General features: G+C 54.6%; 47 protein-coding genes across 47 annotated transcripts; 25 read left to right on the top strand and 22 right to left on the bottom strand.

Annotated features, from left to right (window-relative positions):
* Positions 1 to 5081: 5081 nt before the first annotated feature.
* On the bottom strand, positions 5082 to 6627 carry PHYSODRAFT_330289 (hypothetical protein; the record flags this gene model as incomplete). Its single annotated transcript, XM_009526935.1, has 2 exons — positions 5082 to 5834; positions 5917 to 6627. 2 exons carry the CDS (start codon positions 6625 to 6627, stop codon positions 5082 to 5084), a joined length of 1464 nt encoding a protein of 487 aa, XP_009525230.1.
* Positions 6628 to 6935: 308 nt separating this feature from the next.
* On the top strand, positions 6936 to 8057 carry PHYSODRAFT_330288 (hypothetical protein; the record flags this gene model as incomplete). Its single annotated transcript, XM_009526934.1, has 1 exon — positions 6936 to 8057. One exon carries the CDS (start codon positions 6936 to 6938, stop codon positions 8055 to 8057), a length of 1122 nt encoding a protein of 373 aa, XP_009525229.1.
* A 920-nt stretch (positions 8058 to 8977) lies between these two features.
* PHYSODRAFT_489153 (hypothetical protein) lies at positions 8978 to 9376 on the bottom strand (the record flags this gene model as incomplete). Its single annotated transcript, XM_009526933.1, has 1 exon — positions 8978 to 9376. The coding sequence occupies one exon, from the start codon at positions 9374 to 9376 to the stop codon at positions 8978 to 8980; it is 399 nt and encodes a 132-aa protein (XP_009525228.1).
* Positions 9377 to 10437: 1061 nt separating this feature from the next.
* On the bottom strand, positions 10438 to 11019 carry PHYSODRAFT_299757 (hypothetical protein; the record flags this gene model as incomplete). The annotated part of the gene is made up of 1 exon (XM_009526932.1): positions 10438 to 11019. One exon carries the CDS (start codon positions 11017 to 11019, stop codon positions 10438 to 10440), a length of 582 nt encoding a protein of 193 aa, XP_009525227.1.
* Positions 11020 to 11643: 624 nt separating this feature from the next.
* Positions 11644 to 12006, bottom strand: PHYSODRAFT_489874 (hypothetical protein; the record flags this gene model as incomplete). The annotated part of the gene is made up of 1 exon (XM_009526931.1): positions 11644 to 12006. The coding sequence occupies one exon, from the start codon at positions 12004 to 12006 to the stop codon at positions 11644 to 11646; it is 363 nt and encodes a 120-aa protein (XP_009525226.1).
* A 5981-nt stretch (positions 12007 to 17987) lies between these two features.
* PHYSODRAFT_462902 (hypothetical protein) lies at positions 17988 to 20522 on the bottom strand (the record flags this gene model as incomplete). The annotated part of the gene is made up of 2 exons (XM_009526930.1): positions 17988 to 20180; positions 20235 to 20522. Coding segments are annotated over 2 exons (2481 nt in total), but the record flags the coding sequence as incomplete, so codon positions are not given.
* Positions 20523 to 22452: 1930 nt separating this feature from the next.
* On the top strand, positions 22453 to 23400 carry PHYSODRAFT_398962 (hypothetical protein; the record flags this gene model as incomplete). Its single annotated transcript, XM_009526929.1, has 1 exon — positions 22453 to 23400. A coding segment is annotated over one exon (948 nt), but the record flags the coding sequence as incomplete, so codon positions are not given.
* A 1624-nt stretch (positions 23401 to 25024) lies between these two features.
* Positions 25025 to 27826, bottom strand: PHYSODRAFT_558034 (hypothetical protein; the record flags this gene model as incomplete). The annotated part of the gene is made up of 2 exons (XM_009526928.1): positions 25025 to 26514; positions 26557 to 27826. 2 exons carry the CDS (start codon positions 27824 to 27826, stop codon positions 25220 to 25222), a joined length of 2565 nt encoding a protein of 854 aa, XP_009525223.1. The 3' UTR covers positions 25025 to 25219.
* Positions 27827 to 28138: 312 nt separating this feature from the next.
* Positions 28139 to 28997, top strand: PHYSODRAFT_495250 (hypothetical protein; the record flags this gene model as incomplete). The annotated part of the gene is made up of 2 exons (XM_009526927.1): positions 28139 to 28265; positions 28339 to 28997. The coding sequence occupies 2 exons, from the start codon at positions 28139 to 28141 to the stop codon at positions 28995 to 28997; spliced, it is 786 nt and encodes a 261-aa protein (XP_009525222.1).
* A 101-nt stretch (positions 28998 to 29098) lies between these two features.
* PHYSODRAFT_494590 (hypothetical protein) lies at positions 29099 to 29806 on the top strand (the record flags this gene model as incomplete). Its single annotated transcript, XM_009526926.1, has 1 exon — positions 29099 to 29806. The coding sequence occupies one exon, from the start codon at positions 29099 to 29101 to the stop codon at positions 29804 to 29806; it is 708 nt and encodes a 235-aa protein (XP_009525221.1).
* A 424-nt stretch (positions 29807 to 30230) lies between these two features.
* Positions 30231 to 31581, bottom strand: PHYSODRAFT_330282 (hypothetical protein; the record flags this gene model as incomplete). Its single annotated transcript, XM_009526925.1, has 3 exons — positions 30231 to 30464; positions 30788 to 31469; positions 31508 to 31581. 3 exons carry the CDS (start codon positions 31579 to 31581, stop codon positions 30231 to 30233), a joined length of 990 nt encoding a protein of 329 aa, XP_009525220.1.
* A 799-nt stretch (positions 31582 to 32380) lies between these two features.
* Positions 32381 to 33325, top strand: PHYSODRAFT_489649 (hypothetical protein; the record flags this gene model as incomplete). The annotated part of the gene is made up of 1 exon (XM_009526924.1): positions 32381 to 33325. One exon carries the CDS (start codon positions 32381 to 32383, stop codon positions 33323 to 33325), a length of 945 nt encoding a protein of 314 aa, XP_009525219.1.
* Positions 33326 to 33891: 566 nt separating this feature from the next.
* Positions 33892 to 34374, bottom strand: PHYSODRAFT_489357 (hypothetical protein; the record flags this gene model as incomplete). The annotated part of the gene is made up of 1 exon (XM_009526923.1): positions 33892 to 34374. One exon carries the CDS (start codon positions 34372 to 34374, stop codon positions 33892 to 33894), a length of 483 nt encoding a protein of 160 aa, XP_009525218.1.
* Positions 34375 to 34459: 85 nt separating this feature from the next.
* PHYSODRAFT_495853 (hypothetical protein) lies at positions 34460 to 34968 on the top strand (the record flags this gene model as incomplete). Its single annotated transcript, XM_009526922.1, has 3 exons — positions 34460 to 34675; positions 34772 to 34816; positions 34915 to 34968. The coding sequence occupies 3 exons, from the start codon at positions 34460 to 34462 to the stop codon at positions 34966 to 34968; spliced, it is 315 nt and encodes a 104-aa protein (XP_009525217.1).
* Positions 34969 to 34995: 27 nt separating this feature from the next.
* Positions 34996 to 39299, bottom strand: PHYSODRAFT_543077 (hypothetical protein; the record flags this gene model as incomplete). The annotated part of the gene is made up of 12 exons (XM_009526921.1): positions 34996 to 35219; positions 35300 to 35616; positions 35680 to 35768; positions 35842 to 35921; positions 35989 to 36411; positions 36479 to 36635; positions 36707 to 37233; positions 37305 to 37397; positions 37469 to 38056; positions 38143 to 38304; positions 38423 to 38623; positions 38703 to 39299. 12 exons carry the CDS (start codon positions 39297 to 39299, stop codon positions 35100 to 35102), a joined length of 3354 nt encoding a protein of 1117 aa, XP_009525216.1. The 3' UTR covers positions 34996 to 35099.
* Positions 39300 to 41620: 2321 nt separating this feature from the next.
* PHYSODRAFT_488618 (hypothetical protein) lies at positions 41621 to 50102 on the top strand (the record flags this gene model as incomplete). Its single annotated transcript, XM_009526920.1, has 7 exons — positions 41621 to 42753; positions 43168 to 44545; positions 44762 to 45807; positions 45891 to 46014; positions 46086 to 47897; positions 48015 to 49889; positions 49950 to 50102. The coding sequence occupies 7 exons, from the start codon at positions 41621 to 41623 to the stop codon at positions 50100 to 50102; spliced, it is 7521 nt and encodes a 2506-aa protein (XP_009525215.1).
* Positions 50103 to 50655: 553 nt separating this feature from the next.
* PHYSODRAFT_360256 (hypothetical protein) lies at positions 50656 to 51779 on the bottom strand (the record flags this gene model as incomplete). The annotated part of the gene is made up of 1 exon (XM_009526919.1): positions 50656 to 51779. The coding sequence occupies exon 1, from the start codon at positions 51763 to 51765 to the stop codon at positions 50656 to 50658; it is 1110 nt and encodes a 369-aa protein (XP_009525214.1). The 5' UTR covers positions 51766 to 51779.
* Positions 51780 to 51978: 199 nt separating this feature from the next.
* PHYSODRAFT_314121 (hypothetical protein) lies at positions 51979 to 53675 on the bottom strand (the record flags this gene model as incomplete). Its single annotated transcript, XM_009526918.1, has 6 exons — positions 51979 to 52214; positions 52292 to 52416; positions 52493 to 52653; positions 52718 to 52867; positions 52937 to 53150; positions 53221 to 53675. 6 exons carry the CDS (start codon positions 53673 to 53675, stop codon positions 51979 to 51981), a joined length of 1341 nt encoding a protein of 446 aa, XP_009525213.1.
* Positions 53676 to 54222: 547 nt separating this feature from the next.
* On the bottom strand, positions 54223 to 54927 carry PHYSODRAFT_494237 (hypothetical protein; the record flags this gene model as incomplete). Its single annotated transcript, XM_009526917.1, has 1 exon — positions 54223 to 54927. One exon carries the CDS (start codon positions 54925 to 54927, stop codon positions 54223 to 54225), a length of 705 nt encoding a protein of 234 aa, XP_009525212.1.
* A 60-nt stretch (positions 54928 to 54987) lies between these two features.
* PHYSODRAFT_489496 (hypothetical protein) lies at positions 54988 to 55251 on the bottom strand (the record flags this gene model as incomplete). The annotated part of the gene is made up of 1 exon (XM_009526916.1): positions 54988 to 55251. A coding segment is annotated over one exon (264 nt), but the record flags the coding sequence as incomplete, so codon positions are not given.
* A 191-nt stretch (positions 55252 to 55442) lies between these two features.
* Positions 55443 to 55838, bottom strand: PHYSODRAFT_450288 (hypothetical protein; the record flags this gene model as incomplete). Its single annotated transcript, XM_009526915.1, has 1 exon — positions 55443 to 55838. A coding segment is annotated over one exon (396 nt), but the record flags the coding sequence as incomplete, so codon positions are not given.
* Positions 55839 to 57264: 1426 nt separating this feature from the next.
* Positions 57265 to 58020, top strand: PHYSODRAFT_299748 (hypothetical protein; the record flags this gene model as incomplete). The annotated part of the gene is made up of 3 exons (XM_009526914.1): positions 57265 to 57528; positions 57765 to 57847; positions 57972 to 58020. 3 exons carry the CDS (start codon positions 57265 to 57267, stop codon positions 58018 to 58020), a joined length of 396 nt encoding a protein of 131 aa, XP_009525209.1.
* Positions 58021 to 58690: 670 nt separating this feature from the next.
* PHYSODRAFT_491414 (hypothetical protein) lies at positions 58691 to 58930 on the top strand (the record flags this gene model as incomplete). Its single annotated transcript, XM_009526913.1, has 1 exon — positions 58691 to 58930. A coding segment is annotated over one exon (240 nt), but the record flags the coding sequence as incomplete, so codon positions are not given.
* Positions 58931 to 60019: 1089 nt separating this feature from the next.
* PHYSODRAFT_445515 (hypothetical protein) lies at positions 60020 to 60196 on the top strand (the record flags this gene model as incomplete). Its single annotated transcript, XM_009526912.1, has 1 exon — positions 60020 to 60196. A coding segment is annotated over one exon (177 nt), but the record flags the coding sequence as incomplete, so codon positions are not given.
* A 1250-nt stretch (positions 60197 to 61446) lies between these two features.
* Positions 61447 to 63875, top strand: PHYSODRAFT_285738 (hypothetical protein). Its single transcript, XM_009526911.1, has one exon. The coding sequence runs from the start codon at positions 61943 to 61945 to the stop codon at positions 63146 to 63148; it is 1206 nt and encodes a 401-aa protein (XP_009525206.1). The 5' UTR covers positions 61447 to 61942; the 3' UTR covers positions 63149 to 63875.
* On the top strand, positions 63818 to 66692 carry PHYSODRAFT_496849 (hypothetical protein; the record flags this gene model as incomplete). Its single annotated transcript, XM_009526910.1, has 2 exons — positions 63818 to 64149; positions 65831 to 66692. 2 exons carry the CDS (start codon positions 63818 to 63820, stop codon positions 66690 to 66692), a joined length of 1194 nt encoding a protein of 397 aa, XP_009525205.1.
* Positions 66693 to 67425: 733 nt separating this feature from the next.
* Positions 67426 to 68683, bottom strand: PHYSODRAFT_492852 (hypothetical protein; the record flags this gene model as incomplete). The annotated part of the gene is made up of 3 exons (XM_009526909.1): positions 67426 to 67963; positions 68028 to 68193; positions 68275 to 68683. 3 exons carry the CDS (start codon positions 68681 to 68683, stop codon positions 67426 to 67428), a joined length of 1113 nt encoding a protein of 370 aa, XP_009525204.1.
* A 1415-nt stretch (positions 68684 to 70098) lies between these two features.
* PHYSODRAFT_345863 (hypothetical protein) lies at positions 70099 to 71350 on the top strand (the record flags this gene model as incomplete). Its single annotated transcript, XM_009526908.1, has 2 exons — positions 70099 to 70621; positions 71035 to 71350. The coding sequence occupies exons 1-2, from the start codon at positions 70188 to 70190 to the stop codon at positions 71348 to 71350; spliced, it is 750 nt and encodes a 249-aa protein (XP_009525203.1). The 5' UTR covers positions 70099 to 70187.
* An 875-nt stretch (positions 71351 to 72225) lies between these two features.
* PHYSODRAFT_330271 (hypothetical protein) lies at positions 72226 to 73149 on the bottom strand (the record flags this gene model as incomplete). The annotated part of the gene is made up of 4 exons (XM_009526907.1): positions 72226 to 72483; positions 72698 to 72895; positions 72928 to 72946; positions 73037 to 73149. 4 exons carry the CDS (start codon positions 73147 to 73149, stop codon positions 72226 to 72228), a joined length of 588 nt encoding a protein of 195 aa, XP_009525202.1.
* A 263-nt stretch (positions 73150 to 73412) lies between these two features.
* PHYSODRAFT_370878 (hypothetical protein) lies at positions 73413 to 73898 on the top strand (the record flags this gene model as incomplete). Its single annotated transcript, XM_009526906.1, has 1 exon — positions 73413 to 73898. A coding segment is annotated over one exon (486 nt), but the record flags the coding sequence as incomplete, so codon positions are not given.
* Positions 73899 to 73949: 51 nt separating this feature from the next.
* On the top strand, positions 73950 to 74321 carry PHYSODRAFT_366797 (hypothetical protein; the record flags this gene model as incomplete). The annotated part of the gene is made up of 1 exon (XM_009526905.1): positions 73950 to 74321. A coding segment is annotated over one exon (372 nt), but the record flags the coding sequence as incomplete, so codon positions are not given.
* Positions 74322 to 75210: 889 nt separating this feature from the next.
* PHYSODRAFT_330269 (hypothetical protein) lies at positions 75211 to 76201 on the top strand (the record flags this gene model as incomplete). The annotated part of the gene is made up of 2 exons (XM_009526904.1): positions 75211 to 76158; positions 76193 to 76201. The coding sequence occupies 2 exons, from the start codon at positions 75211 to 75213 to the stop codon at positions 76199 to 76201; spliced, it is 957 nt and encodes a 318-aa protein (XP_009525199.1).
* A 10067-nt stretch (positions 76202 to 86268) lies between these two features.
* On the bottom strand, positions 86269 to 87779 carry PHYSODRAFT_330265 (hypothetical protein; the record flags this gene model as incomplete). Its single annotated transcript, XM_009526903.1, has 3 exons — positions 86269 to 86685; positions 86749 to 86852; positions 87077 to 87779. The coding sequence occupies 3 exons, from the start codon at positions 87777 to 87779 to the stop codon at positions 86269 to 86271; spliced, it is 1224 nt and encodes a 407-aa protein (XP_009525198.1).
* Positions 87780 to 90775: 2996 nt separating this feature from the next.
* On the bottom strand, positions 90776 to 92727 carry PHYSODRAFT_299746 (hypothetical protein; the record flags this gene model as incomplete). Its single annotated transcript, XM_009526902.1, is given in 3 exon segments — positions 90776 to 92036; positions 92389 to 92630; positions 92650 to 92727. The coding sequence occupies 3 exon segments, from the start codon at positions 92725 to 92727 to the stop codon at positions 90776 to 90778; spliced, it is 1581 nt and encodes a 526-aa protein (XP_009525197.1).
* A 3813-nt stretch (positions 92728 to 96540) lies between these two features.
* On the top strand, positions 96541 to 98517 carry PHYSODRAFT_249549 (hypothetical protein; the record flags this gene model as incomplete). Its single annotated transcript, XM_009526901.1, has 1 exon — positions 96541 to 98517. The coding sequence occupies one exon, from the start codon at positions 96541 to 96543 to the stop codon at positions 98515 to 98517; it is 1977 nt and encodes a 658-aa protein (XP_009525196.1).
* A 7172-nt stretch (positions 98518 to 105689) lies between these two features.
* On the bottom strand, positions 105690 to 108816 carry PHYSODRAFT_299745 (hypothetical protein; the record flags this gene model as incomplete). Its single annotated transcript, XM_009526900.1, has 6 exons — positions 105690 to 105800; positions 105860 to 106675; positions 106817 to 107230; positions 107886 to 108040; positions 108110 to 108227; positions 108250 to 108816. The coding sequence occupies 6 exons, from the start codon at positions 108814 to 108816 to the stop codon at positions 105690 to 105692; spliced, it is 2181 nt and encodes a 726-aa protein (XP_009525195.1).
* Positions 108817 to 110510: 1694 nt separating this feature from the next.
* PHYSODRAFT_384666 (hypothetical protein) lies at positions 110511 to 111380 on the bottom strand (the record flags this gene model as incomplete). Its single annotated transcript, XM_009526899.1, has 1 exon — positions 110511 to 111380. A coding segment is annotated over one exon (870 nt), but the record flags the coding sequence as incomplete, so codon positions are not given.
* A 2510-nt stretch (positions 111381 to 113890) lies between these two features.
* Positions 113891 to 114742, top strand: PHYSODRAFT_491190 (hypothetical protein; the record flags this gene model as incomplete). Its single annotated transcript, XM_009526898.1, has 1 exon — positions 113891 to 114742. One exon carries the CDS (start codon positions 113891 to 113893, stop codon positions 114740 to 114742), a length of 852 nt encoding a protein of 283 aa, XP_009525193.1.
* A 1193-nt stretch (positions 114743 to 115935) lies between these two features.
* Positions 115936 to 118920, top strand: PHYSODRAFT_462731 (hypothetical protein; the record flags this gene model as incomplete). Its single annotated transcript, XM_009526897.1, has 5 exons — positions 115936 to 116263; positions 116339 to 117345; positions 117562 to 118383; positions 118518 to 118818; positions 118874 to 118920. Coding segments are annotated over 5 exons (2505 nt in total), but the record flags the coding sequence as incomplete, so codon positions are not given.
* A 1945-nt stretch (positions 118921 to 120865) lies between these two features.
* Positions 120866 to 121264, bottom strand: PHYSODRAFT_330260 (hypothetical protein; the record flags this gene model as incomplete). The annotated part of the gene is made up of 1 exon (XM_009526896.1): positions 120866 to 121264. The coding sequence occupies one exon, from the start codon at positions 121262 to 121264 to the stop codon at positions 120866 to 120868; it is 399 nt and encodes a 132-aa protein (XP_009525191.1).
* Positions 121265 to 123237: 1973 nt separating this feature from the next.
* PHYSODRAFT_434021 (hypothetical protein) lies at positions 123238 to 123387 on the bottom strand (the record flags this gene model as incomplete). Its single annotated transcript, XM_009526895.1, has 1 exon — positions 123238 to 123387. A coding segment is annotated over one exon (150 nt), but the record flags the coding sequence as incomplete, so codon positions are not given.
* Positions 123388 to 125734: 2347 nt separating this feature from the next.
* On the top strand, positions 125735 to 125884 carry PHYSODRAFT_435958 (hypothetical protein; the record flags this gene model as incomplete). Its single annotated transcript, XM_009526894.1, has 1 exon — positions 125735 to 125884. A coding segment is annotated over one exon (150 nt), but the record flags the coding sequence as incomplete, so codon positions are not given.
* A 588-nt stretch (positions 125885 to 126472) lies between these two features.
* Positions 126473 to 127320, top strand: PHYSODRAFT_330259 (hypothetical protein; the record flags this gene model as incomplete). The annotated part of the gene is made up of 2 exons (XM_009526893.1): positions 126473 to 126575; positions 127139 to 127320. 2 exons carry the CDS (start codon positions 126473 to 126475, stop codon positions 127318 to 127320), a joined length of 285 nt encoding a protein of 94 aa, XP_009525188.1.
* A 2863-nt stretch (positions 127321 to 130183) lies between these two features.
* On the top strand, positions 130184 to 130435 carry PHYSODRAFT_433182 (hypothetical protein; the record flags this gene model as incomplete). The annotated part of the gene is made up of 1 exon (XM_009526892.1): positions 130184 to 130435. A coding segment is annotated over one exon (252 nt), but the record flags the coding sequence as incomplete, so codon positions are not given.
* A 45-nt stretch (positions 130436 to 130480) lies between these two features.
* On the top strand, positions 130481 to 130747 carry PHYSODRAFT_436258 (hypothetical protein; the record flags this gene model as incomplete). The annotated part of the gene is made up of 1 exon (XM_009526891.1): positions 130481 to 130747. A coding segment is annotated over one exon (267 nt), but the record flags the coding sequence as incomplete, so codon positions are not given.
* Positions 130748 to 130887: 140 nt separating this feature from the next.
* PHYSODRAFT_490736 (hypothetical protein) lies at positions 130888 to 131094 on the top strand (the record flags this gene model as incomplete). Its single annotated transcript, XM_009526890.1, has 1 exon — positions 130888 to 131094. A coding segment is annotated over one exon (207 nt), but the record flags the coding sequence as incomplete, so codon positions are not given.
* A 777-nt stretch (positions 131095 to 131871) lies between these two features.
* PHYSODRAFT_299742 (hypothetical protein) lies at positions 131872 to 132683 on the top strand (the record flags this gene model as incomplete). The annotated part of the gene is made up of 2 exons (XM_009526889.1): positions 131872 to 132184; positions 132280 to 132683. 2 exons carry the CDS (start codon positions 131872 to 131874, stop codon positions 132681 to 132683), a joined length of 717 nt encoding a protein of 238 aa, XP_009525184.1.
* Between the last annotated feature and the right edge of the window lie 131 nt (positions 132684 to 132814).

Raw genomic sequence — 132814 nt, 5'->3', positions numbered from 1 at the left:
GAGGAAGGGATTCCTGTCCTAAGTGGAGTACAACGCGTCGATCCGAAGATCAAGAGAGCGATCGCGCGTCAAGCCGTGTTCCGGTTGCTGAAAGAAGCGAGAGACTACGGAGGTCGAAACAACGGTTCTGAAGAAGTGCTGAACGGTGAAGGAGGAACGGTGGATGTTCCCCCGTTGCGTGACAAGGTGCCTGGTCCCGATTGGGAACGGTTACGCGAGCACGTCAACCGTATTGTGGAGCAGTATGGTCTGAAGGGAGACTGCTGGGAATGGTTGCTACCGTGTATCAAGTCGTATTTCGAGGAGAACGCGAGTCAAGAATGGACGAAACTGTGGGACCGAACGGGGAGGTCGATGAAGCCTGGTGCTAGGCGCCGCCGTCGCCGTCAGCCTGAGAAGAAGGGTTACTTTGACTTTTCGTCGTTGTACGAACCGTATGCCGAAGTACTGGGCGACGTGGAGTTCTACCCTGAGCGTGAGGAGGACATTTCTCATTACGTAGAGGTGGTACGGTGCGGGCGTCCGGCTCGGACACCGTTGCCAAGGACCGGTCTCGTGGAAGTTGTCACGGTCAACTTGCCCAACGGATTTGGACACTGTGAGGAAGATGGAGATGAGTGTGACGTGTATCGTGCTGTTGAGGACGGACGCCGAGTGGTGTGTGCTGTTGGCAACTTTGAGGCTCTCTCGAGCGGTTATATTGACTGCCTACCGTCTCAAATGCTAGCGGATACTGGCGCTACTCTAAGTCTCGTGGATCGACGCGTGCTGAAGCGTTTAGGACGGTCGTCCGAGCCGCTGGAACCGTACGAAGGCCTGGTGAGGAGCTCCTCGGGGCACAAGTTGCGGATTCATGGTTGGATTACCCTCTCCCTCCGTCTGGGAACGGTCGAAGTCTCGATGAGCTTGTTGGTCGCTGACCGTCTCCACGTCGATGCTATTCTGGGTGTTGATGCCCTAGGAGCGTTCGGCGCCGTGATCGACGTTTCGGAACGGACGTTGACTCTGAAGAGTACGGGCGAAGTGTTGACGCTGGGTTTCACCATGGTGCAGGAGTCGTACATGACGACGATGGCGACGTCGGTGCGGTTGCCGCCGCGTGGCCAAGCTCTCGTCATGACTCGTGTCGTGGGTGCCGTCGTCGACAAGACGACCGTTCTGGTCGAAGGGTCTTTGGGTCTGCCTCCGACGCTGTGCGTGGCACGGTCGCTGTGCACGGTCGAGGAAGGCCAGGTAATCGTCAAAGTTTGCAATGCGTCTACGGCTGAGTACTGGATCAGGAAAGGAACGTTCATTGCGTGCACTTCCGTGATCCCGGAGTCGGCTTTCGAGCCACCAACGGTCGATCCGAAGGGTGCGGAGCGTCAAACGGTTGGTCCGAAGGGAACGGTGCCCGCCGAAGGTGGCAAGCCCAAGGGGGAGCGTGCAGCGTCAGTGTCCGAAGCGCGCGAAGTGGACGTCGGTGAGAAGGTGAAGGCTACGAAGCCGGACATCCCGCCCGACAAAACGGAAGCTATGAAGGCCGATTTCTCGGAGTCTAAACTGTCGCCGGAGCAGAAGGAACTGTTCCAAGGAGAACTGAACGGTTTCCACAGCATGTTTGTGAACGCTTCTAAGAAGCCCGGACGGACGGATCTGTTGCAATTCGAGATCGACACCGGTGACAGTGCTCCGATCAAGCAGCAGCCGTACCGTGTTTCGTTAGCTGAAGGTGAAGTCATGGAAGCGGAGATCCAGCAGAACTTGGAGCTGAACCTGATTCGACCCTCGAACAGTCCGTGGGCGAGCCCCGTCCTGATGACTCGGAAACCGGACGGTGGAATACGATTCTGCATCGACTACCGTAAGTTGAACGCGGTAACGGTGAAGGACTGTTACCCCATGCCGTTGATTGATGATATTCTGGACGTGTTGGGCGACGCTCAACTGTTTTCGACGATTGATATCGCTTCTGGCTACTGGAACGTGCCGATGCACCCGGAGAGCGTGTCCAAAACCGCTTTCACGTGCAAATACGGTCTGTACGAATGGTTAGTGATGCCGTTTGGCCTTTGTAACGCTGTCCCAGCGTTTGAACGGTTGATGGAGACCGTTTTGGTGGACCACAAGTGGCGAATCTGTTTGGTTTATCTCGATGACTGTGTCATTTTCAGCAAGGACTTCCCTACTCATCTGGTTCGTGTGCGCCAAGTGCTGACACGGTTCCAGCAGGCTGGATTCAAGCTCAAGATGAAGAAGTGTCATTGGGGGCGCAGTCAAGTTGCGTTCCTGGGGCACATCGTGACTCCTACTGGGATCCTGCCTAATCCTGAGAAGGTGAAGGCTGTGATGAACGTGAAGCGTCCGGTGGACGTGCATGGGATCCGCTCTTTCCTGGGTCTGACGAGTTACTTCCGTCGCTACATCCCGGGGTATGCGTCGATCTCTGCGCCCCTGGAACGGTTGAAGGTGAAGGACGCACCGTTCGTGTGGAACGAGGACTGTGAAGCTGCGTTTAGACAGTTGAAGCGTGCGCTCTTGAAGCCACCGATACTAGTCTATCCTGATGGCAAGAAACGGTTTAAGTTGTACGTGGACTCGTCACGGTACGCTGTCGGCGCTTGCTTGATGCAGGAGGCGAACGGTCGCGACCGTGTAGTGGCCTACGCTAGTAAGCTGTTGACTGGATCGCAGAAGAACTGGATCAACAACCAAGATGGCATCTCGGAGATTGAGTGTTGGGGTGTTGTCTGGGCAACGAGGAAGTTCCGCTGCTACCTGGACAAGCGTGAGTTCGATTTGTACACGGACCACCAGACGCTGACGTGGGTGTTCAGCCCCGGTAACCGTACTACGAACGCTAAGCTTGCACGGTGGGCAATGGAGCTCTCGAACCTCCAGTTCAAAGTTCATCACAAGCCGGGGGCTTCTTGGGGTCATGTTGACGGTCTGTCACGGTTGCCGATGGACACAGTGGCGGCTCTGACGATGAGCGAACTCCTGAATCCTGAGAGCACGGTCGACGACGTGCTTCCGGCTTCAGTCGGGGAGCAGCCTGGAACAAACGGTCAGCTTATGAACGGTGAGGATGTTGCTGGCGAGCGTGCAGATGGACATGTGGATGATGACGAACCTGACCGTCCGAACGAGGACGTTGGCAGCGGTCCGGTAACGGGCGTGCCGATATCCCCTGTGAACCGGTTCGGACTCGACTCCGAACAGTTCGCGGAAGCGCAGCAAGAGGTGCCGTGGATCAAGGCTCTGGTGGCTTTCCTGCTGGACGGTGCCTTGCCTCTCGACCCCTTCCTGCGAGCGACTGTTGTCAAGATGGGACGTCGATATGAAGTGCGGAACGGTTTATTGATGCGGCGTGTGAATCTACCAGCTCGGGTCGGACCGGCACGGTCTTTGACCGTTCCGGTGGTTCCGTTACCGTATGTGGAGACCGTGTTGCACTACTGTCACTCTGATGTTCTGTCATCTCACTTGGGATTGACGAAGACTCTGGAGAAGGTGAGGAGACATGCGTTCTGGCCAGGATGGCGAAAGGATGTCACGGAGTACGTTCGGGAGTGCAACCGTTGTGGTAGTGGAAGGTCTCGAGACCGTGGCAAGCGGGGCAGATGCAACGGATGCCCGTAGCCGATCTCACGGGACCGTTCTCGCTGCTAGTGGTCGATGCCGTCGGACCGTTACCGGAGACTGAACGAGGCAACAAGTACATTCTTGTATTCGTAGACTACTTCACGAGATGGGCCGAAGCCTTCGCAGTTCTCCGTTTGGACTCCGTCACGTTCGTCGACGTCATGGTGAACGGTGTTGTGTCCCGGCACGGTGTGCCTTCACGGTTGTTGAGTGACAACGGTCGGAATTTCACGTCGGAAATCGCTAAGTCGTTCTATCAAACGCTCGGGATCAAGAAGCTGTTCGGTTCTGCCTACCACCCGCAGACTCAAGGTCTCGTGGAACGGTTCAACGGAACGCTCATGGGAATGCTCAAGATGCACGTGAGTGAAGCGCAAACGGACTGGGATCTGTATTTGCCTCGAGTGTTGTTTGCCTACCGTTCGTCTTATCATGAGGCTTTGGGCGATACACCGTTCTTTTCTCTCTACGGACGTGATGCGACGCTACCGCTGGACGTCGCGTTCCTGAACCTGGGGAAGAAGTAGAAGAGCAACGAAGTGGCTCTGTATCGACGGGAGTTATACCGGTCGCTGCGGGATTCTCGTCATCTGGTCGAGCGTCAACTGGTGAAGGCTCAAGACCGTCATGAAAAACGGTTAGGTGACCGTGTAGCCGTGGGGTACGAGGTTGGAGACCCGGTGTGGGTGTATCAACTGTTCCGGAAGAAGCGAGGAGAGGCTCGAACGAAGAAGCTAGCGTTCGCGTGGCACGGTCCTTACCGAGTTGTGGCGAAAGTGGGCGATAATGCGTACCGGATTGACATCCCGTCGCATCCTGACAAGGTGGTCACGGTCAACGTGAACCGTTTGAAGAAGTTTCGTGGTAAGTGGACACGGCCGTACATGGATGACGTGCCGGACGGTGTCGAAAACGGTGAAGAAGACATGCAGGACCTCTAGAGGAGTCCGATCTCCCGGCGTCGAGTTTCACGGAACGGCTGACCGTTGGCAAGGGAGACACGGTCCTCACGGGTGTCGACTCGCCGTTGTTAGCAGTGTGTGGGAAACGAACGGTGGACCGTTCTGTGGAAAACCTGGTATTGGTTGCGAATTATGAAACGTTTTGGGTGCCTCGGGTCGAGTTGATGCCTGAGTATGAGGCCCTAGTGACGGCTTTTGAACAAGCCCGGAGGAAGAAGTTGCGGCTGCCCGAGTTGCGTCGAAGCTCGCGGCTGGCCGATGCCAATGAAGAAGTGGAGGACGATGACCTGCTAATGGCGTAGCACGGTCAACGGTGGGAGCGTTTGTGTTTTGGAGAAACGGTCGTGGAGTGATGTTATGAACAGTCGAACTACAAGACTCAAGAACGGAACGAGTGGGAAACGGTTTGCGTGTTGTTATTGAGATTAATTGGAGGGACGCATGGAGTAATACGGAAAGAATGATCGGTCAGGAGCGTTCCTGATTCACGGAGAACTACTTGGAGCTCGAAGAGTCAGAGCTCTTCTTTTTGGAGCTGCCCTTGGCCGACGAGTCGCCCTTGTCGTCGCCAGAGCTGCTCTTCTTGTCGTCTTCGGGGGCGTCGTGGGGGTCTGAGCTGCGGCCGCCTTCATCGTCTTCGGCTTGGTCGTCTTGATCGGCGTCGTCCTGCTCTTGGTCGTCGGGATCGTCTTCCTGCGTGGGGCTCGGCGTGGACGGCTTCTCCTCGGACTCGTCCTCTTCGACGTCTTCGAGCTCCTCGTCGACGGGCGGAGACGGCGGCTGCACGGTGAACGTGTCGTCGTCGTCGGCGTAGTCCGAGACGTTGTCGCCCTGCTCCTTGCGCTGGAACGGCTTCAAGTCCATGACGACCCTGTAAGTGCCCTCCTTGAACTTCTTGGCGATCTTGACCTGAAGCGCGCGGATCCGGCTGTTCGTCAGCAGCGTCTTCCAGATGCCGCTGCTCTTACTGCCGATCCAGGCCGGGTTGGGAGGCTTGCGGCCCGCGTCGAGCGCGATGCGAGCCAGAGCTTCGTCGCTGAGTCGAAGGTGCGGTGGACGAGTCGGGTCCAAAGCCTCCGTCTGCTCCAGCAGCTCACAGATGCTCTGGTAACAGTCTTCGTCGACGCGGCACGGATCCAGGATGCAAGCCATCAGGCTGTCGTAGCGAGAACGGTCGTGGCGCCACAGCGTGACGAGATCCGTCGCCGAGCTGGCCTTGCCCTTGGCCGACACGGAACGCTTGGCGGCCTTGCATGAGATTGTCGTGAACGGTGTTCTCGAAGCGGTCGAGGAAGCCGTACCAGCCGAAGAGGCAGACGTTCGCACTCACCAGCACGAGGCGGCCTTGGTTCGCGTTGAGCTTGTCGCGGCGGCGAGCGTCCGAGTTGTCCGTTGGTGCGTACAGCGCACAGTCGAAGAACGTGTCACGGTGGCGCATGTAGTAGCGCCAGTGCATCCGGTGGAGCTCCGGAAACGCTTCCGGGTCGTACCAGGCGCGTTGTCCGGACCAGGGGTACGCTGCTCGCGGCGGGGTCTTGCCCTGCTTGGCGGCGGCCTTGACCAGCTTCTCCACGTCTCGCTGAACGTCGCGGGGGCAGGTGTCCGGCAAGTCGAACATGTACTGCGGGGTGCGCGAGCTCTTACGCTGCTTCTTGGCGGTGGGGGCCTTCTGGTCAACAGCGCTCGGAGCGGCCGGACGCTTGGTCGCGGGTGCAGGAACGGCTTGAACGGCGAAGAGGTCGTGCGCGGGCGCGGGCTCCGTGTCCATCGTAGTGGGCGCTGGCAACAGCACCACCGTGCGCGCGAGCTCCGCGGGCAACTGCGTGTCGTCGGCCAGCACGGCCACGGCCACATCGTCGAGGGCAGTGACGCCAAGCGAGTCGCCGTTGACGAAGATGGAGCTGCGCAGCCGAGCGTAGAAGTCGACTTGCGCGCGCAGTCGCGCGTCGGCCTCGGCGCTGGCGCCGCGCGTCTTGCGGTCCAAGCACGAGCGCAGTCGTCGGATGATGACGGCCTTGTTCTCGTCGCGAGACTTGGCCATGGTGGTGGCGTCTTGCTCTTGTCTCGGCGAAAGCTGAAATGAGGACAGGCGCCAATGAGCGTGAGCTACGGATGGACAACGACTCGACCGTTGGAAGTTGAAGGTCTGAGATTTCCTTTCAGGGAAGGGAGAGACGCGGTTGATGAGCGACACGGTCGTGTCAAACACGGTGAATTGACGAAATGTAACGGTGGGTTGCTGGATCTACCGAAGTGCTGAGTCCGACGGCTGCAGACCTCGCAAGTAAGCAGGAACGGTGGACTCATGCAGCTCTAAGGGCTGCATTTTACCTTTCGCACGGTGGCGAGATGGAGACGACTATTGAAGTGATCATGTGGTGCTTTTGGGGTTCGTTGGTGCTGTGGCGCGTCGCGCTCACGGTACTGTGCAAATATTGGTGGGTGACCGTTTTGTTGGTCGTTGGCGCGATTAGCGGAGTGGTGACGAGGCCGCTGTGGAGTATCGCGGGTCGACTGCTCGGCGCAGTCTTCGCCTTCGTCTACAAGTGGTTTACGCTGGCGCGGGTGTGCCTGAGGCGCTACCGTCGCTTTGTGAACGGTCCGGCCGTACAAGGTCGACCGGCTGCGGAACGGAGATGGAAAACGTTCGAAGCAATCTGGGCCACGCCTATGATCGTGTTGGAGGCTCGTGGAGAGCACACCGAAGGCCTCGGCAGGCTGCTACATAAGTGGTTAGAAGCGTACCACGCGTTGTGGTGCGTTTTCTTGCCTGACGTAATGGAGCTCAGCTACAAGTCGACGGCGAAGTACTGGAAAGGATCCAAGGCCGAGTGCAGACGGACGGTCGACCGTGCGAGCTGTGTGTGGCGAGGGTTCTCGGCGTTCGTGTCGCTGCTGGCTTACGCCCTCTTCTACACGGTCGTGTTCGGGTACGACTTCGTGGAGCGAGTGTGTCAAGGAACGGTGGGCGTCGCAGTGCTCCTGCTGACGCTGAACTACATATTGGCTGAGGGAGGTCTAGTCGTCGGCGACGGACTCGTGCCCGACGAGATGGTAGTGCGGTGGAGTTGCTATGGGGTGGCGACCTGCGTGGCCAGCCACTTGCTGAAATGGTATGAGGCGACTTCAGGTGGGCGTTCGCCCTTGAAGATGGCCGAGGACCGATACTCGCAATGGCAGCAGGACTTGGAAGAGCTGGAGCAAGCTGAGCGCTTGAGCGAAGCGTTCTGGCGTGCGGACGGCTGCGTAGGCGATAAGAAACCCGTGAGGACGCTCATGGGTTCCGCGCCGAACAGCGAGAGCTGCGTGCCAAGATACAAGCCGACAAGCTGGAAGCTGCTCAACGAGGACGTCGAGTTTCAGTCGGGGAGGATGTCCCGAGTAGGAACGGTCACCACCGTTCCTACTACATGGACGACCGTTCGACCAGCGATCGACTTCTGGAGGATCAGCTGTGGGACGATGCGGTGAGCGGGCAGTCATCCATTTCGGAGAGGCGCTGACTGGCGACGCGTCGGTTAGGTGGCGCGCCCGGCTGTGATGGAAGCAGTGACGCGAGCGATGGGTGAGCAGTGACGCGAAGGGCAGGACGGAGGTCACGAGCACCGCGTGGATCAGGACGTGAGCTGTGAGGTGCGCCAAGGACGAAGGGGTGAGACGAGAGCCAGGTGAGCCGGTGACGTGTTGAAGTCGGCACGTGAGCCGACAGAGAGCCGAAAGGAGAAGGAAGCACGAGCTGTCAGGCTCCGTGCGCGGTAAGGAAGTAGGGTCAGTCGTGAATCTGCACTGGAGAGAACAAGTTGATTGTTTTTGCATATTAGCTCTGTTACTCGCTATTTGTGCCACTGCCTAACCGTTCTAGCTTCCATACAACGCTTGACCATACCATCCAGGGCACTCGCGACAGGTGTCTGACAAATATTGATGATGCTAACCTTTTGACAGAGCCTTGCCTATACTATCGGTTTGATGGCGAGACTATCATGTACGTGCTGGTCTACGTCGATGACATTTTCGTGGCCACCAACGATGAGCAGTGTAAGAACAAGTTGTTCGAGGGATGGACTTAGCCAAACATGGCTAAATAGATCATAAAGAACACCGCAATAATTTCGGTACCAATGTTGCGCCGAAGCCGTACAAAGTATACCTATGGAGAACGAAAAGGCGAAATCATCATAGAGCCGACCCCTTACTTTCACCACTATTTTCACTTCTCGATGACAACGTGATAGTTCAGAGCCCATCGACATGAACTATTAGGTACTCGGCCTCTTAATATCCTCCTCGCTTCGTGCACCAAGCTCGGAATGCGCTTTGCATGGGCAACTCCAGCTTTTCAAAGTCGCGTCCGGAGTTTGTAAAGTATGTATGTTCCTTGGTCTCGCACATTATAGAGCGTCAGCCCGCTTCTTCACTCGTGCTTTATGAGGCCACGGGTCTTCAGACGGCACAACGAAGTTTCTCGAGATCTTGCCATTTGTGTAAATGTCGACGTACACTTGAAGAGCTGGCACAATGATCTCATCCCACACTGCGTCGTTACGGTTCCACGCAAAACCGATGGCGTCAAGTACGGCCTTGTCTCGAGCCGCGTGTTCAACATAGCACTTCCCTCGGCGCATTTCATCGACAACTTTTCCGAGGGGCATTGTCCAGGCCTTCTGGGGCCATGGAGGATAAGATGGCACTGTGAAGGCCATTGGAATAATGCAGTTACCAAACCCTTGCCGATACGCTTGAAACGAAGGCAGCAACTTCTCCTTCCAGTCGCGATCGACGAGTGGCATATCATAGCAAAGTTCCATCTTGTCAAGTTGGTCCTTCCACTTGACCACTCGACCGCTTAACGCTTTCCTTTGGCGAATGCTGTCGACCGTGCTCCTCAATCGGTGGCTCCAGGTCGGTCTTGGCCACGCATCATCTCCGGTTGACTTTTTGGGACGTCCGTGTGTGTGTGTGCACTTCGTGGAATCTCCGCAAAGCCGGCAGGACGATGGTAGCCCACTTCAAGTGGGCCACTTGTACTCGCTCACGTTCCTCACGAAGTGCATCTTCGCCAGTTCCTCCTCTATTCCAATGGGCAGAGGCGCCTTGTTCTTGAGTTTGGCTCGATGAACTTTCACGGCTTCGACTACATTGACGACCAGCTATTGTCTCTAGAAAGAATCACAAACGTCTGAGGCACAAGAAGATCCCCCTCCAGTTGCTTGTATGTCCGCAGCGCTACCAGAATCGTCTGCTCCCACATTGGATGAGCTGTTGCCTCCTTTTCGACGTTTTTGGCATCATTCAAACGATCCACCGAGCCACTTCCTCCCTCCGAGACGGTAATAGAGCTGAACCATCGGAGGAGGGAGGGGGGGGGGGGTCGCAAGCGATAGCTTCTTGGATCCCACGCAGATACCCGGCCCTGGAGGGGGATCTTCTTGTGCCTCAGACGTTTGTGATTCTTTCTAGAGACAATAGCTGGTCGTCAATGTAGTCGAAGCCGTGAAAGTTCATCGAGCCAAACTCAAGAACAAGGCGCCTCTGCCCATTGGAATAGAGGAGGAACTGGCGAAGATGCACTTCGTGAGGAACGTGAGCGAGTACAAGTGGCCCACTTGAAGTGGGCTATGATGCTCGGAGAGGCGCAAGGCTCGGCGCGCTGTGAGCCGCAGCATTCCGCACCTCGAATGTAGTTTTGACCGTCATCTCCAATTTAGACACAGAGTCGAGTCTTGTCCTACCGAAGCGACTTGAGGTCAATACAGACCGGAGCTTGGAGTCGTCCATGCCAATAAGGACGCGACCAAGTCGGTTAGCCATCGTAGGTTCACGTGGCCGGCTTTCGATTTTGATACTCAAGTCAAAACAGAATGCCTTCAACAAGCTGGTAGATTTCCCAGAGGTCGATTCGAAGTGCCGGGAGCGCCCTTGGGTTGACACGGCGCCCTGAATACCGCTCGAGAATTCGGTAAAACACGTCTTCCGCTGGGATTTCCACGAACGGATGGTGGTGAGCTCGCCACGAACTCACTGAAGCCTCGTTTGGATTGTACGGCGGTGCAAGCGGCAGAATGCGAGGCTCTTGCTCCAGGTCACGCTCAGCATAATCAGGTATGGAAGCACTTCCGAAGTTTACCACGTCGGCCACCACCACTTCATCATCGTCATCGCCACTTCGACGATACAGAATCGCCACGCACGCAAAGACTCCGTTGCGAGCTGGGAAGAATTTGATCAGCAAGGCCGCGCGTAGCAGGGGGATGAGGTCGAAGTATTCACGGCAATACTGCTGGGCTTGTAGTATACTTTTGTTGCCGATCTCGATCTCGACGATAAGCCGCGGGGAGACCGGGCTCTCGCCTTCCGCCGATACAAACGGCCGCATCGCCGTGTCTGGGCGGCGCACGACCTGATTCAGAGTCCCAGGAAATACCAAGTCCATGTTGCCCCGGCAGCTCGTAGGATCGAGCCCGTCGCGTGACTAAAGTTGACGAGCTGGGAGCTCAATACGCCAGCGATCGCTGCATGCGTCTCATCCTGAATTTTCGTGATGAGCAGGTCCACCGTTGTGGTTCGTCTTGGTTGCGTCACGTAGCGTGCCTCGATGAAGACGGCAGAAAAGCAGTCCACGGCGCTGCGTAGCCATCGCGTCAGTGGAATGGCTTGAGCCACGAGGGCCTCAACGTCTCGTTCGCCGCTCTCGACACGACGCATGAACTCAAGAATGGCGGCATCGCTGTCATTTCGCTTTTTTATTATTTTTTGCTTTTTGGATGTGAAATGACTGCAATAAAAAATGAAGAGGAAGACTTGTTCCCATTTGACTTCACTTTGAAATCAAGTTAAGCCTTCTGCTCTTGCAACTTTGAGCCCTCCATGCACACCTTACCGTAAAATAATTTCTTTCTCAACTTGAACCACTTCGAAGCAAGTAGGAAATTCACATGAATCTACGCGTTATAATAGCTTTCCCTGTGCATTATATGCATCTAAGTTGAATTGCGCTGCCACGTACGCAGCGCTTAGTTTCGGACGACACTCACGTGTAGACAAGACTGCTGACTGGCTATGCAGCGAACGGGTTCAGCGGCGTCGCGAACTCCTCGTCGTCGCTGGGGTCGCTTCCGAATGAGAGGACGCCGTTCTTGTCCTTGCTGCCAAGCGCAGCCCCGGTCGTGTTGCCCTTCGCTGTGGTGGGCGAAGGCTTGAAGTTGTGCGGGGCTGCGAGCGGTTTCGGGGGTGGCGCGGCCGCTGCTCCGCCTCCAAAGAGGGAGAACACGCCGCCGAACAGCCCCGCGCCCTCGTCGTTCGCCTTGCTGTGCGCCGCCATCACCTTCTGGTGCTCCTGCGGACTGAACTCCAGGAGCGTCGCGATGACAGGCACTAGCTGCTCCTTCTCGCTGGGCACTTGGCTCTCGATGTACTTCATAATGACGTTCTTCAGGTACTCAATGTTGATCGCCTGGGTAGAACGATCGCTCAGCTCCTGCAGACGCTGCTTCTGTCGGTTGGCATCCTCCAACAATGCAGAGGTGTCTTCAAACTATAAGAAAAATAAGAAAAAAACAAGGTTAGTGGGGATAATATGGACAGCAATAGCACATGAGTTGCATGGCGCACCTTCTTCTGAAAGAGGTTTGACCTCGTCTCCAGTTCGTTCAGCTGGAGTTTTAGCCGAACAACTTCGTTATCGCCTCCCGAGGAGTGTGCAATTCCGTTGGTCGAAACCATCTTGGACGGAAGCGGGATCGGACACGAATCCGCGACTGCAGCAGTCATGTGCTCGTGCTGTTCCTCGATCGTGGTCTGGTACAGGAAGCTGTTGTTTCCTTCCGATTCGAATAAAGATCTCGAAGACGAAGCCGTTGAGCGTCTCTCCTTCTCGGTCGGCGACGAAGCAGGCGAGTACGAGCGACGCCCAACCTCATTCGAGGCAAGAGATGCAGCAGCAGCGAGTGCGGCCTGCAGCTGCTTTGACAGCTCCGTGATCTCGTCCTCCTTGACCTGAACCGCCTCCTCCATCGCTTCGTTCTGCGTACGAAGGTTCTCTCTGAGGGCAGCAATTTCAACGTTCAGAGCTTCGTTGCGGTCGGTGAGCTGCTTAACCTGCGTCTCGAGAGATGCTCGGTCGCTCTCGGAAGCCTCCTCGAGTCGTGCCACTTCCGCCTTCAAGGCATCGATTTCAAGGCGCAGAGACGCCTCCTCGGCACGCTTCTCCACCTCCAAAGCTTCGCGGGCGCTCTGAGCCAGAGCCTCTCCTGCACTTTCGATCTCCGCCATCCGTTTCTGAGTTTCCTCCAGCTGCGCTTCAAGTGAACTGATTCGACTCTTCGCAGCCACCACCTCCTCTTCCAGTTTGGTTGTGTTCTGCGCAGCCTTCTTCAAATTTAGCTTGTTCTCACTCGACGCTTTCTTGAGGGCAGTGTGTGCACGTTTCTTGTACGTTTCGAGCGCAGCCCGCGCAGCATTAGCGCCCTCCGTTTCGGCCTCGATTTGAAGCTTCAGCTTGGCAACCTGGTTCTCGAGCTGTAAAGCGGTTTCACGTTGCAGACCAACATTGGCATCCGAGGTGGAACGGAGTTTCTCGATCGTTTCGTTAGCTGAAGAGAGTTGGGCTTCGAGCTCCATGCGCTCAGCTTCATACTTCCGCTCAGTCTCCTCGCGATCGCTTCCCGCCTGAACATGCTCCTCCTTCAGAAGTCGTACGCGTTCCGCCGCGGTCTGCAACTCCAGCTCCTTCTTCTCCACAGTCTCAGTAAGAGATAAAACTGATTGCTCCAGCTCCGACAGCTTCACTTGAGCAGCCCCCTCACGAGCGTCAGACTCAGACAACAGCGTCTCCTTCTGCTCGTGCAAGTCGACGTGGTGCTGTCTTCGCATCCGAGCAAGCTCGTCATCATACGCCAGAACACGCTTCTTGTAGTTTTCCATCTGGTTCTCGCGTTGAGCTTCAGACTCCGCGAGCTTCGCACCCGCTTCACTCAGCTCTCCTGTCAGTGCGTCCGTTTGTTCACGAGATGCCGCAAGTTCCTGCTTCAATTCGTCAAGTTCCGCAACGGAAGTAGAATACTGAGCATTCAGCTCGTTGTACGACGTCTTCAAGCTGTCGTTGGTGGTGGTTTGCTGAGCCAACCTGTCCTGCAACTCCTGCAGGTGCCCCTTCAACCGTTTATACGCCGCCATCACTTCCTCAAGCTTCGATTTCAGCGTAGAAATCACCTCGTCCTTCTGTGCAATGCTAGCAGCATAGTTTTCGGCCTCAGACGCATTTTGCTTCCGGAGGAGGTTTACCTCCGATAACGCCGAACTGGATGCCTCAGTCAGAGACGCCACTTGTTCCTGAAGAGCTTCGATTTCCTTCGCTGAGGTTTCAACAGCTTCCATTTGCTCGTGAAGTTGGACTTCCAGCTCACCAACACGGCTCTGAAGGGACTCAATCTGCTTGGCAGCTTCAGAGAGCTCCAATCCATCCGCTTCCAATTTGAAATCCAGCTCACCAATCTTCGCAACGTATTGAGCAATCTCCTCGCTACGTGTAGCTTTTTCGCCGGTCAACTCGACCAGCGCATCTTCCTTTTGCTTCAAGACAGCAGTCACAGTCTTGTACTCCTCCTCCGCCGACTCGACGCGCACCTCGGTGTCGGACAGCTTCTGCCGGATCGCCTCCAGCGTCTCCGCCGTCTGCGCCTCCGACTCCTTCAGACTGCGGATAGTCTCCTCCGACGACTGCACCTCAGCCTCACGCTGGTTCTGCAGCTCCTGCAGCTCGCTCTCCAGCGTCTGGATGCGCTCCTGCAGGCTTTCCACCTCGGTGCTCTGCGCCTCGCGGTGAGACTCCATCTCACTCAGAGCCTTGCTCGCGGCCTCGCGTTCCTCCTCCGCCGACTCGACGCGCGCCTCGGTGTCGGACAGCTTCTGCCGGATCGCCTCCAGCGTCTCCGCCGTCTGCGCCTCCGACTCCTTCAGACTGCGGATAGTCTCCTCCGACGACTGCACCTCAGCCTCACGCTGGTTCTGCAGCTCCTGCAGCTCGCTCTCCAGCGTCTGGATGCGCTCCTGCAGGCTTTCCACCTCGGTGCTCTGCGCCTCGCGGTGAGACTCCATCTCGCTCAGAGCCTTGCTCGCGGCCTCGCGTTCCTCCTCCGCCGACTCGACGCGCGCCTCGGTGTCGGACAGCTTCTGCCGGATCGCCTCCAGCGTCTCCGCCGTCTGCGCCTCCGACTCCTTCAGACTGCGGATAGTCTCCTCCGACGACTGCACCTCAGCCTCACGCTGGTTCTGCAGCTCCTGCAGCTCGCTCTCCAGCGTCTGGATGCGCTCCTGCAGGCTTTCCACCTCGGTGCTCTGCGCCTCGCGGTGAGACTCCATCTCACTCAGAGCCTTGCTCGCGGCCTCGCGTTCCTCCTCCGCCGACTCGACGCGCGCCTCGGTGTCGGACAGCTTCTGCCGGATCGCCTCCAGCGTCTCCGCCGTCTGCGCCTCCGACTCCTTCAGACTGCGGATAGTCTCCTCCGACGACTGCACCTCAGCCTCACGCTGGTTCTGCAGCTCCTGCAGCTCGCTCTCCAGCGTCTGGATGCGCTCCTGCAGGCTTTCCACCTCGGTGCTCTGCGCCTCGCGGTGAGACTCCATCTCACTCAGAGCCTTGCTCGCGGCCTCGCGTTCCTCCTCCGCCGACTCGACGCGCGCCTCGGTGTCGGACAGCTTCTGCCGGATCGCCTCCAGCGTCTCCGCCGTCTGCGCCTCCGACTCCTTCAGACTGCGGATAGTCTCCTCCGACGACTGCACCTCAGCCTCACGCTGGTTCTGCAGCTCCTGCAGCTCGCTCTCCAGCGTCTGGATGCGCTCCTGCAGGCTTTCCACCTCGGTGCTCTGCGCCTCGCGGTGAGACTCCATCTCACTCAGAGCCTTGCTCGCGGCCTCGCGTTCCTCCTCCGCCGACTCGACGCGCGCCTCGGTGTCGGACAGCTTCTGCCGGATCGCCTCCAGCGTCTCCGCCGTCTGCGCCTCCGACTCCTTCAGACTGCGGATAGTCTCCTCCGACGACTGCACCTCAGCCTCACGCTGGTTCTGCAGCTCCTGCAGCTCGCTCTCCAGCGTCTGGATGCGCTCCTGCAGGCTTTCCACCTCGGTGCTCTGCGCCTCGCGGTGAGACTCCATCTCACTCAGAGCCTTGCTCGCGGCCTCGCGTTCCTCCTCCGCCGACTCGACGCGCGCCTCGGTGTCGGACAGCTTCTGCCGGATCGCCTCCAGCGTCTCCGCCGTCTGCGCCTCCGACTCCTTCAGACTGCGGATAGTCTCCTCCGACGACTGCACCTCAGCCTCACGCTGGTTCTGCAGCTCCTGCAGCTCGCTCTCCAGCGTCTGGATGCGCTCCTGAAGGTCTTTGGTTTCGGTTCGGAAGGTGTTGATCTGTGCTTCGTTCTCAACCAGTTCAGTCTTCGCCTCATCACAATTGTGAGTTAAAACTGTAACTTGAGTCTGAGAGTCGGATAGCTCCCGACGCACGGATTCCAGCGATTCGGTAATGGCCGCCTCAGACGTCTTTAATGATAGAATGATCCCTTCGGCATCCGCCAATTCAGTCGAGTGTTGACTTTGCAGTGTCTCCATCTCAGCCTCCAGATCCTCGACACGCTGCAGCAGTTCGTTTTTCTGGGTGCTTAAGGATGCGTGTTCAGCGTCAAGATCACGGAGTTTTTTGCTAAGAGTATCACGCTCCGCACTTAAGGAAGCCACGCGTGATTCGGACTCTGCTAGCTCCGTTTGAGCGGTCTCTAGTGACTCCGTTACACGTTTGATATCCTCCTTCAAAGCCTGCACGGTTTCCTCTGCAGTTTGGGCGTCCGCTGAGCTTTTGATCCGTAAAGCTTCCAGCTCAGTGGTCACGGATTGACTTTTCAGCTGCAGCTCGCCATGCTCCGAACTGAGAACCTCGAGAGTAAGATCTCTCTTGCTGAGTGTTTTCTTCGCCGCATCGCGCTCTTCGACTAGAACCATCACACATCCTTCTGCCTCCGCCAGTTCCTGACGAAGAGAAGCCAAAGTCTCTACTTCTTCGGCTTCTGCTTCTTTCAGACTAGCGATAGTCTCGTTTGCAGCTGCCAAGTCTGCCGAGCTTGTCTCCCGAAGCTCCTTCAACTCGGTCTCTAGGGCATCGACCTTATTCTGCAAATCCTCCTGGAGTGCACTTAAAGTTTCGTGCGTCGATACCTTTTCGTTCAATGAAGTTCGAGTGGCATCACGTTCCTGTTCGAGTGCTGCAACCCGCAGTTCTGACTGGGCAAGCTGTTCCCGGATCACCTGCAGCTCCTCTTCAGCTTGAGCCGACAAGTCATTGAGGTGGCGAGCTGTTTCCTCTGCCTGGGTCTTTGACTCCTCCAGGTTACGAATGGTTTCCTCAGTTGCTTGCGCTTCAGCTGAGGTTTTGGATCGCAAGGCGTTTAACTCAGTCTCAAACTTTTGAGCTGCCAAGTCGAGCTCTCCTTGCTGGCTTGTCAGCATCTCAATCTTCAGATCCTTGGCAGTTAGATCCTTTCTTGCTGCATCTCGCTCCTCAACTAACACCATCACGCACGATTCAGCTTCAGCCAGATCTCGCTTGACTGATTCCAAAGATTCCACTAGCTTCGCTTCAGCATCCTTTAAGCCACTGATAACCTCCTCGGCTGCACCAATCTCCTCGGAATGCGTCTGTTGCAGGTTCTTGAGTTCACTCGTGAGCTTGTCGACCTCCTGCTGCAACTTTTCACGTTGAGCAGTCAAGATCTCGCTGGCGGACTCCTTCTCTTGCAGCAATGCTTTTACTGTATCACGCTCCTCAACCAATACTGCGGCGCGCGATTCGGCTTCTGACAACTCGTCGCGGCTTGCCTGCAGTGACTGCAGTGCCTTCTCAGCCATCTGCTTCAAGACTGCAATCTTGTTCTCAAGGATTCCATTCTCTGCAGCTTGTGCTTCAAGCTTCGCAGCGACTTCTTCGCGAGCCAAGTTGTCAACCTGAGCACGCTCCTGAAGCTCCGACAGCGCTGCTGAAACCTCGTCCTTCTCAGCAGCACTCTGAGAAAGCTGAACCTGCAGTGCCTCAACCTGTGCCGTCACTTGCTCCAATTCGTCACGTAATTTTCCAGTTGTTTCTTCCAAGGTCTGCTCAAGCTTAGTCTTTTCATCCTGAAGAAAGGAGACATTTTCCTCCAAAGACTGCTGCAGCTCAGCAAGATTGTCCTTCTCGGCCGATAGCGTAGCAATTTCGTTTGTTGCCTTCTCCACCCGATCCTCCAAAAGAATTAACTGCTCCGAGGTTGAGGCGTTTGATGCCTCGAGATCCGCCTTCTGTTCTTCGAGAGAGTCAAGCTTCCCCTCCAAGCTCTCGATGGTTCGTTCGAGCTTATAGTTTTCATCGTCAAGACCCGACTTCTCCTCCTCGAGCATGTAGAGCCGCTCCCTCAGTTGGTGGATATCCTCCTCGGAACGGTAGATAGTATCTTCAAGCCTAGCTCGGAGGTCCTGCTTTTCCGCTTCAATCTCTGCAATCTTATCAGCTAGCTCATTGAGCTGTTCCTCTAGCTCTTCGTTAGCAAGCTCCTGCGAGTCAGCCATTGCAGCCTTTTGAACCTCCGACTTCGCGATTTTGTCCTTGAGCATTGCGATCTCATTGAACAGGCGACTGCGCTCATCCTTAAGCATGTTAGTAGTCGTCTTGAACGCCTCGAACTCGATCGCTTTCTCTTCCAATTTTCCACGGCTGCGCTCCAGCTTTGACTTGGTCTTTGCAAACTCATCCGCTAATTTTTCTCGCTCTTCTTCAACTGACCGCAACTGCTCCTCAATGGTAGCAATGAGAGCAACCTTCTGCTCTAACTGTTGCTCCAGCTCTGCAATCTTGTCTTCTGCAACAGACAGACGATTTTCAAGCTCGTTCTTCGCCTCCATACGTTCTTGCAGGGTCGATTCAAGACTCTGCTTAGCCTCGTATGCCACTTGAAGTTTCTTCTCCATCTCGATCATCTCAATCAAAGCAGCCTCAAACTCTCGTCGCTCAGCTTCCAAAGAGGCATTGTTGATCGTACAGGCGGGGCCACTCGACTTGGAGACCGCAACCAGCTTCTTCTCTAGGGCAGTAAGCTGGTGTTTCTGCTCCAAGAAGTCAACCTTAGCTTGGACGAGCGATGAACGCAGCTCCTCAACCTCGCGATCCTTTTCCTGCCACTCGTCTGCTTCAGTCTTGCTGTCAGCAACGGCGTGCAGTTCGCTAATCCGCTCCTCGAGGACGTCGTTTTCGTTCTTGATATCCTCCAGGTCACGTTTGATCTTGTGCTTCTCCTTTTCTGCATTGTCGACAGCAGTACTCAGATTAGCAACAATGGATTGAAGATCCTCCTTCTGCATGGCGGAAGTCTCGAGGTGGCAGCGTAGATCCTCAGTCTTACTCTTGAGATCCGACTCGAGCGCCTGGTTTGCTGATTTCATCGATTCAAGCTCCTCAATCATTGCATCCAGCTCCGACGATTTCTTTTGATGCGTCTCCAGTAATGTTTCGTGGTCCTGCTTGAGCTTCGAAACACCATCCGCAGTTTTCGCGACCTCGAAGATCATCCGCAAGTTTTCAGCTTTGCAAGCTGCCATTTCTGCCTCGACAGCGTGCAAATGAGCCTTTGTCGCTTCTAACTCGCGTTCAAGGTCAGAGGCGTCTCCGCTGAAGCTTTCTGCAGGTTCACCGTTGGATGTGACTGAGGCTGAGTCTTCGCTCGAAGATGCACACTTGTCCGTATCACCAGACATTCTTCTAGCAGCAAGCTTCTCGATCTCGCTAGCACGAGCCTTAAGTTGGTTCTCACACTCTTCTAGCTTGGCTACCAGCTGCTGGTTTTCAGTCTCGTACGCGCGTATCCTCTCCTGTAGGTCGTCTACGTCGCTTTGAAGGTCCGCCTTGCCAGCCCCAACAAGCTCCTCCTGGATGTGCTTCAGGTACGATTGTAGTTCCACCATTTGGGAGTTATGGCAGTCCGCTGCATCATCTGATACAGATTTCGGCGTGTCTATCTGCAGCGCAGCAACCAACCCCTCAATCTTAGACCTGATCGTAGCGAAATCTTCGCTCAGTTGCTGTGTCTGCGTCTGCGAATCCTCCAGCTGCGTCACGTATCCCGCCTGCTTTTCTTCTAGCGATTCGTAAGCCTGTCGGTGTTCATCCTCCTTAGCCGAAAGAGAAGTAGAGTGCTCTTCTGCTACTCGTTCCAGCTCTGCACGGAGCTCCTCCACCGTCTTATCAGCCGCAACCTTTTCGGTAGTCAACGATTCGTACTGCCCTTGCAGCGCCTCCAACTGATCGCGAAGCCCTTCCGCCTCAACAATAGCAGCACTGACTGCCTCGCGGATAGCCTGTTCTTTAGGCGCTTCCGCGGCCGCAAGTTGTTCCGTCAGCATCTGGATTTCATTGTTTTTGGTATCCAGAAGCGATTCAATACTTTCGTAGGACAAATCGATGCCAACGTGAACAAGCAATTTCTCGCGGATCTCGGCAGCGTCGGCGAGCTCTGCCTGGGCCTTTTCGCTGGACAAAGTTAGCGTTTCAATCTGCTGCGCGAGCTGCTGCTTCTCCAGCTCCCATTTCTCCGTGCTAGCCGCCAGCTCCGCCTTCCACTCGCCTGACTTAACTTCCAAGGCAGCAATCTGCGTCTCCAACTCCTTCGTGCGGCCTGATGCATCGTCAGCATCAGCATCCGCGTCGCCGTCCGCTCGCTTCGCCTTCTTGAGCTCGTCATTGTCCCGCAGCGCCTGGTTCAGCCTAGACGCCACCTCGAGGTACATCTGCTCCGTGTCTTCCTGCTGCTGCCTGGCGCCGCTAAGCTGCTGCGCCAGATCGTCCACTTTCGCCTGCAAGCTGTGGTTCTCCGCTACCAGCTCCTGCGTCTCGCGCTCCTGCTGCTGCTTGTCCTCGAGCATGGCGGCCACCTGGTTGGTCAGTCTGTTGTTCTCCTCCTGGAAGACGAGCACGCGCGCCTCCTCCTGCGCCAGCTTGGCGCCGGCCTTCTGCAGCTCGTCGCTGAGCTGCTGCTGCTGGGCCTGCAGCTCCACCTGGAAGGCCTCGACCTTAGAGCTGGCGAGCTGCAGCTCTCCGTCCTTGGCCTCCAGCTGCTGCTGCAGCGCCTGGTAGCGGCCCACCACGTCCTGCAGCTTGGCCACGACGTGCTGCCGGTCCTCGTCCTTGAGCGCGCAGTCCGCGCGCGCGTCCTCCAGCTGCTTCTTCATGGCCTTGCCGGCGCCCACGGCCTTCTTGAGCTTCTCGATGAGCTCGCGCTTCTCCGTCTCCAGGCGCTGCGCGGCGTCTGCACGAACAATACGAGTAGCAACACAACGGAACGACACACGAGGCACGGGCACGGGCGGTGAGACGTCAAAGGGCAGAGGCAAGGGCGCGGGCGGCTGCCGCATGAGCATGGAGAGGAAGGAGCGACTTCTGTACGCACCCGACTGCGATGCCGCCGCGCCGGCTGCAGCAGCGGGGCCGGCGGCCTCGAGCGCCGCGGCCGAAGCCTCGCTCTCCTCCGCCATCATCTCCAAGAGTGAATGTCGTAGTAGGTGCCGCGTGGAGCGGAGCGGGATGGGGAGCGGCGAAATTACAAAAATAGCCCCACTGTTTTTGTAATTTCTCAGCTACAAAGCTATGCATCGTGCGTGAGCTAAAGTGTGGTGAAGCTTCACTGCGCCTTGCTGTCACGAAACAACGTAGTTCTGGCCTAAAAATGTTGCTCAGTGGTGAATTATCGGGCAGATAATGCCGCCGCGAAACAGGCGTAGTAAAGGTAGTAGCTAGCATACCTCGACCGTTGGTCTCGAATTATGCCATAGACAAAAAGTGTTGTCTAACGTTTCAGCAGTGTAGCCATCACATCGAAAAGGCCGGACCGGATACCGGCGCTGAACTCTTGAAGTTTTGGAGCATCTCGGAGGCCAATCTTTACAAGCTGACACTGCTTGCCGTGGCCCACGACTCGTGAGGCTCGCATGAGCGAGACGCAAGGCTCGCTTACAAGAGGCGCTGCAAAGGCTTGTACCTCTTACCAATCCGTTTCTTGCACTTCTTTTCATTTTTTTTATTGACAATGTAAAGGTATTCTCGCGAGCCCTTGGTGTGTGCGTGTGGGGGGGGGGCTACCGCTAAAGTTGCGTAGACTTAGATCGTCATGCGGCTGCAGCTGGATTGAGCAGCTCGATCTCCTGCTCCGAGATCTCCAGCTGTGCATTCTTCGACTATGGCCTCGGTCAGTATTGAGAGCCTCATGAAGCTCTACACGAACCACGACAGGTTCTTTTTGCTTGGTCCTAACGATTTATTCCTTGGCCCTCAAGACTGTCTGATGTTGGAATCGCCGACTTTGGTGTTGTGAGTTGGCTTTACTGGTACTCCCAGGCGCACTTGAGCAAAAGAGTTCCCACGGCCATAACAAGCTACGCGTTCGAGTCCCACCAGTTGGCTTTCTCCTTCAGGCTGGGTTACAATGCTCGTTTCGCCGATGATCGATCCAAGCTCTTCGATGCCGCGCTTTGAATTTAGAATTTGTACAGATCGTGCAACTAGAATTTTTAAATTCTTTTTTTTTTTAAATAAAAGCATTTGAATTCGGAACAACCCTCATTTGATTGGCATGCGCAGTGCGCAATGCTGCGACTCACAGCGCGCCAAGTATTGCGCCTGGTGCGGCCGCTCCACGCAGTGACCGCTAGCACCTGCGTAAGAGGCAAACCGTTTCCTCTCCTGACTCCGCGAAGCTTTACCTCTACGGTGCTAGGACCAAGGACTGATTCGAATGCGCGCCTGGCTAGTGTCACCATAGCACCGCAGGAGGCTACCCATCACCAAAGAACGACCGCATGGGAGCAGAAGGTTCTGGTAGCGCTGCAGATATACAAGAAGCTGTACGGAGACCTTCTCGTGCCAAGGCCGTTTGTGGTTCCTACCGGAGATGAGCGGTGGCCTTCAAAGACGTGGGGGTACAATCTAGGGACTGCTGTTAATCGCCTTCGGATCAAGCTGGAGAATAAGTCACCACTCTCCACTGAGTTTAAGGAGGAACTGGAGACGCTGGACTTCGCGAGGAACGCGTCCCAATACAAGTGGGATAATATCGTCCTGCCGGCGCTCAAGAGGTTTCATCAAGTGCACGAGCATGCAGATGTCCCCCAAGAATTTGTCGTCCCGACCAATGACGAAACTTGGCCGAGACTGACATGGGGTTGCCGACTGGGAAACACGGCCCACAGCATTCGACGGAAGGAAGCGTATACCGTCCAAGTGGCCATGTCAAAGGAAGAGCTGGACAGGATCGAGTTCTGCTACGACATTTCGATTATTGAACGTGACTGGACGAAGAAGGTTCTGCCGTCGTTGCAAGTGTATCGGCGAGAGTTTGGCGATTGCCTCGTTCCCACGGCGTTTGTTGTTCCAGCATGTCCTCCATGGCCAGAGAAGGCGTGGGGAATGACACTTGGAATCGTTGTAAGCAGATGTCGCATTGGTGGCGGCTACGCGGAGCAGGCAACTCGAGACAGGGAGGTGCTAGATGCTCTCGGTTTTGTGTGGAACCGTAGTGACGCGGTGTGGGACGAGAGCATTATGCCAGCTCTTAAAACGTTTGTGGATGTCTACAAAAATGGCCACGTCCCTCATAAATTTGTTGTTCCGTCTCAAGCCCCTTGGCCTGAGCGAGCGTGGGGAATGGCGCTAGGAAAAGTGGTGAGCAGATGTCGCATTGGTGACAGCTACGTGGAGCAGGTAACTCGAGACAGGGACGTGCTTGACGCCTTAGGTTTTGTGTGGAACCATAGTGACGCGGTGTGGAATGAGGTCATTGTCCCAGCCCTCGAAGCCTACGTTGACGTCCACAAGCATGGCAACGTCCCTCAAAAGTTCCTTGTTCCGCCCGAAGCCCCTTGGCCTGAACGAGCGTGGGGGAAAAGGCTGGGTGGGATACTCTCCGATATGCGCTGCAAGGGGACATATTTTGGACAGTACGGGCGCGACATTAAACACTTAGACGAGCTCGGATTGAACCTCAAGTTGTCTGCTCGAGCGTGGAGAGAGCGTGTGGTGCCACTACTGAGCATGTACGCTGAGCTTCATGGAGAAGAGGAAGTTCCACACGATTTCGTGATCCCGTCGGAGGCGCCGTGGGAGGAAAAACTGTGGGGTGTCTGCTTGGGACTCATCGTAGCTCGGAATTTAGAGTTTTCGCCGCGCAGATGATCATCTTGACCAATTCTGCAGAGACAAACAGTTGTGCTAACGCTGCCTTCGAGCTTCGCAGTTGAAGCATTTGAAGTGAGAATGAGCACGAAGCTACTTTACCAAGCTTTTGCCAGCACGGTGGGCGCGACTAAGGTAGCTACATGTATATGCGCTAAAAAGCGAAGTACATGCACTTGGTGGTACACAGCCAGGGCTGGCACAAGGGGTTTAATTATTAGGTTTTATTTTAGGTTTTATAGTGAAACCTACCAACCTCCAAAAAGTGCCAAAATCGAGTTCTTGGTCTTCCAGAGAAAAAATAATCATTTGGTTGCCAAATTTCCAAAAATAAAAATCGTGATGCTACCCCTTTTGCCGACAGACCTTTAATGGCAGCACAGACGAATGTACACACTTGATAACTATGACTCTGGTTCAGGTGGACTTAACCAAACATGGCTAAATAGATAATGAGAATGAAAGAAGTTCCATTCTAAAGAACACCGCAATAATTTCGGTACCCATGTTGCGCCGAAGCCGTACCTTACAAAGTATACCCATGGAGAACGAAATGTGAATTTAACCAGAAGTGCAATCAGCGGAGCTCAATGAAACAAGTGGATAATTAGTTTTCCGGATTGCAGGGAGAGAACAACTACTGAGTCTGGGCGAGCAACCAACAACTGCTGGATAAGGTCAGCAAGCACGGATGCACTCCTGACCGAGGCAACTCATTCTGGGTTGAGCGTCACGGAGCTCAAACAACAAGCCAGGAAAAGCAAGCTCCGCAGGTCTCAGCCTGACACTGCTGTGGCCGGCACGAAGCACGCTCAAGTCGGCACTAGGCCTTTGGCACCGTAGAAAAATTCTACCCTCCCACCATCCCTTAGGGGCTGTCATTCGGCACATTGCCCTCTAACCAAGGTGCATCATGCCTTTGGCCCATTAACACAATGAAACACTTGATACCCCCCAATACCTGGACGCACTGAGGAAAAGGCGAAATCATCATAGAGCCGACCTTAACACACTCATACTTTCACCACTATTTTCACTCCTCGCTGACAACGTGATATTTCAGAGCCCATCGACATGAACTATTAGGTACTCGGCCTCTTAATATCCTCCTCGCTTCGTGCACCAAGCTCGGAATGCGTTTTCCATAGGCAACTACATCAACAAGAACGAAAACAGGAAGAACTACCAAGAACGCAGTAGTAAAGCTTAGTCAAGAAATAAAAACTAGGTTATATTGGTTTAAACCAAGGTAAAGCCAAAAACCTAATTCGTTTTGAAAAAATCGACAGGTTTTACCAGCCCTGTACACAGCTCAATAGCTACATTGCATTTGCTGCCTCTTCGTCCAAAACACGCTATACACTTCCTTTTGTGCAACGCTATCGGCTAGTAAAACTTAGTGCGAGATTGCGTAAATGAGCACGGCCAGCAGACCTGGGAGCAGCACCATGATCGTCATGCGGTACGACTGGACCTGGCCGTTGAGCTGGGCGATGGGCTGCTCCGAGATCTCACGGATTTTGGCCAGCTGTGCGGCGTGAGCCTGCTTCGACTCCGTTCGCTCGGTCTGGATCGCCTCGAGGGCTTCAGCAAGCTTTGCACGAACCGTGGCGAGCTCCTGTTTGGTCTTGGCGACCTTCTTCTCCTTGGCCTCAAGACTGGCAGAGAGCTGGGAGCGAGCCGAGCTGGCAGCAGACGCGTCGGCACGGGCCTTCTTGAGCTGCTTGGCGGCGCTCTCGGCGTCAGCAATCTTCGCGTTCATCAGCGTCTTGGCAGCCTGCGCCGAATTCTTCCACTTGAGCGTGTGGGCGCGGGCTTCCTTGAGCTCCTCGTTGGCCTCCAGCAGTGACGTGCGCGCCTTCTTCAGCAGTTCCTCGTTCGTCGCAGCCACGCCACGCAGATCCTGCAGCTGGTCCTCGGCGTTTGTGCGTTGTGAAAGCAGCTCGTCGTACTGCGCCTTCAGCTTCTTCGCCTTAGCCGTGCGTACCTCCAAGTCCACCGTCAACTTCTTCACCAGCGAGTCGTTGCCGGAAGCCTTGCTCACAGCCTTGTCGCTCTCCAACTTCAGACGAATCACCTCGTCCTTCATGTCGAGCAGCTGGCGCGCAATCTCCTCCTTGTCCGCAAGCACAGCCTTGGCAGCGCTCTTGGCCTTCTCAAGCTCCGCCGCGAGTTCTTCACTCTTTCCCTCCTTGGCAGACTGGAGATCCGAGATCTGTGCGGTCAGCTTCTTGATCTCCTCGTGAGTACGCTTGGCTTCCTCGGTCGACGCTTGGAGAGCGCCACGTTCGGCGGTCATATCCTGGGCGTTCTGTTTCGCTGATTCCAACTCCTGCTCTAGGGCCTGGATGCGCTTGTCTGAGCTCGAAACCTTAGACTCAGAATCCTTCGCAGACGCACGCAGAGCGTCAAGCTCTGCAGTCACGTCCTTCAGGTTCTTCTGCGCGTCGTCAGCAGCCGTCTTTGATGCTTCCAGTTCCTTCTCCAGGCTCTGAACGCGCTCCGCGGAGCTCGCAATCTTTGATTCCGCATCCTTCGACGAGCCACGCAACGATTCCAGTTCAGAGGATGCCTCCTGGGTGCTCTGCATGGCAGCCTCTAGCTCCTGCTCCAGCGTCTTGATGCGCTCCTCAGAGCTCGACACCTTTGCCTCAGATGTAGTCATGGCGGTCGTCAGCTTCTCGACTTCAGCTTGCAGCTTCTCGACTTCAGCTTGCAGCTTCTCGATCTCACCCTTGGACGCTTCGAGCTCAGCCTTAGCGGCATCAATTTCAGCGGTGAAAGTCTCAGTCTTGTCCTCGTACGACGAGTGTTCAGCGATGGCCTTCTCGGCCTCAGCACGCATTGCCTTTGCATCAGCCTCAATCGTCACGTTTTTCTCCGTAAGCTCCTTGTGCGCGAGCTGCAGATCTTCAATCGACTTCCACAGCTTGCCAAGGTGCGTTTCCCGCGTCTCCTTCTCGTCCTTAATATCTGCCAGCTGAGCCTGGACCTTCTCCAGCTCCTCCCGGGTGGTCTTTGCAGCCTCCTCCGCGGTCTTCAGCTTAGCCTCTAGGTCGTCGTGGGTAGACTTGGCAGCATCTTCCGCAGCCTTCAGCTTGGCCTCCAGCTCAGTCTTCTTCTCCGAAAGCGCAGCAACCGACATCTCCAACTTGGTCTCAGCCTCTTGGCTCGACTGGCTGGCCTGCTCCGCCTTGACGCGCTCGGCCTCTAGCTCCGCCGTCAGCTTGGCCACGGCCTCGCTCTTCTCCTCCGTCAGCGTCTGCACCGACTTCTGCAGCTTCACCGTTGCCTTCTCCGCCTCCTGCACCCTCACACGCTCGGCCTCAAGCTGCGCCGTCAGCTTCTCAACCTCCACTGTGGAAGAAGAAGAAGAAGCGGAGACGGCCTCCTTCACCTCAACCTTCTTCTCCGTCGTCGCCGTCTTGTTGTTCTTTTTTTTCTTCTTGTTCTTGGACTTCTTCTCCTGCACCACCACAGTCTCCTCCTCCATCTCCTCGACAGTCTCCACCGTCGTCTCCTTGACCTCCTGGTGCTCCTCCAGATACTTCATGGCTTTCTTCGTGCGCTCGATCTCCGTCACCTCCGTCTCCAGCGTCGTGAGCTTGTCGTCCGCCTGGGCCACGCGCGTCTCGAGCTTTGAGGCGCGCTCCACCAGCTCGTCCTCCCCAACGACAGCCTCCTCCTCCTGCTTCGAAGGCTCCTCAACCTCAGCCTCGTCCTGCTCGGGCGTCTCCTCCTCCTTCAGCTGCTGCTGCTGCTGCTCGTGCTGCTGGTTGTCCTGCTCCTGCTCCAGGCGCTCGGCCTCTTCCTCCTCGTCCTTCTGCTTCCAGACCTGCAGCTCCTTGCGCAGGCCCACGAGCTTCTTGACCTCCTTGGCCACGTCCTCCATCTTGACGCCGCTCTTGTCGCTGCGCATCTGGTCCTGCAGCAGGCGCACGGAGGCCGAGCACGCCTCGATGGCCTCCTCCAGCGCCGCGCGGTCTTCGAACGTGGTCGTCATTACTGGCTGAAAACGCGGGGTTGTGCGTGCGGCTGGGCCTGACCGGATAGGGCCCGAAAGAGAGAGAGAGAGAGTGTTCCGAAGACGAAAGATATCCGACTGACCTGGCCGACCGACGGGCTCAGTTGTGTCGTTGATTGGCAGCGATTTTCGACCGATGGGATAGGCGCAGGCCCAATCTTTTCCACCGATTCGGCGGGTGGACCACACCAGTTTCGGGTGTTCACCACACAAACGTACCGAAAGATTGGTACAGGTAGCCGGATCAGAGAGCCAGACACCGAACGGAGCTGGTCGTCGACACTGAGGCAAATGGTGGCTGTACGCGTGCTGCTGCTGACGGTGGCGCTGGCGCTGCTCGCACTGGCGGGCGCTGCAGTGCAGCCTAAGGCTGCGCGAGTCAGGAAGAGCTGGGCGGCCTACACCAGCAATGAGAAGAGTGAGTCTGCCCTGGTTGTCTTGGTCCGACGTAGCACTTTTGATGTGCTAACGCTGTGATATCGTCGATGCAGAGCTGTATCTGAGCGCACTGGAGAAAGCGATGGCGTCGGGCAGCCACATGCTGTTCACGCAGGTGTATATGGACTCGGGCAGTCTGGAGCAGGTCGTGGGCACCTGCGGCGCGCCGGCGTGGTACCGCAAGTATCTGCTCGGCTACGAGAACATGCTGCGCTCGCTGGACTCGACCTTCAGCGACTTGACGCTGCCGTACTGGGACATCTTCGAGGACGCGGCCAAGCGTATCTCAACGAGCACCACGTGCAACGGTATTGAAGGCTGCTCGCCGATCCTGAAGGACCTTGGAGGCTGCGAAGGCCCTGAGCTCCTCCCCGGAGCGTACGTCGTAAATGGAGAGGCCATCCCGAGTGGCAACTGTGCCAACAGCAGTGTGGCTGCCCACACCTGCACGAATCACAAGAAATGCGAAAAGTGTATCCCGCGAGGAGACTGGGGCATTGGCGATTCGTCCTTGGAGTTCGGTCCGACGACGTTTGCAGACTTGATTCGGCGTGCTTCTAGTGCCAACGGAACTAGCAGTAGTGGCGCTTCAGCAATGGATACATTGCGCAAGGAAGTTCAAAACTCGGTCCAGCTCACGATACACAGCTTGCTCGGTGGAGCCTACGAGACCCGAGCAGCATCGTTTGATCCGATCTTCCTCAGTCACTAGTACGTTCTCATTTCACTTACTGCAGGGACTAGTTTTGATACTCTGCGACTAACCAATGTGGTTTTATTTTGCTGGTGTGTCCGTGCAGCGCGACGCTAGACATGGTGTACCAGTTTTTCCAGAGCTGCAACCAGAGCGTTGCGTTGACTGGTTCCTGCAAGGGCAACGGGAACGTGAAGGTCTCCCCTACCGCCACGATTCCCATGAAGATCAAGGAGACGCCTGTGGAAAAGCATACAGATCTGAGTGCATACTTCAAGAATATTGGTACAACTTTCAAGAGCCAGGATACGTTCGCCGTCGAGTACGAGATCGGCCCGTTCCTTCAGAACATGCTGAAGAAGTTTTCCCTGCAGTGCAATGCCAAAAAGAGCGCTAGCGGTGCGATCTCCTACGCCACCGCGAAAAGCACGTTCGAGGACGCGACTGCGATCAACACATTGGTCAACGACCTGGCCGGGTGCGATCAGACTTCAAAGCTGAACGGCACGGCGACTGAGGCACCGTCGGCTTTCATTTCCTGTGAGCTGCTGTCGTCACTGCAGAACGGCGTGTTCACGAACTTTAGCACCCCCGTACGCGAGTTCTTTGGCGCTACACAGGACGATTTGCCCAAGTGCGTTGGAGCTCTGGCAGCCATCACGACGGTCGAGGTCACGGTAACGCCGTCTACGACCTGTCAAAAGGCGATCCTCAAGGACACAAGTATCAACAGCAAGACGGACTTCCGATCGGTTTCCGACGGCTTTGCCATCGTCACTAGAGGAGCGAAGGACGGGAACGTCCGATACATGAACCCAGCCGACTAGAGAGTGTGCATCGTTGTAGAGGATGTAGTTCAGGGATATGACTCGAATACCAAATGATGTGGATGTTGTAGTGCAAGAAGAATTCGGACGAATGCAGGGGGATGTCTGTTTCGAAAGTGACGTGCTGGCGGCGGTCTTGGCAATCAGGCCATCGTTTGAGTTTCGTTAGCAGCATTCCATCCATCTTTGGGCGCTTTGCATGTACCCTAGGAATCTGTGCGTACGTGTAGAGTAGCAAGGCAAGGGTGAAAATCTGATACGGTAGACTTTATTAGCAGTACTTCGAAGTACGTAAAAATTCTACCGGCAGTCGAATACTACGTATTATAGTACTAATTTTTTAAGTCCTTACGTAGCAATCATGGACAACGCAGCGCAACCCAGACTTTATGCGAGGCAAGCATGTACCGTGTTCATTCAACCATCACTCCCGGGATGCGAACTGCGGATTCCGAGCTACAATGAGCCCCAGTCGAACACCCCACAGTTTTTCCTCCCACGGCGCCTCCGAAGGAATCACGAAATCGTGTGGAATTTCCTCTTCTCCATGCAGCTCAGCGTACATGCTCAGCAATGGCACCACGCGCTCTTTCCACGTTCGTGAAGACAACTTGAGATTCAATCCAAGCTCGTCTAAGTGTTCAATGTCACGCCCGCACTGTCCAAAATATGACCCCCTGAGTCGAATAGTAGAGAGTGTTCCACCCAGCCTTTTCCCCCACGTTCTTTCAGGCCAAGGGGCTTCAGACGGAACAACAAACTTTTGAGGGACGTTGCCATTCTTGTGGGCGTCGACATAGGCCTCGAGGGCGGGAACAATGACCTCATTCCACACCGCGTCATGACGTCTCCACGCAAAACCTAGCGCGTCAAGCACGGGCCTATCTCGAGTTGTCTGCTCCGCATAGCTTTTCTCTTGTCGGATATAATCGACAACTTTCCCCAATGGCATTCCCCAAGCCTTCTCTGGCCATGGAGGACATGCTGGACAACAAACGCCGTGGGAATGATGCAGTCTCCGAACTCTTGGCGATACACGTGAAATGATGGCAAAATCTTCTCCGTCCAGCGACGTTCAACGATCGACATGCCGTAGCAGAAGTCCATCCTGTCCAGCTCTTCCTTTGACATGGCCACTTGAGCGGTATACACTTCCTTCTGTCGAATGCGGTGGACTGTGTATCCCAGTCGATAACCCCACGCCAGTCTTGGCCACGTTTCGTCATCGCGTGGGACGACAAATTCGTGCGGGACATCTGTGTGCTCGTGCACTTGATGAAACCTCTGCAGCGCCGGCAGGACAATGTTATCCCACTTATATTGGGCCATGTTCTTGACGAAGCTCATTTTCTCCAGCTCCTCCTTCATCCCAGTGGGAAGAGGCGACTTGCTCTGGAGCCTCCACCGGAGATCTCTCACCGCAGTCCCTAGCTTGTATCCCCACGTCACCGATGGCCAGCGCTCATCCCCTGTGGGAATCACAAGCGACTGGGGCACGAGGAGATCGCCATTCAAGTCCTTGTACGTCCGCAGTGCTGCCAGAATCTTCTGCTCCCACGGGGACCTCCCCTGGTAGACTTCGGTCTCCTGTTGGGCGTCCTCCTTGATACTATCCAGAACACTGTCTGAGCCCGTCTCTCCTCCTAGCACCGTAGATCCGAAGCTTCGAAGCGTTAGGAGAGGACGCGGCTTGTCTTGTACATGTCTGCAGACGCTGGTGGGCGCTGCCGGGAGCGGTATCGCGAGGCGGCTTGGCGCGCTACGAGTCGCAGCATTGCGCGGTTCGTGACAGTTCTGGAACTCCTAAAAAAACGATATAATACGTAATTAATCTGTACGTGTTCCAAACACCAAATCGCGCTCCAAATTCGGTACGATCTCTGGGCTATCACGTGGTATACAAGATCTTGGAAACGGCATCAGATTCCCAGAGCGAACTCGACACAATTGGGCTGCCGTCGTAGTGTGGCTCGATAACCCTGGCGTGGAGAATCCGAAGATACTTGCGGTGTCCGCTATGGTCGGCGACGATTTGTATGATCTACGATTCAGAAGGATGGCCCTCCCGCGTGCGCTGCGCACTTGTGTGATGCGGGGTTTTGTCGAAAGCGAGTTGTCGTTGTCTACGGGAAGGGACAACGGTGAATTCCAAGACCTCATCATGTGGGGACAGTTGACGGAGGAGGCGCGACGCGCTGTAAGCCAGGTTGACTTTTCAGCCCCCTTCAACGGTGCAAACTCGCCCGAAACCTTGCGCTGGCTCGTCCGTCCCTTTAGTTTCCACCGAGGGTTCCCCCAAGAATTTTTTTGTGCTGCGATGCCGCAGTCTCAGATCTGGCCACTGGCGCACCGTAGACGCAGTAAGGTATGAAAGGTGTTCGCATCAAATAAACGCGTTTCCTCGTTATGACTGTTCGCATCAAATAAACGCGTTTCAGTTTATCCTCGTTATGACTGCTGGTCAACTTTTGGTTGTTTTTGCTACCAGCCTAGACTCTAAATTCTAGAATCTCCCCGATATGAATCTAAATCCAAAACTGTGATTGGCTAACTGCATCGGAGCATCGGCGCGCAATGCTATCCATACGGCTCACAGCGCGGCGAGCGTGGCGTCTTGCGCAGCCAGTCCAGGCGGTGTCCACCAGCGCCTGCTCGGCAGCAAGACTGCGCTGTCTTGTGGCCCCTCGTCACTTCAGTTCTACGCTGTCGGACGGAAGTATCGACTCAAGCGACGCTGTCAAAAATGGCGCAGAACTGGCCAAGGGATACCAAGGAGAGTCTGCGTGGGAGAAGAAGATTCTGACAGCACTGCGGGTGTATAAACAACTGCACGGCGACCTCCTTGTGTCATTTTCCTTTACGATTCCTTCTGGAGACGAGCGCTGGCCACCGGTGACCTGGGGTTACAAATTAGGGGCCGCAGTAAGCAACCTACGGACCAAGATAGAGAACAAGGGGTATCTTTCTGCCGGAATGGAAGAGGAGCTGGACAAGTTGGGCTTCGTGAGAAGCACGTATCAGTTCAAGTGGGACAACATCGTCCTGCCGGCTTTGCGTCAATTCCGACAAGTGCACGGCCACGCGGATGTCCCGGTTTGGTTTGTCGTCCCGAGCGGCGATGAGGCGTGGCCAGAGCTGGCCTGGGGCTATCGACTGGGACGTGCAGTCTCGAAAATCCGAGGAGAACATCATTATTCCGCCCAGGTGGACATGTCGAAGGAGGAACTTGACAGGATGGACTTCTGCTACGAGAAGTCGATCTCTGATCGCAAGTGGGAGGAGAAGATACTGCCGTCGTTGCAAGTGTACCGTCAAGAGTTCGGGGATTGCATCATTCCCACGGCGTTTACAGTTCCATCTTGTCCTCCATGGCCAGAGAAGGCTTGGAAAATGCCGCTTGGGATTGTCGTTAACTGCATACGATCCCGTGTAGCCTACGCGGAGCAAGCGGCTCGAGACAAGGAGGTGCTTGATGCTCTCGGTTTTGCATGGAGTCGTGACGATGCAGTTGTGGAATGAGGTCATTTTTCCAGCTCTTCAAGCATACGTCAACGTTTTCAAGAATGCCAAGGTCCACCAAGCGTTTGTAGTTCCTTCTGAAGATCCTTGGCCAAGGAAAGCATGGGCAACTTATTTAGGGCGGAAACTCTCGACCATGCGACACGAAGGAGCCTACTTCAGACACTACGGGCTGGACATCGAAAGGTTGGACAAGCTCGGGGTCAATGTCAAGCTATCTACTCGAGCGTGGAGCAAGCGTGTCACTCCGTTGCTGAAGATGTACGCGGAGCTGCATGGAGGCAAGGAAGTTCCAGCTGATTTCGTGGTCCCGTCGGAGGCTCCATGGGAGGAAAAGATGTGGGGTGTTCGACTGGGACTCATCGTGGCTCGCAACCCGCAGTTTCTTCCTCACGCCTGATCTCCTCAGCGTTGCCTTGTCGGGTCTTATAGACTTCTAACAATCTTTCAATGTTGATTTTGCTCGTCGTTATTCGAGAAACAAAGCTTCGTATCTCCTAGCTTTTCCATCTTCTCTCTCTCTCTACTACCAGCGCAATATGCGTACTTCATCCCACGTTCAAAGCTCAATGCAGCGCATACTCCATCACGAAGGCCGAACTCGGCTCCAAACGGCGGTAGTAGCCTTCAACCCGGGCTTTCTCAACAAAACCCAGCGCCTTGTAGAAGGTCAAGGCCTCCTCGTTGCCCGCGTGGACATGCAGACTCACACCTTGAATTTCCTCTCCGTCCTTCTCCGCTGCTTTGGCCTGCTCAATAACCTTCATCACCAGCTTGCGGCCGATCCCTTGACGTCGGAATCGCGCCGGCACCGCCAGCGTGCGAAGCTGCACCGCGCGTTGTCCGTCCCGCTCCAGCTCCAAGTCTGCGACTGCGGCTCCACTCACGACGTCCCCATCCACAAACACTGCAGCCCACGACAGCCGGTGCCGGTCCTTCTCCGCCCGACGGTAGCAAAAGGCCGGCGGTTGTACCGGTAACACCCCCAGATTGAGCTTCTCCACGGCGCGCACCAGCGGCGCGTCGTCCGTCAAGCAGCGCAGCTCCATTGGCTTCCTCCCTTCCTTCTTTCCTCTGACACCGGTAGAGTATCGGTTGAGTGAGCGAGCGAGTGAGTGGACCAGAGAGCGAGCGATGGCGCTGACCTTCTCCAGCCGAGACGGCGGCCGGGCAGCGCTGTGCTTCCCCCGAGACGGCGACTGGTTCCAGGGCTACTTCGTCTGCGCTTCGAGTCGCGCGCAGCTCGGGCTGGTGGGGGAGGAGATGCCAGTGGACGACTGCGTGGCGTGTCCCGACGGCGGGTACCAGGAGTACCGCCTCACAGTGATGCACTTCGCAGCGGACAAGGAGGTGACGCTGGTGGTGAGGAAGACGGGAGGAGACTTGTGCCAACTGGACAGCGACGCGCTGCAGTTCCAGCCGTCGATGCTGCTGACGGACGACAAGGCGGTGGAGGCCATCAAGACCTACTTCCCCACTATCGCGGGGCGGGTCAACCACGATGCGGTGCGTAGATCAACTTTTGTCATCTTCTTGAGTTGCTGCTAAGATTAACGTTGGCATGCGTTGAGCAGAGCTTGTTGCGGGAGTGCACTGTGTGCTTTGGCGACATGGAGATCTCAGGGCTGGTGTTCCCGTCGTAGAGGAGGCAGAACGCTGCGTTTAAGTTTGGTAGCAAGAACAAATACTTCAATTTTTGGTGGTTTGGCGCAGCTCGCTTTCGGCTGTCGTCGTGCTAGCGATCAGCTTCTGCGAGCGGCGAATTCATACACGTCTAGAAGCCAGCGAGCCAGTCGACGTCGCCCGTGTAGACGCTGCCGATGTTGAGGTCTTCTTGGCTTCCACTTGCCGCAATCTGCTTGAATTCTGCTGCGGCTTCCGGCTCAAGCGGCGCCTGCTCAGTCAATAACAACGTGTAGGAAGTTAGAGGACGAACTACACGGAGAGCTGTGCTCTGTGATCAGCATAACGTACCGAGAAGGAGCCCATCTTTGTGGCCTCCCATGACGTTCCAGCGAAGAACGCGTGCTTCTTGATCGGCTCGCAGGCGCCGGCGCGGACTTCGGAGTATCCGAGGCGTCTTGCGGGGTCCGGGCTCAACAGGCTCTCAATGATATCCTTCAGCTCGGCGCTCGTGTGCTCGGGCCACGACAGCTGGTCCGGGCGGAACGATGCGATGTCGTTGAGAATCTCGAGGTCGTTCTCGTTCTCCCGAGTAAAGGGCGTCGCGCCAGTCAGCATTTCGTACATGAGCACGCCTAGTGCCCAGTAATCGGCAGCGATGTTGTGGCCTGCAAACAAACTACCGTCAGATCTGGAACGCATCGTGACTCGGCATATTCAAAGGCTCTTACCTTCACCCGTGATCTGCTCCGGAGCGAGGTACTCGGGGGTACCACAGACAGTGTAGGTTCTCCCGCGGCCAACATACTTGGAGAGTCTACTCGCCAGATCGGACAGCAAACAACACATTAGTAACATAATGCGCCAACCTCCTGGAAATGTCAACTGCTTACCTCAGGTTGATCATGCGAAGGTTTCCGCTGCGGTCAACCATCAGATTCGTTGGGTCAACCGTTCTTGAGACAACGCCCTCCTGTAAAATTGCAAAACAAATTGTGAGCCTTCGCTTGAAACTGAACATAACATTCACGAAAGCTTACCGCATGCATGAACTCGAGAGCCATCACCACTTGAGCAGCGTAGTAGCGGACGAAGGATTCGCCATGAGGTTCACCGTCCAAGAAACTCTCGAGAGTGCCAACGATTTGCGTTTCGTAAAGCATGTGGATGTCCGAGTCGTTCGAGTTCATGGCCAGAAGCTGGGGCACCAGCGCGTTTTTTTCGTACAGTGAAACGTAGATATCGCGTTCACCGCTGACGTGCTTCTGCATTCCAGCGTCCACGATTGCCTGCTTGCTTACCGACCTCAGCGTCAAGTACGTTGGCGGGGACGAGCCCTTGACTTCCACCAGGCGGACAGTGTTGGTCAGATCCGACATCACGCTTCCGACAACTTCCACCTCATCGACAGACTTAGGCGCCTGCGTTTTGGCCTCGTTGTCGAATTCGACAAACGTTTTCGCCTATACACGAACGATAAGCACACGTGTCAGATTGTGAACATACACTTGAAAAAGCAGCAGAGCTTACCGTTGCCTCTTTTTGAGCTTCCGAAATTCTGGTTTTGCGTGAACGACGGAGCTTGTCTTTCTCGAGGATGGACGACAGCTTACCAACAGCCAGCTCAAGTGCATCCTTTCTGATGAAGAGGCACTCCGTGCGCTCAATTACTCGGATGGAACGTTGGCTACACAATCAGGGTTCATCGAGTTAGGCATCATCACCAGTGCAGCGCATGAACAATGCAGAAAAATGTACCTGATCGAACGCCTTCGAACAAGCGAGATTTCACCGAAATAGTCAAACGTCTTCAGTTCGAGTGGCGCCACATTCTCCATCTTGGACGTCGACTCGATTCGACCGCTCGTAATGAGGAAGAAGCCCGGTTCCGTCATGCCCTCGTGGAGAACGACTTGGTTGGGCTCGAACACCACAGTGCGCATCTCCTCTGCAACAAGGTTCGTCTGGGCAACCGTCAGTGGGCGCAGCAAGCTGATCTGGCGCAGGCGTCGAACGACGTCGCGCAGAGGTCGGCCACGCATCAAAATGGAGCGGAAGGCAATCCGATCAAGCGCCCACAGCGTACCCTTCTCCTTCGTAATCACAGTGTTAACACGAGGCTTCGGGTAAATCAGCGCCAGCTCACCGAACGTCGGGTGGGAGTCCGGCGTAGCCTTGTAAAGTTGAACCACGTCGCCATACACTTCTGGGGAGGAATCGTTCTCCGGTGAAAACTCAGGGGTTTCGTCCTTGAGATGGCGAGCCTCAAACTCGCCAGTCTCCACCTGTGATTGCAAATTCAAACGCATATTAGACTATCGAACATGAGTTAGAGGTGCGGCATGCCAAGACGTACCAAATAGAACGTGTCGCCAGGTACACCTTGACGCATCACGATGTCACCGGCATTAAACTCGAGCTTCTTCAGCACGGAGATCACTTCGTGAATCTAGGGAGGTGCAGAAATCGTGAGTGACCAGCTTGGAGGTTAGCAGTAAATACACATAATACGCTTGCTACCTTTTTGTCGCTTAGGTGGTTGAATAAAAAGCTGCCCTGAACAGCCTTCTTGATCCACTCCTCTTCCTCCTCCGACTTACCCTCGCTTTCAGCCAGAGTCGGAAATTGTCCAGGCTCGTCATCATCCATGAATGCTTCCGCCAACGATAAACGAATGGCATCCGTTCCGACAATCGTATTCCTGCGCGCGTGGTTTTTCGTGATACCACGCACAGGCCTTTGCATCGACTGAAGATCCAGAACCTCGCCACCAACGTAAATACTTCCACGAGGGCCATCGCGCTCCTTTGCTGGCGTAACACCATCCAGGAAAATACAGATAGCGGTAATATCATCCGTGCGCACTTCAAACTGCAGCCAGCGGTTGTACGCCTCCTCAACCAGAGCGTGACATGCTTCTGAAGGGTTCTCATACTGCTTCACGATATCGACCACATTTTGGCTCGTGAGGAATTCGAAGACGCCGTCACTCGCAATAATGATGAACTTGTCATGGGGATTCAGTCCCTTGCACAGAATTTCGGGCTCAGCCGTCACGCCCAACTCCTCGGAAACCAAGTCGCCAATACTGCGCGTGAACGCAGTGCCCTGCAAAAACATGACGAAAAAGAAAAAAAGTCAGGACCAAGAAAAATATAAATAAATCAGGATCAGGGCACTTCAGCGCTGCTTACGGGGTACTGTCCGTAGGGATGCCAGATGCGCGGAGGGTCTCCATTCTCGTCGATCTCGTCACCGAGGGATAGGCCCCAGTTCTCGTGGATAGGCTCCAGACCTTCCACTTGGTCCACCGTCAAGATACGCGCTCCGCACTTCTTAACACGAACCCGCTCATCCTACACAAGATCGCATCAATACAGCACAAGTAAGAGTTAGATCAGTTTCTCTCAAAAACAAAAGCACAAAACGCTCGAAGCGTTTCAAGTGCGTAGGTGCAAGACCAAGTGCACGCACCTTGCGGAAGGGCGTCTGGTCGATGGACAGTGGCTTGGCCACCAAGTTGGCTTCACCCTCCCGAGTCGAGGCCTTGAGGTTCTCCTGAGCGATGATGGCCCTCGAGTCGCCCACGTTCGAGACGTGGATCTCGTTGCCGCAGAACAGCACGGAGATGGACGTCGTGCCGCTCATGGAGTCGTCGAAACTCGCCTCATGCATCTACGAAACAATAAAACAAATAAAAAAATGAGTCCTCTCTCCAATAAATACAGTAACCAATAGTGAGCAGCATTGTTACCGCTCGGTTGGTCTGCACGTGGGCCCTGGTGAGAGCCGGCAGGATGCCCATGTTGTCCTCGAGGTTCTTGATGATGTTCTCGGGCAGCTGCTCGGCCGCGAACTGCGAGCAGATGTCTCCGTACTGGCCGTGGCCGTCGAACACGGCGAAGAAGGCCTTCTGGTCGTCCCCGGCGAAGTGCGTCTCGCAGTAGTAGCTGTCCTGGTTGGCCTTCTTGCGCGCCTCCGGGTAGTAGCCGCGCTTCGAGTAGTACGAGTAGCGCAGGTTGTAGTCGCCCACCTTGACGTGGTGCGTGTTCTCCAGGTGCTTGGCGCTGGGCCGGTGCGCGGCCGCTGGCGCGAAGGCGTCGGCCTCCTGCGGCGGCGACGAGCCCGTGGAGGGCGACGACGGCGAGCGCGACGCCGGCTGCTCCTCTGCGTCTGCGTCGTCCCGCTCCTGGTCCTTGGCGCGCGGCTCCGTGTCCTCCGTGTCCGCGTACTTGTGCGGGGAGGGCGGCAGCGCGGCGTAGGGCACGGCCACGGCCTGCACGTCGTCCTTGTCGCCGCCCGAGCGGCGCGTCACGACCGCCGCCGCCTCCGTGGAGCAGCAGTTGCCCATGGCTGTCAGTTCCGCACTGGCGCTGCTGGGTCTGTAGGTAGGCTGCTGTTGCTGCTGCTCTGTGTGCGTGTTGCCTTTTCGTCGTCGGCGGTCCGACGCGCAGGGAGAGGTGTGCTCGCTCTGCTCTGCGCTGCGCTGCTGGCTTCCCCGCTGACCGTGAAAGTGTGCGCAGAGTCGCCCTGTTGTACTGATAAAAATGGGCGCGGCAGATGGCGCGACCTATTTTATGGGCGGGAAAGTTGACAGAGGACGAGGCTGCAGCGTTTTGACTTACTGTCTACTTGTGCCGTACGACTGCTCTCGCTTGGTTATTGCTCCATTGGGCTACAAAATTGACTATGCGTTTACTAAGCTGGGCCTGCGTCGGAGCGCGCGGATTCTCTCCTCAAGACGCAGATTCCCTTTCCAACTCGAAGACTAGCCCTCTGAACCGGATTTTCGCCTCCCCTCTGCCGGTAGCTGGGCTCGTACGTACCAAGTACTTGTACTGGTGCTAGCTAGATAGCGAGCTCTTCCGCATTTGAAGAGAGTGCAGACGTTGCTCTGCCGTGCAATGTCTAAGCCGTCCGAGAAGATCGTCTCGAGAAGCTATCAGAACAGTCTTGAACATTGCGGTAGGTCGGTGAACAGCATTCCCTATCGATTATACTAGGGAGTTTCCCCAGTATTTTGGTGCAAGCAAGAACAACTGACGTTTCTGTGAGTTGACGAGCACACACTCTCGATGCTGAGGGTGCGTACTGCAGTTCCGCTGGAATAAAACGTCGGATGGCTCTATCCACTGGAACCGACTCACCCGCTGGAACGAGCAATCCACTGTGTTGCAGTGCGCGATTTTGCTGTCCAGCGGATCGCTATTTTACACTATCGTAAACAGAGCGTGAATCAGAAACAAATGTGTATTGAGTTGTGGAGGTGGCAAACATGGTGCCCTGCTTACTGTAGGATATGCCGCGGGTAGTCCTGTGATTGGAGTCCACCCACTCTCTAATGAAAAAAATGTCTTCGCAAAGGCGCCATTAAAAACAATTGGCGGGAACCCGGGTTCCCGCAAATGATACCGACCAAATCGCGAATTATTTATTTAATTTTTGGCCTCCATATTGGTACCCTCGGGGCAAGTTAAACCCTCATATCTAAGTGCTGTCGATGAAGGACTACCCTCAAAATATGCCACCGGTACTGAATAGACCCAAATAACATACCTTACCATGTCCAAGTTTATCTTTCATGAGCAGGAGGACAGCGATGAGACCGGGAAGCACTGTACCGCTGCACCAGGCAAGCGACTGGATTTTCGTGGAGAGACACAGGACGAGGGCGAAGGTAAATTAACCTTCCGTTCCCCTACTGAGCTTTAGCTGCGTTATATGTAGGTCATAGACCAACAGCTTAATGCATTTGCTCACGCATCAAGCTGAAGCCGAGGCAAGTACAGCTTCAAGACGCTTTTGTACCGGTAGTTTTGGGGGAACCGGGGTCCCGATGGGTACCCGGGTTCCCGCCAATTGTTTCACGGGCAGGCAGCAGATTGATCCAGCGGATTGAGCAAATTTTGTTGTGGCGGATGAAATCCGCTGGAATACTTAGTATGCTCGAATTTCCGCTAGAATTGCATGCAGTACGCGCCAGCGGATCGGCCATTCCGCTGTAATGCAAATTCCGCTGGAATTGGCCCCGTTCCGCTGGAATTTTGTTGTGCAGTACGCACCCTGAGTACTTTGCTTACGGCTGGTTGACAACGCGGTCTGAAAGTGCAGCGGACAACAGGGGATCTCACAACGCCAATGGCTGACCGCGCGAATGTAATAAAGCTAAGGCTCAATGAGGCCAGCATTTGGCCCGTTTATACCTAAATGGGCGTTTTAGCTTGAACTCAAAAGACTGCTCCACTAACATCAAATAATATGTCATCAAATTAAGCAATTGCTCAGATACTTATATACAGTTGACAAACGAGACGAGCTCAAAAATTCGAACGTGGTCAGCCAAGTTGAAGACTGTGCTGCTCTGTTGCCACTGGCAACGGTCTCCGCTTGAGCACTCCGCACTCCGCAGCTCCGCGCTCGCCCCCTGCAGATCCTCTTCCAGTGGAAGTTCCACTGCCACCATCATCATCAGGGGCAGGTGGCTGGTCATGTCTACCAGCCCATGGAACAGCATAGTGATGCGATTCGCGAGTTTCTCTGGCGCGGTCGCATAAAAAGCGTCACCGTCACAAATCACAAATAAAATAGTCCCAACTGCAACTTAGTTGTTTTTTTTCCACAAGTTCAACGTTACCTCCCATTTGCATACTCGGCGCAAAGATCGACGGAGTGATGGTGGTCGAGGCGAGCGCCACGGCGCCGGTGCGCGCCTGGAGCTGGACGCGCATCGACGGCCGCAACGTGCTGGCCGTGCCCACGCAGACGGAGATCCGGCTCTACGACAGCGACGACTTCATCCTGCTGGCGCGCCTGGCGCCGTCGGGCCACCGCTCGCCCGTGGCCTTCGTGCGCTGGAGCGCCTTCCACGGCAAGCTGGCGTCGCTCTCGGCCGAGCTGCTGCTGGTGCACGCGCCGCAGCGAGACCCACAGCAGCGCGACCAAGAGCGCGGCGGCGTGCACTTCGCGGCCGTGTGCCGCCTGCGCCTGGACGCGGCGCGGGGCATCCGCGGCCTCGCGTTCAGCCGCAGCGCCGACGAGCTGCTGTTCTGCGGGCGCGGCGCGGGCCTGGGCAAGCTCAGCGTCAAGGCGGGAGCGGGTCGAGACGACCAGGAGGCGCTGGTGCTGTGGAAGCAGGAGCAAGAGGGCTGCGACATGGCCAAGTACTCGCCCAGCGCCTTCGTGTTCGCCAGCTTGACGATGCAGGAGAGAGAGATCAAGGTCTGGAGGATGCAGAGGAAGTTGGGGGACTCAGATGAGAATCAGAAGCTGGACAGGGTCGAGGCGTTGCAGCATCCAGACCCGGTGGTGTACTTCTCTTGGAAACCCTCCACGACGCAGTGGCATTCCGCCCTGGAGACGGATGGAACGAGGAAGGCGCAGTGGTTTGAGCCGGCCAGGATACTGCTGACGTGCACAGCCACGAGGTCCGTGAGGATCTGGACGGAGAAGGAGGTGGAGCAGGGAGGCGTGTGCTTTCAGGCTGTGCTGGTGTTCGAGCCGATGTACCCGATTGACAACGTGCGCTGGGTCATGTCGAAGAACAGGAATATCAGCGACGAAAACTTTCAAGTGGTGAATGATGTGCATGACACATATGCGGATTGGATCTCCGGAGTGGACCATAATGGGATTTTGAGGCTCTGGAGAGTGTTGGGGGTCGTCTCGAACGAACCGACGGTGGAGGAGACGACGCTGCAGATCAAAGTCAATGGAGAAGATGACAGCCAGAAAGCTGCAGATATGAGTGTGAGACTCGGGGAGGTCTGTGTCATGGCCTACTTTTCGCAAAACTACTTTGGAATGCCGTCCAAGTTGGGGATTGTGCTGCAGCGCGCAGATCACATTATGATGTCGTTTCACGTTGCTGTGGGCGAAGGAGATCGACCGTCACAAATCTGGAAAAAGTCTTGGTACAGGAGTCACCTCGGATCCATATCAGCGTTGGCTGCACACCCGTCGCTGCCGCTGATTGCGAGTGTCGATGCGCACGCTTCGCAGCATGACGGCTCCTGGAGGAGTGAAATTCTTGTGTACTGGATCTCGTTTTCCGCGTTTTCGGCCGAATCGCGGCTAATTCCGTCGGGCGTGTTGCCCTGTGCAAAGGATAGTGGCGAAGTGTTGTGTATTCAGTGGGTGCCGACGCTACATTTCGACGCCACCCCAATACTCCTCGTTGCTTTCGAGTCAGGCGCCATTGATGTTTACGGACGCTCTGCAAGAGCTGATGTCGCAGTGGTGTCGTCGCCGAGAGTGCAATTGCCTCGCCAGCATCGACGACTCAACCGATCGCCAAGCTTATCGCCATGGACATTCTACGATTACGTGACAGGAGAGTCTGGATATGAGTACGAAGTTGCGTGTAAAAAGCCGACAACCAACTCGGAGCTCGGCATTGAGTTTGAGGAGAGAAGGGGAAAGATACTCGTTTCGAGAAGCAGTTCCTGCAATAAGTACGTCAGCGAAGTGGTTGAAGGAGACGAGCTGGTTGGTATCAACAATAAAAGTGTGGTGGGCAAGGATGTGAAGGAAATTCTTACGCTGATTGACACGATTCCATGTGATGAATCGCTTCTGATGCGTTTTCGGGCTGCATGCGTGCAAAATTACCAAGGAACCGTGGGCCCGCCAGCTTATGCAGCTCTTCCTCAGTCGACGACACCCGCCCCATTCCAGCCAAATTTCAACAACAACAATGGAGGCAACATCGATTCACCTGAGCACTCCGTCGAGGAGTACGCATCTGAATTGCGCCGAAGCTTTTTGTCGTCGTTGGAGAAACGAAACCCCCAGAGTCCTCACGGCACGGACAATGTGGTTCATGCAGGGGCAGTGTCCGTGTATGGGGGTTGGAGACAGCTGGTGCATGCCAAAGCAGCTTCTAAGCTCTCATCACTGTGCGTGTGTCCAGCTTACGCTGACGATGGCGAGTATATTCCCGATTCTGTGGTGATTTTTGGCATAGCATCGTTACCTGGAAACCTTTGTGTCTGGAAAGGCGTCCGTGATGGAGCATATCACTCGTTTGAGTTAATTCCACTCCAAATCCACGATCCGGCAATCGAGAAGAAAACCAATATTACCTCGATTGCTGGTGAGAGAGACTACCGCCAGCGAGCGTTTTCCACGAAACGTGTGCAAGGTCGCAACAGTTTGAACTCGCTGCTTTTTGTCGGCGATGCTGCTGGCAACATCGAGCATTGGCGATGTCAGGTTGTCGGTGATATCATTCATTTCACGATGATGAGCTCCCACCCTATTGGCAGTAGCACGTTGCCTCCCTCACCGAACGGGCATGATGTGCGTGACGTATCTGGTTCCTTTTGCAGACGTGGGTACGTGTCTGCAGATCAACTCGAGAAGCCAAGGCAAAGTGGGGATGCGGGTGTCGCTTGTGGAATTAGTCATATCGAAGTGGACGATCCGAACCGACTGGCAGTACTTCATGCCGATCGCCCGGAAGAGTTGCATGTTTTCGAAGCAGAATCTGGCCTGGGGATTTTGCGCATGGAGGAGTTCATACCATCCAACGGTCGTGGACACATTCTAGGTTTCTGCTGGTGCAGTTCACATGTCGAGTTTAACGTTGACGCACTCGCTGTTAGATACGAGTCTGCGACTGTCATTTACCAGTACGATACGAATATCCATCGCTGGTCTCAGGTTGGGGATGACATTGTGAGTCCGCTGCCCCTGTTTGACTGCACGCGAGATTCGTCTGCCTTATTAATTGGAGGCGGCCACCTGAAGGATTCTCGGCTAGATCGGCCATCGTTTCAGCCGATTTCCAACGAAATGCCCGTAGTCATAGGCAAGTGGGATGAGCCAGGAAGCCTTTTGCAACACTCCATGGACTGGAAAGCCGCGGAATCTCCTCAAAAGCTCCCTGTATGGCACCCGTACGTGCTCCTCACAACGATGTTCGGAATGCACGCGCGTGTGGGAGAGAAGGACACGTCGCTTGCTGGCGACCGGGCTTCCTACGAGTTTTCGAGGGCCTTTAAAGACGCCACTCAAATGCTGAAGTTGCTTGCGAAAGTGATGGAAGATGAGCCTTCTGCACGTGCTAGCGCCACTAGTGGCGTTCTCTCGTTCACTGGCCCAGAACGAGCAAGGAGAACTTCGGCTAAGGAAAACGGATCTGGACGAGCTCGGATGCTAGAGTCTATTGGCCGATACTCTACGTCTATTCATCGAAGTGGCAACATCGATAAAGCAGAAAATCTGTTTGCTGCACCGTTGAGCAACCAAAGAAGATACAACTATGACGAGGATGACGATTTTGCTGATGAAGACGACCAAGGAAAGTTGGCATCAACTGAAGCAGCGACTATCCTGGCAGCAGTTGACGTCATGCTGCTGGGAAAACGACACCCATTGCGAGCAAATGCGTCGGTTCTATTTGCCTCATTCAGTGAGGAGCATCTTTTGGAGATGAAAGCCCTCCTCAGTTTCGTGGAGGAAATCCAGTCCCTCGGTTTTGATTTGGATGCTTCAGCTGCAGATCTGGGAGCCAAGCGTTTCTTTTCCATGTTTCTGTTTGCGAAATCGTTGAGAAGCGCTGTGCTCGCTCACACAGGGAGCAGTAGTGACTTTGCAAGTAATCCGCAAAATGGTGATTCAGATCCCTTTTCTGGCAAGTTAAAGTGGAGAAATTCGTTCAGCGAGCGCGATGGTTGCTTTTGGCTTCCAAACCTGGAAGAGACTCCTTCCTCGGGGCTTTTGTGGGCCTTGCACTCGGATGCGCAGCAATTTCTTTGGGAGCACTGTATCCAACCAAGCATGCAATGGGACGATATTCGACCTATGTGGTTGGGACTCTGGGTCAAGGATGTCAAAGATCTTCGAGGAATTGTTGAGAGGTATTTTATTTACTTCTTTTCGGGGTTTAAAGGCGTGTTGTATTGTGTTAACAATAATGCTGTGCTTGAATCGCTACATTCAGATTTGCCAAGGCCTCATATGCAAAAACAAAGGATGCCATGGACGTATGTTTGTTCTACGTGGCATTGGGCAAACAGAAAGTTCTGAGCGTTTTGGCAAAGCTAACAGAGTCGGAATCGAACAAGGTGAGGCCAGTTCGATATGTTGTTATGAATATCATACGGAGACCTGATCCTTGTGCTGTTGTACACTTCAGACACTGGCGTCCTTTCTAGAAAATGACTTCTCCGATAAACGCTGGAGCAACGCTGCAATTAGGAACGCATACTCTCTGCTTAGCAAGAAGAAATACGAGGCAGCAGCAGCATTCTTTCTGCTCTGTGCGCCCCCGCGTATTCAAGATGCTATTCGAGTTCTGTCGGTGCGTTTGGGAGACCCAAGCTTAGCGCTGATTATTTCCAGGCTTGTGGAATATCGCCTCGACGATACACTGCAACATGATTTTGCGATGAATCAAGCTGGAATTACGCCTGCGGGTGACGCTACAAAGCAGTTATTGGAGCAAGATGTGGTCCCCCTTTTCCGCCTAAAGCGCGAGATGTGGTTGGAGAGTTGTGCTTTGTGGTGGCTGGAAGAATTTGAGCAGTCTTGGGCTGTGCTGCTGCCGCAGTTCCAAGACGTCGACGTATGTGGAGGAAACGAATCAAATCTCCCTACGAAAAATAGCTTGGTTTCCAGCGTGATGCGAGCAACGCATTTCTACGTCAACCTCACGTCTCTCACGGTCTACTTTCAGCATCTCCATTCCAGTGTTAACTCCACTTTGTTGAGCTGGGCCAAGAAGAAAATGCAGCAGCAAGCGTTTCCTGACGACCCAGTATCTCCTGCTGCGATTTCAACGGGTAAGAAACGTCTCCAGCTTGCATCAACCGCAGACATCGAACACGCGTTTTCGTTTGCAGCGTATGTGTGCAAGCGAAGTGGTTTAAGTGATACTGCACTCGTGGAGATGCTCCAAGCACGGCACCTTATCAACCTCCACGCACGTTTTGAGATTTCGACAATTGAGACTGGAAACAACTCGATCGGCGACTTGCTGCTTGAGAATGATGTGAATGGTGAGTCTAGCAGCCCTACCTCACCTCGATTCCAATCATCAGTGAAAACTTTGAGGCGTGGAACGACACTGTCGTTCGCCACTTCTCCACTTGGCAGTAAATCGCCAAGACAGACAGTCTGGAGCGCGTCGCCGAGACGAATGAGCTTTATGGACAAGCCAAGTCTGTTGCACATCGACCCCGTAGTATCGGGGAAGAAGTCGCTTCGACAAAGATCAAGCTCAATAGCATGGTCGAAAGCGTTGCAATCTGAGAAGACTCTCCCGACAGCTCCGTGGCTCAAAGCGCAGATCGCTGATATCGAGTGCAGACGGTGGGCATCGTCTGCCTTTGTGGGTAAAATGATTGGCATTCGTGTTGCACGGGAGATGATCAGCCACTTCCGTTCCGAGTTGCATATGTGGTTTAGGCACGGTGACGGCGTTGATTCCCCCACCCATGCGATGACCATCACTACAAACCCCGGTCAACGGCATCATCATCATCGCGTTAAGCTTCACAGGGAGTTCCTCGACGAGTTGTGCACGCCACTTTGTGAGCAGTTCCAGGTCGACCGCAACTACGTTTACGAAGCTGCGCTTGCTGTTATGCATCCACACGCATACCTCCATATCGTAGAAGTCTGCTTCCTGCTCTCGGAACTGAGTAGGGTCTCGACCTTGCGCAAATGGGTCGAGTACGTATCGCTGTCAATGCTGCACTCCTGCTCAACATTTGCTTCGTGCAGCATCGCAGAGGACGTGTATCGCGACTGGGAGGGGCTTACGATCCAGCTTTGCTACATTCTCAATCTCGATGCTCAAGGCCAAATCAGCATTCCGCCTCAGGTGATAGCGCACATAAGTGTTGCTGTCCGTACTGGAATCATTTTCCTGGGTTGGGCGCGGCAGAGATCTGACATTGTTCGCCAGGCTGTTAGCTTGCCATTTTACACCTACGGCACAACCAATGTGGGATCTAGCAGTGAGTCAAGTCCCAGTCTGAGCTCGTTCGCATTCGAGAAGAACCTGCGCTTGCTATGCAGACTTTTGCAAAGGCCCGCTACGAACACAAGTGAAATGCGCAAGACTCGGATATTCGAAGGAAACCTGGGGTATACTTTCCTTGGTGCCGTTGCAGCTCGTCAAGCGAGCGATGACAGTATTTCTCTCTTGTCGTGGGGAGGAATCGCAAATGCAGCGAGCCAAAACCAGTTCAAGATTCGCAAGATGTACACACTGATTCTCATGGTCTCAGTGCTTCGCACGCTGTATGCGAGAGCTACAGTTTTTCTCAGCACATACCAAGACGGGATCGATGCGGATGACGATGAAGTAGCTGAAGCAGACATCTCAAGCTCGCTGTTTACCCCGAAGAAATTGTGGAAAGCCTTGGGCGAAGGTCCTCTCGAAGGTCTGAAGAGGTGGTATGCGCTCATCGAATCTCACCTGAGATGCGAATTTGACTACTCCGTGAAGGAAGTACCGTGTCTCTGTGGTCTCTATGGTCTTGATACCGCAGCGTTTGAAGAAGCAGCCGCTGCGAACCGTGATTGGAAGCGGCAGGCCCATGGATGTGACAATGAGAATAGCGACACGCCTATCAACAGTGGAGCTGAGGACGGCAGCCCCATTATCGATCGTGAGGATGATGTTAAGCTGAAGGAGAACTCCACCGATACTGAGTGTGTGGAAACATCCGAGGACGAAACTCCAGCTAGCTTGAAGGCTTTTCTCCGCGAGATCGGGATGAGTTATGAGCTGCATACGGCCCTGGTGAGCGTAAGTGACGATTACGTGCTATTGTTGATGCAGAATGCAAAGTTTGGTGTGCGCGCAACGTTACGGCGATTTCGCATGGACCCGCGAGTTTACGTAAAAAGCTTTGTTCTGCGCGATGCCTTTGCTTGGTTCGCTCGTCACCAGATTTTTAGCGGCGAAACCAAAGCCGACACCATCGCGCAAATTCACGCGTTCTTGACGCGCTGTTGCAAGCAGCGTAAGCTCCGATTGTTAGTTGCTCATCGCGGTGAAGATGCTCAGATGTTTCCGTTCGATCGCTATCACGCCCGCTCACGCCATGATAGTGAAGCTGACGCCAACTCGGCAGCACCCGTCTCAAGCGAGCTGCCCATTCCGCGATCTCGGCTACCGAGTACGGCTGGATCTGTCACAAACGAGGTACCCACATCTCGGTCCCGGCTATCAAATGGTGCTATCGGGTCGGAACCGGGTGACTCGGAATCTCTGCCTGAAGCGATGTACATGCAGTCGATGATGTTCGTTGACCCGTGGGAAGTTGAAGCGGAGGGGAATGTACATCGATACATGCACGCTGCTCAGTCGCCCCTTCACGTGGAGCTTGGGTGGGACCGACTCAGTCCCATTTGCTTGGAAACGTGCGATAGCATTGTCGACTCGGTGTTTGAGGATCCCGATCTTGTGGCAATGTGGAGAACCACGGGTGGAGAAGGCTGGCTTGTTACGGCTATCACTAAATACCGGCTTGATGGATTGCACTCGTATCGCACGCTTCACCAGCACATCCAGCGTGGCCTCGCTGGAAAAGAGGAACCGCGAATCCCTCTTCTCGTGGAAATTTATTCGCGTAGCCAGCGCAACGCGATGTTTGAAGAAGCTGGCTTGCCCCACCGCTTTATTGGAGTAATTACGGTGGAGCTGGTTGAAGCGAAGGACTTGATCGCGTGCAGTTGGGTAAGCAAGTGGAGCGACGCCTACGCGTTCTTGGAGCTGTGTCATGCGAAAGACAAACCACGCGAAACAGCAGAAGAATGGAGTCTGCAAACCTATCGTAGCTCGGTTGGCGAGGGCGGTGTTAACCCAAAGTGGGATGCAGCAGAGAACAAGTTTGCTTTTCGCTTTGCCATCCCCACTCATGGGAAACACACTGCCCGTCCGACGAGAGGTGTTCACTTCAGTAATGCAGAGGGCGGTGTTCGCAGGGTGGATAGCGAGACCAGCCGCTTGGCATCACAATTGTGGAATGCCAATGTCACCGACAAGAATCGCGCTGCCGTGGACGCTTTGGAGAACTTGCTTCCGTCGGTGTTTTCAGGCCCACCTGCAATGCTGCGATGCACTGTGTACCAGAAGAACAAGGTTCTAAGCCACCAGTTTATGGGGAGAGCAAAGGTGAGTAGAGTCCGCGTTCTTTAGCAGCGCATTCTTTTGTGTGCTTGAGCTTACTCATGTCTTCTTCGATCCACACTTTAGGTTCCTCTGGATGAACTCACGTCCGGCAACCCGATGGACTGCTGGCTACCACTTGAGGACACAGCGAGCGGATCGTTGCACGTGCGGATCTCCCTGTCCTTCCAGCTCATGTGCTCGTCGATGGCTGGGCAACCGGAGCCAGAGGACTCGCGGTGAAGATCCTCGCCTGGTGTTAAATAGTTTTTGGAAAGATGAATATGTTTTCCTGTCGATGACTCCTGCCATGCTCACAATGCAACAATTAAGGTGAACGCCAGTCGATCTTCATTAGTGTTAGCTCTGCTATTACAATGACACGACATCCTGGTGAACTCCTTCTACCTTCTACCACTACCTCGGCCTGTATTCTTCCCAAGTGCGTGAGGAATGACCCAGTCGTCACGGGGAGCAAGCACCCCCCAGGAGTGCTCGCGGGTCCGCTGGCCAGCGCGTAACAAATCAATCCCGCGGTCGCCTGGCCCCACACCGCAGCGCGTTCCCTGCCTCAATTCGCCGCTCACTGCTGCTCCTGAGCACGACGCGCGTTCCTGATAATATCCAGCAGACCGCCGACGTTCTTCTTGTACAGCTGCAGCTTGGCGTCAATCTCCTTCCACTGCTCGGCGCCGAAGCGGCGCTGCAGCGAGCGCGAGATGGTCACGGTACGCGCGAGCTGGTCGATCTTGGCGCTGGCGACGCCCGCCGTGATGGCGCGCACGACCCACTTCTCCACATCCTCCTCGTCCACCTCGAGGGCCTTGGCCACGTCCGCGTACGGGATCTCCTTGAAGCCCGTGGGCAGCGTGCAGAGCGTGAAGAGGCGCATGGTGTCGGCCAGCTCGGCCTCCACCAGGCCGTTCTCCGTGAACACGCCGGCGGCGCTCTTCTGGAAGGCCGCGAACTCCTTGAGCGTCTTGGTGGACACGATGACCAGCAGCTCGAGCAGCTTGGAGCCCTTGAGCGCGGCCTGCACGACGGCGCTGGTCGCCAGGTCCACGCGCGCCAGGAAGCTGGCCACGGGGTTCTGCAGCACGATCTTGACGGCGCGCGCGGCCTGGTCCTTGGCCTCCTGGCCCTTCTCGAAGGTGGCCAGGTACTTCTCCAGCACGGCCAGCACCTTAAGCTTGTCGTCGGCCAGCTCCAGCACGTCGGCCACGGCCAGCAGCAGCGAGCGGCGCTGCTCCACGCTCAGCTTCTGCGTGTCCAGCAGCGCGTCCACCTGCGTGAGGTAGGGGGCCACGAGGTCCACGTTGTCCGAGCTGGCGGCTAGCGCCAGCACGTCCAGCAGCGCCTGCAGCTGCACCTGCGGCAGCGCGCGCGCCTTGTTGAAGAGCGCGGCGGCCACGCGCAGCCGCAGCACGGCGCTGGCCTTCTCCTGGCTTTTAGCCACCTGCAGCAGCTTGAGGGCCTCGCTCTGCGGCTCCGGCAGCTGCAGCACCACGTCCCAGAGCAGCGCCACGGCGCCCTCGGCGTCCGTCTCGGCCTCGAGCGCCAGCAGCTGCGGCAGCTTGGGGCTCACGACCGCCACGACGGGCGCGTAGTCCTTCTTCTTGATGTCCGCCGCCAGGTCCAGGGGCGCGGCGCCCGGCAGCAGCTTGGAGACGTACGCGACGAGGTCCGAGGCCATGGTGAACGGCTTGATGGGGATGGTTGTGGCCCAGCAGCTACGATAGGCGAGCCAACAGTTTAATGCGGGCAGGGCATTGGCGGAAAAGAGGATGGATTGGCTGATCCTGATTGGCTGAAAAAGAGCAGAACTCAGGAACGGAATGGGACGAGAGCCTGGACAACGGCATATGGATACATGTTGAAGTGGTGGGATGCATGCAACCTGTATTTTTTAGTCGTGCTTCTTGAGCGCGCTCGCCCGGAACTTGTCCACGTCCTTGTCGCGCTTCATGGTCGCGCCCACGAACGCCGTGATGATCTGCGAGTTGAAGATCTGGTACACCAGCGTCTGGTTGTAGAAGAAGTTGGCGTTGCCCGACGCCGGGAACAGCCACAGGAACCACATCACCGGCAGCATGCACGTCGCCACGCCCAGACCCAGCACGTACACGAACCGATTCTCGATCGCTGCGTAGAACAAGGCATAGAAAGGTTAGCAACCATGATAATGTAAGCGACGGCTAACTATCTGGCTGGGCACGTGCTCATGGTGGTTTTCGGGTGCAGCGCCAGCATCGGGAGGAAGAAGCCGAAGTCGCCGAAAGAAGGGTACGCTTGGAAGAGGGAGAAAATACCGATCAATGTGCACGCGTAGGCTTGAGGTCGGTGCCTGGAGATAATACAGGTATCAGAAGAGTTAGTGGATGTGGGCAACATGAGCGAAGCAAGCAAGCAGATAGACGTACGCTAAGCGCAGGTAAATCGGGACCACGTAGATGACTGGGTGTAGGTGCAAGATGAAGAGGAAGTACGGAATAAAGCGGTCGAAGACTTCCATGAAGAAGTACCAGAAAATGCCGATGTTCGGTGTCAAGTCCGAATACGTTGCCACCCACATGTACGTTTCCTACATCAAAAATGGCAATGTTAAACACCACGCCGTCGCTTTCCTTCCCGGAGTAATGCCTTACCTCGATAAATCCCCAGTCTCCACTCAGACTCCACGACAGGTAGAACAGCAAGCCCAACCAGACACCAAACACCAGCAAGCTACTCACGCCCAGCGACAGCAAAGAGGGACCTGGAGTACTCTTCTGATCACCCTCCTCCTCACTAGCAGTCTACAACAGCAACAAATGCCAAACCGTTTAGCTCCTATATGTCGGACCCCTCAACCAGCTCGCACCCACCTTGCCACTCTTCACACTACGCAGTAACAGCACGATCGGCACTATCAGGAAGAACGGATACACCGACAGGTACGTGCCAGCCGCCACACACATCATGGATGCAGCAACCGCTCCTTCCGAGGCGAACACCAAACTGTAGAGCACTGCCAGGTGGGTGAACGACACCGTGGACATGGCGACGCTCGAGGCCAGTGAGTACGGGTTCATCAACGCTCTGCAACACCACAAACAACCCAACAATGTCAATGGATTCACCTCGTTCTACCCCATTCTACTTGTCTTACATGAAGGCCACAGTAGTGGGTAGATTCTCAGGCTTGAACAGCGGCGACACCGGCACTTGGCTCAGCCAGATCTCCTCTCCTCGAACCTTGAAGCGTCGTCCCTCCTCCAGCTGCAGGTTCCTGGCGCACAGGCGAGCGAATCCCGCCGCGATAAGTAGATCCACGCTAATGAATACTGCACATGCTACCAGGTACTGTAGAGCGGCTGGGGTGAGCTGTAGAACGGGGTACAGCAGGGCGAACAGCAGCGGCGGCTGATGATACACGTCCCCCGAGTAGGGCGAGCCGGTAGAACGGAAGAGGTAGGCGCCCTCCTGCAGCCGGCGGAAGGACGAGACGGACGTTACGAGCTCAGGGCGCGACGACAACGTAGAGTGCACGGACGGCAGCGCGTACAGGAAGCCACGCACGCAGGCGCCCAGCAGCAGCACGAGGGGCAGCCCCAGTCGCGGCATCGCAATAATTATTGATGAAAAATAGTATGCTGAGATGCAAAATAATAATTGTTTTTAGCGTAAAATGGCGTGCCGTACATAATGTATCCATATTGATTGAGAGGTCTGTAAATTCATACTTCTACGGAAATCACCGTGCGAATCTGCCACTTTGTATAGAATTCGGGGTGCAAATTGACCGGCGAATTCCACGAATGCAAAAATGCCAGCTATACAAAAATCAAATGAAACTGTCCATAATGCAAGATGTAGTGGAATTCATCGTGCAGTTTGCACGAAGCATATTGTGCCGCACATTTGGTACACAGTGTGAAAGTAGAAACACTACTACTTCGAAGTAAATGTGTATTGTGCAAGCTTACCGCTACTCACCTACGTAATGGTAGCTAGTCTAGCTGGAGCTGTGCCTTGCATGCTCACGGGCGAGTGTTCTCCACGATAGTTGGTCAAGTCTACGCGCTCTTCTTTCACTCGACGTCGATGAGAACGGTAAACGATTCTTTACTTGCTCAAAAAGAAGGCCAGCCGAATCGAGAGAGCTGTGCGCTCACAGGACCTCATCACTCGTCAGAAGTGCTTCAACCAAGCGCATCAGCCGCTGAAGCTCTGCAAGCCGGATCTTTTGTAGTCTTGAAGCCATATCGTGCTTTGATAGCTGTCTTAGTGGCGGTTGCCCAGCACACCATTGCTGCCACACAACGCGAACGGTTCCTGGGGGTAGCACAAACTCTCTTGGCACTCGATGAAAGCCTCCACCCCATGTATATAGCTCGGTGTGCATCGTTGCCGTAGCATTCACGGCGGTCTCGCCTTCTGGATCTGGTGCGGGTAGATTTGGTCGCATCAAATTGGGCCGCGCCAATACCGCAGCGAAGGCTGTCTCCATCGCTTCCATGGTCATAACTGATCCGTTAATGTGCCGTTTGAGAGCTTTCTCAAAATCAACAACCAGTCCTTCTTTAATCCCATCAATTTTCTCCTTGTAGTTTGTAAGCGCCACCATTATCCCCACGTGTGGCGGAATGCCCGAAGGACTGATAGGATCGTGCTCTTGAAAGTTTCGACAAACTACACGACGCCGCAGCCACTCAAATTGCGATTCATTACGCGTGTTGAATAGCGGAGTAGCAAACAGCAAATGATTCGTAGGCAGTGACTGCTGCAGGAACGACTTGTGGAACAGCATTGACGCCAGACCAAATTGACAGATCATCCGCAGACTGGCTGGAACACCGGGAAAAACGGCTTTCATGGCGACATCAATGCGCTGCCGTAGTTCCAGTCTGTCAGCTTCTTGATCACTTTGCACATCGAAAAATGGAGGTAACGCTGCAAATTTTGGAGAATCAAATGGAAGGCCCGCAACATACCGACCGACCACCATGTCACCAGCGGCTTCAAACCGAACATACTTGTCCTGGACACCTGGAAGAGTCCAACCAGCCCGAAGGCAAATAGCCGCTGCTGACGGACCCGAAGTAGAGCAGCTACTAACATAGGTAGCAGCACCTTTACGCGCGGAGTGCGTACCAAAATCAGCAGCCGTTAATCCAAACTCAGCTAACGTTCGCTGCATCAGTTCTCCACTAAGCACAGACTTCAATACTTTGAGAAATCGAGTGTACTGATTACCACCAGGGAAAAGTTTTCCATCGCGAGCGAAACCAAAACAGCGAAATACACTCCAAGTCCTAATACCGGGCAGATTTCGGGCATGGTTAGATTTGCGTACACATGCCTGGGATCGCGAGGCCGACTTCCGTCTTGATCGTTTTTCATATGAGCGAAAGTAATCGTGATGGAGTCCTCGCGCCAAGAAAGGTGAGCGTGCCGTATCGATTCAGTACTTTTGGCACGGCACATGAGATTCCAACAAACGAGCAAGAAAGTGTGGCCGAACGCATCCTGTTTTCTGGTAGATTGAAGCATTGCTTTAGCCACCGATCGATACATCGAAAAACTGAACGGCTCCTTTCTTTCCGAGATGCGCTCGTTACTGCTCTGAGCAACTCTTGCCACAGTGTGGTGCAGCCCCTTGAAACAGCGCCTCATTTGAGGATCGAAGTCATGCGGCCGAGGACTTTCTGTCTGAGTGTAAATGTACACTATCGCTGAGCGAACATTTCCAAAAGTCGACTTTCCGGTGACACCACGCTGCTCCATCGAGGTCAAGTAGCGCATACACTCCATAGTACTTAATATACTTAGATTGACAGGGCTTCGTAAAGGGACGATAGAGAACCACTGCGCGATACTCTCCCCATTAATTGCACACAGCTCACGAAACGTACTAGTAAACAGGACTTGCCGTCGATCCGCCTCTGTATTCTCGTAGAGCCACTCTATGAAGCGAGATAAAGCTCGTAGATAGACGTACTTGGTGTTGTCAGAGGTGATACTTCCCAGCACTTGCTCAACGCGAGCATCGAGAGCTTCCATCGTTACTTGCCGAGTACAAGTAAGCGTGCAAGAGTGCAAGCGTCTGCGACTCTTGCCGATAGAAACTGTATCGAAATAGCATAGAAATATTTCTAGTTTTTGTTTCGTTCACTTTGCACGACGAATTCCATTTATCTATACATGTATGTAGTACGAATTTGTTGGACAGTGGCCCTCTTCAGCAAACGCTTGGAACCTGAAACCTGGAAGATAGTTCGCGGTTCCAGGGAAAATTGCCTTCAGCATGCTCATTTTTTTACCTGAAACCGGGGAAAATGTTCCAAGATTACCTCGTTTTAGTGACAAAGTTTCAGGCAGCTCTTTGAAGCTTGGAACTTTTTAATCGAATAGAAGGTCGTGTGGGCCACACCACCAAGGATGGCGGAGCCTGCATGCAGCGGAGACGCGCTCTCCTGCAATAACAGCACCAAGAACTCTACAGGGACTTAAGCACCCGCGTGCCATCGAGAGCTCTCGAGCACGGCCACCACACGCTCTGTTGACCCCCCTCCCGCCGCCGCGCGATCTCTCGCGTGCATGCCGTCGTGCGCACGCGATCAGGCAGCCCGCCACGTGCGCTGCTTGGCGCTGCTTGGCGCTGCTTGTCGTAGGCAATCCTTACTTGGCAGTGACCACTAGGCAGTGGGAACGTCTCTCTCCCTCTCTCCTCTCTAGCTGCTGGCGTTCATGCCGCACGCCGGCGCTCGCGTGCAACGAACGCGCGGGAAAGTGGAAATGAGGGAGGGCACTGCAAAATTTTATGTACAGAATGAATGTTGTGAAAGTGTGCAGTTCCAGGTGAATTTACCTGAAGTGCGTCGAAAAACTGCATCTTGGAACTTTTTTTCCAGGTTTCAGGTTCCAAATTTGCTGAAGAGGACCAGTGGGGCTGTTCAGACAACGCTTGGAACCTGGAACCTGACAAAAATTCGTGACATTTTCCCAGGTTCCAGGGAAAATGTGTCACTTTGCCCTGTAACCTCGGAAAAGGCTACTAAAAATGCCAGGAATAACCCCGCTTCAGTGCCATTTCCCCAGGTGCTCTAAGAATACCTGGAATCTGGGACTTCTACAAACGAATAGTCTCTCCTCGCAGCTGAGCTCCCTCCCTCCAGGCACTAGCGGAATCCCCCTCTCTCTCACAGACGCAATGAACACAAGCAGCAGCGCGTTTCATGAGTGCGCCTCGCCGACTGAGCCGCCCACATCAGAGCCTTCAGACCCTGTCCCCTTTCCTAAGCGCGATTGGTCTGAGCAGGACACGCTGGCCCTGGCTACTGCATGGTGTGTTGTGTACAAGGCTGGAGTTCCTAAGGACGAGAAGACAGCCATGACCAACTCGCGTATATTTGACGCATTCAAAGCAGCACGCCCAAGCTCTGGACGCACTAAAAAGGCGGCCAATAGCGAAACGGTCTGCAATTGCTCGCAAAGTTGATGCTTGTGCGCACAAGTACAGGAAAACCGCCAGCCGCTTGGGCGGCAAGACCGCATCCGGTGCGGCTTTGAGCGGGGATAGATGTGGGCACACGGCCTTGGCAAGGGCGGCAATGCTTCCACTGTCCATGCGAAATAAGTCCTTCATACTGCAGTCGAAGTAGAGCCGCGATGAGAATAAGAGTTTAGACCAATGACTGCTTCGGCTCTTAGCAAGCCATTCACGATCCTGCGGTGCTAAAAGCTCCGCCGCAGCCTGCATCTCAATCTCATACCAGTGTTGTATCCATGCAAAGGTATGCAGCGGCGAAGTGGTGGCAGGGGCTCTCATTCTATCTAGCATCAGCGCCAACGTTAGCCGAGCTCGATTGTACATACTCATCAGCAGCCAGCACCTGTAATGTGCGGATATAATACTAGTGGGTCAGTACCAGAGACGCAGCGAGTCAAGAAGGCCGCATCTACATAGCCTTACTGTAGTGAGCAACGTCGTCGTCGCAGTGGCGCTCGTTGTCGCTGCGCGAGTTTTCTTCTGTGACCTCCCCCTGTCAGAATTAATGCTGAGAACGATGGTACGATGTGCTCACTCGCAACGCTGAATACGCGGCAAATGCTGGAGCCTGAGCTTTTTTTCTCAGGTTCCAGATTCCAGTTTTGCCTGAACAGGGCCAGTGGATGGAAACGAACTTAGTGGTGTTGGACCGTACTTAGTGAGCAGACACAGTGGACGAACGAGATAAGGCAACGTTGTGAGCACAAAGTTGAGAGAGGTGTACTCGTATGGCATAATTACGTTCGTATTGTAACTTCACAGAAGCCGTAGCCGCAGCGCTTCACTCCACCGGCATAACGCAAATGATGCACACCATCCACGCAAACTCCGCCTCAATTGTGCAAGTTGTTCAACGGCAGCCAAACTTCCGACAGTGACATCAATCACTGCAAACTATACTAGTGACGAGAGGAGACAAGTAGCAGCAGCCACTCTGCTGCCCGACAAACACAAGCATAACTAGGTGTCAACGGACGAGTCGCTCAAGTTGATTGTGAGCTAACTTCCTCAATGAGCCAGGCTTCATCCTGGTGGCTTCACATTCCCAATGGTTCCGTTGAGTGTGGCGTGGGGGCTTTGGTGATTTGGATGCCCAAGCAAAACCTGGCCGCCGTATCGATCGCTTGTGCCAATGGACCTGCCAAACAAAAACACACGAAAGCGATTGTCAGATTCTCGCTTCGTAATGCTGAAAATCGAGAGCATTTCCCGTCAAAATAATACTAATCCGTCGCTTCAGCAGGCAAGGCAAATGCTGGTTGGAGCAATGGACATTTTGCCGATTGGAGATCAAACCCAGCGAAATTACACTCGCCGTAAAGAATAGCTACAATGGTCTACCGTCGTTAATCTTCTGTGCCGCCACAACAGGTCACAGAGATAGATCGTTAATGCAAGTCAATACATGTTAGCCGTTCCGATTAGTTTGCACACCTTGGTTCTGCTCTCGGTTGCTCTTCTAATGGCGGAATCCTCGTCCTTCTTGATACTTGAGTCTGTCTTGCTATGCTGGCTCTTTGACTACGACAGCGGCAAAATTTCGCGCTCGTGTTGTGCGAAAGTCGTGCTCTTCAGAGCTCACAGTGCGTCTTCTAGGCATCGGCTGCGCCCTGTCAGTCAAGAATGTGAGTTGGCGGGCCATCTGCACCTGCGCTTAGCTACCGGCACGATGCGATCCTTACACGTGCCAAGTTACGGCGCCCAACACGAAGATACGGCGCTCAGCGTCAAGTTACGAAATCCACCGCCGTGATGATCCGTGGGTGAAGTCGCGCCATGTTTCACCAGTGCCTGCTTCTCTAGCTTTTGTTTCTTGCTTTATCCCGCTTTTCAATGCTGCCCCCGAACCTACATCTGCCACACCTCATTGTGTAAACGGTTCAACGTTTTCGGCTCTATTGAGTCGCCAAACAGGAATAGGCTAAAATAGACTCAACTCGATATTCGAAATCGTTGGACGGCAAGTCCAACGACTATCCATCTGTTATCCATCATCTGTCCAACGTTTTCAGTAGAATCTAAAATTCTAGCATTTGGAGCCACTCGATGCTGCGGCTAACAGCACGCCGAGCGTGGAGCTCGCTCCAGGAAGCGCCCAGGCCTGGATGTGTCTACGCGGAAACTAGGATGCGCCTTCATCTGGCTCTTCGGGTCTTCAGCTCTTCTGCGCCGGAGGGAGGACGAATTGATGCAAGTGATCGTCTGGACGATGTCGAAAAATTCAAAAAAGAGGCTGAGGTATCCTAGGGGACATACGCGTGGGAGAAGAAGGCCTTGGCTGCGCTGCGAACATACAAGGAGCTGAACAGAGACCTCCTCGTGCCTCAGTCTTTTGTCGTTCCTGTCGATGACGTGGGGATACAGTCTAGGGACTGCTGTCAACCGCATTCGGACCAAACTCGAGAACAAGTCACCACTTTCCGCTGGGATGAAGGAGGAGCTGGAGAGAATAGACTTCGTGTGGAACGCGTCCCAGTACAAATGGGATCACATTGTTCTGCCGTCGCTGCAGAGATTTTATGAAGTGCACCGCCACTCCGATATCCCAAGAGATTTTATTGTACCGACGGGGGATGATTCGTGGCCGAGGTCGACATGGGGCCTTCGACTCGGAAACACCATTACCGATATTAGAGCAAAGAAGTCGTATTGCGCTCAACTGGCCACGTCGAAGGAAGAGCTGGACAGGATCGACTTCTGCTACGAAATGACCATCGCCGAACGGGACTGGACGGAGAAGATGAGACGGTTTCAAACGAAAAGATGCTTACGAACCTAAGTACGAATCACGATTTAACCGCATCAATCGAAAGAGGCGTGTCTTGTGCTTCGTTTAAGCTATCGAATGCTTTGAAATTTTTAGAACTCGCGGAGTGACATCGGTCTAGAAAAATTATCTCCATTGTCGGACCCCCTAAACTCACGATTTTATTTGGGGCGTGTGACAAGTTCTCTTAGCGTAAGCTAAGAGCATAACAGTCGCTGATGCAACGCGACCTCCTTCTTTTTATATCTAGAGAGAAGTTTTAAACTATTTGCAGTTAAACTCAGTTTCAGTACTCCAGCGGCTGTTCGCTAAAAAGACCTCTATAAATATATGACCCTAATTGAAAAATCTGAAACCCCGTTTAAGTAATGCCGCAGCGTGGCCGACGCTACTGGCGTTTTATTTACGTATTTGTATTCGGCGGCGAGAGGGTGCCAGCCTCGACGACCACCGAGGTCTAGATTTAGAGATGAGGAGTGATGGCCGCCTCAAGGGAGTGCATGTCAGGAGCGATAGTTTAAATCGGCTTCTTTCACGCGCAAACGACCCCCAGACCACCCCAACATTGTTGTGGCCTGCTCATCTTGTGCAGTGCCGACGTGTTGGAAGTGCTGCAGGCACGTAGGTGTAACCCCATGGTGGGGGTACACGGTTACGACACCAGAGTCGTACCCACGACAGATCTTTAGGAGATTCTAGAAGCTTCGTAGGGGCGACCGCCCAGGAGGACACGTACAGAGAGAGAGCTCACTTCTCGATTGGTAAAGCCACTGACGAGGCCGGCCGAAACGCGTCTGGCACGCGTTCAATAGAGAGGTCGTACATGCATGCTCCAAGTACTTCCTACACGACGACCGACGACGCGGCGCAGTGCAGTACAGTGTCGACGCTGTGCAGCCTTCGTAGCGGTTCGCGCAGCCACCAACTGGAGCATCTCGCCACACTACAGAGCGACCTCCCGCGCTGGCGGCGCTGCCACATCAAACTACATGTAAGCGTCGCCGCGCTGTTGGTCGCGACGAACATGGAATACACGAACTACTAGAGGCCCGAGACGGACGCCATCTACCTGTAGTACTAGAGCCCCGAGACGGGTATGGAGTACACGAGCTACTAGAGTCCCGAGGCGGACACCATCTACGTGTAGTACTAGGAGTGTTTTGAGCCGGTTCCCTGGCAAGACACGTGCGGTCTTGAAAACGATGCATCGGCTGACTTACCAGACTTTCCGTCTATTGCTGACGTATCGCTTTCATTTCGCCTCAATCTTTGGCAGCACGTCATGTCCGAGACGCTAGCTAGACAGACACCTTCTGTATTCCTTTTTGAAGGACGTTGAAGATGCCCAGCAAACTACTAACGTCTCTTGTCGTATCGACCACAAAACCAATTCGTAGGGTTTTTGGGAGGTGAAGCCGGAACCGGTAAATCTACTGTTATCCATGCTGTTCAGCGTTTGCCGACAAGTGGGGGCGATCAGGAACGGTCGAAACTCTTGCCTTCACTGGAGTTGCTGCCATCAACATTCGTGGAAAAACTTTATATTCAGCGCGGAATTTAGACATTTCTGGAATGGGCCAACGAAGTCTTCCACCTTTACAGATGAAGTCGGAATTCGGAAAAGTTGTACTCGTTATTGTAGACGAGATATCAATGACAGACCAGGCACTTCTAGGTAGCTTTGATCTCGCATCTCGAGCTATGAGTGATAATCCTCAAAAGCTCGTTGGTGGCAAACGCGTGCTACTTTGTGGAGATTGGCTACAACTGCCTGCTGTTCGTGGCACCCCATGTAAGTTCAAACTCCTTCAACACATCTTCACCTTCTCCTTCCTCATCTTACTTATTTTTCTGCGTTATGTAGGCTTCACGCCACCCGATGAAACCGCTAGCAGATACCATCACGCAGGTTTCAACTTATACAACACTATTAATTTTGTCGTCTTCCTCACGGAAAATATGAGAGCCGATGACGACGACTTGTATGCTCGAATCTTGGCTGATCTCCGCTGGGGACGTGTATCGGAGGATAATTTGGCTTCCCTAAACTCTCGAGTCAAGAAAGCTCCCGCTACAATCACGGCTTCCACGACATTTTTCCGCCCCTTGGTTGTTTCCACAAACAACCTCCGTTGTGCCATCAATAAGGTGATGACGTTTAAGATCAGCGCCGATACTGGTTCATACCTTTACGAATTCCCCGCTGAACCTTCCAATAGATCACAGCATATTTTTAAGCATATTATTGATGCGAACGAAGATCTGACACAGCGAATCCCCATGAGACTCTATTCCTTTGTCGGAATGCCTGTTATGATCACCAGGAAACTTCCTGTGCTTAAGAACATGGGTGTTGTCGCCAATGGTACGCTTGGCACCGTCATTGGCTTCTATCCTCCCATCGAGTCTCGATCATGTGTTGACGTCGAATCCGATGAACCCACGGTAATTCAACTGGCTTCCCCACCCGAATTGCTTTTGATACGCCTGCACGACTGCAATACAGTTCTCGTAGATGATTTTGCGCCAGGCGTAATTGGTGTACCTCGAATCTCCTCCAACATCAAGCTTAAGAATATGCCAAACTTTGCTCAAGCTTCTATCACCATCAAGCAATTTCCTGTGGTTCCAGCATTTGCTTGTACTACAGAAAAATCCAGGGGAAAACTTGCCCCGATGGCGTCGTTGTCACCCCGCTTCACAGATCAGGTGGCGTGCCTACACAGTCACTGTATGTGGCTCTCTCGAGAACGAAGACCCTTGATACACTTACACTGACGAACAAGCTCACTTACGACTACATCGCAAGATTTAATCCAGATCTCGAATCAGCAGAGGAGATGAAGCGACTCATATCCTTCATCATTGAACCGCCGTATACGACATCCCTACAACACACACAGTTCCGCGACTGGAAATCCCTGCAAGATTGACTGATACCATAGGCGCCAACCGTTAATAACTGCTACAGCCCATTGATTGTTTTCATTATGTTCTGTTTTTCTGTTTTTTTTCTTCACCCCGTTAGCTACGCTAAGAGACATTGCGCGCACGGCGCGACTCAGTAATCAGAATGGTGTGAGCTTTGTTTTGTTGGATAGCTCTGCGCTTCCTCTTTTAAGTAAACTACGTTTGGACTTGTAGTCGCAGCGAATGCATGATATATACCTAAATGAAAATTGACTGTCCGCCGGTTTCTCGAAAATATCGAGGCTACGTCTGAGCCATAGCTTTCTCGATTTATCATCTTCGTTTAGGAAATATGGCAAAAAATGTCGTGTGCAGATCAGCAAGCACGTCTTTCCCGCAGCAGAAATCGCCGGATGATGCCGATAAAATTAAGAAGTAGGATACTAACACGTGTGCACCTACATTCTGCATGTTATGCTGTTTTCATTGCTGGTCTTCTTGCCTTTATATGTTAAGTACTTTTGAAATTATGGACAAATGAAAATTTTGGTAGTGCATTTCATCTCGCCAATACAATACCAGGGGAGGTCCCCGTGGGAGCAGAAGATTCTGGCAGCACTGCGGACGTACAGGGACTTGAATGGCGATCTCCTCGTGCCCCAGTCGCTTGTGATTCCCACAGGGGATGAGCGCTGGCCATCGGTGACGTGGGGATACAAGCTAGGAACTGCGGTGAGAGATCTCCGGTGGAGGCTCCAGAGCAAGTCGCCTCTTCCCACTGGGATGAAGGAGGAGCTGGAGAAAATGAGCTTCGTCAAGAACATGGCCCAATATAAGTGGGATAACATTGTCCTGCCGGCGCTGCAGAGGTTTCATCAAGTGCACGAGCACACAGATGTCCCGCACGAATTTGTCGTCCCACGCGATGACGAAACGTGGCCAAGACTGGCGTGGGGTTATCGACTGGGATACACAGTCCACCGCATTCGACAGAAGGAAGTGTATACCGCTCAAGTGGCCATGTCAAAGGAAGAGCTGGACAGGATGGACTTCTGCTACGGCATGTCGATCGTTGAACGTCACTGGACGGAGAAGATTTTGCCATCATTTCACGTGTATCGCCAAGAGTTCGGAGACTGCATCATTCCCACGGCGTTTGTTGTTCCAGCATGTCCTCCATGGCCAGAGAAAGCGTGGGGGATGCCTCTTGGAATCGTTGTAAGCCGATGTCGCTTTGGTGACTGTTACGCGGAGCAAGCAAGTCGAGACAGGAACGTGCTAGATGCTCTCGGTTTTGCGTGGAGACGTAGTGATGCGGTGTGGAACGAAATCATTATTCCAGCGCTTGAGGTGTATGTGGACGTGTACGAGAATGACCGAGCCTCAATTAATTTTGTTGCTCCGTCTGAAGTCTATTGGCCTGAGAGGGTAAGGTACTCTCCGATATACGATTGAGGGGGGACATATTTCGCGTATTATGGGCGCGACATTGAGAAATTAGACGAGCTCGGAGTGAACCTCAAGTTGTCATCTCGAGCGTGGCAGAAGCGCGTGGAGCCGTTACTGGACGTGTACGCTGAGCTGCATGGAGAGGAGGAAATCCCACGCGAGTTCGTGATTTCGTCGGAAGCTCCGTGGGAGAAAAAGTTCTGGGGTGTTCGACTGGGGCTCATCGTAGCTCGCAACCCGCAGTTTGCACCTTGAAAGGCGGTACCTTGTACGCGTATTGTTGCTCTTAGCTCGCCTCGCGCCATTTAGAAACAATAAACGAGGGATGGCTTCCAGAAACTCGGGGTCACCTTACACTTTATACTTCGAAGTATTATGGGTTAGTTGGGCAGTTTTCACGCTCGACCTTAAGACCTTAATGTGTTGTGTGTAATTTTGGACGAGTGCCAAATAAGAACTGAGACAGATTTAGTAGATTTCATACATACTGATATAGAATCTGTTCCTTTTTCTACTTTCTATGCAGTTTAGAAAAATCGAAGCAAAAATCAAAAACCTAGACCAGTCTAAAATTGTAACCGATTGATTCGACCAAGTGATTGGCTACCAGTGTCCAAAACGCGCGATGCTGCGGCTCGCAGCGCGGCGAGGGTGGCGTCTCGCGCGGCCGCTCCAGGCAGCGACCAGCGACGCCTGCTCGTCAACAAGGCTGCGACCCACGCTAGCTTTTCGAAGCTTCAGCGCTACGCTGTCGGACGGGGGGGCCGATTCAAACGACGCTGTCAAAAACGGCACCGAGGTGGTCGAAAAGTACCGGGGGGTGTCTGCGTGGGAGCAGAAGATTCTGGCAGCTCTGCGGACATACAAACGGCTGAGTGGGGACCTCCTTGTGCCGTCGTCGTTTGTGGTTCCTAATAGAGACGAGCGCTGGCCGTCGGTGACGAGGGGGTACAGACTAGGGGCCGCTGTCCGCTATCTACGGGCCAAGGTGGAGAAGAAGGAGCGTCTTTCGATTCGGATGGAAGAGGAGCTAAAGAGGTTGGGCTTCGTGGCGAACGTGTCCAAGTACTACTGGGACAACATCATCCTGCCGGCGTTGAGGCAATTCCGAAGAGTGCACGGCCACGCGGACGTCCCCACGGACTTTGTCGTCCCGACCGGTGACGAGGCGTGGCCAGAGCTGGCGTGGGGTTTCCGACTGGGAGGCACCGTCAGTCGCATTCGACGAGTAAACGCGTATCGCACTCTAGTGGCTGCGTCGAAGGAGGAGCTCGACCGGATGGGCTTTTGCTATGACATGACGATCGCTGAACGCGACTGGAAGGAGAAGATTCTGCCCGCGTTTCAAGTGTACCGGCAAGAGTTCGGGGATTGCATCGTTGGATACTCGTTTACGGTGCCATCTTGTCCTCCGTGGCCAGAGAAGGCTTGGAAAATGCCACTTGGGGTCATCGTTCATGGCATACGAACCAGTTTAATCTACGCGGAGCAAGTGGCTCGAGACAAGGACGTGCTTGATGCCCTCGGTTTTGCGTGGAGTCGTGGTGATGCAGTGTGGAGTGAAATCCTTATGCCAACCCTTCAAGCTTACGTCAATGTGTACGGGGATGGCAATATCCCAATCAAATTTGAGGTTCCTTCCGAAGATCCTTGGCCAAGAAAAACATGGGGAAAGAAGCTAGGCATGGCTCTCTATCAAATGCGACACCGAGGACAGTTTTTTGCAGGCTACGGGCACGACATCGACAAGCTGGACGAGCTCGGGGTGAACATCAAACTATCGTCTCAAGCGTGGGACAAGCGCGTCGTTCCGTTGCTGGAGGTGTACGCGGAGCTGTATGTAGACGAAGAAGTTCCAGCTGACTTCGTGGTACCATCGGAGGATCCGTGGGAGAAAAAACTCTGGGGCGTGCGTCTGGGGCTTATTGTGGCGCGCAACTCGCAGTTTATGGCTCGAAAGTAGTGATCGAAGCCGCAGCGCTTACAAAAGAAGTGGATGATCTGGCCAAGTAAGCGTGCAGTTTGTGTTCCGTGTTTGAAATAGTTCAACTTGTTTCTGATGACCCGCACCAGCCCGTCAAAGAGCGCAGCTCCATCGGATTCCTGGCGGATCGACACCGGTAGACTCTGCAGGGTAGAGCGTCCATCGGTTTGGAGCAACGCTGTGCTTCCCTTGAGACGGCGACTAGCTCAGTGCTACTTCGGCTGCGCCTCCCGTCTCGCGCATCTCGGGTTGTGGGCGGGGACTCATCGGAGGAGATTCAGTTGACGACTGTGGGGTCATCAGGAGTACCGCCTCACGGTGCCGCACTTCCGGAGGTGGAGCTGGTCGTGAAGAAGACGGGTACGAATACTTGGACCAATTGGACACCGGCGCGCTGCAGTTTCTCGCCCTCGATGCGAGGACGTTTTTGCTCCAGCACGACGCTAGACATTATGCAATTCGGGTCCAAGGGTATCCCCGACCTCCACGATTCTCACGGAATCGACCGTTCAAAAAGCAGCCCGACCTGACCAGAGCGCACTGTGGTTCCTCCAGAATACATGTATGCTGAAAAAAATATCACTGTAATGCAACAAGAAGAGCGCAACCAGTACGATCTCATGCTACACCGCAAGCGATGGTCAACGACCTGGCCGGGTGAGAAGATAGTTTTAACAAGCAAGTTGAATGACACTAGCTTCTTCTTTCCAACTTAGTAGTAGGCCTTGAGGGTGGCCTGCGTGAACTCGTCGTAACTCATATCGTTGTGCCAGCGCGAGAGCAGCGGAGGTACGCCCTTGGGGAGGTTCTCGGTCTTCCCAGCTTCAAGAGGGTCCTTGGAGCCGTCTCCCTCGGGGACCGCCATCCGCTCGTCCGGCAGTGGCTGCATGAAGACAGCCAAAGTCTCGCGGTTGACACCCGTGACCTGCGGCCCCCTCACAGCATGCGGCGTAGCCTGCAACGTGCCACCCGAGAGGATCTGCGACGTCTCGCCAATCTGGTAGACCAAGTGCCCCGGAGGGATGTTGGCCTTGAGGATCTCACCACGACGGTTCTTCACGTACAGCCCCGCTTGAGGGTCCGGGTTCGGCACCGTCGCGCCCGTGCTGTCCATGAACATGGCCTGCACCAGTCCGGTGAGCGCGCCGTGGTCGTTGTGCCATCCACACCAGGCGAAGGAATTCTCGAGCGTCGTCGCCTCATTCTGCGCCGCAATCTGCTCCTCCGACAGCGCAAAATAGTGCAACAACCTGGCAAACAGCATCACATCAGCGCTCATATATCCACAGCACAGCTTCACCTCGATATATATACCTGGCCTTAGAGCACTTGCCCGTACTGATGATCCTGTGCAGCTTGCCCTTCTCGTACCCCGGGCACTTGCTCTCCACCAGCTTGTCGCACTGGTGGGCCACTAGCACTCCCGTGTCCACGATCAGCTGGCCCAGCTTCATGAAGGCTGCCTCCAGCTCCGGCAGCTCTACAAGCAACAAACCAAACCCAAGCGCCGTCAGTCCTCAATACACAACCGCCACACAAAAGACAGAGCTCTCCACGTCACCTTTGGGCCAGATATTGGGGTGGAAGAAGGATGGGAACTTGTGGATGAGCTGCTGGTCCCCCTTGGCCAGGTCGTTCACCTCGGGGTTGTTGTAGTACGACCCCTTGGCGTAGTCCGGCTTGCCCTGCAAGTTCTCCTTGCCGTGGCTCCAGCCGAAGCTGTAGAAGGCCTCGGGCAGCTCGCACTTGGCCTTGGCGTCCTCCGGCAGGTTGGCGAAGGCGAAAGCCAGCGGCAGCAGGTCGCTCCGCTTGGCGCTGAGCTCGGGCACGCCGCTGACCACGAGGATGCCCATGCCCTCGTAGCCGAACGCCTCCTCCACGACGGCGGACAGGTCCTTCTTGGCCACCAGGTCTTCGTACGCCACTACGGGCACGTCGCGGGCCTCCACGGCGGAGTGGAGCGGCGCCATCTCGATGCTAGGATCGGTCTCGGTAGTGGACGGCCAGATGCGAAATGAGCGGACGGGCGGACGAGTAAGTTGAAGTAGGAGGGGTAGGGTGTTGAACATACTGAACGCAAGTGGCGGGAGGTAAGCATTCCGACGGGTCGGCGAACAGTGTGCACTTGCAGACGACCTGGTAAGTATTCTGACGGTGGCTTGGAGAACTGAGGTTGGTATTTGGCAGGCAGAGGCTCAAGCTGAGAGGTTGTATGCGGTTTATGGATATACAATGAGCTGGTTTGTACGGAACCTCGTCCATGACAAAAGTATTCGATGCAGACCAATCACAATGAAAAACAAAAACTGTGAAGGAGTGGAGAACAAAGGTCGCAAGCGGCCAGCCGCGGCCAGCCGAAATCTCTCACGGGTGTGATTACGGATAGCCACGGCTGTCCGGCCGGACACCACGGCCAGCTGCGGATAACCGAGATTCATTGCGATATCAACTTTAGCTGCTATAGCTTCGATTGTTATAGCCAAAAGGACTGCTCTTGACGTTGACAATGAGTATTGTGGCTAAAGGAAGCGGTATTGAGTCCTCCAGCGTTGAATAATATTCGTATCACCAGTCAAATGTAGAAATAGCTTGGTACGAAAAAACCCCAGCTGTTTTACGGCCAACCGAAGCCAAAATGCCGGCCAGCCACGGCTGGCCGAATGAAATCCACGGCCGTCCACGGACAGCCGAATCCTGCCTCAAGGTTGGCACGGCCGGATACGGACAACCGGTTTTCAGCATTTGTGACCTCTGGTGGAGAACACTAAAAATGAAACACTCTTTTCTGTTTGAGTGCGTATTGAATCAATGCTGACAGTCCCGGACAGCATCGAGCCCCCGAATACCGGTTGATAGCTTCTAATTATCCTATTGACATGCGGTAAAGACCACTTCGAGCACTAAGGGCTTATAAGGAGGAAAACACGCTTTCTTTACAAATGTGAATCAAAGGGCAATGCTTGCTTCCTTTTCAATACATGTACTACTGTTATGCTGAGCGTGTTGTACTCTGTAGATGAGATCAATACGACAATGCTCACATGGGACCGATTCCCACAGCGTTTTGAATCTTATTTTTATTCCAGGAAGTATAATACGAGTTCAAAAACGCTGCTGGAATCGCTCCATTTCTCCATCCCTACACGGAAAATTCCATGAAAATCTCTATCTGCATGGATAACGTACTTGTTTCACACTCGCTCGATGTTTTATTTCTGGACCTGTGGACTTGCAGGACGTCTTAATTTGGAATCAATTAAAAATTGGCAATAATCTGTGATTGGCTGACGGACTGGCAGTGCAGCTCGGTTCTCGCTGCGCGGGCGAGCGTGGCGGCCGCTCCAGGCTTTACCCGCCATCGCCAGCTCAGAGCCAAGACTGCGCTGCCTTCTCTCTCTTCGAGGCTTCACTTCTTCGCTGACAGAAGAGCAGGTCGGTTCAGGCGATCGTCTCGATGATGTCGAAAATGTCAAAATGGAGGCACAGGTTCACCAGAAGACGGCTGCATGGGAGGAGAGGATTGTGCCAGCACCTCGGAGCTATCAGCACTTAAAGGGGGGCCTCCTCGTGCCACTATCGTTTGTGGTTCCTTCTGGAGATGAACGCTGGCCGTCGGTGACGTGGGGCTACAAATTAGGACGTGCGGTAAGCAATCTACGGACCAAGCTGGAGAACAATGTTCGTCTTCCTTCTGGGATGCAAGAGGAGCTGGGCAAGTTGAGCATCGCGGACAATGTACCTCAATTCAAATGGGATAACATCATCCTGCCGGCTTTGTGGCAATTCCGGAAAGTGTACGGCCACGTGGATGTCCCGTATTTGTTTGTTGTCCCAGTGGTGATGAGGCGTGGCCAGAGCTGGCATGGGGCTATCGACTGGGAAGCGCACTCTCGCACATTCGGCGAGGAGTAACGTTTTCTTCTCAAGTGCTTGCGTCAAAGGAAGAACTTGACAGGATGGATTTCTGCTACGACATGTCCGTCGCCGACCGCGACTGAGAGAAGAAGATCCTACCGTCATTTCAAGTGTACCGTCAGGAGTTTGGGAACTGCAGTATTCCGATTTCTTTCATAGTACCAGCTTCCCCTCCATGGCCAGCTAAGGCGTGGAAAATGCCACTTGGATCCGTTGTTCGAAATCTCCGACAAGGTAAAAGCTACACGGAGCAAGCGGCTCGGGACAAGGACGAGTTGGACACCCTCGGTTTTGTTTGGATCTGTAACGATGCAGAGTGTAATGAAGCCATCCTTCCAGCTCTTGAAGTGTGTGCTGAGGTTTACAAGAAGGGCAACGTCCGCCGAGTTTATTGTTCCTTCTGAAGACCCTTGGCCGAGGAAGCGTGGGCAAAGAAAGCGGGTCGAGTACTCGCCCACGTGCGATCGAGAGGGACATACTTTGCGCAGTATGGCCGTGACATCGATAATTTAGACAAGCTCGGTTTCGACGTCAAGCTGTCGCTCCGAGCGTGGAACAAGCGCATCGCTCCGTTGGTCGATATCTACGCGAAGCTGCATGGAGGAGAGGAAGTCCCCGCCGACTTCGTGATCCCGTCGGAGTTTCCCTGGGAGGAAACACTGTGGGGAGTTCGGCTCGGGCTTATTGTGGCTCACAACTCGAAGTTTATGCCTCGCCAGTGATGATCGCTGAGTGTTGATAGTAGGCGTTCGTGCTAGATTCAGGCAGCAGGTTTAACTCTTGCCTTTTGGCGCACTGTTGAAAATGAGGGTTTGACGCACAATTTGTTTGCGATCCGTGGATATAAGAATGGTAGGATCATTGATCCCCAACGACGAAGCTCTACTTCGTATGCTGCAGTACTTCTACCGGTACAAAAGTCCTTGTAAGTGTTGTTATCTCTCGGAGAGCACTCCGAGGTGCAAGTTGATACTACTACATCGCGGATACGACTGTAGGTGTATTTTGTCGAGACTTACTCCGATAGCTTTGGCTTGACTTCGTTTTTCCTAAGAGCATCTCCAGCCGTGAGGTCTTATCCTAAGACGTAACAGGGTCGTTGAGACCACAAATTTATAGTTGAGACCCGCGCAGACCGACTTACTCCCAGCGAGCGGTGAGTTCTACGCTGTGAAAATCACATTCACTTTTGGTGCAATCATTTGAGTACGGCGACGCTTCAGTTTTGTATTGGTGGCATTAAGATTGGGGTCTTATTTTAAGACTCGAAAGCCAATCTATAGGTCCCAGTGAAGTTAAAACCTGCAATAGGACCTGCCGCTGGGAGTATTAAGTCTCGGCCAAGTCTTAACACCGTTACTTTTAGGATAAAACCGTGTTTGAGACCAACCGCTGGAGATGCTCTAAGTGCAGTACATTGTATTCGATTATTAATACCGGCCGACTACTGCTTAGCAGTGTAATCCACTTTGCACTCGCTGGCGACGTTAGTTTAACCGAGGCCCGTATCCATGGACCGCATCGTTGGAAGTACATGTATTCCCTTCCAACTGGGACTGTTAAGTTTTAAAAAGGATGCTGTTGTATCCAAGACGAACTAACCGCTTGCTGGTGGAGACTCGTGCCGCAGTCGCGTGCAATATGCATCCAGTATCGGCTCGCCCGCTTCGTGCCGGGCGCGCGCTCGCTCGTCATGGGTCACCGACACCGAGGCAAGCGGTACACTGCGGGCAGTGCGCGGCGTGTCTCCTGTGTTAGGAATCGGCTCCGGTTGCAGCCGTTGGCGCAACGGAGGTGTCGCTAGCAGCGATAACAAGAGCGTGAGTCCAAGCAGGAGGGACGAGGACAGGAGAAGCTGCGGAGCAGCAGACAGGTGTTGAAGTAGTATGAGTGGCTGACAGACTAGCTGCAGCCACACTGTATTGAGTGGGTAGGAGATCAGTCTCGAAACAGCACGGTCAGACGCAAGTCCAGGAGCAGACTAAGTGCGGAAACAAGTTGCGTGTTGCATTTCACGTGACTGGTGGCGGGCATCTGGCGGCATGCAATCGGTGGCGCTGTGACCGGACCCACCGCGTAACATCCTGGGCCCCACGCAGCGTCGGAACGACACGCGTGGCGAAAAAGCTCGTGGAGGCTCCACGGTGGAGCTCCGAGCACGCAGCCCCGCCCGCCACAGCGCAAACGCTGACTGCCCGGTCCACGTGAGCGGAGCCCCCGAGCCCCACAAAGCTGCGAGCTGTCCGCGTGGACATGTAGGTCCGCGCCTGCCGCCAGCAGTACATGTAGCGACACTCACAATCACGGGCGCAATCGGCCTGCCGCCAAACAAAAAAAATCGCCTTGCAGGCTCCGCATTTCGACGATCCGGCAAGCCAAAGCGCGGCCTCGGCGCGTGGCTCTTGCACCTTGTTCCGGCCTTGGCCACAGCTTGCGCGACCAGCTGGCCGGCATGCTCGCGCGCCGAGCTCCACCAGAACGCGGATGCCGCCGCGGATGGGATGCCCCCGCCAGCATGCATCCTGTCAATGTTTGCACCCTTTACATAGTGGCACATCGTACCATCTACCTCTGGAAGCGGATGATCTGATACAAAAATCCCTTCAAAGCTGTTAGTCAAGGAGTAACTATGCTGTATAGTCTGTACCAGTGTAGTTTTGCTAGAACCAACCATCTAAACTCTGCTGCTGGCAGTGCGCCATCTCTAATCTAACTCACTTCGTCTTTTGACGACTCCTCCATACGCCTCTCCTCCTAGTCTCTCTGTTAACCTCGCAACAGGTTATGAGCTCAAGCCAAGCCTCCAGCGACGATTTTCCCAGACTCGTCGGAGCCGACAACGTCTGGAAGGCTCGCGTGTGCGCAGCCCTCGACGGAAAGCATCTACTTGGATTCGTGACGAAGCCCGACGACGATGGTGTCTCCGAGGACGACAGCGAGGACAGCGGGAGCGACATGTCCGACGCCGACGACCCGCCGAAGACCAAGCCGGCAAAGACGGCTGAGATCGACTCCGACGAGAGTGACTACGATGTCAAGCCCCAATCAGGCTCTGACGAAGACTCAAGTGGTGACTCGGACTCTGTGATCAAGCGCAAGGACCTGCCCGTTATCCGGCCGTTTAACCGCCATGATGCACGACAAGCGCGCAAGCCGTTGAAGAAGCCGAAGACCAAGCGTGAGCGCCGTCGCCAGGAAGCCAAGACCAAGGCATTTCTGATGAAGACGATGGACAACACGCACGTTCGGCTGGTCAAAAATCTCGTCACGTTCTACAACATCTTCACCTTCATCTGCGATATGTACGAGGGTGCTGCCTTCCACGGCGACCCCTACTTCATCCAGCACTACCTGATGGAGATCAAGTACGAGGAGGGCTCTGATTTCACAGAGTTCTTCCTTAAGCTTAAGAACGCGATGAAAGCCGCGTCGGAAGCCACCGAATCGGTGATGACGGAGGGACAGAAGTCAATCTACCTGTTCCACTCCATGCCCAAGTCGTGGAAGGATGATCTCCGCGTTTGGAAGGGCCAACGGAAGTACATCCCGTATGAGGACCTCAAGCAGAGTATTGAGGGCAAGGTGTGCGACCTCCAAGCCCAAGAGCGCTATACATTGGCGAAGGGCACACCGGTGACGACAGCGACCAAGAGCGAGCGTGCCCTGGTTGCGGCTGGACCTACAATCACTCCGCCCACCCATGGCAACAGCTACAACAATACCTGCTCGCACTGCGACCGCCCGCGCCACGCTATCCGTCACTGCAGGAGCCTACAGAAGGACCTGTGGACTGGACACGTGAAGGCCGGTACTGTACTGCCTGCGAACTTTGTGTTCAAAGGCAACTTAAAGCGTGAGAACCCGAAGAACAAGAACAAGAACAAGCGCAATGGAAACAGTGCTGGTGGCAACTACAACGGCAATCGGGGCAAGAATTGACAGCGCCAAAACCGCCAAGAAAGCTCTGATGATGAAGACTACCGTCGAGGCAAGTCCCGCGAACGCAAACGCCGCCAGGATGACTCGGACGATGATGATGAAGCCGATGGCAACCGATGTAAGGTGTTTCGCCAATAAACGCCGCGAGTCCAGCCTGATTGCTGTAGCCACCGCCATCAACCCGCCTCTGAGTCTCACGGCTCAAGCCAACGTTGATATGGACACCACGTGGACCATTGATTCTGGATGTACGCGTCATGTGACGCATGAAGCCCAGTTGTAGTGGGCCTACTTTGGCTCACTACTTTAGCTTACACGTGTGCGCGTGTATGTGAGGAAGCGTAGCTTAGTTTAAATTAGAGTTAATTATACTCGTATAGATTAATCTAAATAAACGATCCAAATAATGTTTTTGGGTTAAAATGAGAACTGCTATTTTTGTTTTATGTTTCTGACTTCCTCTAAATGTAATATTGTAAGATAGGAATCTGCCAACGGCTGGTTGGCAGAATTCCAATGCTATGCATGTCGCTCATTGGCTAAGAGATGCTGCTCTCAGCCGAGTCACGGCACGTCAATCACGAAATTGACCATTCATCAATTTCTTCACGTTGGGAGAAAGAAAACTCGAGCTCATTCCGCAATGAGCTCGCCTCAGAAGAAGACCGCCGCCGCAACAGAGGGTAACCTCTCTGTTGCTCAGTACCATGAGCGCCAGCAGGCAAAGCGCGATGCGCTCGCTGCAAAGGCCGCGTCGGGGACAACCCAGTCGGAGATTGTCCTCGAAGGTTCCTCTGTAGTCAACGACGCCGTTGACTACGAAGACGACGACGTGGAGATGGAAGAGGGCGAGGCCTCTTCTAGCAAGCGCAAGGAGTCTATCGACAGCGATAGTCTCGACCCGCATGCCGAGTCGAGACGCCCTCGTGAAGGAGACGAGTCGGACGCTTCGAGCTCGAAGCGTTCGCGCGGCGAGAACGAAACTCCGCTCTCTGCTGCTGGGGCTTTAAGCTCCCCACGTGATGTGGGGACTTCGAGCTCTCCGCGCGCTGCTCAGGCAGCGCGCGATCCGTGGATGCCGTCTGCGTCAGAGATCGCAGACCACGTGGGCAACACTGTGCCTCCAAACGAAATTCCGCTGTACGTATGCAGCGGTATCTACGACGATGCTGTTGCGGAGGAGCAGCACTTTGACCCGTTAACGAATCAAAGGCGCGACTACTACATCGGGCTCTTCCACGAGCTCCGGCACTTCTCCAGCAAGAAGACTTCTTCTCGCAGCAGAGTGCCTGAGTGGCAGGCACTTTGTCAAAGTTGGAACGCTTTTGTTAAGAACTTCAACAAGAAGTCGGCTGCTTACCACGAGCGGGTTAAGCATGCCCGTGAACGCTTCGAGATATTCTCGACGCGCGGGAGGTTGGAGCAGCTCCACAGATCTTCTGTGGACGCTGGTATTCCATGCGCTGTGCCCGAAGGCCAACAGTGCACGTTGTGTCTTCCGGGTGCGGCGCACTTGAGCGACCGCGACCTAAACGGGTACACGACGATTCGTGTACCTGAGAGTCTCAAGGATCTCCGTGCCAAGTTCTTGGTACGTGAGGAACGCGACGATCGTGGGGCTTCAGGCGCTGTAGGTGACCACAGTGCTCGCACTACCTTCGCGTCGGCAGTGCGTGGTGAGCTTCGTACTCCCTCACCATTTCCGGAACGTCCTGCAGCAGGACGCCCCGTGGCTCCCATGTATCTTGGTGGGGCGGAAACCCTCTCCAACGAATACGATAACGAACCGGCTGCCGGTTCGTTTTCGGGATACTATGGTTCACAATACGCTCAACAATCCAGCGTGTTGAGCCGCGGGCGTCGCGGATCGGAGGCGGCGGTGGTGGGAACACGCCCCGGGTATGGTCAACCTGGGGTTGACCTTGGCCTGACGCTTGAGGAGCGGGTCGCTGCTGTGGAACAGCATCAGAGCCGGGAGTTCGCCGCTCTGAAGCAGGAGGTGGCGATCCTGAGGGCTCAAGTCGCTCAGGCCTCGCAGACCGCGTCGGATATCTCTGTCGACGTGGAAGGTCGCGTCGCACGCTTGGCCCAGCGCGTTCACGCGCTGGAGCAGAGGTCGCTCCCGATGGGGCTTCCGCTTCGGTCCAGCCGAGCTAGGTGGCTCGTGCTGCCGGTATGGCTTCAGCCGCCCGACGTAAAAGGTCGGATGGAGGCTCATGTTAGATGGAATATCTAGCGTGTAGGCGTTGCCATGCCGTGCCAACACCGTGAACGGCCCGATGAAGCGCGGAGCGAGCTTGCTCGCCCCGAAGTCGGAAACTGCATGTTTAGACAGGTTTTGAGTTGCTAACAAAACCAATGAACCCTTCTTGAATTCATTAGTGTTGCCCCTACCAACATTGTCTGCGTTCAGCTTCTGTCGGTCGACAGAAGCTGCGATAGCGTCTTGGACAAACCGATTGACGGCTTGTCTGCGCTGCACGAAGTTGATTGCGTCCGAGCTGAACTCGTTCAGCTCGTTTCTAGCAGTAGGCCCGGCCTCTGCGTTCGTCTTCGCGGTGTCTGTGCCCTGCACAGACGCGTGCTTCTTCTTCTTCTTGCGCGTAGTCGCGGGTGACACTGTGCAAGTGTCAGCGGCATTCTGCGGCTGCTGTGTTGCACTCGGAGATCTTCCCCCACTTAAGGAAGGAGCCACCATCCCGAGTAGACTCGGGAGGCGTGGGTGCCTCATGGCATTCGCGTAAAAGGGTGTATGCCCTGTCGAGACATGCACCGAGTTGTTGATGGCGAACTCCGCCATCGACAGGCACTCGCTCCAGTGTTGGAACGAGTGAGCGTAGCTCTTAAGCACGTCTACGAGCACGCGGTTCACGCGCTCGGTCTGCCCGTCCGTCTGCGGATGGTCCGCAGTCGACATCGAAAGTTGACTCCCAAGAAGTGTAAACACTTCTTGCCAAAGGTGTGCAGTGAAGCGCGGGTCCCGATCCGACACAATGTCGATCGGCATGCCATGGTGTTTGAACACCATGTCAACGAACAGACGCGCCGTCTGCTTCGCAGTCACTTCAGCGGGTACCGCAGCAAGATGTACCATCTTGCTGAAGCGGTCAACAAAGACCACAACGCCCGTGTTCCCCTGGCTGTCCGGGGGAAGACCGAACACGAAGTCCAAAGACATGGACTGCCAACACTCTCGTGGAGTTGGTAGTGACTGCAAGGGAGCCTGCGCGAAAGGCGCAGGCTTCACACGTTGACAAACCTCGCAAGCACGGACGTGCTTGCGCACCCATTTGTACTAGTGGGCCCAGTAGAAGTCTCGCGTGAGAAGAAGGTATGTCTTCTCACGGCCCGGATGCCCCGCAGTCGGTGCATCGTGATACTCGTACATGATCCTGAGTCGCAGGTCATGGTCGTTGGGCACGACAACGCGGACCGCGATGTCGTCGACTGCATTATAGAGTAATAACCCGTCGTGCACCCGATGACGGTGTGCACGAGCACGAAGATGCTTCGGCAACTTCTGACGAGCTTTGTCAGAAGGCGCTGAGCCGTAGGCCAGCAAGAGCTTCGCGTCCGCGTCGTGCGCGTACGCGACCTTCACGTCGTCCAACAGTGACGACGTCAGGGTGCTCGATCGCATGGCGTCAATGGCATTGACGTCGGCATCAGTCGTGGCGTAGTCAGGTCGACGCGAGGGCGCGTCGGCCACCACATTGAGTCTTCCGGGTTTGTACTCAACCCGGAAGTTATACTCTGCGAAGAATGAGAGCTATCTCGCCATCCGTTGCGAGGTGCGGCGACTTCACAGCCGTCCGCAACGACGCGTGATCCGTTTAGACCACGAACGGTTTGCTTCCGAGTAGATACACTCGGAACTTCGCGAGTGCGTAGTCATGGCAAGGAGCTCCTTGTCATGTACCGGGTAGTTGCGCTCAGCTGGCTTCAGCTGACGCGATTGGTAGTAGACGACACGATCACGGCCCTCGTGATCGTGCTGCATCAACGCACATCCGATTGCGACGTCGGATGCGTCACACACAACGTGGAATGGGCGATCTTGGTCGGCCACCGCCAAGATCGGCGCCTCAGTCAAGCCCCGCTTTGACTGCATCGAAGGCCTGCTGACACTCAGCAGTCCAAACCCACTCGGCGTCCTTCTTCACGAGCTGTGACAGCGGGCGTATCATGCCCGCGTAGTCCTTCACGAACTTGCACAAGTACGTGGCCAAGCCAAGGAACTGCCGCAGTTCCTTGACGTTCGACGGCATCGGCCACTCATTGATCACTCTGACCTTCTCAGGGTCAGGGCGGACACCGTTCTTCCCAACGAGACACCCGAGCACGGGTATCTCGCTCGCCCCGAAGATACAATTCTTCAGGTCCGCATAGAGCTTGTGCTTGCGCATAAGCGCAAGCAGCTTCCGGAGATGCACCTTGTGCATCTCAACATCGCTCATCCCGTCCGCAGCCCGGCTGTGGACGAACACATCGTCGAAGTAGCTCGGTGCGAAGTCGCCCACCGAGCGCAACAAGTGCGTCACGTACCTGTTGAAGGTCGCAGGGGCGTTCTTCAGACCCTGCAGCATCACTAGCCACTCCCAGAGCATGCCGCTCGGCGTGCTCACTGCCGTGAGAGGGATATCGCTCTCACGCATGAGGATCTGATAGAACCCATCGCGCAGAGCAAGAGCACTGTAGATAATGCTCCTGGCCATCGAATCGATGATTACATCTTTTCGCGGTATCGGTGTCTGCGCCGGTATCGTCGCATCGTTCAGCTTGTTGTACGCATGAACGATGCGCCAGCCGCCCTGTGGCTTCTTGACACAGAACGTCGGAGCACTGTGCGGGGACTTCGATTCCCGCACTTGTCCAGCTTTGCGACGACTCTCAAAGAAGTCGTCGATCGCCTTGACCTGCTCTCGCGGCAGTGACCACTGCCGCGTGACACAGTACTTTGTTCCCGGCACGAGATCAATCTCGTGCTGGATGCTCTTGTTCTGCGGAAGCTCCGCAGGAATCTCTTCCGGAAGTACGTCCGCGTACTCCCGTAAGATCTCGTAGTAGGGACTCGTTTTCAACGAGTCCCAGCTCTGCTCTTCAAAGCGCTCCTTCTTCGTCTTCGCACTGAGAGTGTCCTCGCTCTCAGTGGTGGTCTCCATGAAGAACTGCCTCAGTTCTTCATTCTCGCTCTTCGTTCTCTCGGCGTCCGAGAGAATGCATATTTGCTCGATGCGTCCATCGTGCAAGTCACGCGCGAAGCGCTTCCAGCTCATGACTGGAAGCGAAGTCAACTCCGACGTTTGCTTCGGAGGGTTAGCGAGAGTCATCTCCCTGTACCGGAACCCGGCACAGGTACGCGTCAAGACGTTCAACGTCTCGACGTCCGGCTTCTCTGCCTCCGTCTGCCCGGCAGACATTTCTTGTAGCGTCTCGGCCCCAGACCGAGACTTGCGCAGCGACCTTCGCATGCGCCGTCTTCTCGTTCTGCGGAGCCCGGCTCCGCTTGGTTCTTGACCTCGTCCAGGCCCAGCCGTGGACGGGTGTTCTTCTTCAGTACCGCCGGCGGGTTCACCCCGCGGGCGAGCGACTTCAAACCCGGCTTGGTCGCCCGGCGCTTCGTCGTGCAGCCCGGCTGCACGACAGCATGCAAGTTTTTCCGGTGCGGGACGTTTGCAACCGTCCGCACCGCTTGCAGCGTCGGCTCCCGGAGCCGACACGCCATCTTCACCTCGACGCCTGTTATTGGCGGAGACCCCCATTACATAGGGTGCGTCGGCTCCCCGAGCCGACGAATCAAATTCACCCAAGCCATCGACTCCCGGAGTCGACGGCGTTACGCCACCTTGGCTCTTATTATTGGCCAGACCTGATCCAATCAGATTCGCGTCAGCCTCCACGCCTGAGGCGTGTGACTCGCCTGCGTCATCCGTGCCCCTTGAAGTCGGAGACTCTTCCTGATTCGCTGAAATGCGGGTGTCGACCTCCGAGTTCAACACATTTCCTTCATTAGCTGTCGGCGGCAACGCCGACGCTAGCTGCTCTTGCGCGCGTGCTCGCGCGCGCCCAGGGCGCTCCGGGACAGCGGCATTAGGCGCTGTCTCGAGTGGGGAGTCGCGCGCACCTGTCGGTGCGTGCGTAGCGGCAACAGGGCCATCGCTCACTGTTCCGCTGTCGCGACCGAAGCGCACGACAGTGCGCTTCTCCCAATCGATGACCGGATCATGCCGTGCAAGCCACGGCATGCCCAATACAATGTTAAACTTATCGTCCAGATCCAGAACGATAAAGGTCTCGACAAACTCTTGATCTTCATACGTGAAGCGCACGCGTACCATGCGCTTCTCGGTCTTCACGACGGCACCCGTTGCCAGTCGTACTTCCAACATACTTCGAGGTATCTTTAAATCCTCGAAGTCAAGCCTTGATAGACTTCGCAGTCGAACAATGTTCTTCGACGCGCCAGAATCTACCAAAGCACGGAGAGAGCCGCTTGCTCTTACCGAGTTCACATTCAGGATGACAAGGTCAGGCTTGTCATCTTGGTTCTTGCAGTGAGGGTGAACCTCACTGGGGGCTGCAGTACTCAGTGTCGCGTGTTCAAGGTCGACACGCGGAACTGCATTGCCTGTAGGGCGTCTCGCGTTTTTTCTTTGGTTGCGACGGTGCCCGGCACCGCCGCGATGGCCACCCTGCTGGTGCACGGGGGCCGTGCACTCCCGAGTAAAGTGACCGACTCTACCGCAACGGTAGCATCGCACATTGTTTCCCTGCGACTGCTGGGGTCCAGCAGTTGCAGCACTCGAAAGGTCCATGGGTTCTGGGCCTCCCGTCCTCACTACCGGGCGTGGCTGTGGCCTCGGCACATGTGCATGCAGCTTAGCCTGCCGCAGGCTAAACTTCTCCTGCATTGCAAGAGTAATTGCAGCTTCGAGAGTACTCGGGTACTCACGGAAGAGATAGGTTTTCGCAGGCCCATCTCTCAGCCCCTTCATGAACGTGACGACCTTGGTCGCCTCGTCGATCGGATTGGTCACGATGTTCGAGACCAAGTACCGTGCTCTCTGAGCGTAAGCATGGACATCATGCTTGCCCTGCTGCAGGTCAAAGAACTCCGCCCTCGACCGAAACTCGTTTTGGGGGGCTCAAACGCTTGTCTGAGCACCTCCTTGAAACCCTCGTACGTGCTAAAGCACGTAGGATCCGAGAGTCGACGTCCATACGAGCACGTCCTCCAAGACATGACATGGCGAACGCAACCTTCGACAACGGGTCGACGATACGTCGAGCCGCAATGGCAGTGTCGAGTTCGACAAGCCAACCGAGGAGAGGTTCACCCTCTCTTCCGACATTGTTACTCACACTGAGTTTTAGCGATTGCGCGCGTGGTGTCGTCCCGGACGACACCGCGGTAGTAGCAGCAACATCGCGTTGCTCCTTCAGGATGAAACCCAGAGCAACACCATGTTGCTCTGCCGGCGTTAGCGTACGCAGCATCGTAGCTACAGCCGCCTCACCAATGACTGTTGACAGTCGTTGGAGGGCCTCCCACTCTGGATCCGACAGGTGGGGACAGTCAGCGCGTGCAACGTGAGTTGCAGGCGTAGTGGAGCTTTCCATGGGCACCTCTGTATCCATGGGAAGGTTCTCAGCACCGCGTTCGTGCGGTGACGTACGAACTCAGGTAGTCGGTCGTTGGACGGACTACAAAGTGCTACCAGGTGTAGTGGGCCTACTTTGGCTCACTACTTTAGCTTACACGTGTGCGCGTGTATGTGAAGAAGCGTAGCTTAGTTTAAATTAGAGTTAATTATACTCGTATAGATTAATCTAAATAAACGATCCAAATAATGTTTTTGGGTTAAAATGAGAACTGCTATTTTTGTTTTATGTTTCTGACTTCCTCTAAATGTAATATTGTAAGATAGGAATCTGCCAACGGCTGGTTGGCAGAATTCCAATGCTATGCATGTCGCTCATTGGCTAAGAGATGCTGCTCTCAGCCAATAGGAAGCCTCAGTCTCTATGTACCACCCGTCGTGGTGGTCGTAAATGTATGTAGCATTTGGTGTATCTACACCAAGGTCGAGAAAGTCTTTCGAACCTCTAACAGACGTCGTGTCTGTTAGAGTTACAAGTGACTGTAGCCACTTGTGCGTGTAACTCTGTTACACCAGTGGTTCTCGAACATCTCTGCCAGTGGTGGTTCCATCACCGTCGGCGGAAAGAATCAAATCCCGATTGAGGGTATTGGACGTGTTGAGCTGGAAGGCATCGACTCCAAAGGCAACATGAAGACGCTCATCCTTCACGGCGTCCTCTACGCCCCACAGCTGCACTTCAGCTTACTCTCAGTCTCGGCTGCCGTGAAGCACGACTTTCGCTTCAGCTTCGATCGCAAGAAGTGTGCCATGCAGACTGATGAACGCTTCAGTATCAAGGCGCCAATGGCGACGAACACGGATCTGTATCAGTTCCAGGCCAAACCTGCGGTGAGCGCATCGGCACTCATTGCCACGTCGGGTAAGCAACGCTCTCTTCTGCTTTTACACACACATCTTGGGCATCCTAACGTTCGCATCTTGCATGATCTATCTAGGAGCCAAGCCATCCGTGGACTCGACGGCACTGCGTCTGTAAACCCGAAGGAGCCGTTCTTCTGTACGGCATGCACGCTAGCGAAGTCTCACCGCTCGCCCTTCTATTCGAATAGAGTAGTTGACCGTGCCACAGCACCATTGGAAAAGGTTCATACAGACTTTTTTTGTGCCTAGCCTTACTTGTTGCCGTTACTTCGTGATCTTTACCGATGATTATTCTCGATTCATGTTCACATATCCGATGAAAAACCGGAGTCAGCTCTATGAATGCTATGAAGACTTCAGGAAGAAAGCCCTGAACATCTTTAGACACGACATCAGTGTGCTTGAGTGGCGTCCGTGTGCTATCGAAGAACACGACATCCAGGTTCTCCAGGCAGATAATGCCAAGGAATACGAAAAGCTTGGACGTGAAATCTTCAGGAAGTACGGCACACACGCACAATTCACAAACGCGTACACTCCGCAACAGAACGGAGTTGCGGAACGTCGCATGAGAACGGGTACGGGCCCTACTGCTTGACGGTAAACTCCCGAAGCAACTCTGGGCAGAGTGTGTCTGTCATGTTACGACCTTGGTCAACATGACCCCTAGCTCAAAGACTAACGGCCGTACACCCTATGAGCTCTGGTACAACCGCATTCCATCCATGCAGTACATGAAGGTGTGGTGTTTGGGTGTAGCGCGTACGTTCATATTACAGAGCAATACCGCGACAAGCTCGATGCTCGAGCACGGCTGTGCATGTATCTAGGCGTTCCCGACCACAAGAAGGGCTATCGCTTAATGGATCTCAACTCCCATGTCATTGTCTACAGCCGATATGTCATATTTAAGGAAGACAAGTATCCTTCCCTGGCTAACCTGACGGAAACACCAGAACAGCCTGCGATCGAGTCAGATAAGCGTGTCCCCACGGAATCGATTGAACCTGTACCTGCAACGACATCACCTGCAGCTAAGCGTCAGCTCCCACCCCTTAGGGAGGCGCTCGACAGGACACAGATGCATTACTCGTTCCGAACAGAGACATCCTCTGAAACTCTATCGCCTCCTACTCCTAAGCGTCCCCGTGTCATGACCGATGACACGGAAGTAACCCACAATTCTGAGGAAGATTTACAGGAGCAGGAGCAACGTAGAAAACTGCTCTATACACTACTAGCTATTCGGTATGTAACCGAACCCACCACGTATCGAGCGGCTATGAAATCGGCTCACGCTAATCGGTGGCGTAAAGCAGCTAAAGCAGAATACAAGTCCCACATGGACAACCAAACTTGGGTTCTGGTACCCCCTCCGAAAGGAAGGAAGATTTTAAACTGCCGATGGGTCTTTGTAGTAAAATATACCGGTACAGGCGAAATTGACCGCTTCAAAGCGCGTCTAGTGATCAAAGGATTCCTTCAGGAACATGGCATTGATTACAACGAGATTTTCTCACCTGTTATGAGGATGGAGGTACTCACACTCCTTCTGACCATTGCAGCGTTGCTTGATCTTGAAATCCACCAAATGGACGTAAAGACAGCATTTCTCAATGGTTTGCTAGAGGAGGAGATCTACATGGCTCAGCCGGAAGGTTTTTAAGTCCCCGGTAAGGAGCACCTAGTGTGCAAACTCCTAAAGAGCTGTACGGATTGAAACAAGCTCCCCGTGTATGGTACAACACGTTGTATGCCTTCCTTGAAAGCCTAGGGTTCCACAAACTCATTAAGGACAGCTGTGTGTTCAAACGCACGGTTAATGGTGTTACATGCTACATTGCTGTGTATGTTGACGACCTCCTGATCATTGCGCCTACACCAGCCCTCGTAAACGAGTTGAAATTCGCCCTGAAAAAGCGGTTCTCCATGACAGATTTAGGGGAGGTGAAGTACTTACTCGGCTGGTCTATTCAACGTGACCGTAAGAACCAAACGATCTTTATCCACCAACACAAATACGCTACGAAGGTCCTTGACCGCTTCAGCGACTACATTCCGTACCCTATAGCAACCCCAGCAGATCAAAACTTTAAACTCTCCGTAAGCAGCCAGCCTAATAGTGAGGCAGAGAAAGACGCGATGAAAGATATTCCGTATCGCGAAGCCGTTGGTAGTATCATGTATCTCATGGTAGGTACGAGACCCGACCTGGCATTCTACATGCGTGAGGCCAGCCAATTCCTAGCTAATCCGGGAATGGAGCACGGGAAGCAGTAGTTAGAGGTCTGAAATATCTATTAGGGACTAAGGACTACGGTCTTCTCCTTGGTGGATCTCTCGATGTCACACCCGAGAACCTGGGCGACAAGCTGACAGCTTACAGCGACTCTGATTATGCCAACTGCCCCGACACGAGACGGTCTGTCGGTGGATATGTGACTATGCTTGCGAACAGTCCTATCTCATGGCTTTCGCGCAAACACCACACGGTGGTTCTCTCTACAACAGAGGCAGAGTACATCGCTCTGTGTCACTGCATGCAAGAGATGATTTTCCTCAAACTGTTCGTTAAATAGTTAGGTTTTGGCACAACGCAAGCAAATGTTATTCATGAGGACAACCAAAGCTGCATTAAGATCTGCTATAACCCAGAACTACACAGGAGGTCGAAGCACATTCATGTTCGATACTGTTTTGTGCAGGAAAAAGTCGAGCGACACGAGTTCTCCGTCGCCTACTGCAATACCAAAACTATGGCTGCTGATATATTTACTAAAGCTTTAGACAAACATCCGTTTAGAGAACTAACGGCAAAGCTCAGGATGGAATCCCTTGACGCTTAATTAGCCATTCCGTAGAGTGTACGAGAATAACACTAATGCATGAAGCGTGCCTACTCAATTGCGTTCCTTTAGTTTTTTCCCACTGAGTTTTATCTTTTTTTCGCTCAAAAGTTTTCTCCTCACTGAGGTTTCCCTGGTTTTGTTCCGAATTATATTAGGCATATGACTCCCTATATCCATGCAGACACAATTTGTTTTTACTGGGAAATGTATTTTCGATAAGGAAAACGTGGTTCCTAATTACCTACTTTTTCTTAAAGACAATGAAAGGTCGAATACAGGCCACGAAGGTAATCCAGTCCGTCGCCGACGCCACTGGCTTGGGCTCCTTTAAGTCGTAGATGCACCGAACCCTGCCCTTCTTCCCTTGGACGCTAAGCCGAACGCGTGCCCCACTAGACTGTGGTTGTAGGCAACAACGAAGTAAAGTCCGTTGTAGAGAGGCACTTCCTCCAGCACACGTGCTCCACGCCGTCCAGCAATAGTGAAGTTGTCCTTGTCGATAGCCTTGAAGATGAAATCCCGGCCAGCATCCCTCAGGCGGCGCAGGAACCGTAGCACCACCTTCCACGAAATGCCCACTGTGAGGTCCACTCCATGCTCTCGGAGTTCATCAGCCACAAAGGTGTCGATATCATCTTGCGTGACGATGTCCGGGCGTCCAGCAAGCTCGGCCGCACGCTTCAGTGCATTGAACATGCACAGGCCACGAGCGTCAGCACCAATTGCACGCTTGCCAAACTCGTCCTTGGGTCAGAAGTCCTTGAAGTTCTCCTCGCTGGACTCCTTCCAGCGATCCACGAGGTCCACCTCGTTGACGAAGCCATCGTCCAAAAGCTGCTGAAGAGGCTCCCAAGTGCGTTGATAGTAGCGGCGGTTGACGAGCAGACGACTGAGCCAAAGCACACGGTACTCTGGACCACGAGGAGAATTGCGGCGGTCGTTGATACGGACCACCCTCCAGGTCGTTTTCGTAGCTGCATAGTCCGCTGTTACCGTCACCTGCTTGCTGCTGTAATACTTACCGTATATTGGGCACCATCTGACGATCCATCGGTGTCAGAAGTGCCCAGTTCGATGACTGTATCTTCACATTCGGTGGTTGCATACTGTTCGGTGCCACAAGGTACATGCGTACGTGCCGTGACACGCTGGTCGGTTGCAGCAGTCTGGGCTCTACGAGACGCCTTGCCAGTCCTACCAGCAGCCCTCTTGACCTCCGGGTGATGCACGCCTCCATCGACAGCACGGCTTGCAAGTTCCGTCAAGATCTGAGCTGCAGCCTGGTCGGTGGTGCGAGATGTTGAACCCATATCACTAAGGTCCCCCGGTATAATGCCATGAGAACAATGTGCCGTGGCAGCGGCTACATGCTCCCTCGACGTACTAGCCGGCGCTCCAGCACCACTGCGCGAGTCGCACGGCGCTCCAGCACCACTGCGCGAGTCGCACGGCGCAACACTGCTTGCTGCGGGCGCTGTCTCCAAAGACTCTGCAGCAGCCTCGGTCATGGCTGCTTGGAGGGCCTCTGCGAGCGGCCCACCAACAGCCTTCCTCGCTTTGGTTCCAGCGGCCTTCTTCAGCTTATTCTCCTTGGCCCCCGCGGCCTTCTTCACCCCGGCCCCCGCGGCCTCACACCCTCCGGTCGTCGTTGTCGCTGCCTCCACGCTGGACTTGGCACCAGCACCTTGGTTCTCCTTGCGAGCTGCTGCCCGCTTCCGCTTGCGCTCTCGAATCTTGGCTGCAGTGCCGAGCTTTCTTTTCTCCAGGCCTTTTGGCGCTGAGGACGGTGTTCCCGGCACCAGTGCTGCTGACTGCGCTGTCTTCGAGAGTGTTGCCATGGCCTGCCCGTTAAGTCCTTCTTCCCAACACAGCAGGGCTGAGTGGGTTAAGTCGGAGCAGCTAGCTCAGGGGCTTCCTTGGTAGACGACTCTTTGAAGACTGAGGCGTTTGCAACGAGATTCTCGAGATACCTGAAATATTGCATGCCTTCGGGTATGTGCCAATCATATGCAAAGCTGCAAAGCTGTTAGTCAAGGAGCAACTATGCTGTATAGTCTGTACCAGTGTAGTTTTGCTAGAACCAACCATCTAAACTCTGCTGCTGGCAGTGCGCCATCTCTAATCTAACTCACTTCGTCTTTTGACGATTCCTCCATACTCCTCTCCTCCTAGTCTCTCCGTTAACCTCGCAACACATCCAAACGAAATGTTTATTACATGTACTGCATTTGTTGATCGATCCGGGGCGGGCGGACGACCGTCAAATGATCGACCGATCGATGGATCGACTTCGGTTTGCGCGTCACGCGTCCCGTTCAACGTTGAAGCGGCAGCGACGCGACTAAAGGCGCGGTTTGACACGCAGTGCAAGGGAAATCACCCCCGGGCTACAGAGGGTTTACGTCGACGAAAGGAGCTTCGTGCCTTCAGGTCTGGGGCTTCTCTTCTCCTCCCCCGTGTCATCTCCTTCGTTGCAAGACCGTGGTGGCGAAGGAGGCCACGGTTCGGTGGACGGTGGCGCGTTGCAGGATGCAACTCGCAGCAGCATACTGTGTCAAGGCTTGCCCAGGAATACATGCACATGCACAGTAGTGCCGGGTTCCGAGCGTCGCACGAGCTCGGAATTGAGTGAGCGTGAAGCTCAATCGGAGGTTTGGGAAGAGCAGTCTCGATTTGAGCTGAGGGCATCGACATGCGCGCAAGGAGGCTGCAAGACTTCAATTCGGCCATCTACAGGTAGGTGTTGGCGCACAGGCAACGAGAGATATTGCGGCAACACTAGCGCCAACGTTGCTCTAGCAGCCACCCCCCACCGGATTTAATTTTGATGAAACCAGCATAATTTGAAGTGACCTTCCAGTAAATAATCTGTGTTAAAAGAAGAGCAGTTATCTCAACTACGCACAACAAGAGTGTAGCGCAAGGCACCAGGGCCTAACGAATGGATATTGGCCTGAAAGTAAATGCCGATGAGGGAGTTGACATAATCACTATGAATGAATCTTCGAGCCTAACAATGAAAGGAAAGCCTAAGACGATGCGGTAAGCGCGCGAAGTGGAAGTGAAGTGTATTGGGCCCGATGTGAGCAGGGCGTTTCGCGTCAGGAGCGCGTACCAAGTCCAGCAAACTTCCTCGAAGTCGTCGCCGAGGCATCCTTCGGATACTTAACGGTACATATCAATTACCTGTTTAAACTTGTATTTTCTCCCGAAATAGTGACTACCGAAACACAGCAAGGTAAAAGAGTCTATCCATGCTTGTCAAATCAAATACAAATCCTATACAAACACGGCGGTATGTTTCAAAGCGCAAGTTGGCAATCTCAGGGCGAATGTGAACAAGAGCAGTCAATTCACCTAACCACCGTCTGTTTTGGCGTATGGTTTGCCGTTTAAGCCAATAGTGTTCATGTCCTGGGGTTTGTCATTGGCTTACCCTACTTGAGCCCTTTTCCCAAACTTTTGAGCAATTGAGGTCATGTTTTCAAGGCTTAATTACGCGACCAAAGAGTCCGAATTCGTCAAATCTGACAGCAGAATCGGAATCTACGGCGAAAATTACCCCTTATATCTAACTATCGTATATGGAAAGTTACCATCTTCTGGAAGAAAAATGACTCCGAACTCCGGCTTCAACTATTATGGCCAGTACAATATATCCCCGCAATCATGGGGATTGGGGTGTTGCCCTTCTTGCCATTCGTGTTGAGCTCGATAAAGATGATTGCGTTGGCGGCGCGCTCTCCAGCTTGCTGCCCCTTATTTTGTCGAGCTCCGCCTGCACAGCAGCCTCGATACTGTAGCGTCTTCCAAGGACTCAGTCTCCTTCTTTTCCCCGGGCTCCTTCTCCTCTCCGTCAACACTCATGGCCTTGGGCGACGAGCCTGCCGTTCTCACTGCGGAGGCAGGGGAGCCTGAGTTTGGGACGGGCACGCACGGGACGGATCGAGCTGGGAGTTGAGGCATCGCGGGGAGGGCAGAGGTTCGCTCAGGCGATCTCTGTGAGCGCATTGCATCATGAGAGCGTCGTTGAACACCTCGTCGGAGGTCTGGACTCGATCCTGAGCTCTGGCGATGGGGGCGTCCATCTCGACGTCGCCGTTGTTGTCGACGGCGACTGACTGCTCGTGCAGCGGAGGCTCACCACCGGCAGGTCGCTCGTCCGACCAGGACGCGATGCCGCCGGGCAGCTCATTCAGCAGAGACTCGACGGTGACGCGATGGGGGGGTCATCTTGTTGCTCGTTCAGCAGCGCGTTCACGTCCATCGGCTCCCGCGCCAGCGAAATCGATTGTGAGCCCAGCGCCGACGCCGCCAGCCAGACCAGTATCTCGTGCGCGGTCCGCAGCTTTTTCCGCCCGGCGGAAAATGCCGCTATGCCTGCGGGGACCGCATGCTTTTTTTCATAGAGAGGAGTTGTATCATCCCGGCCGTTTCCGCTTTGGGCCAGCTCGGTACACGGTACCACCCCCGACGGCCTTGACTTTTGTCGTTTGCCACCAACGTTTCGGTAGGCTAGGCCACCCATTGATCAACAAATACCTGGCCAACATGGCCAAGATCGCCACGATGACCACATGGCTCCACCCCAGCGGGGTGGCATGCTCCTGTACGTGATCTCGACCGTCGTTGGCGCCATCACACGCTCGCTGGGCGTGACATCGTGTCATCAGCAAAGCCAACGCTGGAACGGTGTGAAGGACCTTGTGAACAGAAGATCGCGGTCAATTCATTTTTTATTACTGGAAGTGTTAATGGCACGGAATAGCTTGTGAAACAGAGCTGCACCGGCACAGAAGATTATGTTAGAGATAGAGTTGGACCGAGAGAGCGCTCACGAACTGTTGTGTCCCTTCTTGCGCTTGTGGTCACGCTTGCTGTTTTGCTGATAGTACTCACGGACTATCGCACTGACATGAACCTTGAGTTTCGGCGTTTTTGCCGGTTGTCCTTCCTCATCTGTCTTGGCTGCACTCGCAACCAAGATGGAAGACACCCGTTCGGTCACTCGATCAGCCAGTGCGCGGGCGTTCTCGTTCCAAGCGCTTCGTTGTTCGTCTGTTTTCATGCTCTCAAGCGGAACAGGCCGTTCGTCGGGCTGGACGTGGTTCAGGGCAATCTCAATTGCTCGGCGGCACTCTCGTTGTGATGACCCTTGCTTGTCGTTTGGAATAGACATCGAGGCATACCATTTGAGAGGCATTTGGACACTAGCCTTTTTCGGAGGTGCTGGTGATTTCGTTAGGCTGAGTTTCTCCATGCTTCGCTCCAACTTTCCCATGCGGACTAGAAGGGCGGACTGCGCACACTCCACTTCCTGCAGCGACTTGAGGATGAGCTGATTAGTCGAAAGTAGTTTTTCAAGCGTGCCCTTGAAAGTGTTGATACTGACTGTGCTAGCTGCCTTTTCATCTTCTGTGCGTTTTCCTTGAACCACATCCGGGGGAAGACCAACGGCGTTTGCACAAATGAACTCCTTGCGCATTTCCAAGCTCCACTTTAATGGCACTGGCCCTTCCTCTCCGTCTGGTAGCTCGGGAATCGCAACTCGTACTGCCGTTTTCATTCGAGAGTGAAGTGTATGGTCCGGGAAAACCAATGAAGTGTCGTGGTAGTACAAGATTACCACTGCAGCCAGCGAGTACACCAAACGCTTCGTCTTTAAACGAGTAATAAACGTCTCAAACAGAGCCACTGCAAAACGTTTCTGGTTTTCTCTCAAATCAACACCCGTGATTCTATCCGCAGTGTCGTCAAGAGTAGGGTGAATTACATCGTGATCAATGTCCTTCCACCCCGCTAAAACACCAGCAACCAAGAGGTCACTAGCAGCAGTAGCGTCAATGTAGGTAAACACGGTCTTTGAGCTGCTGGAAGCGCTTGCCCAGTGACCACGGCTCGCAATATCGTGAAGGCCAACGCCTCGAGTAGCCGAAGCTACGGTAGCTGCCCCACGGCGACTTGAGTGTGACTTGAGTGCATCCGTTATCGCTCCGGGTTGTAGCTCTCCAGCCACACCAGTGAGCACAGCGTTGATGTGCGCCACCCCATTATCTGGGGAAACAATCGGTTCGAACATGTGTACGGGTCCACGGCTAATTGCGACGCTAGTGCATGCACAGCATCACACTCCCAAGAAAGCGGAGAGCACACGAGTCGAAGTGACTGCTCACTGCTTGTCTTGATCCGTGTAATATCCAAAACAAGACCACTTCAGATCTCCAAACGTCAACCACGTGATATCACTGCTTCTCCCCATTGCAGACCACTGCCAGAATCAACGTCCTATTGCGAAGATCAGTCGGTGTGTCTCGCGAAAATAATGTCATGCTGATCGTCTGTAAGTCGTCTCGGGTCATCGCTGGTACAGATGCCTCCAACTTCTCGCCAAGCAAACGGTTCCGCTCCACATAGTGAGCTTTCATCGTTTTTCTGAGTTGTGCGTACCAGTTGGATCCTGAAAAGATGTCAGTCTTGTACTTCTCCTCTAGTTGACGACGCAGACTACCCAAGCGAGTCACTGCTGTGTTGTACTTGACGCTCTCGAAGAGATAGGAAGCGAAGGATCCTATTAGTTCTTGTGTTACTGCGGTAGACGGCAGCGTATCGAATGTCGGAGCAGCATTCTTCTGATCCTTGTCGGGAGGGGGCTTGTCGGACGTGTGCACTGACTCCACTTCAAAGTGGGCCTTCAGGAACTCGTCGAACTTGTTTCTTGTCGAAGAATCGCGCTTTTTGGTTGACGCGCGACGGGGGGTTCGCCATCATGTCGAGAAAAGCGGGCATGCTGGCGGCCTGTGCTGGAAGTTCGTCTCGGGAGGTGCAAAGAGCGCTACGATGCACAAAACTGATCCCCTACCTTCAAAGACCTTCCGCTGCGGAAACCCACTGGTGAGTCTTGTATCACCCACACTTGCATGCGTGGTCACCCGCCCATCCAGACACTGTAACCCGGCTTGTCCTTCGCTGGAACTCTCTCCCTACCTGGAACTTTCGTGTAACCTCTGGAACATGAAGTTGCCTCCAGATAGAATACAGCGTCGATCTATAACCGATGAGAGGGATTCTGCGGAAGCTGAACCAGAGCCCCAGAATAGAATAAACCTCGATCTATAGCCGATTTATAGCCGATAGGAGGTGACCTTTCGGAAAGGACACCTTTATAAATCGGAGCCGTTTTGGTGCTTGGTTGCTTTAACAGGAGACCACGCACAGCAGGCGAACTGCGCCACCGCCGCCGCTATTGGCCCCACACGCTTACTTGTGAAGGCTCGTGTCGCAGTCTGCGTCTGCGTGCAACTAGCCGAGCGCCGCCGCTACGCGGCGGTGAATTTTTTGTTAGTTGCTACGCTTCGCTACGGCAGTAGTGGACCCGTTCCGCTCGCCTCGTCGGCTTGCTGCACTACTCTCAATGTCAGGATAGTAATACAGAGGCCGGGGCGGGTCCTGCGGCCCCGCAATATCGTATGAGGGGGTCGCCTTCGCTGCGCTCGGCAGCAATTCGGACTTAGTGGGAATCGTGCTTTGTGAATAAGCGTGGCGATTTTGTGACGGACGGACAGCGCGTCTTTCTGATTGATTCTTAGGACTAGCCGAGCGCCGCCCGCTTCGCGGGCGGTAGTTATGTGGTTAGGCGTAGTAGTAAGGGCCGCCCACCTCCGCTTCGCTCCGGTGGGCTATTTTCCAGGCAAATGTCGTTAGTTTAGATTGTATGCATGTAAAAAGGTGTTTGTATGTTGGGGGTCTCTTAGTATGGTATCAGCTTCACGTCAGAGTTACTGTAAGTAGATGCACGTTGCAATATAAAGCATTCTCTATCGCACGGTCATGTGTCGTAAACCCTGTCCACATCGTAGCGGTTATTCAACCCAACCTTCAACGTATCTGCAAAGTACATATCTAAAACAACCCGTGTTTAGTGTGCTCACGTAAGTCTCTATACGCGTTATTTTACCAAGTGTATCACTCTGCCATGGTTTCTGTTGGTTCCAAGCGTATAGCCTGTATAAGCCTAAATAACCATTCACGCTTCGCTATGCCTCTCCTTAGGATATACTTAGTGCTTCCGTTCAAAAGTACCGTGTACATATACATATCGGGTAACATCACATCGGAATTTTCAATGATCCATACCAGTGAAGTGCGGCCTGCGATAATGTGGCCTCTTCACATAGTATTGATCAAAGCGGGGGTGATCTTATACCCCGTTCCGCTCGCCTCGTCGGCTTGATGCACTACTCGCAGTATTAGCAACTTTGTAGTTGGGCGGGCCGGACGGCCCGCTATAACACACGCGGGTGCCGCCTTCGCTGCGCTCGGCAGCTAGTCGGACTTAGTTGAATTCGTACTCCCGAAACTGACACTTCTATTACAGTTAGGAAACTATGTAGCTAAGCGTACCTCTGTCCGTGTGCGGCGCTCGCGTGCAGCGGCGCCCGACGTCCGAGCGCGTAATTCAAAAACGGAAATGTGAAATCAGCTGGTTTGTGTGTGCCACATCAAGGCGGCAACATCAAGGCTAGTGATTCTTGTCACGCACGGCTATTTTTGTAATATCGGGCAAAGATAAGCCAGTCGGGATGATGGTGGGATGCCATAGGGCAGGTTACTAATGCGTCAATTACAGGGCGGTCGGACGATGCTCAACGACAGGCTAAGCCCCGAAGACAGGGAACGGACGGACTTACAGACAGACTGACACGATACTCTGTTAGTTGTATAGGACTAGCGCTCTGGGCACCCGCTATGCGGGCTCTTTGACCACGGGTTGCTGGAATAGCATAGCTTAAAAGTATATGCATCATTTTGATTTCCATAACAATAATGTGCGGATACAGTTGACACATATTCGTTGCTATAACTTCGTGCTTTAGTAGCAAATGAGTAGGATTGCATTTTCCTATTAAGCTAAATACCAAATGTCGCTCACGATGCAAAGTTGAGTACCTAAACATCGGGTGAGCTGAATATCGTTGCCGTTGTATATTGATCACCCGTTTCTGCGAGGCGAGCTACATTGTCACGGACATGCCTTACTACAGTGTAGTGACCTGCGTGTTTACTTACTTTGAAGTAATAACTATTGAAACTATGATTGGGTGTGGTTTATACTGCGTTACAAACTGGTAGCTGTCGTCGATACCGTACTCTAGTGTTGTTACTACGTTAGCACTGAAAGACTGCAACTTTGCCAGCATGAATTTACGCACTGCACCGCGCTACATGTAGTAATGCTGGTTTGCGCGATAACAGTTCAAATAGGCATAGCAAAATTAGCTCAATTCAATACGGATCGGTAGCGACTGTGCGTCTTCGATGGTTAGGTTGTTGTGTATCGTGTGTATGCATATGAAGCGTTTGGCGGGACCCCGGGGTCCCCGCTTGCCCCGCCAGCTGTCATAAGCAACCGGTATATTCAGTAAATTCAAGTGCTGCATGTTTGTATCGATGCTATGTATCTCTGGTAGTATCGACTATCGAGTTGCACAGAGCTGCAGAGTTCGCAACTTTGCGTGCCCGACGCCACTGCTGCTGTAGTAGGCGCTAGCTTCTAGCAGTCAGCTTGAATCTTCTTGGTCGTATCTTCACCAAGACGCTTAACAGAACGAACGAATGCAGCAGCTTTGTGGTCACGACGATTTCAATACTTAAGTATCACGTTTGCGCCGAGGAACCTCTGCACCTCCAGTTCGCCTAGACTTCGTACTGGATGCTAGATGCTTGTGTGGTATAGCGATTTCTGAGTCCGCAGGTCGGTGGTTGCAGTCAGTCCGGACCGAGTGTGTACACCAGACACCGACTGGAGGAGTTTCACCGACGCTGGATCCCAAAGATCTCAAGGGTCGTTGAGCGAAGAGTCGGCGAGCGAGCAGACTTGATTTTAGTATTGGAGAGGCCGTAACAGCCCATTTTCATTAGATACTTGTATAGGAACCCCAGGAAAGGGCCTTTGAGCCCAACAAAGCAAAGATAAATACAGAGTGGAATTTTCGAGGTCCTAAACAAGCGGCACGCGGCGTCTCTTCAAGGTACGACCGCCCCCGTGGGGCTAGATCATGACCACCGCTGAGATCGGCTCTCTGAAGTGACGGAAGTGTTCTCGGCCGCCCGGCGAGTCCAAGAGCGAGTGCGTGTAGTGGTTATCTGGATTCCGCCCCTGGCGAAGAGCTCGTCGAGCGTACGAGCGCGGGTTTTCGGCCCGCCCCCGACTCAGCCGGTGCGGTTTTGCATCGGCGCCCCGTAAAAGGCGAGAGCCGCCGTCCATCCTTTGGTGGAGGGCACGGGTCAAGGAGAGAAGGAGAAAGAGAAGAAGCGACAAGGAGAGGTCGGCGAAGGAAGGGAGCGTGCTGTGTGCTCGTGGCACGGCTCCTGGGACGTATGGCAGGTGCCTGGGTAACCACCGCACCGCTGTAAACGGACTGGGCGATCTTCGGATTACCTGACAAGCCTGCGCTCCCGTTAGTGTAGGTGTTGTTGGTGTGGGAGTGGGAAGCTAACGAGTTTTGGCACGTCTGCTACACCACAACTGGTGCAGCGACCCGGGAACAGGGTGTTTGTGGCACTTAGGTACCTTTCAAGTCAACAAGCAAGCAAGTGAAGATGGTCAAGACACCGACAAGTGCGCGAAGCGGAAGTCCGGCGACGGCCGGAGGGAGGTCAAGCGCGCGGCCGAGAAGCGCGGACGCGGCGACGAAGGCGACGGCCAGCACGCCGCGGTCTGTGAAGTTCGACCGGGTCGGCGATCGTGACCATAGAAGTGGGGTTGATGATGATGGAAGTGAAGATGAAGTGGAGATGAAGGGCCCGGCGCCGATGCTGGAGGATGAAGACGTCGACGAGCTAACGGTTGTCGTCGGGAAGTCGGGTGCACCGCGCCCGATCGCTCGCCGACTTGATGCGGAGCTCGGCGAAGTTACTCCGGCCAAGGTTCTGGCGCCCGACGAGCGACCGACCACGGGAAGTCGACCGCCGGTGAACGGAGATACTCCGGATGCGTACAAGATACTGGGGCAAGTCGGCCGATCGATGGTTGCTACAAGCGCGTGGGTGATGATGTTCGCGCCGAGAGAAGTCGGCGGTGCCAAGTGGGTGACGCTCGAGAGGGAGCTGGCGTCTCCGATCGACAGCTCCAGCCTGTTCCAACTCAGCGAGCAGACCAAGCGCCTGCTGGTGGCAATGGGCTTCGAGTGCACCAGCGTCCCGTCGAAGGTGGCTTTGGAAGTCTGGGAGCTCGCCGAAGTAAGCGCCGAACTCACCAAGTGGAAGCGCAAGCTGAAGGACTCGGTCGGAGTGCGTGGGACGACGACGGTGCAGAAGCTGGACGACGTCGACCCGAGTCTGGTTCCGCTGCCGACGACGCCGCGGAAAGCCTCCACAGGCTACCAGATGCAGACGCCGGACACCAAGCAGGTCTTCAGCAAGACGCCCGCCTCCCCGTACTTCGCAGACTCGCACATGGTGACGCCGAAGAAGAATAGTGACGGTCGGCGATTTAACCTTCCCGCGCTCGGCGATGATGATGACGACGACGATGACACGGGCTACGACTTCGCTAACCCGTGCGAAGACCTGACGGCGCAGATTCGGCGATCGTACCAGCGTGAAGACGAAGACGGGGCTCAGCGAGTTAAGCTGACGCACCACATCTCGCTGAACAAGTTGACGAAGTTCTCCGAGACTCGAAACCGCAGTGAGCGATCGCTGCGGTGGCGCAAGAAGTTCATCTACAAGATGGAAGGGACCAACACCCCGCAGGACCGCTGGTGTGAGCCGTTTCAGCTCCTCATGGAGAGTGGAGCCAGCAACTGGGTTCGCCAGCTCCCGAAGAAGACGCGCAACAGGTGGTCACTGCTGTGCGAGGCGTTCATGGCGTACTACTGCTCGCAGCACGACCAATCCGCCGAAGACCGATATTACACCGCCACGCGGGACGAGGGGGAGCACATTTGCGACTACCTGCTGCGCCTGAATGGGTACGCTCGCTCGGCGAAAATCACGTATGAAGCGGGCGGCACCGTCGGCGCGAGGCACGTCAAGCGCTTCCTCGACACTTGTGAAGATGATGCGCTGGTCCGACAGTTAATCCCTCAACGATTTGACAACATTGCCAAGGTGGAAGCTGTGACCAACGACACGATGGCCGCTGACCGACGCCGCAAAGGCAAGGGCAGCACGCGTAAACCATCACGCGATGGGGGCCGACGGACCGACAGCGCTAGACGTGACGACCGTCGGAACGACCGGGACGATCGCCGAGGTGACAGCCGCAGCCGACGTGAAGGTCGCTACGATCGTCGAGTCACCGTCGCAAGTGCGTCGGTCGACGAGCTCTATGACGCCTGGCAAGACCGCATGTCTTTCACGCCTCGTCGCCGAGTCGACTCAGATGGTTACTCGGAGAGCAGCAATCATTCCGACCGCTCATACAATTCCAAGTATGAATCAGATCGTGATCACATGGACGTGGCTGAGACGAGCCGGAGTGTCGCAACTCAGCGATCAGACGGTCAAAGTCGCGCGAATGTATCGGGCGACGGGCGTAGAGACGAAGGCCGCCGAAGCCGGTGGAACGACTAAGAACGCCGAGGTCTTCCGGAGTATGGGCCGTGCACTACCTGTGGCGACCCGCGTCACTCGGTGCACAAGTGCTTCCGGCGGTGCCAGTTTTGCACGCAGGTGCATGGTGCCGGCCAGTGCGAGCACCACATGCTCTACGAGGAGGCTGTGAAGGTCCTGAAGTCGAAGCACGACAAGGACTCCCTTCCGTCTGAGCTCCAAGGCATATTTTCCAGCAATTTAAACGAACGCGCCCGCCAACTATAACTGGGTTGGGCAATGACGGGCGGCCACAGTTGTCTGAGCCGGCGATCGAGGCAAACTTCGTGTTTGCCTTTGTTCGGCTGAGCAAATGGCTGGGAAAGGACAATGCGACGGACATGGAGTTGAGAAACGACGGAAAATTGAACACGGTCGACGAGCCAACCATACTGAATTCAAGTCAGGAGGTCGGCGAATCTACCAGGATGATCACAAGTGCGACGCTGCGTGAGACGAGGCCGACCCCGCGAGTCAAGGTGATGAAGCTGCATGCGGGCGAGCGCCAAGGATGGTGGTCGCAGAAACAGTTCGATCGGCGAAAGCGGATGCGAGCACTTGTGATGGGAGCAGTGAACGACAGAAGAACGAAGATTTTGCTGGACACGGGCGCGAAGTGAGTGCGGTCAGCGAATCTTTCGCTAAGAAAATACGGCTGAGACGAAGGGTGAACATGGACATGCAGCTGGACATACAAGGAATTACCAAGGACAAGGTCTACACAAACGAACGTGCGAAGGTCAAGCTGACACTGGGCTGGGAGTTGGTTTACGATTTTGAAGTCTGGATCATGCCTCACTACGCGGGGGTGGACGTCATTCTTGGGACCGACTTCATGATTCCAGCCGGTGTCAGGCTGGACCTCTTCCGATCGACGATGAAGAACCGGAGGAAGTGGTGGTGCCGCTGGTCAAGTCGCAGAAGGAAGTCGACGAGCGTAGCGCTGCGGAACATGTAGCTGGGAGCCCGCCGGAGACGATGGAAGTACTGGCGGGCGAGACAGTTGAGTTCAAGTTGCCCAAGAACCGACCAAGCTGGGCGACCCACGATCTATGGGCTCGGCGAACTAGAGATCCGTTCCCGACAGTGGTCTTCAGCAGGTCGGGAAAGCCGACGAGGGTCAGATTGACAAACTGCACGGACAAACCGGTGTCCTGTCCGGCACACTTCCCGTTCGTGTTTTGGATCCCGCACGAGGACCTGCCGCTCAGCGATGGATACGTGCAGTTGCACACCAGGAGGTATCGTGAGTGGCAAATACTGGCTTATGGATCATCGAAGGCGAAGCATCTACTGGAACACGAACGTCACCTCTATGACGAATGGTCGGCGAAGCAACCTCCAGCAGTCGAGAAGCGGGAATACGCAACCCCTGCTGGAGTTCGATGCCGACCAGCCGATGCACCAAGAGGTCCTACCTGCGAAGAACAATGGAATCGACTCGACGAGCTATCCGACACCGGAGCCGGCGAGACAGAGGTGACTGATGATATCTCGTCGAATTGTGGCGAAAGCGACAAGTCTGAGGAAGCGACAGTGGTAAGCTGTCCTATGGACGCCGGGGAACAAGACTATGCGACTCGCGTCACTCCTCAAGAAGGTGAACTTGGTGAAATTCGGTCGGCGATCGAAGTCCAAGTTGCCTGCGAAGACCCAAGGTTCTCGCCTGACGATGATAACACCGCTCACCTGATAAACATGCTCCGACAGCAAGCGGATGGGATGCGCACACTGAGTGCCAGACCAAACCTCATCAAGGGTGTCTATCTCGACGGAACAGGAGGTGTGACTGAACCGGTGTATGCTACCGTGGCTGCGCTGCAAGAGATGGATGACGAGATCGAAGAATCGATGAGCGACAATCCGCTCGACGACCTACGACTTCGCTATATCGCCTCCGCGGAGGCTCTCATGGCAGATGACGACAGTGTGGATGGAGACGAGTTCGAGCACGAAGCAACCGAGATTCACTTCGAAGATTACGCACACGAGCTCGCATTCTTACCGGACTTGACCGCGCCTGCCTCGACGATCCTGGACTATGATGCGCCAAATGTGAAGAACCCCTCACTGGATCCAATTGGACAGATCAAGCTCGTCGAGACACTGCGCCGGCATGAAGAGATCATGATCGCCAGTGGTAACGCACTACCGCCGCCTGCGTATGGCTTGGTGTGTGACATTGATGTTCAAGGACACGCCCCTATCAAGCAAAGAGCTCGGCGAATTCCGCTGAAATACTTGCGGAAGCTCTATGAGCTGCTGAAAGGGCTGCTGGAGGCAGGACTCATTGCGTTCTCATCCAGCCCGTGGGCCTCGTCGATCGTAATCGTGCTCAAGAAGAACGGCCTCGATATACGGTTATACATCGACTACAAGATGGTCAACGCAATTACGCTCATTATGGAGTATGCGATGCCGTTGGTCGACGGTCTACTCACGGAAATGGAGAGCTACTTGTGGTTTTGTTCGCTGGATGCTCCCAGCGGTTTCTGGGCGATCATGATGACGATGCGTGCTCTGCGGGTGTCGGCGTTTGTCTGCGCGCTTGGCCACTTCGAGTGGCTGCGCATGCCGTTTGGTTTGAAGAGCGCGCCGATGATCTACCGGCGGTTGATTGATAACGCATTGTGGGGCTACGTGCAACCGAAAGGTGGCTGGGAGGCTTTCGCCGATCGAATGAAGCAGGCAGAGGCTAAGGCTCAAGCTCTACGTAAGGAGTTTGTGGTGAAGTCGCAGAGGTCGCCGAGTGTCGATCGACGCGACCTGCGGTCGAAATACGAAGCGGATCACCTGGCCCTCGCCGGAAATGACCCGCTGATGGAGTTGGTCAACAGCCCGGATGCAGATATGTTCTCGATCGGCGAACCTGACCAGTATAAGCTGGTCCCGGTTTTCCACCGTCGGTCATTCGTCGACGACATTTGCTTCGGCGGGTCGACGTTCGATGAGTGCTTGAAGACGCTAGACCGACTCCTGTCGAGGTTCGCCGAGTGCAGGATCAGCGTCAGCTTCACAAAAAGCATCTTCGTCCAGCCGAAAGTGGATTTCTTGTCGCATGTTGTCACGGGCGAAGGAATCCAGGCAGACGGAAAGAAGCTCGCGGCAATCGCTGAGCTCCCGTTCCCCTCGTCGAAGAAAGGAATGCAGGCGTTCCTGGGTGCCCTGAACTACTATGGGAGGTTCATCCAAGGATTGGCTGTGTACGGAGCTGTGTTGTACCAGATAAAGGAGGACGACTTCGCTCCGGGGGGTGACCTTAGCGTTGCCCGCAATGCCTTTACAGCGTTACGCCAGAAGGTCGTCGAGGCACCGATCCTGCGGCACTTCGACGGCTCCAAGGACGTCTACATCATGTTGTACGCCAACGAGTGGGCATTGAGCAGTACGCTCATGCAAATGCATGACGACTTGCTCCACCCGTTGCGGTTCTGTGGCCGGGTGCTCAAGGAGAACGAGCTCAACTACCATCCTGCCGAAAAGGAGGTGTTGGCTCTCTTGCAGGCGCTCAAGGTATGCTATACGCTGCTATCCGGCAAGACGCTGCACGTCTACACCAGGTTCTCAGCTTTGGAGTGGGTGTTCCAGTCCAAGTCGTTATTCGGGAGGACGGTGCAATTCGCGGTGTTCCTGTCGCAGTGGCACCTGAAGGTCAAGCGAGTCCGCGAGCGTGACATCGAATTCGCCAAGCTGCTGCAGTCGTCGATCACACCCTTTGTGGCGCTCGACGAAGCAGTGGCCCCGCTTGCACCGCCCTCGAAAGGGTCGGCGACCGTGCGATTGGCTCCTCATTTGCTCTACGCGAGTATCCCTCGAGACTATGAAGGTCATGTGCTATCATTCGATGGGTCAGCGAAGACAGAGAAGCATGGCGGACATGGAAGCTGCTCGTGGATCCTGTGGCGCTTACCGGCTTGGGGCATTGTGATCGCTGCGAGTGTGCACCTACCATCGACGACGGTGTAATCTAGCCGAATATACTGGCATAAACAACGGAGTCAAGGCGGCGATTGAACACGGGGTGACCGATCTTATTATCGTCGGCGATTCCAGGCTTGCAATCCAGCAATCCATGAGGGTGATAGCCTGCCGGAAGGAGACGCTGCAAGTCGAGCTGGAGAATCACAAGGAACTCACGACGAAACTCAACTCAGTCCGCTATCTGCACGCCATAAGGATGTATAACGCATCTGCCGACTCGCTGGCCACGGAAGCTCTGGAAACCCAGGTCACCAAGGTGGTACTCAGCGAAACAAGGAAGACGAAGCTCAAAGCGCTCAATCGAATTCCAGAGGTGCTGTATGTCGATGAGCAAGCCGCACTGGAGGCAGAGCGGAACACTCAACGAGCGGAAACCACTCAGCGAGCAAAACCTTCAAGTGCTGATGAGGTCACCGAAGCACCTCAAGTAACTGCAGTCACCAGAAGTCAAGCTCGGCGAGTAAGGTTCGAAGATCCCGAAGTGCAACGGCACACTAACCACGGTGACGTGAGAAGTCAGGAGGTTGAACAGACGGAGCCAGAAGAGACGCCAACCCCTCCAGACAACACATCAGAGTCAGCGAGCGGAACAAACGAAGCGCAAGATGCGAACAACGACATCGTCACCAACGGACCAGCTCCTGCTACTCCTGAAGAAGTCAACAAGCAACCAGACCCGGTAGCGGTGCAAGCAGAACGCATACGGCGAGTCCGCATTGCCCAAGACGAAGAAAGGAGGCGGGCCGACTTGAAAGCCTACCTCCGGGGTGACATTGAGTCCCTCGACTTCAAAAGGGCGGCCAATGCGAGCAAACTCGCCGACCGATTCGTCCTGGACGAAGACGACGTGCTACACTATGTGGGTAAGGGACGCAAGCTCGACGAGGGAGGCGAGCCGGAACCTCAGTTGAGACTGGTGATACCGGCGACGATGGTTGAAGAAGTCCTGCAGAGTTGTCACGACTCGATCGAAGGAGGGTATCAAGGGATAACGCGCACGTTCCACCGGGTCAAGAAATATTACTACTGAATTGGACTGTACGCCACGGTGGCTCGCCATGTGCGCGCATGCGCAGACTGCAGTACCAGCAAGGGCAAACCCCAATTGAAGGGGTATTCGCCGGGCAATGTGCTCGCCGACCGCCCGTTCCAGCTGGTATCGATGAACTTCGTGACGCCGCTGCCGAAGACTCGGCGAGGCAACACGTCTCTGTTGCTGTTCCAGTGTTCCTTCACTGGCTACGTTATCGCCAAAGCCATGAGCAGCACCAAGGCACAAGACGTTGCAGATGTTTTCGAGGAATATGTGTTCCGACGCTTTGGTGCCCCCTCGATGATACGACACGATCGCGATCCACGCTTCATGAGTGAGACCTTCAAGGCATTTCTCGAGCTGATCCAGTCGAGGTCTAGAGCGACGCTCAGCTACCGGCCCCAAGCGAACAGTCAGCAGGAGCGGTCGGTCAAGTCGGTGATCCAAGCCGTGAACGTGTACGTCGAAGACCCACTCCAGCAGAACTGGGACGAGATCGCTGAGAAGATGGTGTACGCGATCAATAATTCGATGGACACAACGAGGAAGGAGACACCCTTCTACCTCGTCCACGGATGGGATGCCCAATCGACACTCAAGGCAATGACAAGCTCGTTGAGGCTCGGCGATGGTGATCAGACGGACGATGCAGCCTGGAGACGCGAGGCCAACCGACAACACGAAATTGCTCTGGCAATGGCGAAACACTACCAAGCCACCGAAAAGGCTCGGCGAGCGAAAGAACACAACGAAGTCCTAGGAAGAATCGAAAGGCTTGCTGTACCGCTCGACGAACGTGGCGATCCTGGCAAAGCAACGGTCGACGAATCAACAGGAAAACCAGTCCATCGCTCACTGTTCCAGCCAGGAAGCCGGGTATGGTTGTTTATGGAGCGCGTGAAGCCCGGCTTGACCAAGAAGCTCGCTCACAGGTGGCATGGCCCTTTCCGCATCAAGCGGGAGGTGGAGGAGTTTGCCTACGAGCTAGAACTACCTGACAAGGCCGGTTACCGCTTCCATCCTGTGGTGCACGTGTCCAGACTCAAGGCAGTGAGCGAAGATGACCGCAGACCGACTGCAGAGCTGATCGACGGACTCGGCGAGGATGAGAGGTTTGATTTCGATGAGGAACTTCTGCCGGAGGACAGCTGGGAGCCGGAAGGAGACGGTGACAAGTACATCGTCGAAGCTATCCTCGACGACCGATGGCCAATTTCGACAGGCACGGAGCGGACCCAGCGAGAGTTCTACGTCCAGTGGCAAGGATACGATGAGCCGACTTGGGAACCAGTATCGAATTTATCGTGCGGAGGACTACTATTCGACTATCTCCTCCAGCGCAAGCGCGAGAACCGCTTCAAGATGGTTCAAGTTGCTGACGAAGACTAGCAACTGCGCAAAGTATCCCTCGGCGATGGACACAGGTCGCCGATCAAGGGATTGATGTTACTGTGTCACATATTGACCTCGGCGAGGGTGATGTACAGGCCCTCGTCGAGTGTATCTCGACTGTACCAACAACTGCATGATTTGATTTGATTTGATTGATATGGAAATGTGGCCGCGCGGAAAAGAAAACAACGGAACTACGGTATGCAAAGAGCCTCCAACTAAACTACGTCTCGACGCTATGTGAAGCTCGACAAGTGTTTCGCGCGACTTGGGCTACGAATGAAAATCAGGCAGCTGAATGACGTTCGGCGGCAGGAAGTCAGCCAGAGTTGGACGATTCGCTGGAGCCCTGGTATTCGGGTGGAGCACAGGTGGCACTGGCTCGATGACTTCCCGTTCAGCCTCACCTACGAGCTGGACGATTTCTGGATCAGCTCCAGCAGGAACGAACAGCGGGAAATCCGGGTGCGCTGGGCGAAAGATCGTGTTGTAGGGGTGACGGCCAGGAGTAGTCAGCCACCAGTTTCGCCACGGCTCGTTACCGTCGATATGATTAACCTCGGCGACCCAGTTCTTCGTCTTGGGGAACCACGGGAGGTTTACCAACGGACAGAATGGGACGGCCGGATCGAAGCACACTTCAGTGTCCAACAACGGTGCAGGACTACCATCGATCTCGTGGGACACAGCCTCCATGAAGGCGTCCCCGTATTTCTTCATCGCCAACCGCAGAAGATCGGAACGTTGCTTACGTTCGTGGATATACTCCTTCAACTTCAACCACAGCTGGGTGAACTCCTCGTCGAGTTCGGCAGTCTGCTGGGAGGCCAACCATGCCTCGGCGAGCCAGATGTAGACGCTGGACTCGAAGATCCAGTGCATTCTTTCCCAGGGCGCCAAGAGAAGGTCCCAACGAACGACGCCACGAGACCGACATAAAGCGAGACTTAACGCTTCCAGGACCGTCCCTGCTTTCCGCGATCTCTTTCCTTTCTCCACGGGAGGGAACACATTGAGCACTGTGTCGTCAACGAAGACCATGCTCCTAGGAAGAAGCCGGAAAATCGCCCGCCAAGGGTGGTTGGGGTCGTCAACCTTAGCGAAAGCGTGAAGGCCAGTCAAGCTGATGGGCGTAGGCTGGATTCGAACACCGTCAGCCGTCTTCTCAGTGACCGCAATCGGCACACACGACGCAAATATCTTCTCCCAGCAGCGACGCGAAGCCTTGTGGAAGAACGGAAGTGAACGGAGCCGCTTCATGTACTTCGACTCGCGAGAGTCCCGACTGGTCGCGTTCGACGCACGCTGCACGAGGGTTTTCACGTCCACCAAGTGAGGAGGAGGTCCACCCTCGAGCTTGACCCTCACAATCTCAGGCTTAGATTCGCCCACCGGAGTTTTAGCGGCGGATGAGGAGGAAAGAGAAGCTGACTTCGCCGACTTGACCACCTTCGCCGAGCTCTTTTTCTTCTTGCTCGCTGGAGCGGAAGCAGTCTTGACCGGAACCTTCTTGGACGGTCCTGCAGGCATGACAGGAGCCTTGCCGGTGGAATCCATCGTGCTCTTTAGCGCCGACTCAGCGGAGCTTGAGTCTTCATCTCCATGATCGGCTACGACAGAGCTGGCAGCAGTGGTCGAACTCGGGTCGGGTAATTGAGAACCAGGTGAAGCTTGCTGTTGGTCGCCATCTTTGGATTCAGAGTCAGCGTCAGGCTTGCCCGGAGGTGCGGCTGGCTGGCCCGGCAAGTTGGGAGAAGTTGTAGCAGGGCTACCTCCCGCCGAACCAACATCGTGATCGCTGTCGCTATCTCCAGCGTCGTCGTCTTCGTCCGGACTCCCCGGACTCCAAGCAGGATGCTTACCAGGAGGCAGGACCCGGATCATGACAGAGCTCGTTGTAAGTGTGGGTGGAGCCTCAGAGCTCAGCGATGCTAGAGTAGAAGTCGCCTCGAGTTGCGTCGCCGGGGAAGTCTCGCCGACCACGGGAGTGGCGGGCGCTGAAGAATACAACTCCTCGGTAGGAGCCTCAGACGCCGACGAAGGAGCAGGAGATTTGGCTGGAACCCGAGACGTAAAGCCGCCAGGTGAGCTCTCAACAGCAACTGGATCCTCCAGTGTCTCGCCCACCTCTTCGGTAACTCCAGAGGTGACAGCTTCCTCAGTAGAAGGCATCGACGAACCAACAGGAGTGGATAGAATACCCGCAGGAGCGTCATCGACAGACAGAACGACGGGTGCTTCGCCGAGCACCTCCGAGTCGTTGTCAGACTCCTGAGCATGAACCTCCCGCTGGATAACCGTGGCGTTCAACTTGGCCGCTCGCTGAGGGTACCGGGAAGAAGGCGAAGGGGTTGAGCCGACCAGCCCAGTAGAATGCTCAGCAGCAGCAGGCACTGGAGCTTTCTCCTCAGTCAGCGAACCCTCGCTCGCGGGACTCGGTGACCGACTCTTCTTGTTCGATGAGCGCTGCTTCTTGGGAGCAGGTGCAGAGCCTTGCTTCGCCAACTCCGCTTGCCGAGCCTCCTGGATACGAGATCAACGAGCCATCCGTCTCTTCTTTGGTTTCTTGGGCGAAGTCGGCGAACTGCTAGAAGCTGGAGCCTCGGTTGACTGTGCTGACTCGTCGTCTGGGGTCACGGGAACGACGGCGCTTGGAACCAACGACAACAGGCGATGGTGAGCGTGAGCGATTGCTCGCCGAAGGAGCTGAAACCGACGAAGGGAGACTACGCGAAGACGCAGTCGGTGAGGAAACGCTACGAGCGGAAAAGCTCAGCGAACGACTAGCCCTGGTCAAGTACTGACCTACGCTCGACGACCGAGCCCGGAGACGGCGGTCAGCCGCAGGAGTAGCTTGACTCGGCGAGCGAGATCGGCCACGGCTCGACGAAGGTGTACGACTTTAAGTTGAGGCACGAGTGGTGGCCCTGGCCGATGAACGCACAGGACGGCTTGGTGGCGGGGCAGTCGGTGTCGGAGACGGATTCTGCACGTGCTGCTCCACCTCACCGAACACACCCAAGCCAGCTTGACGAAGCAAGTTGCTGGCGTCACGAAATGCCTCCAGCTGATCGGCTTCCAAGCCAGGCATCGGTTGACCTACAACGCAACAAGTTCGATGAGTGACGAAGGGAGCACCGAGATTCATGAAGACACCACCCGACTTACCGTGCATAGCTGCGGCTGCCAGGAAGGGGCTCTGCTTCTGGAATCCGCTGACCAAGGATGTGAATTTCTTGCAGCGAGTAAAGGTCCGGATAGTGTGGTCCTTGTCAGCGAGCTGACGCTTGAGCCACTGGTGCGCAGACCCATCTCCCCTTAAGGATGGTGTCCGACAACTGAGCCGACTGAGTGGAGAGCTCATAGCAACGGCCGATCACCAGCTGACGATTCCCAGCGTTCCGCCTATAATCGTCGACTTGGGCAGCAATAAGCCGATCCTTGTCTCGGATTGTGGCTTCCAGAAGCTGCTTCTCGGCGAGGAAGCTCTTCCGCTCAGTGTCCAGCAGCTGCATGCTGAGCTGCCCTTCGTTGCTCGAGTCGTTAACGCGAGCCGCCTCCTCCTTGAGTGAGCGAGCCAGCGCATCGGATGTCGCAGCTGCCTCGCGGAGGGCGGCGATCTCCTTGGCTGCTTCACAGAGGTTGTGCTGCAGGAGGTCAGCGCGCGTGCGTTCAGCAAAGGCTTCCGCAGCTTTCTCGCCAGCGACTGCAGCAGGTTGAGGTCCATCGACGACCTGGCCTTCAAGCGCTGGCAGCAACTCGTCGATTGACGACGCGTTCTGGAGTCGACGATACAGCTCAGGCGATGGATCCACCGGTGGCTTGGCGAACAAGTACGCAAGCAGCTTGCACATCTTGGTCTCTCGCTCGGCCATCGTGAACTCCATCCGATTGTCGCGCAGCTCGAGAACACACTCCAAGCCAGCGAGAGTCAGCGGTCGTCCCACCGACGCCCCAGATCCAGCACCCGACGAGGCAGGAACCGACGACGGGTCATCCGATACGGATGAAGCGTGGAGGTTCTCAACTTTCACATGAAGCGAAGCTCCATCGTCCAGTGTCGCCGCTGGGGAAGCATCAACGGAACGGCGTGAGGTAGTTGCTGGGGGCAGGCTTGACGTCAAGTCGACCGCAGCCTGTTACGCAGTGTTCAGAGCGATGCAACGACGTGTTAGCAGACAGGTCGACGGGCAAGATGACGAGCGCCGGGAAGACTTACGGATGGTGCACGGCGTCGCACGCAGCATCGCCCATGGTGTCGGCGAAGAAGTGCTCAGCAATCCGACAGTTGGCGTTTGATGGAGAGAAGAAAATCGCTGTCCAGAGTGATGATCAGGACACTCGCCGGCAAGGTTCGGGTCCCGATCAGGAGGGTTGTGGTATAGCGATTTCTGAGTCCGCAGGTCGGTGGTTGCAGTCAGTCCGGACCGAGTGTGTACACCAGACACCGACTGGAGGAGTTTCGCCGACGCTAGATCCCAAAGATCTCAAGGGTCGTCGAGCGAAGAGTCGGCGAGCGAGCAGACTTGGTTTTAGTATTGAGAGGCCGTAACAGCCCATTTTCATTAGATACTTGTATAGGAACCCCAGGAAAGGGCCTTTGAGCCCAACAAAGCAAAGATAAATACAGAGTGGAATTTTCGAGGTCCTAAACAAGCGGCACGCGGCGTCTCTTCAAGGTACGACCGCCCCCGTGGGGCTAGATCATGACCACCGCTGAGATCGGCTCTCTGAAGTGACGGAAGTGTTCTCGGCCGCCCGGCGAGTCCAAGAGCGAGTGCGTGTAGTGGTTATCTGGATTCCGCCCCTGGCGAAGAGCTCGTCGAGCGTACGAGCGCGGGTTTTCGGCCCGCCCCCGACTCAGCCGGTGCGGTTTTGCATCGGCGCCCCGTAAAAGGCGAGAGCCGCCGTCCAACCTTTGGTGGAGGGCACGGGTCAAGGAGAGAAGGAGAAAGAGAAGAAGCGACAAGGAGAGGTCGGCGAAGGAAGGGAGCGTGCTGTGTGCTCGTGGCACGGCTCCTGGGACGTATGGCAGGTGCCTGGGTAACCACTGCACCGCTGTAAACGGACTGGGCGATCTTCGGATCACCTGACAAGCCTGCGCTCCCGTTAGTGTAGGTGTTGTTGGTGTGGGTGTGGGAAGCTAACGAGTTTTGGCACGTCTGCTACACCACACTTGAAGGTGAAATGAGCTCTAGCTAAACTCGAAAAATTATCACAAAATTGTCACAACATATATATTATCACTGCCCCGCCGATAAAAATAAATAATTCCGGTCGCCATCGGTACATGATGCGGGACCCCGGGGTCCGACCAATAGCTTCATATATATATTGCTCTAACGACAATGTCTACACTAAGCTGCATTATGTGAATGCTGCAGTAGTTTACGGTACACGTATCTAGGGTAGCAGCGCGCATTTATTTTGAAAGCTGCATGCGTTGCCAGTGTCACTACTATTCTACGTTTTGCCTACTCTGCATCTTTCATTTGGATTTATAACGCGTTATTGCTCTTGGTGCATGGCGTACAGTACTTAGTAACAGTAATTCGAAATTGCGCACGACCAATCCGAGCTCGTCCAATTTCTCGACGTCACGTCCGTAGTGTGCGAAGTACGTTCCCATGGATCTTACCTGGGAGAGTATCACACCGAGCTTCGTTCCCCACGACTTTCTTGGCCAAGGGTCTTCCGAAGGAACCACAAATCGGTACGGAACTATATCCGTCTTGTACACCTCGCCGTACACTTGAAGAGCTGGAAGAATGACCTCACTCCACACTGCATCGTCACGGTTCCATACAAAATCGATAGCATCCAGCACCTCTTTGTCTCGAGTCACTTGCTCCACGTAATTTGCACCGCTTCGAATCTCACGAACAACAACCCCAAGCGGCATAGTCCAAGCCTTTTCTGGCCATGGAGCAGAAGAGGGCACTGTGAATACTTTTGGAATGAGGCAGTTGCCAAACTCTTGTCGACACACTTGAAACGACGGCAAGATCTTCTCCTTCCAGTCGCGATCGGCGAGCAACATGTCGTAGCAGATACCGATCTCATCGAGCTCCGCCTTAGACGCTGCCACTTGAGAGGAAAACGTTTTTCTATTGCGAATGTCCGAGACCACTCGCCCCAGCCGATGGCCCCAGGCCAGCCTTGGCCACGCCTCATCACCGCTTGGGACGACGAACCCTTGAGGGACATCTGCGTGGCCGTGTATTTTCCGATATTGCCACAACGCTGGCAGGACGATATTATCCCATTTGAACTGGTTCACGTTCGCCACGAAGCCCAGATTCTTCAGCTCCTCTTCCATTCCAACTGGAAGGCGCGACTTGGTCTCTATCTTGACGCGTAGATTCCTCACAGCATTTCCTAATTTGAACCCCCACGTCACCGACGGCCAACGTTCGTCTCCAGCAGGAACCACGAATGACCGTGGCACGAGGAGGTCCCGGTGGAGGTGTCGATACGTCCGCAGTGCTGGCAGAATCCTCTCCTCCCACGCAGCCGTCCGCTGGTGAACTTTTGCCTCCTTTTTGACATTTTCGACAACGTCAGCTGAGCCGGTCGGTCCTTCTGACAGCGATGAGCTGGAGCACCGGAGAGCAAGACGACGGAGGAGTTTTGGACCTGTGCAGACGCTCGCAGGAACGTCATGAAGTGGCCGCGCTGGACGCCACGCTCGACGCAGCATTGCGCGCACCAAGCGATTTGGAAGGGTACTAGAGCCAATCACATTAGAAATAGAATCGGGAAATATTAGAGCCAATCACATTGGATTTAGATCTGTATATCTAGATAGATATGCATGCAATCGTCTCCCGCTGGCTGCCTCGGTAGGCAGCCGCAAAAATGCCTGTCAACGAGCTTCGTACATATGAGGCCAGCAGCCTCGACTATCAGCGCGTTCGCCTCGCTCGCTGTGATTCACAGTGGAACCACATAGCGCTGCCGGATTCGGCGTCGACGGGTTCATGCGCCAATGCAGCGGTCACAGCCGAAGGGAGTAGCACCAACGCACAATAAAAGTTATTGTATTTACTACACCTCGAAGTACTTCCTATTGCTTACAAAATTGACATGTAGATCTCGTTGTACTGTAGATCTGCATGTCGCCCAATGTCGTCCAAACACAAGCAATCTAAGCATCCATGCCACTTACGTACACCGAACGCAACATCAGCCAACAAATGAGATCACACCATAATATGATCTTTTGTTTACCCTGACAACGTACTTCTCTGGCCCACCTACGTAACACCAAAAAAATGCAAACGACCGAGTTCAATTTTAACACAACAAGACTAAAACATTGCTGGATTGGGGTTATACTCATCGCTTGTGAGATACAAACTGCAAGTTGCAAGCCACGATGAGCCCCAGTCGAACGCCCCACATATTTTCATCCCACGGAGCTTCCGACGGAATCACGAAGTCAGCTGGGACTTCCTCTTCCCCGTGCAGCTCCGCATAGGTATTCAGCAATGGAATGACGCACTTGTTCCACACTCGGACCGACAGCTTGAGGTTCCATCCAAGCTCGTCCAACTTATCGATATCCCGGCCATACTGTGGGAAATAGGACCCCCTCGATCGCACTTGAGCAAGTATTTTACCTAGTCTCTTGGTCCACGCTTTCCTTGCCCAGGGATCTTCCGAAGGGACAATAAACGTGCTTGGGGTGTTGCAATTTTGGTAAAGCTCGCCATAGACTTCAAGGACAGGAATGACGGCCTCTTTCCACTCTGCATCACTCCAGCTCCACACGAAACCGACAGCGTCAAGCACGTCCTTGTCTCGAGCCACATGCTCGCGATAATGAGTTTTGCTTCGGATGTCGCGAGCAACGCTGCCAAGCCGTAGCCCCCACGCCTTCTCCGGCCATGGAGGAGACGATGGCACAACGAAAGAAGTCGGAACCCTGCAGTCCCCAAACTCTTGTCGATACACTCGAATCGACGGCAAGATCTTCCCGTCTCGGAACTGGACATGCCGTAGCAAAACCCCATCTGGTTAAGTTCCGCCGTCGACATGGCCACTTGAGCAGAGAACCCTTCCTCCCAACGAATTTTCGTAGCCGCGTTTCCCAGTCCATAGCCCCAGGCCAACCTCGGCCACGCGCCATCGCCGCTTGGGACTACGAACCCTTGAGGGACATCTGCGTGGCCGTGCACCTTTCGAAATTTGCACAAAGCCGGCAGGACGATGTTTTCCCATTTAAACTGAGACGAGTTCGCCGCGAAGCCCAATTTGTCCAGCTCCCCTCATCTCAGTGGAAAGAGACGCCTTGTCCGCGAGCCTCGTGCGCACACCGCTCACAGCGCGTCCTAATTTGTGTCCCCAGGTCATCGACGGCCAGCGTTTGTCGCCAGCAGGAATCACGAACGAAGTTGGCACAAGCAGGCCCCCCTTCAATTGCTTGTACGTCCGCAGCGATGCCAGCATCCTCTTCTCCCATGTGGACGCCCCCAGTACCCCTCCGTCTCTGTGCAATTTGTGAGGGCGTGTCCCGAGCCAGTCTGTTCTTCTGACCTCGTCGAGCTGAAGTTTCGAGGGGCCTGAGCGGAGTGCAGTCCTGCAGCTGAGCAGTTGCCCGCGGGCGGAACATGCAGGGGCCGCGCTAGACGCCACGCCCGACGCGCTGTTACCGGTAACCGCAGCATTGTACATGTACAGTACCACAGACATCACAGATGTCGTATCTAAATTAGATCTGTATTGCTAATTTGGAACGTTCAATTTGATCAATACAAAAAAGGCTAGAATAATTCAGGTTGAGCACTTTGAGCCAATCGTCACCGACATCACTTCAACTTCAGGTTTGGAAGCTGCACGCACCCTCTCACCATCGTAACCATCGTAACCGCTGCATTGCTGTAAGCCGCGACTAGCTGCGAACATTGTTTTCCTTTAGTACCGAGGGATTGCGCCCAGCTCTGAGCCATGAGTGTGGCACCCCGTGCAGCCCCCTCCATGTCGGAGCGCTCGCGGATGCTGTCTCGACGCGGCAGCAACCGCGAGGAGGAGGAGTTGGCAGTCGGGGCCGTTGTCGTGGTGCTTAGCGACAAATCAGAGGACCAGAGTGCTGCTGCCTACCGTCCGCCTAATGGAGACGCCGGGCACGACGACTCCGAGCCAATATCGACAGCGAGAACTCAAAAAGATCACCGTTTTGTTGCGGTTCTGGCTCCGAGTTGTGATGCTGCAATGGCTTCACTACCCAGCCAGCCACCGGGAACATATTTGCTGGTGAAAGAAGAGGACGCGGCGATCACGGTGTACGTCAAGTTTCGACAGGCCGTACGAGCTCTGACGCTGGTGAAGGGCAAAGACGTCAAGAAGAATGACGACGCGATTCAGTTGGCAAAGTTGCGCAAGAAAGATATCGACGTACTGATGCAGACCCCCGTTCACACCTTGCGTCTGACTTCGGAGGCGTACTACCTCGTGGAGCACTGCTGGAAGCGCTTCTTACCGCAGGTGCAGGCTGTCGTGTTTGAGCTGTGCTGCGAGCCGTACCTTGACGAGGACACCAAGCTAGAAGACTGGAACTCGTCCATGATCCCCGCAGGCTATTCAGTTGCTCTGATGCCTGAGGCGTGTGGGTTCTACATTCTAGCTTCGAACAGTACTGGCCCAGATTCGTCCTCGAGCGCAGTGATCCAAGTTCGCCAAGTCGAGTTCGATTTCAACAAGTTTGCGATCACAGTTGCCGATGGAACGTTGAAGCCGTCGGCGCTGCTGTTGTCGACTTCGTTCTCGGCCAAAAGAACGTTCGAACCATACTTCACGTAAGTGTTAGCGCTTTTGGTTGCCTAACCGCTGTGTATACTAATGAAAAGAGTTGCAGGTTCTCCGCTATCCGGGATAATTTCATGTCGCCCGACCAAGTAATCCTCAAAGAGACTTCCGTTAACACGACCATCCCGTCACAGCAAGTCTCTCTCCAGAATTGTATCGACCTCAGCTCTAACGACAAAGAGCTCAGTATCTTGAGTGCGGCTGAGGCTGCGTGTGGTGCCGTTATGCCGCACGAGTCGCTGCCTGAAACATTCGTGAATGTTATCTGCGAGATGCACGTCCATTTCACGGACGTGGCGGCGAATGCTGGTGCGAATCCGCCTGCTAAACCTGCACCGTGGTCGGCGCAGAAAATGAAGTTGGTGGGGCGTATCATCCCCATTCTCGTGGAAATACTGATCGCTTCTGCAGCCTTTTCCGAGAAGAACAGCTCTGTTGAGCAAATGGACGTTGCGGCTGCAGCTACTGAGAGCAGAAAGCGACAGATCCTGGCGCAATTCTCGTACGCCATGCGCTTCGACACCCTCTTTATGACTGCGAGAAGCGATGACTCGGTCATTTGTCGCTTGACTCACCAACTCTGTCAACTGCTCGGAGCTCGAATCCGCCTCCCTTCCGAGTTGGTCGACTTCATTCGAGATCTCGTGGCTTTATTCCCTGTTTTCCTACGATTATTCTTGCGCAACCAGGGCATCACAACTCTCTGGAAGAACCTGCACCACAACGATGCCGATAAGGACGGAGCGTCCGATTCCCGGAGCAGATCAGCTATACGGTCTTTTCGAGCCCTTGCTTCTTCGTCTACAAGTGTTATTAACGCTCTCCACGGAAAAGGAGATCGCAAACCGCTGTTATTTGGATTATCACGAAAGACTCAAACCAAGTCGCGGAAGTCGTTATCTCTGGGAACAAATCCATCAGCTACGCCGTTTCTAAGCTCAAAGGCGCTTGCATTCTTCCACCTCAGTCCGATGTCGGTACAGGTGGATCTTGGAGCGCGACTACGTGAAAGTCAGTTTTTGTTTCCAGATATTTGGACCAGTGACGCAGTGCTAGCGAGGATTTCGTTCTGTTGCTGTAGCAAACAGCATCCTGATGAGCTACGGTCTCGATCCGTGTCATTCTACGGCCAGCCGGCACCAAAATTCACCCCATGTGTGCGCAGGGCCTTGAGATCATCGCCAAAGATGATCATGTACGAGCTTCTGCTGCAGCTTTCGCTTCGCTTCTTGTACAACAAGACCGCGTTCTCGAGCTGGGACCGGGACGTCGCACTCTTGCTTCGCTTGGAAGATTTGTACCAGCACCTTTTCAACGAGGTTATCAGTATAGTGCGCCGCCAATCCCACATCCAGGACGTTAATGCAAGAGACGCACTCACATGTGAGCTCCGCGTCGTAATTGCGTGTGTGTCGACGTTGTTTCGACTGGAAAGGAAGCGAAGGCGCGAGGTTAGTTCGGCCACCGGCGACAAGAAGTATGCGGGTTTTATAAATTCGTTCCGGACAAAGCTTCGTGAATTTAACGAGCGATTGAAAGGCGAAGCCAGCAGCGCTGACGGGCACGCGGAAGAAGCGGAAGCAGAAGGAGACGACCAGATTGACGAGGTCGACGAGCGCTTCCTCATTGCTATGGTGGAGGTCTTTCGGTGGATTCCGAGGGCTTTCTTGGATGAATGGATTGTGCTCTCTTTGAAAGAATTACTGCAGGTACTGGATGGTCTGAATTGTGTCATTAAACAGACCCCGATACCGATGGCGAAACAACTACAATACGTTCGTCATATCCACGAAAGTTTTCAAGTATTTGCAGTAATTATGAAGAGGATTAGCGATCCAGATATCCAAACAATTCTCGTTCGGGTGCTGGGCATGGACTGCTCGTCAATAATGTCACTTCTTCGCTTTGCCCTATCGACCAACACATTATGTCTAAACGGTGGCCGCGACGCCGTGTGCATCCAAAAGTTTGCCATAGGTTTCCTGGGTGCTTTCGTGAATTTGGACGTGGCTTTACCCGTTCAAACTGAGTGGAGTTCTAGAAATACTAAACCGTGTGAGGACGGCAGCATGCCTGAAGATCAAGAGGTCATCGAGCAGCTCAAAGGAGAACTACTGATCCGGTTATTAGGTCCTCGGGTGATGACTGACGATGGAGAGCAAAATGACCAAAACTTGTGGGACTTTATCCTCGGATTATTCTTTCCAAGTAATGGAGTTAGCGCTGTCAGTGGCTCGTCACGCATGCTCAGCCTCGCTGTATCATTTCGATCAGTGACGACGCCGCCAACACTGCTTACAACCATAGCAAGGGGGCACTTTCAGATGAAAGAATCCTTTCTGCAGTTGCAACAAGCACTGTATACGGCTCAAGACGTGGCGTCTTCAGTGGACTATGACATCTGCGTTGCCAGTCATATGCGTCACATTGCGGGGTATTTCGAGCGTATCGTTAAGAACGCGGCCCAAGAGGAGAAATACATGGTCTATCGAGCAGCGGAACTGCATTTCCGGTGTTTGGTCGTGTTAGCGAGTCGGAGGTCTCAATTCCCTGCCATCCAAGAAGCTTTCAACCACGCTCACGTGGTCGCGACCATCGTGAAGTGGCTACAGACCCAGACGCCCTCGCAACCGGAAACGACTGGTACAGCGACAGAATATGTCGAGGTCGCCACTCCAGTTACGTGTTTACCACCCTTGAAGCTTCCACGCCAGCTCGGCTCGACCGATTCATTCGGCTCATTCGGCAGCCAGTCTGGAATCGCTAAATTGACTCTAGCCACGCCAAATTCTGTGGATGTTCCGTTCGCTCAGCACTTTTTGCTACTGGAGCCCGGACTTCACGCCTTGGCTGTCGTGCTGCTGGTCTCCTTCGTCATCATAGACCCCAACTTGGAGATAGACGAGAAAATCTGCCCCCGCGTGTCTGTTCCAGAGCACGATACAGCCACGAGTAGTAGACCAAATGAACTGCTGTGGACGTTGCAGCAGCATTTGGTGGCTGTGGAAATGGACCAACGGTACTTCGAGGCTCTGACGTTGGAGATGGAGACACTGCAAGCTTTTGTTTCCACTGCGCGGCTGTCTGCTATCCGCTTGATGTTGCGTCTGCTGTGTCCGAATCGCTTCGACCGCAACATGTACACGACGCAAACCAAGTCGGATAGTGCACTGCTCGTATCGAGCAAACATTCGCGAGAGTACATCGCAAAGGGGGCGTTTTCGACGGTGTATAAGCAGCACCCCGCTCTACCTCGACCTGAAGCTGTCGCTATCAAAGTAGTCGAGCACCAGAGGCGACCGGGGGAGTTGTGCTCTTTGAGTGGGGTCTACAACGAAGTATCCATCTTGTCGAAGCTTCGTGGGGATCTAGCGGCTACTCAACTCGTGGACTTCGGCAATCATCACGCGGAACAAACCTTTGAGATTGTCATGGAGTACTGCCCGTGCTCGCTGACTGACTGGAGAGCTACAATCGACCGGTCGGGCGGTGAAGCGCCATTCCGAACGTGCTTGGTGATGATCCTTCGGGCGTTCGAAGAGGCCTGTCAGTGTCTCTCTCGCATACACCAAGCAGGAGTCTGCCACTTCGACATCAAGGTAAGGGTAGTATACACTACTTGGATCACATCAGAAGTGATAACATTGACGTGATCTTGTAGAGTGACAACATTTTAGTCCGCTCCAGCGCACGGGAGTTGAGTCGAAGGCTGCTCGAAAACGAGGACGAACACGACGACGACGACGACGCCTCGAGCAGGGAGTTCAAGGCCTGGTTGTGCATCGCCGACTTCGGCGAGTCCAAGCTCGTCGACTCGCACCAGTTGCCAGTGCGGACGTTCACGTTCTCGTCCTTCACATCGGGGTGTGCGTCCCCCGTTGCCGTCCAGAGGACTGAGAAGTTCATGTACTTGTCTCGAACACGAGGCACCGAGGCTATCAAGAGCCCCGAGGTCTTGATGATCAAAGGCAGCGAAGACGTCGAGGTGAAGGTCACCCTCGCCAGCGATATCTGGTCTCTAGGGTGCCTTTTGTACGAACTGGTGACGCGGGAGCTGCTCTTCCAGAACGGTACGGCCACCTGTGACTCACCCCACGACGCTGACTGACACCTTGTTGCTTGTAGATGACTGGGCAGGTCTGTACGCGCACCTCGTCGTCACCCAAGACCAGGCTGTCTTCCGCTCGGACCACAAGCAAAAGGTGTTTGATACGCTGAAACCTTCCAGCCCCGAGGAGGAGGAAGTGGTGACAGCCTTGACTGAACTCTGCGGCAAGATCTTGACCCGAGACGCCCGCAAGAGACCGAGTCTGGAAGCCATCGCCAAGCATGTCCGCAAGGTGATCAACGACGTGTACGAGCTGCCGGTGACCGCGAGCGACGAGTCCTTCATCATCAGCCTCTACCAGTCAGGCGGCGAGACTTCAGCCTCAGCGGCTGCAGACGCCCATCGCTCACTGGCATCAACTCTTCGGCCGTTCGTCAGCGCAGCACCACGCAGCCGCCGACCGGAGGCGAACGGCGTGACTGTCCCCGTCCGGTTCTTCTGGAACTTCTTCCTGGCCGCTCACATCACCAGAGCGCAGGATCGTCGAGCGGTGACGAGCTGCGTGGGGAGTGGCCACGGGCCCGTGAGCAAGGACGTCCTCGCCATGGAGGCGTTCGAGGCCAAGCACGAGGGCGACTTCGTCCACTTCGTCTACTTGGCGTGGCACGACAGCTCCACGCCTCCAGGCGGGCCCGACGCGCACGAGAGCTTGGTCGAGGAGCTGTACGAGGACGAGCACCGCAGCGTCTTCCTGCTCAACCCGCACCTGAAGACCAGCGTCGAGACGCAGCTCACGGCGGACGTGCACTTGTTCCAGCAGCTCGTGCATCACGCGCCGCTCTACTTCCCCGTGCTCCAGCGACGGCTGCGAGAAGAGGCCGGCTGCGTCGTGTTCGTCGTCTTGGGGCGGGACGCGGAGGACACCACGGAGCTGCAGCACGTGCTCACCGGCATGCTGCTCTTCTTCCTGCGCAGTGCGCTGGGCATGACGCCGTTCGAGATCTTGAGCCGGTTCGCGCGCGACTGCGCGCAGTTCTTCGACTACCCGCGCCTCGAGTTCCTGCAGCACTTCCTGTCGTACTCGACGCCCCTGGTTGAGGGCACGGCGACGTCAAGTATGGTGCAGTGTCGCTGTGGCAGTAGCGTCTTCAGCGTCGAGTCCTCCGCCATGAGCGAGGCGCTCGCAGCCCAGCGCTGCGCGTGCAAGGCTAGCGACAAGAACGGCGGCGAGTGTCCGAGCTTCCACCCGTTCCCAGTCGGGGACGACAGCGACCAAGACGCGGACGACGAAGTGTTCCCCGTGGACTGCATGTTCGCGCACGACGACTGCGAGGAGCAGCTCGTGCACCCGATGGAGTCTTGCGCCAGGCGCGGCCAGGAGGTGCGTTGGGTCTCTTTGGACTCGGTCTCCGTTAGCAGAGGGGACGGTCTGGCGTTCCGCTGGTCTTCCTCCGGCTCTGGAGCTCCTCCTCTTGGCCGCGGGATCAGCAGCGAGTCGACCCGCAGCATCCCCGCGGACGGCACCGGAAGCGGCAGCGAGCGCCGCGTGTCCCGCTTCGGCGTGCTAAAGCGTCGAGCGAGTAAAGTACCGGGGGACGCCGCGGGCGCGACCCCGCGGCTCTCGGGCAAGGAGGCGGCCGGAGGAGTGCGCGCGGCGACGGAGCCCCACGAGATGCAACTCGTGCGCGGCCTGCAGCGCCGCGGGAAGCCGGCGGACGCGGACTCGCCCTCGTCTGACTCCTGGGAGCTCTACGAGTGCGAGCTCTGTCGCCTGCCCATCTGCGCACTGCAGGAGGGCAAGATAGCGGTGCCCCTGCTGTCCACGCAGCAACGATTAGCGTAGTAGTAACACCTCATCAATCAATCAGTCGACTCAACAAAGTGAGGCGGAGTGTGTGCGGGCTCAGGACGGAAGAGTATACTGTTCTCGGTATTAAATACAACGGCTCGATTCCTTGCTTATAAAATAACGTCGTGGACGTGCGACCAAAGGCAGCTCAGCTGGCTTCGCTGTGTGTGTGTGTGCGTCGGCTGGACCTCTTTTCGTTCGCGGAGAGTGGATACGCGGTTTACTTGAACAGCGAGGGGTGGCTGAGGTTCATGCTGCGGCGCCGCTTCAGCTGCATGAGCTGGTCGTCGTTGCGCGCCAGGATCTGCTTCACGTTGCTGATGTACTCGGCGCACGGGCCGGGCAGGTCCTGCGAGCCGTGCGTCTTGGCGAGCAGCAGACACTCCGAGTGGCTGCGGCGGCGCCGCATCGCGTCCTCGTGGTGCGTGGACGACGGCGCCGAGCGCGGGCCGAGGATGGGGCTGGCCGCGGGGCTCGAGTCCTGCTGCGGCTCCTGGGGGCCCTTGGGGCTGCGGCTGGAGCCCGTGTCCACGTGCAGGCCCATGGGCTGCCGCGCGTCCTTAGACGTCGTGGCCTGGAGCATCTCGCTCGTGTGGGAAAAGCGGCGGGCGAACTCCATCGTGGTGGTGAAGAGTGTGGGTGGTGTCTTGGTGGGGGCTGTTGGGCTTCGGTCGGAGCAGTGCGCGCTTCGAGGCAAATTCGCGAATGAAGTGAGCGCGGCGAGAGACGCGAGTGTCAGAAAAAGGAACCCCATCCTCTTTCCTGTTGAAGCCGATAACAAATTCGAGAAGTATCGTTTTCGACGGGAACTGGATTCCCATTGGCTGAAACGCGAGCTAAGTTGAACTTGTTGCGACCGGGTGCTATTTCTGGCTGTAGAGTCCAAACAGCCGGCCGAGATGCTGCGGTCGCCGCTTATACTGGAGGAGACCCCTCTTTCAGTCGGCAATACACAAGAGAGCTCAACACCAGAACGGCCTTAACGCTCGGCCTTGACGCTCGGCGGGCGGCTCTTGTTGCGTGTCGAGCGATGACGAAAGCCGTGTTGAGGCTCGATTAGCGGAGCCCGTGTTTCGCCAGACCGCCAGCCGCTGCCGGTGTTTGCCTCCGCTCGTGGGCGCGCTGTGAACAGCCGCATGCATTGGACTCAACGGCTGTGAAGGATCGCGGTTAGCAAGCAAGGCTCGAGCACTTCAAAAAGTATCGGGGCCTGCCGTTGGAAATAAAATGTGCCGGCTGAAGCCCATGGACAAGAGAAAGGCCCTTGAGCGGGGCATCCCCAAGCAGAAATGCCCACTTGGCGGCGCCAAGTGAGACCTGTGCTGTGCGGGTCGCAGCATGGGGCGCCATGCGCCGCTCTGCCTTCGCCCTAGTGCAGACCGCGGCCGTTTTGTGCGTGGCGATGAAGGTTTCAACGGGATGTCGCCGTTGGCGTCGCTGGGCTCGCGTTTTTAACTTTTAGCCGGCGTGATTGGCTCCGCACTTCAAGGAGCGCGGCGTGAGGGGCCGGGAAAGGACGCGGCTCCGCTTCATCCTTTTAGCGTTCATTTCCGAGCTCCGGTCGCTGCTCGGCAGTGCGCCGCAGTGCCGCTCTTCCGGGGCTATCTATCCACTGCGTGCTACGCGCTCGCCCTCGAGCCGGCGTTCTCGTCATCACTCGCTCGCTGAGCGCTATCCTGGGCGGCAACTGGGGGTGCAACTAGTTTCGCCACTCGGAGCGGTTTCGGGCTCGCACGCCCATCCCGTTCGTTACGGTACCTGCAGTTTTGGTGCTTGGGTGCTTCAACAGGAGGCCACACGCAGCAGACGAACTGCGCCGCCGCCGTCGCTGCTGTTGGCCCCACACGCTTACTTGTGAAGGCTCGTGTCGCAGTCTGCGTCTGCGTGCAATATGCATCGGATGCATTGCATCCACCATCGACTCGCTCGCTTGGTGGCGGGCGCGCGCTCGCTCACCGACACCGAGGGACAAGCGGTACACTGCGGGGCGTGCTCGCTCGTCATGCCTGGGCCCCACGCAGCGTCGGAACAACACGCCTGGCGAAAAAGCTCGTGGAGGCTCCACGGTGGAGCTCCGAGCATGCAGCCCCGCCCGCCACAGCGCAAACGCTGACCGCCCGGTCCACGTGAGCCACCCCACAATGCTGCGAGCTGTCCGCGTGGACATGTAGGTCCGCGCCTGCCGCCATCTCTACCGACACTCACAATCACGGGCGCAATCGGCCTGCCGCCAACACAAAAACTCGCCTTGCACTGCAAGGCGGAGCCTGCAAGTTGCAGGCTCCGCATTTCGACGATCCGGCAAGCCAAAGCGCGGCCTCGGCGCGTGGCTCTTGCAGCGTGTTCCGGCCTTGGCCACTGCTTGCGCGACCAGCTGGCCTGCATGCTCGCGCACCGAGCTCCCGCACCAGAACGCGGATGCCGCCGCGGATGGGATGCCCCCCGCCAGCATGCATCCAAACAAAATGTTTATTACATGTACAGTAATCTGCCCGAGTAAGGAACGCCTGATATATAGAAAGAGGCAGAATATACATATTGATGTTAAGTTGAGTATACTTTTCCAATGTACTGATTTAGTAATTTCAATATGAACTGAAGAGCAGCTTTACCTACGAGTCCGGAATGATTCCAACAGTGGCGTATGGTCGAAGCACTAACCTTTGACCAGGCATCCTCGCACCACAACAGCGCTGTCAACTGGTCGACCTCGTAGGGATTATCTAGCCCTTCACCTTGTCGAGGATGCCCACTTTCTCAGACCAAGTGAGGCGGAGACGCTTGGACGGTGTGGACTTCATGGGTGGAGTGGGGGGAGGAGGTGGGCTTGTGGGGCGAGGTGCAAAAGAAAAAGTGCGAGTCTACCACTACGATACATGTAGTTTGAAGTCTAGTAAGATTGCAAAATGCGCGCCATTTTTCAAACGAGGGTGGATGATTGGTACTGGATTTTTCACCTCAGTACCTTGCAGTACCTTGTACATCCCCCTTTCGCCACATCCACTGGAAAATAATATTAAATATGTGAGGCTATTAGTTATACACCCGTTCCTTATTCGGGCAGAATTCTGTACTGCATTTGTTGGCTCGCTTTGATTGATCCGGGGCGGGCGGACGACCGTCAAATGATCGACCGATCGACTTCAGTTTGCGCGTCACGCGTCCCGTTCAACGTTGAAGCGGCAGCGACGCGACTAAAGGCGCGGTTTGACACGCAGTGCAAGGGAAATCACCCCCGGGCTACAGAGGGTTTACGTCGACGAAAGGAGCTTCGTGTCTTCAGGTCTGGGGCTTCTCTTCTCCTCCCCCGTGTCATCTCCTTCGTTGCAAGACCGTGGTGGCGAAGGAGGCCACGGTTCGGTGGACGGTGGCGCGTTGCAGGATGCAACTCGCAGCAGCATACTGTGTCAAGGCTTGCCCAGGAGTACATGCACATGCACAGTAGTGCCGGGTTCCGAGCGTCGCACGAGCTCGGAATTGAGTGAGCGTGAAGCTCAATCGGAGGTTTGGGAAGAGCAGTCTCGATTTGAGCTGAGGGCATCGACATGCGCGCAAGGAGGCTGCAAGACTTCAATTCGGCCATCTACAGGTAGGTGTTGGCGCGCAGGCAACGAGAGATATTGCGGCAACACTAGCGCCAACGTTGCTCTAGCAGCCACCCCCCACCGTATTCTGCATTCTAAACGATTGAGTGCAGTCATGTAAATAAATATCTGGAATTGGCCGCTTCCCTTGAAAGCAACACGCTCGTTTCGTAGATGAAGGTAGGTACTTGGTATTTGAAAGCCCGACCGGATACTGCGCACCAGCATCGAAGAATGCCAATATCGGTGATCGATGCTATGCATCAATCGTGCTGAAAACGCTGTATGATACAGGTTTGCTCAAACCATAGCATCTATTAAACAAACATGCTAGGATACTCCAAGATGGTGTACATGTAGCATCAGCTACCGCACTAGGTTAGCTTAGTTATACCTGGTAGATCGATGCTTACGTGCACTAAATTGCGGCAGACTTCTTTTTTTCGGTTAATGCAGATGGCATTGACACGAATTACAGTTTGAGGAGCAACATGGCAATATACAGTAGGAGCTTAGAGTATTTTAACAATGAAACCAATGTTGACGAGCTCTATTTACCTGGTTGTCACTTGCGAAGTGAGAACTGTGAGTTTAGCGCCACGCGGAGTCCCAGTCGAATACCCCACATCTTTTCTTCCCACGGATCCTCCGACGGGATCACGAAGTCGTACGGGACTTCCCCTTCTCCATGCATCGCCGCGTACATGTCAAACAACGGAACAACATGCTACGCTCGAGCCCCCAGTCGGATGTCCAATCCGAGCTCGTGCGACTCTCCGAACCTGGCACTACTGTGCGTGTGCATGACATGCACTGCATGTATTCCTGGGCAAGCCTTGACACAGTATGCTGCTGCGAGTTGCATCCTGCAACGCGCCACCGTCCACCGAACCGTGGCCTCCTTCGCCACCACGGTCTTGCAACGAAGGAGATGACACGGGGGAGGAGAAGAGAAGCCCCAGACCTGAAGACACGAAGCTCCTTTCGTCGACGTAAACCCTCTGTAGCCCGGGGGTGATTTCCCTTGCACTGCGTGTCAAACCGCGCCTTTAGTCGCGTCGCTGCCGCTTCAACGTTGAACGGGACGCGTGACGCGCAAACTGAAGTCGATCGGTCGATCATTTGACGGTCGTCCGCCCGCCCCGGATCAATCAAAGCGAGCCAACAAATGCAGTACAGAATTCTGCCCGAATAAGGAACGGGTGTATAACTAATAGCCTCACATATTTAATATTATTTTCCAGTGGATGTGGCGAAAGGGGGATGTACAAGGTACTGCAAGGTACTGAGGTGAAAAATCCAGTACCAATCATCCACCCTCGTTTGAAAAATGGCGCGCATTTTGCAATCTTACTAGACTTCAAACTACATGTATCGTAGTGGTAGACTCGCACTTTTTCTTTTGCACCTCGCCCCACAAGCCCACCTCCTCCCCCCACTCCACCCATGAAGTCCACACCGTCCAAGCGTCTCCGCCTCACTTGGTCTGAGAAAGTGGGCATCCTCGACAAGGTGAAGGGCTAGATAATCCCTACGAGGTCGACCAGTTGACAGCGCTGTTGTGGTGCGAGGATGCCTGGTCAAAGGTTAGTGCTTCGACCATACGCCACTGTTGGAATCATTCCGGACTCGTAGGTAAAGCTGCTCTTCAGTTCATATTGAAATTACTAAATCAGTACATTGGAAAAGTATACTCAACTTAACATCAATATGTATATTCTGCCTCTTTCTATATATCAGGCGTTCCTTACTCGGGCAGATTACTGTACATGTAATAAACATTTTGTTTGGATGCATGCTGGCGGGGGGCATCCCATCCGCGGCGGCATCCGCGTTCTGGTGCGGGAGCTCGGTGCGCGAGCATGCAGGCCAGCTGGTCGCGCAAGCAGTGGCCAAGGCCGGAACACGCTGCAAGAGCCACGCGCCGAGGCCGCGCTTTGGCTTGCCGGATCGTCGAAATGCGGAGCCTGCAACTTGCAGGCTCCGCCTTGCAGTGCAAGGCGAGTTTTTGTGTTGGCGGCAGGCCGATTGCGCCCGTGATTGTGAGTGTCGGTAGAGATGGCGGCAGGCGCGGACCTACATGTCCACGCGGACAGCTCGCAGCATTGTGGGGTGGCTCACGTGGACCGGGCGGTCAGCGTTTGCGCTGTGGCGGGCGGGGCTGCATGCTCGGAGCTCCACCGTGGAGCCTCCACGAGCTTTTTCGCCAGGCGTGTTGTTCCGACGCTGCGTGGGGCCCAGGCATGACGAGCGAGCACGCCCCGCAGTGTACCGCTTGTCCCTCGGTGTCGGTGAGCGAGCGCGCGCCCGGATGCATTCTCCGTCCTCTAACGGAGAGTCCTGTCGGTGAGTTCGTCACGCTTTACGCACCTACAGCATAGACCTGTCATCTCGACTACGTTACCGCGGACCTAACATATACATTATTCACTCATCAAATCGACTCGCACTGGCTTTAAACTATTTACGAAATTACAAAACTAGACACAATCATGCTAAAATTCGTACTTACGCGGAAATAATCGGACTTTAACGGGTGTGATTATTGTGAATTCCGGCCAAATTTGCCGAATCGGGTCGGTTATGGGGCCCTGTCCAACCGACCAATACAAAGATCAAGTCATTTGCCGAATCGCCGGCCAACAAATATATGGTTATGTGCCCGCATGTCAAGCCCAATCCGTACTTAGTAGGGAGTCAAGGGGGGCATAGCCGGGCGACCATAGTCAACCCAAGTGCTTTGGCGATTCCCCCGATCGGAAAATTAGAGTAGAACTCACAATATCACATCCCCCATTTTGAAAGTTGGCGCGCGGCCAACTCAAATCAAAATCGATCATATCCCAGGTGCCCTAACTCTCGCGCTTCAACAAAACAATTTTAGAAAATGCTGCTCGAATTGCGCGCAGCGCACAACAGCATGTACATCAAGCTGACGTCTCGCGCGTGGAACAAGTGCGTCGTTCCTCTACTGGACATTTACGCGGAGCTGAACGGGGAGAAAGAAGTCCCATACGACTTTGTGATCCCGTCCGAGGCGCCATGGGAGCAGAAGGTGTGGGGTGTTCGGCTTGGATTCATTGTTGGCTAGCAACCCCCAGTTGAAGCCTCGAATAAGCTTTAACAACGCCTCGGCTTTGACTTGGTGCGCTTAAAGACATAAAAAAGTGAAACCAGCGGTCGATTTGGCGCACAACTTGTTGAGTTACTTTGCCGGACCTGTTTGAACACGCCCTGACCCGAAGTAGAGCGTTGTACAGGCTTGTTGAGGTTGGAAAAGCTGCGAAGAACTCCCGTGCCGATTTTTCTAACAGGAGGCAGAACTATCGGACAGTTTTCTCTAAAGGTGTGTCTATGAATTTGCAACAGAAAACGCAGGACAACGGTCTGAAGGGCCTAGCTGGAAGTCGCTCTATTGGCAGCGAGTCGGAACTACATGTAGTCAACCAGTGATCATGCAGTCGTTGCCAAATGAGCGAATGGCTCTGCCCAAAGATCCCAAAACTCAAAACCACATTGAAGCCCACACCAGTTTGCGCTGGCCCTCCGCTCGACGGCAGCAAGCAAGAGTCCTGCCCGGTTGAGCTTCAACACTGCACCACACCAGCGCTGCGTTGTCTGTCATTATACTTGTACTATGTATCCTTACCCACGTACCAGTCACCCATTTGACGCATTGATTCTGGCAGTTCGGCATCGGTTGAATCAAGTATTAATAATAATGTGCCGCTAAACCTGATTGCCGTCGAAACGTAGGCGATATCTCGCACTTTGTATGGACTCGTAGGAAAATCGACGGTGTTTTCGTCAAAAATATTAATGGCACGCTCAGCTGGTCACTGCTTTATTTTACGACTTGAAAATGCACAATGAATTGACTTTCGTAGCGAGCGATTCCTACGATAAAACAGCGCACGCGATTGGCCTAATAATGCAACAGTGTCAATCACCTATATGTACAGCTAGACCTGGCCCAGTCCACCTGGGCCTTCCAACTGCTCCTAGTAACTCAGTAGCTTCAAAGGAACCACAGTGCTGGGTCCTGATCACGTCACAAGGCATCGGGCTTCTGCCGCGCCCGACGACACAAGCCCCGATGTGCCCCAGGAGCAGCAGCAAGGGCTGAAGGTAGCTGTGTTGCGAATATGTAGGAATTCCCTCGGTTGGTTGCTAGGTAATGTGTATATTGCTATGGCCGTTTGGCCCGTGATGGTAGTGCCGGAGGCGTGGCAGTGGGAGTGCCGGGGGCCTTCTCACACTTCGTGAAATTGTCCTAATGAGTTGTCCACTACATACTAATATGAGTACGGCAACACTGTAAGGCTAGATTATTATAAATACGGGTGGGAAGCAGTCATTGCTGCCTATACAACACTCTTGCTACTAGGGAGTTCCTGCCTGCGGGAAGCTGCGCTACAAAGCGGCAGCATCATGATGGCGGCTCGCGGCTGGCGCAGGTGCCGAATCGCAGTCGCGGCGACCTCGGTAGCGGCTGGATCTCGGCAACCCTGGTAGCAGTGATTAGTGGTAGCCATTAGAGTGCATGTCGTTTAGGAGTGTAGGGCTACACTACTTTACAGTATTACGAGGAGGGGAGATCACAGCGCTAGGCCACCGCCGCCGTGGCGGCGTCTGGCAGACGCAGTAGGGGTGGGTGGGAGGGGACTATAGCAGCATCATCTTTGTTGCGGCTGTAGTCCCCGATACTGTTCAGTAGTTAGTGGTGACTTACGCAATTTCCGTACGATAGAGTCCACAAGAGTGCGTTGCTATCGAAGTGCGAGCCCTGGAAGCTCTAGAGGTGACCTGCGAATGTTTATGGCACACTGGTCTTGTGTACAACTACTACGATAAGCCGACCTGTGTGAGCTCTTCGCCTCAACACTTTGCACAAGAGGTGAACTTGATGGTATTGGCCAAATACACCTTAATTTTAGCCAATAGTAGCCAGGCCTATGATGTTGGATAGGCGTCCTACGTTTTTCCTAGATAATTGAATATCTTGATGTGTACAAATCTGATACTCTACAGACCTAAATTCAAACTCGGTTCAGCGCGGCGAGCGTGGCGTCTCGCGCGGCCTCTCCAGGCAGCCCCCACAAGCGCATCAAGCCTGCGTTCTGCTCGCACTCTTCGACGCTTCAGCTCCACGCAATCGGAAGAACGGACCGGCTCGAGTGCAGTTGTCAAAAATGGCACAAAGGGGGCCGACGGGTGCTTGGGAATGTCTGTTTGGGAGAAGGAGCTTGTAGCAGCGCTGCGGGCGTATAGAGAGTTGCACGTACTTCTTGTGCCTCAGAGGTTAGTGGTCCCTGATCGAGATGCACGCTGGCCGTCCAAGATCTGGGGATACAAATTAGGGACACTCCCTAAGATCAGCCCCCACTACGCTTTTTAAAAAACTTTGGTCCGACACAAATTACATATTAAGTACACCCATGTATCAGTTTGCGTTGCGCGCGTACACGTGTGAACCCGAGGAGCGCCCCACTTTTCGCGCCCACGGCGATGCCGCCACAACACAAACACTATCACTTTCGAAAAAGAGTCCCCGCCTCAAGACACGTAACGCACCATGGCCCCAGCCAAGAAACCATCCTCGAAGACGATTTCGCGCCCTGCACACGCGCCACGCAAGCGCGCATCACGGTCGGAGCGCGTGCGCATCCAGAGCGCCGCGCCCAAGGAGCCACCCGGACAAAGAGCTCAGCCTGAAGAAAGGTTCCTTCTTCGACGGCACCAAGCTAGCGTACCGCAACTGTGCTACGCCTGATGTTCTTCTGGGGGTCGGACATCCCCGTCGGAACCGCGGAGCAGTTCCTGGGCATCTCCGACGTCACGGCGATCGACTGGTACGGCTTCTGCGGCGACATCTACTCCGCCGAGATGCTGCAGTGCAGCATGATGGTACGTACATCTAATATTCGACTGCATATGTGCTAACTATGTTTGTACAGATCGGCGGTGTGGGCCACACCGTCGAGATCGACGAGACGAGCCTAAAGAAGAAGTCCAAGTTCGGGCGCGGCAAGCAGCACGAGGGGCAGCCGCACGAGGACTACTGGCTCTTCGGCGGTGTCGATCGGGCCACGGGGCGGTGGTTCGTCATCATCACCGGCCCCGACCGCAAAAAGAAGACGCTGTCTCCTCTCATCTACAAGCATATTATGGCCGGGTCGACCATCATCTCCGACCAGTTCTCCTCGTTTGTTTCTGTTAACGGGAAGCATACGTTGGAGAACAACAAGTGGCTAAAGGGCAAGAACTACACCCACAAATGGGTCAACCACGACAAGTTCTTCGTGGACCCCAAGACGGGGGCCCATACGAACCGCATTGAAGGGACGTGGGAAGTGCGCGTGAAGCGCTACATCAAGGCTATGCGCGGCGTCCCCAAGGAGCGCCTGGACCAGTACCTGGACATGTACCTGTGGAAGTCCTGGTACTTCAACGGCACTGTCCCGAAGTGCCAGTACCTTGACGGCCTCGTGCAGGGCATCCGCAAACACTACCCAGTTTACGTCAAGATTAAAATTCACAAATGTAAATTTGTGACGGAGTAAAGTTTTGTCAAAACGCGTGGTGGCTGATCTTAGGGAGTGCCAAATTAGGACGTGCTGTTAACACACTCCGGACCAAGTTGGAGGACAAGACGCCCGTTTCTGCTGAGATGAAAGAGGAGCTGGACAAGTTGGGCTTCGCGGTGAACGTGACTCACTTCAAGTGGGATCATATCATCCTGCCGGGGTTACGACAATACTGGAAAATGCACGGCCACGTGGACGTTCCGCAAGCCTTTGTCGTCCCTGCGGGCGATGAGGCGTGGCCGAAGCTGGGGTTACCGGCAGGGCACCCGAAAAAATAATCTTCATAAAAATACATTCGATTTTTAAAATTGAATGATTAATTTCTTGAAAGAGCTGATTTTTGTTAGAATTCTTATCAGTTCCTCGCAACTTAAGTCTAAGAAATACAGGTTTAGCTAGCCTTCTGAGTCTTCTAGCTCACCGAAGGCATAAGAACGAAAGACTAACAGGGTTCACAGTTGGAGCATTACTCGTTTACTTGGACCAGAAGCCTTTACTAATTATATAAATATTATTTTGGATTCACAAAAGATTTAATTATTAATTTCTGCTCAGAATAGAAAAGTATTAATCCAAGAATTGCATTCTCGGGTGCCCTGGTTACCGGCTTGGACACGCAGTCGCTACCAACAAAGTTTTCCTCCCAAGTGGCTGAATGCAAGGAAGAGCTGGACAGAATGAGTTTATGCTTCGACAAGTCCATCTACGACGGAGACTGGGAGGAGAAGATCTTGCCGTCACTTCAAGTGTTCCGTCGAGAGTTCGGTCACTGCGCTATCCCGTGGTCTTTCGTAGTGCCATCGTCTCCTCCATGGCCTGAGAGGGCGTGGGGGATGAAACTGGGAAAGATGGTTGTTCAAATCCGTTTCGGTGGTAACTATGCGCAACAGGCCGGCTCCTAACGGGATCACACTGGATCATGATCTACTTAGGGGTGAGGCTATATTCGGACTAGCAGTTTTTCCTTCCTAACGAGATCGTGACCCAACGGATCACAAAAACAAACTTCCGCAGCAGCTCTCGTAGCGGTTGCAGCGGGCGCAGCACCCTCCACGATGGAGGCAGTATCGGGTGGTGAAGCGCGAGTTAGCATCAAGTGGTCGGCTCAGCTGAAACTAGGCAGCAAGCGGCCCGTGCCTTCCCCTACGTCGGACGACTACAGCAGTTGGACAGTCGATCAATTGAAGCTAGAGTGCACCGTGCGTAGACTCTCGGTAGCGAAAAACACTAGCAAGGCGGACCGAGTGGCCATATTCCACGGGTACGATGGGTCCAAAAAAGCTATGGAGCTGCTTCTTGAGCATCAACGCGCTGCTAAACGAGGCCGCAGGGAAGGGAAGAGTAGCGCTGAGAGGCGATCTCGTCATGGTTTGTACCGACAACTGAACGTTCACTTCTCCGAAGTATTTTTGCGAGCTTTGTGTCTTCTGGGGGCACGTTGACGCGGCGATAACTGGATGAAGGTGGTCGTAGGTTCTGGGAAGAAGTTGCTGAAGCCTTCAATACATTGAATGAAGACTTTGACAGCCTCGTTTCTGATGAGGCATTGTTTGAAGGGATCGATCCTAGCCAAATTACAACACATTCTGGAGCAAAGGTGAGGGATATGTGGAAAGAGTGCAGTTGTCGGTTCGCTGCTGCAGAAGGAAGTTGCCAGCTCTCTGAGTCCCATGATGAATTTTGGAACTTTTACCAGGGAGATAAGGTTGCTATGTATGTGCACCTTTGGTACAAGCACCGCGGTTCTGGTCGTGAATTATGCGCTACGTTCATTTACGAAGATAACGAAGATGACGAATCCAAGGAGACGGAGGAAGGGGCGAATAAAACAAAAAAAACCGGAAGCGCCAGCCACAGGAAAATATGAGAAGTAGTATTGATCCAGTGGCGCATCTTACGGAAGCAGTGAGTAAGCTGGTTGAAGCCGAATCTGCGAGTACCAAAAGCGAGTTGCTTGAGCAGAAAACAGCGGTAGCGCGTCTTCAACGTGAAAAGATG

The sequence above is a fragment of the Phytophthora sojae genome (assembly GCF_000149755.1).
Source record: "Phytophthora sojae unplaced genomic scaffold PHYSOscaffold_3, whole genome shotgun sequence".
NCBI lineage: Eukaryota > Oomycota > Peronosporomycetes > Peronosporales > Peronosporaceae > Phytophthora > Phytophthora sojae.
Note: the sequence above shows the minus strand (reverse complement) of the source record. Positions and strands in the feature narration are given on the sequence as shown.

Coding starts and splice junctions, on each gene's coding strand:
- PHYSODRAFT_285738 (XM_009526911.1), top strand. CDS start 61,943: ATGGGCCAACGAAGTCTTCCACCTTTACAGATGAAGTCGGAATTCGGA.